A 144179-nucleotide genomic window follows, 5' to 3' on the forward strand; every position below is an offset into this window, starting at 1 on the left:
AATTCTTTCAGGCATTTTTGCGATTCCTCTCTGTAGGCTTCTACTTGTTCTCTAAGGTAGTTCATCATGTCTTTTTTGAAGTTCTCCAGCATCATGGTCATATATGATTTTGAATTTAGATTTGCTTTTCTGGTGTGTTTGGATATTCCATGTTTGTTTTGATGGGAGAATTGGGTTCATGGTGCCATGTAGTCTTGGTTTCTGTTCCTTGTTCCTGCGCTTGCCTCTCGCCATCAAATTATCTCTAGTGTTACTTTGTTCTGCTATTTCTGACAGTGGCTAAACTGTCCTATAGGCCTGTGTGTCAGGAGTGCTGTAGACCTGTTTTCCTCTCTTCAGTCAGTTATGGGGACAGAGTGTTCTGCTTTCGGGCCTGTAGTTTTCCTTTCTACAGGTTTTCAGCTGTTCTTGTGGACCTGTGCCTTGAGTTCACCAGGCAGGTCACTTGGGCAGATAAGTTAGTCTTACCTGTGGTCCCGAGGCTCAAGTTCAATCGGGGTTCTGCCCTGGGCTCTCCTCGTGGCAGCAACCAGGAAGATCTGCGCCTCTTCCGGGGGCCTCCGTGCACCAGGGTTCCAGATGGCCTCCGTGTTTTCCTCTGGAATCAGTAATGTGCAGAGAGCAGTCTCTTCTGGTTTTCCGCAGGCGTGTCTGCCTCTCTGAAGGTTTAGCCTCCTTCCCACGGGATTTGGGTGCAGAGAACTGTTTATCCGGTCTGTTTCCTTCAGGTTCCGGGCGGTGTCTCAGGCAGGCTCCTGTTGCTCCTGGGCCCTCCCCACAGGAACCCAGAGGCCTTGTACAGTTTCCTCTTGGGTCAGGGATGTGGGCAGGGGTGGGCAGTGTTGGTGGTCTCTTCCGCTCTGCAGCCTCAGGAGTGCCCACCTGACCAGGCGGTAAGGTATCTCTCCCACGGGTTCTGGGAGCAGAGAGCTGCTGCAGGCCGGGATCCGCGGGTGTGGGACTTCCGGTAAACACAGGACGTGCCTGGTCCTAAAGGGATTCTGCCTCTGTTGGCCCGATTCCACCAGGCAAGTCACTTGCAGCAGATAAGTTAGTCTTACCTGTGGTCCCAAGGCTCAAGTTTGCTCGCGGGGTTCTGCCCACGGGCTCTCCGTGGTGGCAGCAACCAGGAAGATCTGCGCCGCCTCTTCCCTATTGTGGCTTTATAAACTGGGCAGATTCCCAACAGGAATTTTGGAAAATATTCACTGTCATATGGAACCCTCACTTTAGAAACAGAAAAGAAGTGGGGTATCCTGAGAACAAACATGTGGTATAAAGTGATAAAGATGAACACTGTATGCAGGCAAATACAATTATAGCCTTAAGTTTTGAATGCTCTGTACTAATCCTAAAAATGTATTTTATAGTCGTGTCAAGAAAAATAAGTGTAGTATTTCAAAATATTGTATAATATAAAATATTATAAATATTAAAAGGTAAGCAATTTACTTCCTTATAAAAATAACTCCAGGCATGCCCTTTCTGAGTTGCAAAGAGGGAGCTCCCAGTTGGCTTTAACAACTCACTATAATCTGATCTATGCTTTCCTTAAACATTTAATTCTTTACCTTTCAAGTGTTATGATAGTCTTTGAGAGTTTCTTTGATGTGAAATCATTTATAGGTTCAATTTCTCTAGAATTATTATTATTGTAACTTTGGGAATGTTTGTAAACAGATTGGGAAAGATCTTTACCAATCCTATATCTGATAGAGGGCTAATATCCAATATATACAAAGAACTCAAGAAGTTGGACTCCAGAGAGTCAAATAACCCTACTAAAAATGGGGTACAGAGCTAAATAAAGAATTCTCAGCTGAGGAATATCGAATGGCTGAGAAGTACCTAAGGAAATAGTCAACATCCTTATTAATCAGGGAAATGCAAATCAATACAACCCTGATATTCTACCTCATGCCAGTCAGAATGGCTAATTTAAAAAATGCAGGTGACAGCAGATGCTGGTAACAAGGATACGTGCTCCACTATGTTCCTTATTTATAATAGTCAGAAGCTGGAAAGAACTCAGATGCCCTTCAACAGAGGAATGGATACAGAAAATGTGGTACATCTACACAATGGAATATTACTCAGCTGTCCAAAACAATGACTTTATGAAATTTATAGGCAAATGGATGTAACTAGAAAATATCACCCTGAGTGAGGTAACCCAATCTCTCTCTCTCTCTCTCTCTCTCTCTCTCTCACACACACACACACACACACACACACACACACACACACACCACACAGTATGCACTCACTGACAAGTGGATATTAGCCCAAAAGTTCGAATTACCCAAGGTACAATCCATAGACCACATGAAGCTAAAGAAGAAGGAAGACCAAAGTGTGGATGCTTCAGTCCTTCTTAAAAGGAGGAACAGAAATATTCATAGAAGGAGATAAGGAGACAAAGTTTAGAGATTGAAGGAATGGCCATTCAGAGCCTGACCCACCTGGGTATACAGCCCTAATATATACAGTTACCAAAACTAAATAATATTGATGAAGTCAAGAGGTGCATGTTGACAGGAGCTGGATATAGCTGTCTCCTGAGAGGCTCAGCCAGAGCATGTCAAATACAGAGGCAAATGCTAGCAGCAAACCATTGAACTGAGAATGGGGTCCCCGTTGGAGGAATTAGAGAAGGATTGAAGGAGCTGAAGGGGCTTGCAACCCCATAAGAACAACAATGCCAATCAACCAGAGCTCACAGGAACTAAACCACTACCCAAAGAGTACACATGGACCGACCCATGGCTCCAGCTGCATATGTATCATTGTTGGATACCAGTGGGAGGAGAAGCCCTTGTTCTTGCCAAGGCTGCACCCCCCAGTGTCCCCTGAATGTCAGGGGGTGGGAAGAGGGCTGTGGTTGGGGAGGGGGAACACCCTTATGCAAAAAGAGGAGGGAGATGGGATAGGGGGCTTATGGCTGGGCAACCAGGAAAGGGAAAAACATTTGAAATGTAAATAAAAAATATCCAATTAAAAATATGAAGACACAGTCTTTTAAAAAATATAAGATCATCTTGCCACTAATTTATTTTTCAATAAAGAAGACATCTTCCTAAAATAGAAAATAAACCTGGCACCCACTTGTTTCTGCCAAATATTTATTCAGTTAAATGAAGAGTAAAGTGTATACTTTGAACAAGAATAAAAGAAAGAAAACAAACAAAAAACAAGCATACATGGGCCAGCAAGACACCTCAGCACATGAAGCATTTGTCATGTAAGCTTGGCGGTTGCAGTTCATGCCCTTTAACTGTTGTGCCAGGAAATGTGCAGTCCCATTAGGGTTGCTTTATTCAAGCTTGAGCTTGGTTCCATAGAATACTTTTAACATTCAAAAGCATTGAAATCATCATTTGTTGCTGATAACAATGCAATTAAAACAAATCTCAGGAGAAATGATTATACCAAATGTGTCCATTATAATGCATGCCTTTTCCTAACTTCTAACTCAAAAGACACAACTAATGGGAATCCAGAGAATATTTTGCATCTGATGCAAAGATAAAGAAACAATAACCAATAATTTGTAGAAGTCATTTAAACTGGAGTTTAATCTTAGGCTTCAAGTATGCTAGACAAAAGCAAATGCTTGCCCAAAAGCCTGGCCCTGAAAGCAGTGGTATGAAAGGCAGAAAAACCTGTGGGAAAAATACTATAAAATCAAAGGCTACAGCTGATACATGTTACTAATGATAAAGAAAATATCTAATAATATCCTAAAGACTTCAAAGACAGCACATATTACACATGTTTCCTTTTATTTAATGTAGTTTTTTCTCTTGTGCTACTTGCAGTTTCCTTCCCTCACTCTACTCCTTCCGTTTCTCCCTACCTCCCCTCCCATCTCAGCCACTCCATCTTTGTCTCTTCTCAGAAAACAAACAGGCCTCTAAGGGATATTAATAAAATAAAAGACACAACATAAACTAAAACATCAGAATGGGACAAAGCAAACAAACCAAAGAAAAAGAACCCAAGAAAGAACACGAGAAACAAATACAGATTCAGGCTCCAAATTTTTGTACAGAAAGGAATCCCATAGAAACACTAAAATTGATGGAATAATATGTACACAAAAGACCTGTGGGGTAATATGAAATATGTATATTTCATTATATACACCAGGAGAACACAGCCCACAGAATAGATTTCTTACATACTAGATTTTTTTTTTTTTTACAGATTGAAAAAAGAAGCAAGTATCTTCCTGGAATATATATTCCCTCAGAGCTCTCAAGAGTATTAGAAAAATAAATAAATAAAAATCCTGTTATGACATGAAAAAGATAAGGACCCTCCAAAGACGTCTTTGACTTCATTTTCTGTTGGCTGCCGACTGCTGGGCACGCAATCTACCCTTATGAGTATATTTTAAAACCTAGAAAATTAAAGCAATTTGTGAAAAACAAAACAGTCATTCCAGGAATGTTATACACAATTTGAAAGGCTCTGTAAGTTTTAAAGATGCTTAATATGTAGTGAAATGCTTCTTCACAAAGGGAAACCATTAATGATAACTTATGCTGTCGATTCTCAAAACATTTTAGGGATCAATATGCAAGTAGTACATAAACTTTCCCAGTTTATATGAAAAAAGAAAACAATCATACTAGGATGTTTGCAACACTCTGAAAAAAAAATCTGGGTAGGCTTGGATTAGATCCCAGGTTTACCCCAGAGTGCTCAAAAGTAACAAACTATGTTTCTATAATTCTCAGGAATAAAGTTTATTTTAAGTGATATCATCATCATCATCATCATCATCATCATCATCATCATCATCATCATCATCATCATCATCATCCTAGGGAGTACTGCAGCGGAAGGGAAAGAAGGGTCAGAGAAAGCAAAGGAGTGAAAAATACCAGGAGAACACAGCCCACAGAACAGATTTCTTACAAACTAGATTTTTTTTTTTTTTACAGAATGAAAAGAAGCTACTATCTAACTGGAATAGTACACACCCATTAAGAAGGCATGTAAATGAGCATCAAAAATAAACATAAAACAGGATATCAGAAGAATGATATATGTCAATACCAACAGCAATGCCTGATAACATTATTTTAAAGATATGTACAAGATATTTTTATTATTTTTTTTATTTATTCACTTTGCATCACTCACTGACACACACTAACTCCCACAATCCTTCCCCATTCTTCCTCACCTTCTCCTCCAAGTTGGCACTGCTCCCCTCAGCAATCTCCCCCACCCTGGCACTTCAAGTCTGAGAGGCTAGGTGCTTCCTTTCCCACTGAGGCCACACAAGGCAGGCCAGCTAGTAAAACATCCCTCATACACGCAATAGCTTTTGGGATAACCCCATATTTTTTGGGATAAACCCCATTCTAGTTGTTTGGGACCCACACCTGCTGCACCAAGTTACACATCTCCTGCATATGTGCCTGAAGGCCTAGCTCCAACCTGTGTTTGTTCTTTGGTTGGTGGTTCAGACTCTGAGAACTCCAAGAGACCAGGTTAGACGATTCTCTTGTTCTTCTTGTGGAGTTCCTTTCCCGTTAGGGTCTCTCAATCCTACCTTCTAGTCTTCCATAAGAGTCCCCAAGCTCCATCCCACCATTTAGCTATAGGTATCTGCTTCTGTCTGAGTAAGCTGTTGGGTGGAGCCTCTCAGAGCACAATATGCTCCTGTCTGGAAACATATCGGCGTATCATTAATAGTGTTAGGGATTGGTGCTTGCCGTAGGATGGTTCTCAAGTTAGGTCTGTTATTGGTTACCATTCCTTCAGTCTCTGCTCCCTCCCTGGTGCCTACAATATTTGTAGACTGGATAAATTTTAGGTTGAAGATTTTGTGGCTAAGTTGGTGTCTCTATTGCTCCACTGGGGCTCCTGTCTGGCTACAGGAGGCTGACACCCATTCTTAATCACTAGGAAAATCAGGGGCTTAAGCTCATTTACGAGTCTATGATTTTGCTGAACTTTATCCTTGTTATCCAACAGGAAAAGGTAGGTACAGGGTTTAAATAATTGGCACAAAATTGTATATAGTAGATAAGTACTAAATTCAAGATTTGAAACCCAATAGCGTGACTCAAGGTTCAGATTTGTATCATAGGACTTTAATAGTAGACTCTACATGCAAATTAGTTAATTATGTAGTATGCGTGATAAAGATCTTTCTAATAATATGTTACATTAAAACTTGTATTTCCATTGTTGAAATGTCAAAAGAAAAAGAATCCTATTGAAAGAGAATAAATAAGGGGCTGGGAATTTGCCTCAGTGGTTAACAGCAGTTACTACTCTTGTGGAGGAACCAATTGGTGTTTCCAGCACCAATATGGTGGCCACAATAGTCTTTAACTGGCGCTCCAGGGGAAATCAAACATCTGCTTCTGACCAGTGTGTATCAGCATTTGCTTCTGACCTCTGTGTATCAGCCACACTCTCGAGAGACATACACACAGGAAAAATATCCACACAAACAAAATGAAACAAACTGTCAAAATTTAAAACATTATTTTGGGGGGTGGGGAGGAAAAAGGTTTTGGTTTACATTTCCATATCAATATTCATTATCAAAGGAAATCAGGACAGAACTCATTGGTCAGGACCCGGGTTCTATAAGGAAGCAGGCTGAGCAAGCTATGGAGAGCAAACCAGTAAGCAGCACTCTCTCATGGCTTCTGCCTCAGCTCCTGCTCCAGGTTCCTCCATTGTCTGAGTTTATGTCCTGATTAAGACACTAATTTAAAAAGTAGAAAGCAAAACTGCCCACTTCACTTCTGTGAAATCAAACTCTTTGATTGAATTTCTGGATAAATTGGTGTGCTAAAACCATTTGCTCTTCAACAATTAGGTAAAGAAGTGGCAGAAATTAACCAGCAAGTCAGTGTATGTTTCTGAAGAGATTGTGAATTTGGAAAAACAATATGAATGTTAATGAAGGGTGATTCGATTTTTAAATTTTTTCTTTTTATTTCACATGGATTTTTTCCTGTTTGTTCTTTGATATTTTGAGACAGCATTGCACTCTACGGGCAATGCTTGTGGCATGGAAATCATAAAAGTTGTTCTCAATCTCACAGTGCTAAGCTTAAGGAGAGAACCACGAAGTGCATGTTCTTACGTTGGTTTTGTTTTGTTTTTAATTTTTGTATACTTAATTTATAGTTTGCTGTTTGACAGTAAGCCAATGGCAGGCACAGTACATGTCAAACACCTTTATATATTTTGATAACTTTGAAGTCAACTTTTGTCTTTAGCTACTGCCTAAAAGAAATTTTAGTTAATATTTCACTCTTCTTATCACTTGACGAATAATAGTATTAGGCTAAGTAACTTTTTTTAACCTGTTGTTACAAAGTATGTTCTAGAAGTTAGATTCAATAACTAAGCAGCTTTATCTGCACACCAGATGGCTACTAGTATCTTTCTACATTTCAAAATGTAGATATAATAATGTCAGCACCAATTTTCAAGCAATTGTCTTTAATCTCTCTTTGGCTTGTAGATATATTCAAACTCAAGTATAGTGCCTTTGTTCTAAGTTTTAAGATAGAACACTTTGTCTGCCACGCTCTACCTCAGTAAACCAAAATAAAAGAACAAATATGCAAACAAAAATCTTTTTCATATAAAGAAGAACCAGCCATAGAAGACTGCTCTCCTGGGTTATGATCATGCCATGTGAAGTGCTAAGTATATTTGTGGTAAGCATTATAACAAATGGAGATTAACTCATTTGCATTTTCAAAAGGCTTTTGCATAGTAAAGGGATATTCTTAAGACGATTTGTATTCGTATCTAAATAATAAAAAGCTCATCATCATTCATAGTATTTAAAAGTATAATCTTGAGCAACTTTATTATAGTTACATTTTTTCCATTTTAGAAATCTTCCTCTTCCTTGAAGTACTATTCAAAACAGGCAGCTGTCATTTTGTCCTCTGTGAGGTCTTCTACAACTCTGGCAAATGACAAAAAGTGGCTGTTTTCTCTAATTCTTACCCCTATGCCCACTACTCTTAGACACATTTTGAAAATTCTTGCCCTAAAGAAAGCTGTAAGACGTCCGTACCGCTAGAGCCCCTTTAATGAAGCTCTAAATGTGCTTTTGACCATAGACTTTGACTGCAGAGATTTTTGTCTTTAAATCTCTACAGTTGAAAGAAGATTTTAAAATGAATCCTTTCTAAGGATGACAAAACATACCCCAAATTCATGACACATTCGAAGAAGAGGAATCAATATGGCAACCTTCCATGATTTGATAGAGAGAGCTGGACATTTTAAATGTAATTGGTGAAAATTTAAGCTGTTAAACTTTGTGTTATAAAAACTGAATTGGGAGAGAGAGTTGGGGAAAAACTACACAGAAAAAGAGGAAGGAGAATTAGTACTGAAGGATAGAGAGAGGGAAAGAGACATGAGACAGAAACATGGAGCAAGAGTCTTAAATGGGAGTCAAGCAAGTATTACTGGTGTTTTATTTCCATCTACATTGGCTCTTTTATATTTATATCAAGTATCTTATATTATAATTGTAAGAATTTTGGTTAATTTAAGGAATAAAAATTGACTGGGAGGATAGAAAACCTCATAGAATCTGTAAGAATAAAAAGAATGAGATAACTTTTAATTACATTTCATTGAAAGTTGAGGCCAAGACTCTTCCTATAACAATTGCGTCATCATTGTGCAAGTGTACCCGGCAGGACAGTCAGTCACTGCTGCAGATTCCAGCATTTGTAGCTAAGTGATATCGATGACTACGTTTCTCCTCTGGTAATATGCAAAAATATCCTTCTCACCATGAACAAAATTGGGAACTAGCTCACTTTCTGCACGTTTAATGATAAGTAAGTCTGTCTTCAAGAGCAAGACATTACCATCAGTTTTTAGATTCTAGCCAATAACATTGACAATTGCCTGTGGTATTTTCGCATAGTTTATGGGACACTTTAGGCCAACAACTCAATACATTGTAACTGATTCCTAGCATTGGAGGATTTTCTTGGTGGTCTGAGATGTCCAATAGAAGCATTGTCTTCCCTATCACATGGTGACCTTTTTATACCCTGCCCACCTATCTTTATCTTCATTTAGTTTGCTAATAATTTTTCCTTCATGTCATTGTAAAACCGTACTCTATTTTCCCTTCCTTGGAAAAATTGCTTCTTCTTCCTTGATCTTAACTACCACCAATGCTCAGTGATTATTCATATTGAAACATATGCATGCAAAACCTGAAACCTAACATCTACATTTAAAACAAAGCAAATAATATTTGTCTCTTGGGGTCTGGATTACCTCACTCAGGATGGTCATTTCTAGCTTTATTCATTTACATTCAGATTGCATTTTTCTTAAAAGCTGATTATTATTGTATTCTGTAGTTGTATTACTGTTTCATTATCGATTAGGTCAGTAGTATAGAACATTCTAACAAACAGGAAGCCCTGAAGTCTTTTCAAGAGCACACAAAGAATTAAATATTTAAGAGTACATTGTTTATAAAATACATGGTAATAATGATGAGTTATACACTAAGGATTTACACATATGAAGTATTTTATCAACTTTTTAATTTATAATGTATTAGGAATATATATGTCCTGATTTTTCATCCTATTTGAAAACGTGGACCAAGAAGTAGTATTTAAAAAGGCAAGAAATTTAAGCTAGCAAAAAATTAATGGTGACCCATTCCTCTGTTACATTTTTTCTACTACATTCCTCCATATTTATGAAAATCTATTTCTAGAAGAACATATATCTAATGATAATGCCATCACCAGGTTTAATCAATTATGATTCCTTAAAAGAAAATGAATTCACTTCTGAAACCTTTAAACTTTTACTCATCTATAATACACACACACACACACACACACACACACACACACACACACACACATACACACACACACACACACACTCTTTTGGCTATATACTCTTTACTACAAGTGAAGCAATAGTGATGGTGTGCCTCTTTGTTTGCATGAGGCAGTCCATGTTTCTGGTGCTGTGACATCATGTGAAAGCACCAGAAACCTGAAAGCTAGAAAATCAAGCTGACATCTTCAGTGTTGGGTCTTGTTTTACTGTCCAATAAGAATTCAGCAAACCTCCTGGGAAGAAGTCAGAGGTAATCAGAGTATAACTGGTAAGGCCATATCAGGAAGCTTCAGAGTAAGATCTGCTGTTTACATATTAGAAACTCAGCATGAGGGGACCTCTACATGAGCCTGGACCAGATCAGTTCTGTTTAGAGAAAACATTCAAATTTCTCTTTCAGCCGTCCCTCACTTCTCTGTCGGCTGAATGGCTGCTTCGTGTGTGTGTGGTGACTGAAGAAGTTCGCTCCCAGGAGGCTACACAATCAAGTATTCTTGTCTGATGCTGCGAGTCTGATAGAATACTTTGTTTATGAAACTCTAAATGGGCAGCAGCATAAAATATTTATTTTCTGCGTTCATGCCCACTAGAGGGCACTCACCTGCACCCCAGTGACAATCTCGGAACAAGAAAACACTTTAGTGTGTAACCTTTATTTCTCTTAACTTTCTGTAGAAGCAGCACAGAGAGATTGCTATCTTCTGTCCTGGATTCCCTGTCCCCCAGAGGGTTTCAGCGACTTCCATTAAACTCTGCAAACGGGAGCACTGTCATCCCACAGCTCAAACCTCACAAAGCCGATTTGGAACTTGCAATTACAGAAAAATAGCTCTTCTTATCACTCATTTTGATTTTGTGCTTAGAAAAAATAATCCCAGGATAGGTCCACAGTTTCCAAAGATGAGTCAAAATTTAGCACATACACACACACACACACACACACACACACACACACACACACACACACACACAAATGATGTGAGTTCTGAGATTCTAATGCTCTTGCTAATCTTTAAAACATACTTAGGTATTATCTGAGACTCTCATACATCTTTTGCTCACGTTTCCCTTTCACGTCTCGCTGGAACTAACCTCATCTTCCGTCCCTCTCATCTTTATGTACTTCATGTTCTTTAACTCTCTTCAAGTAAAGTGGACGGGTTGGGGAGCACCCTCATAGAGGCAGGGGGAGGGAGGAGTGGATAGGGGGCTTGTGGTGGGGAAACTGGGAAGGGGAATAACATTTGAAAAGTAATTAAATAAAATAACCAAAAAAAAAGAAATAAACGTCAAATTCTTGTTTGCAAAAGACTCTTATTTTGTTATGGAATGCTGTGTAAATAAAATGGAACCATCAATGAATTTGCAGTTGGAGATGCTCAAGACCTTCACAGACAAGGAATAAATCCCATGTCTACGAAGACAAACCAAACATCAACATGGAGGAATATTAAATTTTCTTCTATGTTGGAATGCAGAAATTGTGGGTTAAAATGTATCGATTGAATAAAATAAAGTACTATAAATGAAAATATAAATAAAGCAGAAGCAAAATAAAACAAAAATGATGGTCTGATATGTACAATTACTCCTGAATGTGGGGTGACTTGGAGTGCAGTTGTGATCCTTAGTGTCATGCCATAGAAGAGTAGCAATCTTCCATCTTTAGGCAGGTATCAATTGCAAATAACTTCTTGGCTAATGGTGGGACTTTGTGACCACTCATCGTTCCCTGACTTGAACCTTTGCAGGTCTCTTACATCCTGCTATAGTCTTTGTTGGTCCTTGTGTGCCTTGATGTGTCTGGGAGGGCTTTTCATTCCTAGGAGTCGTCTTCCCCTTCTGACTCACACAGTTTTCCTGCACACTCTTCCACAAAGACACCTGACTGTTGCAGAGGAAGCGCGATGAAGACACCCAACTTAGAGCTGACCTGCCTGCACCTCTAGACCTGCGAAGCGCAAACATCTGTCTTTAAGCCACTCACACTTTTATTTTGTTGTCACACTAAAAACAAATAGCAAAATTGTTGTTCTTCTAATGCTGTTGTGCCATATCTACACAAGCCGTGGCATAAAAAGGAAGAGTTTATTCTCCTATCCCTGTACAGATTCGATGTTCAAAGTGAATCTTCCTGAAATAAAATCAAGTTGCTGATAGGGTAGAAATTGCTTTCTGGATGCTTGGAAGAAAAATATAATGCGTCCTTACTGTTTCTTATTTTGGGTGCCACTCATAATTTTTAGCAGGAGGATTTCTTTCTTTATCATCAAAGTTGGCCATCTTGAATCTTTCCATCTATTTTCTCAGAGCTTACTTCCTTTGACTCTATTTCTTTGTTTTCAGTTTTTACTTAGAGTGGTGGTTCACTGGAATCACTCGGGTGACCTAGAACAATCCATGTCTTGTAATGTCAACTGAGCAGGGTCAGTGTAAATGCAATTAATTCCATATACAAATGTGACTCCCCTTTAACCTGCAATGAGCGTTTCTGTTTTGAGAATTAGGAGGTGGACATCTTCAAAATGAGGGAGTTATTCTGGCATTCTTTTTCCTGCTTTGCCAACTTTCTGGAATTTTCTTCAAATTATCCAACTCTTGAGATATCATAACCTGGGTATTTCTAGAACTAAAATGTTTTGAATCCCTACAACAGTGGGAGGTGTTAAGGACGATGCAAATATAAGAGATATTATTGTTAAAATTTACCCAACAGACCTAGATGGCTTTTGTTCTTTTGTTTATGGAGTCATATAATCTTTGAAACTCCATAAGCATTCTAAGACTATATTCATCTGATTCATTTTTGGTACTTTATGTGCAAGTTCATATGGAGATTAACTTTTCTTCCTTCCGGAAATCTGCCGTTTAACTTCCCTTTGACCCAGTGTGGTCAGCAGCCGGATGCCAGGAGGCCACTTGACTCTGACTAATGTGTCAGCCTTCTACGAAAAGCAGAAGGCTGGAGCAAGGTGGAAAGCAGATCTGAAGTAAAAAAGGATAAAAGTTCTATTTTCACTAAGTACATGATGCAACATCCTTCCTGAACAGAACTCTCAAGTGAAGTGACTTTCAAAAAGAACTTTAAAAAACTGTCTGATCTTCAATGTATATTTTATCAACTCATAACAACTGAAACTGTGAGAATGAACTATGACTCCTCTCCTTATCCTATAAGATATGAACATAATATTTTGTATAATGTGTATCCTTTCTTCAGTTGATTTTATCCCATTTATTAACATAACAATTAGGTATTTGCTGATGTTTGCTAGACTGTTTTACAAACACACAAAACATACAGACAAGAAATCCAAAATGTTGATCTCCTTATAGTGAATAGTGTAGAAAAAAAAAGACCAAAGAGAAAAACAGCAAGGCCTATTGTCAGCTGTGAGCTAGAAAGGAACTAGGTCTAAATGGCAGCCCTTAGCTTTCTAGGGAGAAACTCAAAAGAGGGCAAGGTTTTCCCAGGAGCAAGGCCTTAGTCAGCTGGGAGTCAGGCAAAGGTTTGATATTCTGACTGCAGAATCCTGGGTTTCAAGCAAGATTTTCTGTGACTCTTGTTATCGTTCACACATGGTGGGTGATAACCTTTATTGTCCAACTATAGGCAGAACAAAGCATAAAAGATGGACTGTACCTTTAGAGATGCTACAGACAATGATGAGCAATTGCTTCTGGGGAAATTAAGCTGGAGAGAGATGCATAGAATATACCCCTGTGTAGGGTTATGGGAGATCTAGGTTATCCCAGTGGGAAAAACTTCAAAGAATACCCATTCTGATAACACGCTCTGTCATTGGACAGATAACCCTAAAGACTAGGAATTTGTCACATTGTCTAATTTCATAAAAGACAAATAAAATGGAAGGCATGAAATGTTACAAAATACATGGTGTCTAGTTTGCTACAGGCCACTCACCCAAGGTATAAGATTGCCCACATCTCTCTCTTGCCCGACGCCCTCCCCTCCCCCTCCCCTTCCCCCTCCCCCTCTCCCTTCATCCCTCCCTCCCTCCTCTTTGTTTGCTGTGTGCCTGTGTCTAGGTCTGTGAATTCACCTGCATACACATGAATGATTGCACATCCCTACAGAGGCTAGAGGGCATTACCTTCTTTAATTATCCTTCACATTTTGTGGTGGTTGCCTTTTGTGGAGAACAGAACATTGCACCGATTTATCCCAACTTGGCTAGACTAGCTGGCCAGTGAGTTCTCAAAGGTCATCTGTCTCTGCCTTGTTAGCACTTACAAGCTCTCACTGCTCTTACTACCTTTTATGTGTGTACTGGGTACCAAATGCAAATCCTAGATCCTTTGCAAAGTGTGACATCTCCACAGACCCCGATCCTCTTTGTGAAATCTCTAGGTTGGTATCCTTTGATTTCAGACATTCTGGATAAATGTTTTCTTGGTGCTTTTTGCTTAAATTTTATTTAATTGACATCGCCACAACTCTTAAGCTCACTTAAACTAAATCTTACCTTCAATAGGATTCTGTAGCCTTGCTTGACTAAATTCAGTTCGATGTATATTCATGTTTCTAAAATAGCACAGTGAAACGGATCCGTGTTCACTTTCTTTCTTACATTCCTGGTTCTTCTCAGTGAGACACAACCCTAAGGAAATGATGAGACGTGGATGTTGGCTGCTGTAGACAGCTGACTCTGCATAGTAATTAGTCATTATCATTTTGTAATGTTCATTTTACTTCCCCAATTGTCCAAGAACTACATGACCCATGGTATAGAGGATATTCTTATAGGAGATTTTATATTACTTTAGCAAGGTATTGGATTTTGCTAAATATTTCTGTAGATACAGGCCTTGAAAACTATAACTTTCAGTTTCCCTACATACTTTCTTTAAAAAATAATTTCTTAAATATACACACAAGTAATTTATATTGACTTGATAGGCTATATATATATATATATATATATACATACATACAATAAAAATTAATGAAGAACAGGTTATGAATTTGAAGGAGGGGACAAGTGGTTAACTCCCTACCTCCATTATCAGATACTTTAGGTGGTATTTCATGCCTCTGCAGTCTGAAAAACTTTTTAATTTTTATTTATGTATTTTTAAATTTTTAAATTTTTTTGTAATCATTTTGTTTACATTTCAAATGTTATCCCCCTTTCCTGGTCTCCCCTTCATGAACCCCAACCCCCTGCCCCTCTCCTTTGCCTCTAAGAGGGTAACCTCACTGACCCACCTACTCCTGTCTCATCCCTATAGCATCCTGTTTCCCTGGGGCATCAAGCCTCCACAGGACCAAGCATCTCCCTCCTATGATGCAAGATTCCCAGTCCTCTGCTGTATATGTAGTGGGAGCCATGGACCAGCCTACATATACTTTTTGGTTGGTGGTTTAGTCACTGGAAGTTCTGAGGAGTCTGTTGAGTTGATCCTGTTGTTCTTCCTATGGGTTTGCAATCTCCTTCAGTTCCTCCAGCCCTTCCCCTACTCTTCCATTGGGATCCCCGGGTTCAGTCTAATGGTCGGTTGTGAATATCTGCGTCTGTTTCAGTCAGGGGCTGGCAGAGCCTCTCTGAAAGCCACACCAAGTTCCAGTCTTGAAGGGTATCTTGACATCAGCAATTGTATCAGGGTTTGGTGTCTGCAGTTGGAATGATTGGCATGGTGGGGCAGCCTCTGGATGGCCTTTTCTCTCCATTCCATTTTGTCTCTGCATTTAGACAGTGGCAATTCTGGATTAAAAGTTTTGAGATAGGTGGGTGGCCCCATCCCTTTACTGGGGTCTCAGTCTAAGTCTTCAGGTAAATACATGCCTGCATGTATGTCTGTGATCCATTTGCATTCCTCATCCAACAAAGGCCAATAGAGGGCATTAGCTCCACTGAAACTGGAATTTCAGAGAGTTGTAAGCTGCCAAATGGGTGCGGAGAATTGAACTTCACGCCTCTGTAAGATTAGCATATGCTCATAGCCACTGAACTGTGTGTTCTGAGAACAGTGTACCTGTGTGTATACTCATGAGTTTTGGGGGTTTTGTTTTGTTTTTTGTTTCTGTTTGTTTGTTTTTGCTTTCTTTTTAGGTAAAATCAGGAAAATTTAAAGGCTCTGATGAACAATAGGTCTTAGTAATCTCTCATTTTGCCTGTCTTAGCTTTCGGGTATTTGTCAAAATTAATATTGATACTTGTTACAGTACAAATGCTAGGTTCACCAGCCTCAACCAGCAAGGACTGAGCAGAGACCCAAAGTGAGCCACTCTGTTGTAGTACTGATGTTTCTTATGTATGGGACAAAATATCTAACCAAAAGCAAGAAAGGATTCATCTGGGTTGTGGTTTCAGAAGAATCAAATGAACCATGAGGAGTAAGGTGTGGCATTAGGAGTATGAAGAATCTGATCACATTAAGGCCTTAGTCAGTATCCAAGAAAGAGACCCCTGTTAGGGCCTAACAGGCATCTTCCTTCTGATTCATCCAGAATGCTAGCTCACTACAAAATGGATCCCCACAGTCAAGATAGCTTTTCCTTCCTCAGTTAAACCTCTCTGAAAACACTATCAGAGACATACTCTAAGGTACTTGTAGGCTTGCAGTGAAGATTAAACATAATACCATCCTTATAATCTGCCAACTAAGGACACAAATAATAGTTTAAATCAGAGAAGACCAGCACCCAATGAGGCCCAACAGGCAAAACCAAAAGTATCAGTGGTCCCAAGTTTGTTGGAAAACCACCATTAGCTTTAAATGAAAACATAAGAAAATTAAAATTAAGAGTTAAGGAGCATGTGTTAAGGAGTCCTGATAAATCTGTGGTCTAGACACTCATCATCTCAGCCCTTAACCAGCCAGTTGGCTCTTGAGTGTTGTAGCTCTCTGGTTTCCCTAAGAGATTATTCCTCTTCTAGTACAGAGCTTTGGCTTCGGCATTTGCCTCTGTAGATATTTGTCTGCATTTGATGAGTAGGTGTCTGTCCTGTGACACAATTCCTTGGGAATTGTTTTCTTCATTTGTCATGAATGTAGGTATGGGTTCATATCGATTCCTAGAATTCAATGTGAATTCAGGTTTAGTTTTCTTTTGTGATCTGAAACAGAACATTGTAAAGGTTGACAGTAAAATGTCTAAAGGAGACAGATACAAAATGTGGGATTTGGGGTTCAAGTGGAGAGTCCATGCTTTCAAAAAATAACAGTTTCTATGTATCTGTTATATTCCCACAACGTTGCTCTCTGGACTTGCTTGTATATTTATTGTTTTGATAACGCTACAGTTACAGTATTCCATTGGAAATGTATGCCCATGTCAACATTTTTTAACTCTGTATTAAGTCAGAACTCATTTGTTTGATTTCAGGACTCATAAATATTAACTAAAAACCATGTATTTAGGACATAACTTAAAACATTTTATTTTATTATTTTAATTCTGTATTTGTGTATAATGTATATGGGTTAGTACATATAGGTGCAATGTCTGTGGACAAAGGAAGAAATCATAAGATCCCAGGAGCTGGAATTTCATGTGATTCTGTGGCAAGTGATATAGATTCTGGGAATCAAGCTTCTATCATCTGGATGGGTGGTGTATACTCATAATTTCAAAGCTCTCTCTACAGACCTTTCACGTCATATCTTATCTCTTATGATTAATGACTAGTTGCAACTTTAGGAAAACATGTAACCCCTAGAGAATATAAAATATTAGGACTTCTGCTAAGTTCAGGATGCCTCACTACAGTGAACCCTGGGGCATTCAATTCAGTTTTCCCAACCAATTTCCCTAATTGATTATGAACTTTTACTGGATACTAGGCTAATCTTATGCAGCCTTCACTGTCAATACATGTTTAAAGTGAGAGGAAATGCAGTGACTAGACACATGCCTCATAGCACTGTTAATAGGTGAGCACCCAAATGGCCTAAAGTACACCCATGTTCCTGACTTATTTTCTATGTAATGCTTCTGATGAAGAATGTACACACTCCTCTGTGGGCTTAGATTTTTCAAAATATATTCTAAAAAGGGTTCTTAAGTGCTTCAACCTCCTTTCTAGCCCACTGATCAAAGGGAGGGGAGAAGAAAGGTTAATAGGAAAAGGGGGATGTGGGCCTGTTTAGACATAGTTCTTTGGGGTGATTCCAAAGCCAAATCAGTAAAGAAAGTCTAGTCCAATAGACAAATAGCGAAAACTAATCAGTAGCGGCAGCTCAATCCAGAAGAAACTACCAAGGCTGTGCCTAATCTGCAGGAGTCTACAGAAGTGGCAAGAAGCAGCAAGAATTGAACAAGACGTTCTTTGGCATATCTGGAACAAATGTGAGAGTGTTGTCCACTGTCTGTTGGGTTGTACTTAAACTCTTTCCAAACACCCCACATCCTCCCATGTGTCTGCTTGCAAAACATCAAACTGATACAACTGAATCTCCAAAAAAAAAACCCATAAGTTTCCATTTCACCCCTCTATGGTACATATGCTCACCCAAAATTGAGAAATAATATATTTTGGGACGTTCTGAAATCAACACAGACTACCTACTACCTCTGATGACTCATAACTCAAGGATCTTGACATTTTACTTAAATACATATTCAAGCCATACTTCCCTCTTTGTTTTTGCTTTTAAGTTTTGAAGGGATGGCTGGGATGTCATTCCACAGTACACATGTGGAACTCAGAGTACAGTTTGAAGAAATCAACTTTCTCCTTCAACCAATTGGATCCTGGGAAACAAACTTAGGTCATCAAGGGTGGTGGCAAACATCCATATGTTCTGAACCACCTCCTTGGCCCACCACACTTTGTTGATCAGGCCTATGGGAATAAACAGTATTGCATTTCTCATTCCTTCCAAACCTTTAATTGACGTTTAGTCTTTTCTCCCTGGTTTCCAGGTAAGGAGTTTTTATATACCATATTATAAAATATCTAATAGATAATATAATATACTATAACACATCATAAAATGTATAAACAAATATAATTATGTAGAAACAAAATGTGTGGATAGGGAATAGTTTCGGAGGTAGGGAATATTTTGTTTTTACATGAACAATTAGATTAACTAGAGGACAAAGAAATAAAGAAGAAGGGAAGTGGTTAGCATTGGGAAATACACCACATACACACACACACACACACACACACACACACACACACACACACACCCCAATGTTGCAGATAGACTAAAAAAATCATCTAGAAATAGACTAGAAATCCTAGTCTAGAAAATCCTTATAAAAATAGAAAATTGGACACTCATCATAATTTATGTGACTTCTTAAGTATGGCTTTAACAAACTCGTAGTATTAACAGGTTATCTACGTTTAACAATATAGAAAGTATTTTTTTCTTGAAACAAGATCACACTAGATGCCTTGTGGACCTCAGACTCCATATCTTGCTCTCTCGATGTCCTGACTGCTAGGTTCACAGGCCTGCATCACTGTGCCTGGGTTGGGTGTGGTTATTGTACTGCAGATACCATGCTGTACAGTCAGATTTATTCACAAATAAGAATAGAGGAAAGGGAGTGAGATCTCACATCAGTTTCCAGTCCCTCTTCCTCTATAATCTTGAGAAACTTAAGCCATGTGTCTGTGAAACAGTGCAACAGCCTTCAAGCTAGTTCAGTATGGATGGATTTATGATTCTCCTTTTTGTTTAAAATGTCATGGCTAGAAATTATATGCTCCATTTAAACACTTCTTTTACTATTTCTGTTTTAATTTAAAAAATGTAATACTAGAGATTGAACCAGGACCCCTAGCTGAAGCTACACAAATGCTGGGTTACACTCCTGCCCACTTTTAGCCTTTTATTAATTACCTCAGGGATGGGCTCACCATACAGTTATTATAAACAGTATTACTATTATATTAGTCCTTGTATTTCTCAAATGCTTTTTTGTTCTTGTGTTCTTTCACACATTGCCTTCTCACAGTTGATGGCTTTGACCTGGATTTGAGCCACGATTTATTAAGAAGCATGATTCTACAGAGGATTCCCATTCCTCTTCCTTGGGGTTCCCCAAGCTCTGAGGGAAGGCACCCAATGGAGATCCCTAATTTGGGTTCTCTCTTTGCCTAATGTTTGGCTGGGGGTCTCTTCACATCTTCTCCTATCTGCTACTGGAGAAAACCCCTCTGATTACCATTGCTGGGCACCAATCTATGAGTATAACAGAATATCATTATGGTCAAGGACACCAGGAAAATGTGACCTACAGAATCAACTAAGCAGGGCACATAGGAGATCACAGAGACTAAAGCAGCAACCACAGAGCTTGCATAAGCCTGTCCTGAGTCCTTTTTCACAAATATTATGATTTTGTACCCTGGTCTTTTGGGAGACTCCTAACAGTGGGAATGAAGGTGTCTCTGACTCTTTTGGCTACTCTCGGGGCCATTTTTCTTTCTATGGATTTGCCTTGCTCACCCTTGATATGATGGTTTGTGCCTAGTCTTATTTTAATTTGCTGTGTTTGGTTGATATCCCTTGGAGGCCTGCTCTTTTCTGAAGAGAAGTGAAGGAGGAGTGGATACATGGAGAGTTGAGGTGTGTGAAGGGGAGCTGGGAAAAGTGTAGGGAGGAGAAAATGAGGTAAAGATGTATTGTGTGAGATGATTATGATGATGCTGCTGCTGCTGATGATGATGAAGAGGAGGTGAAGGAGGGAGAGGAGGAAGAGGACCAATTCCTTCTGTTTGGAGCACCAATAATTGCCTGTGGAACATAAGTTACATATCTCCTTCAGGAATATTAGTTATAAAATCTTAATAATGCAATATTGAATTTTTAAGGGGGTTATACTTGAACTAGCAGTATAAGTGAGTGGTTAAGGAAAAATACACAAACCTCTGACCATGCGTCAGAAGGTAGAGGATTTTCCTTTCCTTTGAGCTGGCTCACCAGCTTCCTTAGTCCAATATGGTCCTCTAAACTGATGAAATTATTGTGCTAAGAGCATTGCAGAGAGAGCTGAAGTGAGCAAGGACATTGTTGCTTACCTTGGTTCAATGCCACGTCTTTTCCTTCTGTTTTGATTTCTAGGCTTTTGTTTTGTACTTTGCTACAAAGAGGGGGAAAGAGTGATAGAAAACAAAACATGGTATCTTTCTCAACACTGTATGACTCTAAAAAGACACAGTGTGAAATAATGAATGCTGTAGAAGTCACACATAACTTACTAGCCAGGGATGGCTGGTGGGATGTCAATTTTCTACCCTGCTACAAAATTCTTGATCTTTTTTGTAACTTCTCTTTTTTAAAAACTGTGCTTAAGGAAAGGGAATCTGACAAATTTAGATTTTGCTAACTTGTGCATTGATGAGAAGGCTATGAAACACAATTCAGAGAAAGATTTTCAACACACAACTGTGTCATTTCCTTTCCTTGTGGGCCAGATGCTGAAATACTATGTGATAAAGATTTTAGGTTTCAATTGTAAAGAGAGGGAAGTGGACAAATCAGTGCTGCCTTCATTACCAGCAATGACAAAAGAGGTATGCTTTAATTTATTTCTTCTTCAAATTACTTGTGTTGATGATGTGAGCCTACTCTTGTACAAGTCTTTCTCTCTGTGTGTGTGTGTGTGTGTGTGTGTGTGTGAGAGAGAGAGAGACAGAGAGACAGAGAGACAGAGAGACAGAGAGACAGAGAGACAGATTCAGCCAGAGAGAGACAGAGAGAGACAGAGACAGAAGACACAGAGAGAGACAGAGAGAGACAGAGAGAGAAGGACAGCGAGACAGAGAGAGAGATTCAGACAGAGAGAGACAGAGACAGAGAGAGACAGAAAGAGACAGAGAGAGACAGAGAGAGAGACAGAGAGAGAGAAGGACAGAGAGACAGGCAGAGACAGAGAGACAGAGACAGAGAGAGCACGACAGACAGACAAGAATATCTGATTCATAATTTCTAGAAGAACTATTATTCTACCACTAATAGTTTAGTTTTGTTATTTAACAGGTAAAATGAGAATAAAAGTCTTTGGCAATGTTTTCATTGATAGATTAGTAAGCAGCTTTGTCCCATAACTATGTGTGTTTTGTTAAAATGCTGGCTTTGTTTAATGTGTTTTTTGTTTTTGTTTTGGATATTTTCTTTATTTACATCCCAAACATTATCTGCTTTCCTTCTTTTTCCTCTGGAAAACTCCTATCCTATCCTTGTCACCCTGCTTCTATGAGAGTACTCCCCCTCCCACCTACCCATTCCCACCTTACTGTCCTGACATTTCCCTACACTAGGGAATTCAGCCTTACAGGACCAAGGGCTTCTCCTCCTATTGATACCAGACAATGCCATCCTTTGCTACATACACAGCTGTAACCATTGGTCCCTTCATGTGTACTCTTTGGTTGGTGGTTTAGTCCCTGGGAGCTCTGAGAGCTCTGGTCAGTTGATATTGCTTTTCTTCCTATGGGTTGTGTCCCTTCAACTCCTTCAATCCTTTCTCTAACTCCTCCACTGGGGACCCCATGCTTAGTTCAATAGTTGGCTGGGAGCATCCGCATCTGTGTTCGTCAGGCTCTGGCGGAGCCTAAAGTATGTTTAATAGGTTAGTGTGCTTCTTTGTCATTTCCTTCATGTGACATTTCTGGCTTTAAGTTGATTGCTGTATTAATATTTCCTTGCTCAGAGAGTGAACAGAGGCTGAGTGTCTCTGCTGCAACAGTCTGAATTACATAGGAGGAAGGGATACAAATAGTAAAAAAAAAAAAAAAAAAAAAGTACAGTTAATTTTGTCAGAAGTTCTCAATTTAAAGCATGTGCCCAAGCAGAACTAATATAATTTGGGCTCCTTCCATAGAATAAAATTGCTTTGTGTAACCACTATGTAGGAGGAGTTTATTGCTTTAAAGGCAGAAAAAAACTATAAAAGTATCTTCTTCGTGGAGATGTTACAATTTAGGGTGATTTGGATGGATGAGTAAGACTTGCACAGCATAAAATTGGGCTGGTGTTATCACTGGCCTCGTGGAACGGTGGCAGAAAAGTCACAGAGCTGAAATGATGAATGTTTGGGGCAGTAGCAGGGAGCTCACATTGGATGAGGACACTGTCTCTTTCAAACCCGACGATCCTTACTTCCAGCTATAATAACATTGACTAAGTACCTAAGCCATTTATGCCTTAGTTTCCTAAATGCAAGATAGAGGGTATCTGTCTATAGAGCTCACGGAACTGCCTTGAAGCTTAAATAGGCAAAACTCACAAAGTAATATAGAATTGTGAGAAATGCTGCTGCAGTTTATTGCCAGCTTTCTCTGTATCAGGCCAGCTTAGAAATTACTTTAGTCTTCATAGTATTCCTTTACATTGATAGTATATGAGCTTGTTACAAATATAAAAATTATCCAGTGCTCTTGAAATAATTCCTGCTTTCTTAAAGTCATTTACCTAAAAGAATGGTATATTCGTCTCTCCACTTAGGATCAGTTTGTTAATTTTTTTTATTATTTATTTTTTCTGTTTTTATTTTTGAGAATTTTATAGAATCTATTTTGATCATATTCTTTTTGTCACTTTTGGCTTTTGATTCAAACACGGAGGCTCTTTCTACTTTACCAGGAAGGACGAATGTCACTACCATAAGGCATAAGGCGGGTTCAGTCTTCAACAGGAATCTTTGTACATTCATTTTTAGCAGGGCACACACAAATATACTAACTTTAAAGGTGACATAAATTATCAGCTACCTATCTTAAAGTCAGGGAATTTATTTTAAAAGAATAAGGAAGGTTACATTGGAGTAATTTACTCCACTCTTAAGAAAAAAATGACTGTAAGACAATCATGGCAAATATAAGTACACATTTATCTTAGAAGAAGTAGAAATATGAAAGGACAAATGGCCAGACACATGGTCACAGGCCTCTTATCCAGATGCTTGGAATGCCCAGGCAATCAGACAAGTTCAAGATGTTCTTAGGCTACAGAGTGAGTTCAAGGTTGGTCTGAGCAATTTCAGTAAGATCTTGTCTCAAGATGAAAAGTAAGGAGTTCTGGGGTGTAGTGTATTTGCAGCGCCTTTGATGAGCAGAGATTTATTTCTAAATCCAATACTAGTAGCATGACAACAGTCAAAATAAAACTCTCAAATAGTTAATAGATGCTAGACACACAAACTCCTTACTTAGTTACACATGGGTATAAGAAAGTTTCCCTGGAATGTTCAAGCAATGGATATGAACAGGCGATAGCCAAGAGGTACAGTAAATAACAAGTAATTGCATGGAAATACCTCTTCCACATTAATTATAAACAGGGGAATAAAGGCGTCTTAAAATATTACAACTCATTAATAATTCTATGGTGGTGAATTTGGTTTAAAAATTTCACACATACACACACACACACTATTCAAATATGTGTGTGTGTGTGTGTGTGTGTGTGTATGTGTTTTATATCCTCTTTCTAAATAACAGTAGATACCAAGACATTTAAAATAGTTTTCATTTAGTCTGGTACTTCAACAATGGCACAAAATCAAACTGAAGAATATCAAAAGAATAAGGCCAACCAACCACTGTAGCTATGACAGAATTATTTATATAAGTAAAATCATGAGCTCCTTTACAGAGTGGTTGCAAAAGAAACAACGATTACAGAAATAGGTTACGCACGTTTGATTAAATATCATATAGTTCATTATTTTTTAATCTGAAAAGATATTCAAGAAAAATATAAATATGATCTTTAAGGAAAATGTGTCATACCAATCAATATGCACGTTGCAATACCCACTGTGTAAACCCAGACCCATGCACAAAGACTTAGGTGTCCTGTGATGAATGATGGATTTTATTGTATTAAAGTGGCCGGATGGTAGAAGTTGAATTTTATCTCAACTTTCATGTCACTCCATTGTTTTAATGATAACATGCCTGAAGATGAAGACTGAGGTTATGTTAACCTCTGAGTTCCTTCATATGCCTTTCCTGTTGCTGCCTCCATGAACTTTTGACCCTTCATAAAAGGCTGATATGGCAGAGATGTGTTTCAATTCTCGTGAGAACACACTGTTGATAGATTATCCAAGCTCAAAGGAGTTCACCATCCTTTATCAGGATAAAGGCGTGTGCTGGAAAAAGTCACTTCATGTGAAATCATTTGGCTCCTAACTTGGAAATTACATTTAAGGTCACAGAAAAATGCTCTAAAACTGTTCACACACTGCTAACAAGGACTCACCTCTGTATGAATTCTTACATTTCCCAAAAATTAGTAAAAGAGTCAGATAAAAATCTGAAATAATCTGATAAATTTAATAATCAATTTCTTTGAGGCAAAATGGGATGTACTAATGATATTTTTTTTGGTCAGGTAACTAAATTCATGCAAGTCTGAGAGAAGCATTTTCCAGTGTATGACAAGTTCTCTTTTTAATTCTATATTTGTGATACATGAACTTTCCTTGAGGTATACATACATCTGTGAAATACAGTCATCCTTAGAAATGTGTTGTCTTTTCCATGCATGTAAGTTTTCATTTTAATTTTTTGTTGTGTTTTTATTTTATGGCTCTGAGGATCAAACATAGAGCCCTGTACCTAACACATAACCACTGAGATCTTTAGGGGAGTAAGTGGGGAGAGACCACAGGACCAGAGCTGGGCCAGAGCTGGGCCCTGGCACACTCACAGTCTCAGCAAGACACATTAGTACACCTGTGATCATCTAGGGGTCTGTGGTAGGAAGACTGCGTGTCAAGGCCAGACTGGCTCACTTAGTGATACATTGTCTCCAAACAAAATCAAAATCAATCAGAAAATAACCAAAGGTTTATCTGTATCTTGAAGTGCTGGATCATTTTTCTTTCCTTAGGCACTAATCCAGCTTGTTCTCACGTCTATGTTTCTCAGGTTTGTTTCCCTGATAAAATGGTGTCTACATACCTGTTTCTCTCTCTAACACTCCTCCTTCTCTCTCTCTCTCTCTCTCTCTCTCTCTCTCTCTCTCTCTCTCTCTCTCCCCCTCCCCTTCCTCACCTCCTTCCTCCCCAACCCATTCTCTGACATATTCACACCTTTTTTTTATTTTTTTTAACTTGAATATTTCTTATTTACATTTCGAGTGTTGTTCCCTTTCCCGGTTTACCGGCCAACATCCCCCTAATCCCTCCCCCTCCCCTTCTTTATGGGTGTTCCCCTCTCCATCCTTAAAGGGCTAAAATTTCAAGCAGACAGTAAACTCAGAGAAATCTCCTGACATGTGACAAATCTTTGTTGCTTCTGTAGTTCACGAAGATTTTTTCTCATGAATTTGAATGTTTATTAAAGGCATCCCAGCAGTCACATTGCTGAAAGCAGATGTTGCCCATAGTGTTAAAATCTCTACATCTACATGCAGCAAACACATGCATAACGCACAGAGGATAGTGGTCGTCAACCAGGACACTGTGTTTGGAAAATCACCAGGATACAAGTTGGAATTGTTATAAGGTGTTGTGCACTTAGCCACACTCCCACCATCTCCATGAGGTCAACACTTACCAGAGTATCTGGCCACTCATTTGTATATACTGGTGTCCTAATTGCCTGTGGCTTCATGAATTCGGGGGGCGGGGCTGTTAAACATATAGTAGGAAAAGGAGAGTTCGTCTATGCAAACATGAGGGAGTCATCATCCATGCTGGCTGAAGACTTTTTTTCAGAAGGGCCTGCACTGAGGTCAGACATGTTTCTATCACTAACCCCTCAACCATGCTCCTTAAGTAAGTCCAGCACACTTACTGTTTCCCAGGGTGAGCTGTGCTGTACTGGAATTACACTTTGGTTTATAAGGGCAATCACGTTCACTGGGGGTTCAGTCTTGGCAGGTCCAAGGGCTTCCCCTTCCACTGGTGCTCTTACTAGGATATTCATTGCTACTTATGAGGTTGGAGTCCAGGGTCAGTCCATGTATAGTCTTTGGGTAGTGACTTAGTCCCTGGAAGCTCTAGGCATTTTTAACGGTTGAGGAAAACACTGCAAGGAAACCAGAGACACAGTGATGTATGAGCTGTTATGGAGTGTTTAGAGGGTGAACACTGGGTTAGATAATCATCCTCCAAACTAAATAACACCCCCTCCCCCACCAAATCATTCCCATCAAAATCTAGCAAAGTGACCCTGAAAGTGCTAGTAGCCAGTTGTGACTGACAAAATGAAAAAGAATGCAGAGGGAGGGGACCAGGTAGTCATCCATTTGTGTTCCTAAGCTCTAAAGAGCAAGCCTGGCTCTGGGTCCCAAAAGATGAAATAGAAAACGTCTAAAAGGAGAAAAATTAATTCACAGTTTTAGCCAAAGTCTTCCAATCAGGCTCGAACTTCCTTATATTAGCATCCTGACTTCTGGAAAGGCTGAGGCAAAGCTAAGAAGTAAGCGTCTTGATTGTGCTGGAGCTCAGGCTGTTGAAGCAAGAAGATAAGCCTGTCTGAGAGCGCCAAGGGAAGGCTTAGGGAACATACGCAGTTTTAAGTCATAGCAACACACACACACACACACACACACACACACACACACACACACACACGTATAACCAGTTGAAATACTAAGTTCTTGTGGGGCATGCTATGTTAATACATGGTCAAACAGGCCACAGAAAAACTGAAAATAAAGCCAGCCCCCCTTAGATTCTGAACCACAAACAAACAAACAAACAAACATTGTCAAGAATTTCTGTCTCCAAAAGAACTCACCTCTGAGGTCCACTGGTTTTCTAAATAGCCACCTGACTTGGCAAACAAACACTAACACATGAGATTAAAGTCTTAGAAAGTCAAATAAAAGCATCCAGTCAACAGTTATATCGTGTATTCAAAGTTCCAGGGTACCTGAAACTCTGATGGTATAATATTGAACAAAGCAGACATCTATCTGCCAGCCCATAGTTTACACTCTAGACTTTTCAGGTACAAGCACTTTTATCTTAATGCATAAACCTTCCTACACAGAAAAAAAAATGAGTAGGTAGCCTGCAATGTTTCCTTTCTTTTAAGTAAAATGAACCCACATTTACTCATTTTGGAGAAAGAACAAGAACATTTTGGTTAAAAACGAAAACAAAAACAACCCTTCATTAACGGTGTGAACAGGGTTTTCCCACCGCAATCTTTACCACCTGAGCTCGAAGTCTCGCGTTTTATCCACTTGGCCATAGTTGTTTCCAGTGTGCCTTTGAAGTGATTATAGAGCTGTTTTATTGTTAACTCCGTTCTGTTTCCTGGCTCATTCGTTTTGCTTGATGGGTAAAATCATTGTCCACATTTCATTACATCGTGGATTAAAAGACAGGAAACTGAAGGAAAGTCTGGATCCAGGGGTCCAAACTGCATCCTTCACAGTCAGTCTCCGGGCTATTTCTCATTCTTTTACTTAATTGTTTAAGGGCTTCTGTTTGCTTATCTTGTGAGAGTCTCACAGTGTGGCCCAGGCTGGCGTTAACTCTGCATTTCTCTTGCCACTGGCTCCCAAGTGTCAGCATTACACACAGACAGTGAGGTTGGAGGCACCACGCACCACCATGCCTCACGATTGGTTATTTTAATCTCTTTTTGAGAGAGCTCTTGGTCTGCTTTTACTTCTGCTACAGGATCTATTAGCACCCTGAGTCTTGCAACCTGTCTGCTGGTTTGGGCTTTTCCTTTCTTTTTCAATTTGGCCTTACTTGAAGAAAGAGAAGTTTCCGGTCCTCCATTTTCCTTCTCTTATCCTCGTGTCCCAGTGGCAAATCCTGTAACTATCACAATCCTCAGACTGAACAACTCAAGATTTGTGGAAACCGATTCTCAGAAATGATCAACGTGCAACGCTTGTCCGTGTGAGCGGCCAAATAAATAACTTCCTCGGCCGTAATTTTAGAAGTCTGTCGACAGGGGTTAGTCACATCCTTGCTGGTCTATGAATCTCCCAAAGCAGGAAGTGCTTTTCGATATGATTGATGGGCTTCCCTCCCCAGCCCAGGCCAGAGGGCTGCTTCCTGACCCTGCCATGAATTCAGTTAAAACTGCGGCAAACATCCCTCAGCAATGAAGGGAATAAAGAAGGGTTAGATGATGTCGGATTCTTGCTAAATTAGTCAACCTGCCTGAACCGAGACCCACAAAACGTTACTCCATTTATCCTCAAGGACAGTGTCTGTAAAAGGCGGAACATTCGGCCACAATCAGTACCATTTTTTGAAAATTTATTAGAATCTTAAACTACTTTATTAGTTTATTACATTCAATTACATGTATTTTCAAGTAGAATTTGAAACCCTACGATGTAGTATCATGATTAGGGCTCATAGCATGAATGTCTGACGGAGACCTTGACTTTAATGCCTAATACCACAAAGAAAAGAATAAAAGAAAAAAGGAAACTTCATATTTTAATTAAATCCACTCAATTCAATATAAAAGTTAATTAGATTAGATTTATATTTATTTATTTCATAATTAAAATTTAGCCTGGAACTTGGCACGTGCTTTGTAAATGTTTCCCCACTGACATATTCTTGGTCATAATTAAATTGGTGAAATCTAAAAGTGTAAGAATTAGTGAGCACTGTGTGATATTTTAGTGTATCACATGCATTGCGTCATATGAAAGCAATGTTTAACATTTCCTTTTGTTGAAAGTTTTCAAGATTCTCTTTGCTACCTTTTGAATTTATAGTGCTATGCTGTCACGTGTGGTCACCTGACTGTGCACTGCCAGACCAGACTCTTAGCTTCTCTCGTAGATGAGTTAGTACCTATCCATCTAGAATTGTAAACTATTGACCCTCTCAGATCAAGTATCAGGAAGTCTGACACTGTAGCCCATTGAGCTCTTTATGAAGACACTCAAGGCCTTTGATACCCATCAAGAGAAATAGAAGCATAGATTGCTCAGTAGAATGTTGATTGAACTTGGATAACAAAAAAGCAGATTTATGTTGTGGAATACAAGAGCCTAAAAACAACCAGAAAGAGTGGGAGGGAGAGAAGGAGAAAAGAGGAGAGGGGAGGAAAGGATTGAGAGATGGCGTGACGGAAGGGAAGGAAAGAACAGTAACTTTTGCCTGGTTTAGGGACCGTTTCCTCCTACAGGGTTGCTTGATCCAGCCTCCATATGCAGGTATGTGTCTAGTCTTACAGTAACTCATGATCCTGTGTTCAGTGGATATCCCTGAGAGATCTGCTTTTTGATGAAGGGAGAGAAAGAATTGATCCAGGCAAGAGGGGAGGTGTAGGTGGCAGGTAATGGGAGGAGAGAAGCTAAGTAGTATATGAAAGAAGAATAAATTAATTAATGAAGTAAAAGCAACAATAATCAAAAAACTTACTTTTTCCTGTGAATTTAAATTTAGTGACTTTATCTTTCTAAACTGATAAGCAGACGCCTTGGCAAGGAAGTCTGGCTCACTAAGCTATATTTAATAAATTCAGTCCAAAAAGTCACCGGAAATGTTTGTTCCAAACATGTGTAACTATTTGTTCCAAGGGAAAGGCATGCTTTCTCTCCAGTTGGTTATTTTTTGTCACTTGGTATTTTTTGTTTGTTTGTTTGTTTGTTTGTTTATTAGAAAGGTAAGACTCCACCTCACATGCAAAGGCCACACATCTGTAAACACAGATGCCTCTCTACAGAGAACAAGACAGCAATGAGTCCTCAAGAACATGACCTTTTAAATCTGTTTTCCACGGCTTTTCAGTGTATGTGTGAGTGTGTGTTTGTGTTCGTGTGAGTGTCTGGGGGAGGTGCAACTGAACTTAGGTGTAGTTGTATGTGGAGACCCGGAATCAATGCAGTATTTTTTCTTCTATTGCTTTGCTCCATATATTTTGAGACTTGATCTCTCGCAGTGCTCTAGACTCATAACAGTTGGCCAGAGCACTGCTGGACATGCTCCTGTCTCCATTTCCAAGCACCAGGGCTACACCACCTGTAACTTCTCCGGGAGTGCTTGGCATTCAAACTCAGGGATTCATGCTTCAGTAGCAGGCATCCCATTGACATCTATCTCCCTAGTTCCATAGATATGTTCTTTTAAAAATTTAAATAGGAAGTCATGAGAAAGACTAATATAGTGCTCTATATGATGTGCATATTTAATTAGCCACTTGGCTTGCTAAAATTGAATCTTAATGATAAACATCAACTTGTAACACCGTGAAAAACAACCTCAGCAACTTCAAGTGGCATTCATGTATTCTGCATGTGTTTCATAGATGATAGAGAAACAGAGGCTCTGTCCTCGTGAACCAGAGGACGCTGACTGCTACTCAGAGTCTGTGAAATTTGACGCACGTTCCATGACAGCATCCCTTCCTCACAGTAAGTAGACAATGACAGCGTGACACAGGTAGCAGTTTGGGTGGCTTAAATCAGCAGAGATTTGTCTGTCTGCTTTTTTTCGTCACAATTCTTTGTCCCAAAAGTCTTAGATAAAGGTGTCTGAATGGTCTCAGGTCATTTAAAGGCCATGTCCCTTCCCAGCTTCCGTTGGTTTCTGACAATTCTTGGTGGTCCTGGCATTTAAGTACATCACTGCCACCTCTGCTTCCTGCTTCAAAGGGACTGATTATTTTCCTTTGTAATCATATGCTCTTTCCTCTTTTCATAAAGATCTAACCATTATATCAGAACCAACTTCACACCACAAGACACTATTTATAATTGACCAATCTGCACTGACCCTGGTCCCAATTAAAATCATCACTATAGTTATCAAGGGCTAGCACTTCTTCGTATCTTTTTGAGAGCTAAAATACCACTTGCAACAGATGAATCAGATGGTGACAAGAACACAGAGGAACAGTGTTCAGCACCATCTGGTCCATTTTAAGGTGACAGGACAGCCTACTATCCCTTGATGCCCGTATCTGAGAAGCTGGGTGGAGAGGGAAGAGTTTCAGGTGGAAGAAACAGCAAACAAAACCTTCAAGGATCATGCATGAGTTTATGTACATGAGTTCAAATCCCAGCCCTTAGATAAAACTCAGATGTGATGGTTTATATGTGTAATTCCACTTTTGGAAAGGAAAAGACAGGAAGACGCCTGGGGAGTGTTGGGCAGTCGGTGTAACTGAGTCTGGGATTTCCAGGTCCAGTGAGAGAACTTGTGTGAAAAATGAAGTGCAGGGGACAGTGTTAAACAAACTTGGCTCTTTCAGAGGAACTGGGTTTGGTTCCTAGCATGCTCATGTCAACTCATAACCATCAGTGACTCCAGCTCCAGGTGATCTGACCCCTGACTTCCATGTGCTCCAGACACACATGTGGTACACAAACAGGCCTCACATTTACTCAGCCTGAAATAGAGACAATTCCAGCTTGTGTGTGTTATGGGTTGCACTTTTAATCCTCCATGAGAGACCCTGTCTCAAATGTAAGGAGTGGAGAGCAACAGAGGAAGGCATCGAAGCACAGAAACCCACATGCCCACACAATAAATACATAATATACTACTTTTTCTTTGTGTTAGCATAGTCCCACTGCAGTGAACATCCCATGATAGGAATATATATTCTATGTAAATGCATGCCAAAGAGATAAGTACAATTGTTATTCTCTGATCTATCCATACAATATATAAATCATTTTGTTCCACTAAAATAATTGTATGTTACATTCAAATCATGCGAGATATACAAATATAAAATCATATGTAATTGTGTTCTCTTACTTGTGTTCTCTTACTTGTGTGACAAGCACTTAACCCACCGAATCTTGTCTCCTGCACCAATTACAAAGATTTAAATCAAGGTTTTTAAGAATAGTCTTGGATTTGTTCTGTTTTCTTTTGCTTTGTTTTAGACACTAAAAATGGCTCCTCCGTTCAGGAGAAACTGAAGTCCTTCAAAGTTGCCCTCGTTGCTCTCTACCTCCTTGTGTTTGCAGTACTAATACCTGTTGTTGGAATAGTAACAGGTACCGTATCCCAGAATTTCGAAACTTCATTCATCTGCTTATTGTAAAACGAGAGTTATAGCAGCTGCTATTGGGTACATCCATAGAGAAACTTCATGTGCAAAACTTTCCTAAGAATCAACAAACATAATGGAAACAGACTGTATAATGTTAAGTAGAAACCTTTTAATTTTTCAAACAGAATGTAAGCGAGTAAAATAAAACTTCTGGCATAAAGAATGTGGGCTGGGTTTATGTCTGTCCCTCCTCTCTCTTTGTCCTTCCTCCAACTCCTCCCTTGTCCCTCCATTTTTCTCAAGGTCATTATATATTATTATTCAGACAGATAGCTAGAGATACACACATTTGTAAATGCTGCCCCTGGGTTTATTATGTGTTGCTCAAATGTATGAGCATTAGGTCTCCTCTGGAGATTGGATAACATCTTAGGGGACTCGTCCTTGCAGATGATTGATTCTTTACCAGACGCCATTAACTGCCTACAGGTAGCTCTTCATCCCAGGGTAGGGCCTTGTGAGATTTATCCATTTATACCAAAATGTCAATCGGTGTTATCGTTTCCAGGTCTTTTCTAGTTGATCATGTTGTTGACATTTCATTAGAGCAGGTCCCAGGCATACATAGAAGTCACAACCTCCAATCTCCCAGTAGATATCCTGGTCCTCTGACTCGTCTTTCTGTCCTTCTGTTCTGTGATGTTCACTGAACTTCAGAGGTACAGGTTGTGTTGTCAGTGTATCAATTCGGAACAGGTATACCAAGTCCTTTCATCTCTAGATTTTGGTAAGTTTTAGATTTCTCTAATAATCTCAGTCCATGGAGGTGGGGGGGGTCTTCTCTGATGAGATGTGAGAGTTACTCTCACTGTTGGCCACAGATAATAAGTGTTTAGGATGCAGTTAGAAATGTTATTGGTGTAGAGAAACGGCAGTAGTATGTTCTCTCATCTAGGTTTATAGTACTAGGTAGGCATCATGGGTAAGGAGGGAATATTATCCCCACAAGTGGCAATCTTTTTTTAAATTGTGTGTGACATGTGTGTGTGTGTGTGTGTGTGTGTGTGTATGCATATCTGTAATTTTAAGGAAACATAAAATAATGCATAGGACGCATTTTCCTTTATTTAGATGTTGTTAACTTCTTTCAAAGTTTTACATATACCTTCTACACGCACTGTTAGACATGACTGAGAATACGTTCTCTTCTTGCTTTTGCAAATGCTAATGAGTTTGAATTTTACGCTGCCGTTGTTTGTTGCTGCTCCATGTAAGCGTAATTGAATTTTTATATTAAACTTCCTCTAATCTCTTTTTGTTTTGTTTGAAAGAAAGTGCTGATAACGTTTCAGACTATTTCAAAATTATATTACACTCCACACTTTTGTAAACTTCTAGTGACAGGCAACAATGCTTCTGAAATTCCCTTTAGTTATATAATAAAAATTTCCCCTAAAAGAGAATAAAGTTAACCATGGCTCTTTAGCATGTCTCCAGCATCTTCTAAAGCATGTGGAGAAAATAATACTCTTTCCAAAGTACTTGCCAATATGAAAACAAGTATGGTAATTTACACTAACAATGTCTATCCCCAAACACAACATGCCATATTGCAGAAAGCTTTACATGCCGAGTGTGAAAAATACATCATCACTACACCTTGTGAATATGTTTCACATGCTGCCATTTAAAACACAGAGCAATAATAACGCAGCAATATCCATTAGGATTTTTACAATATGACATGCTACTTGGGTTCCATGTGATGTTCTCCAGGATAATATTTCTCTAAGAAGTCTGTTTGAACTAGAGATAAACAATTTCAGATGAATGTTATTTGGTTTATTTGGTTGGTTTGGTTTGATTGTTCCTTGGTGGTTTTGTTATCGTCCTTGTTGTGGATATGTTGTATCCCCTTCCCCAGGCTGGCCTCCGATTTGCTTGTACCTAAGAATGACTGACTATTTGGTCTTCCTGACCCTACCCCTGAGTGCTGAGGTTAGGGCATCAACACGTTTAGTTTACATGGTGCTAGAATTGAACTCAGGGTAACCTAAAAGCTAGCAAACCATTTTTATCAATGGAGCTACTTGCCCAAACAGACATATTGGATTTTAATTGATATTAAAAGTCCCTGGTCTTGCCATTCTTTTTTTTTTTCTCTGTACTACCCACCCCCAATACTTTTCCAATATGCTCATCAAGAGACCGGCTTAGGAAAAGTTCATTTGAATGTGCATGCTAATCTGCCTAAGAAAATGCTCTTAAATGTAAAACTGAAGTTCCTTTGTTAAGGGAAACTGGAGAGACTATCTCAAAACACATTAAAAATTCTACTCAGGAAGAAAAGCTAAGGAAATTAACAATTGTAAAACACAGCTATTGTTTTATCATTTTGCATCATTTGCTGTGCCCAAGCACTAGGCTATAAACTTTCTGTGCATCCTCTTAATACAGCCTTACAATTACCCTTTCAGCAGACGCCGTAATTATCTTCATTATCCACACCAGAAGACCGGAGCTCCTTAGTAATGGAGCATGTGTTTCCATCTATGACTTCTGTGTCTTAACCTCTCTTGTGCGCTGTCTCTCACTGCAATTTGGTCATGATAATAAAACATGATTGTCCAGGAAAAAACATCCATAAAAATAGAATTTTCATAATGTCAACTAAGAATATTTCTTTTTTAAAAAAAAAAAAGTTCCTGTTTTAGACATTAAAAACAGTGAAAACAAAAAGCCAAGCATAGCAACCAAAGCAAACAGTGAACAGACAACAGCTATTGAATAAAGAAAATAGAAGTTTCTAACAATATAGATTCCTCATTTCCTCATAAGCGAGGTTATGTACATGTCATCGATATACCTGTGCTTATCTGTGGTGTGAAACGAATACTTGAATGGCGTGCTTTTGTTTGGTGTCAACAAATATACACCAGTTAGAATTCAGGCAAATTTCATCTCTTTTATGCAAACCACAGCCTACAAAACCTACCTCAAGGACTGTAGGCTTTGATAGTCTGTGATCAAGGGAGATAGAAGCCTGAATAGTATCCTGGCTTGTAATCAAGTTCAAAATTCTTAGGCTCTTGGGAAATATTACCAAGTCAAATGATTGCTCTGGGATTGCCCAGTAACTGGTCTGTCTTTTTCTGCTTCCTAAAATTATCGTAGGTACCTATTAGGACAGATAGGAAATAGAATGTTCCGATCTTATAAGTTAATACTTGTTCCAAATTCCTCAGAATTTTAAGCAGAACTCATTGTGACTATCAAGTACTCAGAACAGGTGATTGTTAATGCATTTATAACTCTTAGTACCAGATCACAATGACTCTCAAAGAGAGCTAAAATACATGATAGCAAAAGATTATAGATGTAGACTGCTGAAAGTTATGGCACAACATATGAACTGGTAGCTGAGGTAAAATGAACATAAAGCTTTCAAATGTAAAGTAGCTAGTCCTTGGAAAGTTGTTTTATTACTCTGGTGGCATACAGTATATGGTACCTCTCTCAAGGAATGTGAAGTATTCCTGACAGAAAATAGCATCATAAGACTGGACCAGGATGAGAAGATACATTATAGAACGGATGTGTATAAATTATTACTGAAATACAAAAATCCTTTCTCAGAATAATATAAATGTTGGATGGGAAAAGATATTACTAACACGAAAGAGTAAACACGATGTGTGGAATCAAATATCACCAGCTCCCCAGGTATTTGCATAGAACATAAAAGTTTGCCTTCTTTCATTATAAAATAGAGATATCACAGAATGCTCTCTCTGGGAAAAGATGAAATGAAAAAAATGTGAACTTTAAAAAATAGACTCAGTTATCCTTTTTAAATTTACTTCTGAGACTATAATATAATTTTACACATTTTCCCTCTGTTTCCATCCTCCAAACCCTCTTAAATACCCCTCCCCCACACCCCTTCAAATTAACGGATTCTTTTTCACTACTATTATCACATGTGTATATATATTATATATATATATACACACACATATATGTACATACACACATATCACATATGTTACATATGTGCATGTAATCTATGTATATATATGCATATACTAACAATAGTGCCAGATCAATCTGAATAATGGTATTTGTGTGTATTTTCAGCATTGGCTGTTGACACTAGAAAAGAGTTGTTATGTTCTTCCCTGGGAATGATCACCTCTCCTGCTCCCAGCTTTTTCAGTTGCCTATAGTTGCTTGTGTAAGTTTTAGGTCTTGGGGACTTTTTCCTAATCCTTTCCAAACAGGTATACTAACAGTGGAAACAAAAGTTTAAGTATATGAATGTTTGGAGGCTTCTCATTAAAAGACATAGTTAAGCTCTTGCTTTTTCTTGCTCTTGTTCTTACCCTCTTCTTCTTTGTCCTTTCTCTCCCCCACCCCCCACCCCCGTTCTCTCCCTGTGCTCATGGCTGGCCTCTACTTCTCTACTTCTCTCTCTCTTCCTCTGCCCTACTATCCTCTTAAATCCCCTCCTCATGCCCTGAATAGACTCTATTTTATAAAAGAAAACAAAAAAAAACCCCATGGTTAATTGGTCATTGCTGTAGTTTGGATTACAAGGTTCATGACGCATGCCCAGCAAACCCTATAAAGCAAAGTCTCTAGCACTTGAGGTAGCCATTGGTACAGAAAGTAAAGCGGAAGTTAGTTTCATTTATGATAAAGGAGACAGGAAGTTGTGTTTTAAAAATGAATAAAATATCTTTACTGTCAAATCATGTATACCTTGTCAAATGAATATCATAGTTCATATAACTTTTTACAAAATCAGGTCTCTTCTATCTATGCTGAAAAACATACTTATTTTACTATATGAAATAAAGGTTGTTTCCTTTTTTTAGTATAGAAGAGATTCAGGGCATGGGGAGGAGAGTTAAGAGGGTAGTAGTGCAGAGAAAGGAAGAGAGAGAGAGAGAGAGAATGAATGAGAGGGAGAGGGAGAAGGAGAGGGAGAAGGAGAGGGAGAGAGAGAGAGAGAGAGAGAGAGAGAGAGAGAGAGAGAATGAGAGGGAGAGAATGAGAGGGAGAGAGAGTAGAGAAGTAGAGAAATAGAAGAGTAGAACCTGGCCATGAGCACATGGAGAGAAGGGGCGAGGGGAATGGGGAGAGAAGGGACAAGGGGGAAGAGGGTAAGAGCAAGAGAGCAAGAGTGATTGTTTTCAAAGTAAAATTCTGTGGTGAAGCAAATAGAGCATAGGTCTAAAGAAAATAAAGTACAAACTACTGTGTTTACGAACATAACTCCTTTGAGAAGGAATGTTTGTATATTACACAATATACTAATCTATATCTTATTAATTGTAATTAATACATTTATACTATATAGTTATATAATTGTAATATAATTAATCAATATCAAATTGGAGACAATAAGATGACACATCAATCCTGAAACATCAAATGCTTCTTAATCTTGGGAAATAGTCTATATAATTTTTTATATATCTACTTGATGCTAATAATAGTACCAACATTCTATTTACACAGATGGTAAAATAGAAACATGAACATTAATAACTCATCCAACACTACTGCTTTTAAAAGGCAGAGCTATAAATGTTAATCCAGGCTAAATGAAGCAATGTTTGTCATGATTTTGAAGCAGTTTTAAAAGTACTATTCATTTAAGTTGCTTATTGGTAAAGACAATAATTCCCTTCCCAGTGAGTTTTGTTTATTTTTGAAGTTGTAATTCAATTACAGCATTTCTCCTTTCCCTTTCCTGCTTCCAAACCTTCTCATATATATATTCATCGTGGCTCTCCTTCTAACTTGTGGTCTCTTTTCCCATCAATTGTTCTTGAATATATATATATATATATATATATATATGTATATGTATATATATATACACACACACATATATATATATTGGTGTATATACATATATACAAGAATACACATATAAGAAAATATATATGTATACATATATATCAACCCTATTCAAAAAACCATAGTCAATGAGTAATGCTGGGATCAAGAGAGGCGCCCCTTCCTAGGAAAGAACACCACAATTGACTGTGCACTGTCAAATGGGCAGCCCTGAAAACATACATGCAATTAACTTTACATGGACTCAACAGGCAATATGACTGCAGAAAAACTTGCTTCTCATTCTGAATTTAGAAAACGTGGTGATCTATGGCAATAAATATACTTGTATGTTCAATGTATTGATGGGCTGAGAAATACAGAATGGCTGACACACAATAATTGTGGTCCTATGATAAATCACACCAAAATTTGTCATTGATTCATTACTAAATTCAATAAGCTAAAATCATAAAAGAATAAGCACAGAGATATATTTTAAGTGTAAACATATAATAACATTCCTTGTTAATATAAACAATAATTAACTAGCAGATATTGCTTTCCCTGAGGATGGCGGCTGCAAGGATTCTATAACATATTCTTTCATTTATGTAATCATTAGAATTTTATTCCCGCTGCCTGCAATGAGGTCTAAATATTTATTCGACCCAGTCTCAAGTACTGTTGTAACCGGTAGCATTTTTACATGGTTCAAGGAGACTGAACAAGGGCAGGTTAGATAATGGCCAAGAGCAATCAAACTGACAAGCAAAGCATGGAGGAGGCTTTCAAAGTCAACAGTTTGCTCCCGTGGGAACACAAATTTAAGTAGGAATTTCTGTTGTCTTATTATTTCCTCAAACCACGGTAACACGAGTTACAACTAAGAAATGTAGGAGATTCATATGTAGCCACGTGTTTAAATATTTCAGCTGTGTGAAGATGTACTTTTCCTCCTCTACATTGTCATATGTAGAAGATATTATGCCTCGAACTAATAAGAACGTAAAAGGAGCATGCGGACAAAAGTATATACGTAGTTCCAATCCGTTAAGTTTCATCGAATATATTACATTATTATAGAATAGTGGTAAGATATTTTAGTATTTACTTCATCTCATACGATTACAACATATGTAATTTTATCTTTAAGTCCAATGTTTTTGTTTTCCTTCATTTTAATTTCATTGTATACCATTCTGAAAGACTAATTAGCTCATTTAGAGAATATATAACCATTTGCAAACGTGTTCCTACCGCTCATTACAGTCCCTAAATTTCACTGAACAGAACAGTTAGCTATTCTTGAAGATGGCGTTCCATCACAAGGCTGCTTTTCAAAACATTGAATGTGTTACTGACTAACTAAGTTACTAAGTTGGTAAGTAGAAACCAACTTAATTTGCAGTATTTCTAAGCAAATCTGGCAGATCCATTGTGGGAGAAAACTGACTGAGCAAATGTTTTTGAAAAAAATTATTAAATTAAAAATAAAAAAGTGGCTATAATATGACACTAAAATAAAAGATATTCTAGATTCTGTGATTCTGAGACTGGGAAGGCTACAACAGAAGGATCATGAGTTTGAGGTTAGAGTGGGCTGTATTACATCAAGGCCAAGCTAAGCTATACATTGAAGCCCTACCTCAAAAACAGATTATTATAATAATAATATTAATTAAAACAAATATGATTTAATAAATGTACAATCAAACATTAGACTTTAGTTAAGACTGATAATATAGATGTTCAATTATTTTTTCATATTTTCTGCTATGATTAAATATTTTACAACAGGAGAAAATGAGAACAATGCATTTTTGAAGGAAACAAATTTATCTTTCCAATTTCATTTTAGGAAAATTAACTTGCTTAACTAAGGTGTCCATTTTTCTGGTATCTTCAATGATGATTTAACAGGTTACTAATCCCTGTCATCAGTCTTTTGATTATTCTGTGTATTGATTTTGTAATTGTCATTCTAATATAAATAAGTCCAACAGGATAATTTCAGAAGAGGTGCTTAACATGAACTCATTTCTATTAACAGTAAGTAGTCCGTGGAGTAGGGCACAGTACGTTTCAGTCTGTCGAATTTTCTCTAATTGGCAAACAATGGCCAAGAAGACTAATAAGCAGCAATCAGAAAGACGATCTATACTGGATTAAATTCTAACATAAAAATCATAGAGGTGACTAAGTGGTTTATAATAACATGCTGAGTCTAATCAATGAAGGCGAAATGCTTGATCTAAGCTGGTATACAGCATCCTACAGTAGGATAGAGTGCAAAGACAGGAATGATGAACTCAAATGATATAGGCTAAAAGTGATTTATTTTTATTTAAACATTCAGCTCAGCTTGTGAATTGGGAAATGAAGAACTGCTTAGTGGGTTCAGCTAACACAAGTGATACATTGCAAACTCTGACTGGAAAAGAAAACACCAGTAAAGCAGAAATGAGGTTTACAATTGCCATGGAACGCATGAAGGACTTGGAGGAGAGAATCCAAAGCATTTCAGACTCAAAGGCTGGCCTTCTAGACACAGACCGCTTCCAGAACTTCAGCATGGCAACCGACCAAAGACTTAATGATTTTCTTCTGCAGTTAAATTCCTTGATTTCATCAGTCCAGGAACATGGGGAGTCCCTGGATGCAATTTCCAAGTCCTTGCAGAGTCTGAATACGACACTGCTTGATGTCCAGGTCCATACAGAAACACTGAATGTCAAAGTCCGCGAATCTGCAGCAAAGCAACAGGAGGTAAGCCTTTGGAATACAATGGCATGGCTGCATTCTGGAACTAAATTCCATGGATATCTGTATACATTTGTGTTCATAAAAACAACCTTGTTGTTTTGGTCTTTATAATACTTCCTATTTATGTTTGCAGACTAACCATTTAGCACTGGACAACCAATTGATGTGTTTTTCCCTCAAGAAGACCACCTTTTCTGATCCCAGCTTTCCTCAGTTACCTATAGTCCTTTCTATAGGATTGAAGCCTTGTGTGCCTTTCTCTGTCCAGTTTGACCCATTCACTGTTGTCATCCACGTTCAGACCACATTTGAGCAGTCATGTTTGTTAGACTCTATGGACATAGCTTTTGATATTTCTCAGAGACATAATCTCACAGCAACTCCTTGATAATCACTCTTACTATCTTTCTTCCCTTTCTCCTTCAACATTCCCTAATCATTAAACACAGGAGTGTATCTCCTTCAGAACTATACTCCACAACCTTGCATTTTGATTTGTTGTAGGTTTTCTATAGTGCTCTCCATCTGTTGCAGATGGAGAAATTTATATATATATATATATACATATATATATATATACACACCATATACACAATTTCTAAAAACATCTTCTTAAATGCATGCCAATTATAGAACAAAAATATACCCTTAATTATATTCTACCTAATGAAAATTTATTAAGTTTTTGACTAAGTGTAGACTAACAAAAAAGAATGTTTCACCTATTTTCAATTTGTAAGTTTAGATGTTCCCAAGGTTTGAAATTTACATGTTACTCCATTAATGCTACCACAAGACAATGACATCATCATGGGCAACCTGAACTTAAGGAGTTCAGATATTCTACTTCACAAACATTCTGAATTTCCATGGTTCCCACATTGTCCATAAGTATCTAAGCATATAACATATGATTGGGTTATTTAGGTGAACGATTTAGGTGGTTAAAAAGTGGTACTTAAAGAAGCACCTCTGGGAGTGAAGAATATAAACAAAATAAAAATAGAATAGAGAGGAATAGAAATACAGGGATGAAATATCTGCTGTGAGTATAGACTTTTATTAAGTTGGAGGGAATGGATGAGAAAGCTGACTCTTATTTTGTGTGGAAGCGGAGCGAGAGGTCCATGCAGGTAGAGCGTGGCATGAAGAATAAGACGGAGGGCAAACCTCACTTGATTTGGTAATGTGCTTGTTCCAGCAGAAATGATAGATTACCACACAGGTAAAGTATTGTAGCCAGAAGACCTAAGACTATGTTGAAGACCTAAAGAGTGATTTTAGTTTGTACAGACTACACTTTTAATTTGGAGGAATTACAGAAGAAGGCACATGTTTAGAGCAAAAGTTCCAAAGCTGTGTTGCACGTGTTTTAAAGATAACTGGTCACCAAGACTGAGAAATGAAATCAATGCAGGTATGTGAGTGAATATGCACAGGATTGCCCAGAACATAAAATGAGGCTTTAATTCACATTGCTGGAGTTATTTTATTTGCCTTTACATTTCCCCATCATAGTGATGGGAGGATCATAATCAAGGCCTCTCCACAGGATAGTCAAGCATTCTATTTCTACTGCTCTTCTTCTTGGAATCTTTATCCCACTGAGAAAATAAGCAAATGTAATGCAAGGCTGAATGGGTCAATGCTCTCTAAGAAACAAGGGGACATCTCATGGGGCTTCATCATATTACCTGCCAAGGATTGGTCAGACGTGGATTTGAGATAGTCTTCTCTCTCGTTCACATGGTCTCAATTTGTTTCTTTCATTTTTATTGGTTATTTTATTGGTTTACAATTCAAATGTTAATCCCCCTTCCCAGTTTTTCCTCCACAAACCTCCTATCCCCTCTCTCCTCCCCCTGCCTTTATGAGGGCGCGCCTCAACCTGCCCATCCTGCCTCAGTGCCCTAGCATTCCCCTACCCTGGGTCATTGAGCCTCCACAGCACAGGACCAAGGGCCTCCCCTCCCACTGACGACAGATAAGGGACTCCTCTGCTACATATCCAGCTGGACTAACGACGGTACTACATATCAGAAATCCCAGCACTGAGAAAGTAGGGGAAGAACCAGGAGTGGAAGATTACACTTAGCTAAATAACAGATTTAAGGCAAAGAGATACATGATATTCTATCTATCTCAAAGAAATGTGAAAAAAAAAAAGCTGCACGCACTCTCTGTATGTATGTGTATGTATGCATGTGTCTGTATCTGGTATATTTATAATTGATAAAAAGTAAAATAAAAAAGCTTCAAAGGCAGAGGCAATAAAATTTGAGAGTAAAATATTATGAAAATGGAAGTTGGACATTCTACTGAATCAACTCTTGTGCCATCATTATCACTAAGAACTTCCATTAATAGTAAATAATTTTACAAACTAAGAATATTTTACCACAATCACACAGTAAAAGATTATCATTTTAGATAAACTAAAACTCCTGTGACAAGAAGTTATTTTTAGTTTTTGGTATTTGACATCTGTGTATTTGGGAGAAGGGGCATTCTTCGATGTGTAGTCAACTGATTTTATTTCTGATTAGGAATTTTAATAAACATTTTGCAGCTAAAGAACTAGAATTCTGAGCACCCATTTGTTGCAAGATATTTGACCACACTGTGAACCCCGAGATTGTGTTATTTATAGAAAAAAAACCAACTGTTTCTATTGTGTTGCAGCTCAGCCCTTAGCACACACCTTTAATCCCAAACAAGGAAGGTAAAGCTGTTCATAGAAGGAAGCAGACATGATTGAAAGTGATGTCTAATTGAGTGGTAGACAAGTGATGAATCAGAGAAAGATTTGGCAGAATAGGATATGCCAAACTCTGACAAGACAGAATGCTACCTAAGAGAGCAGTGCAGGCCCATGGTTCTGGGTGGGGAGGAGGGAAGCAGGAGTGGTTGGGGAGGGGGAACATCTGTATAGAAAAAGGGGTAGTGCGGTGGGATTGGGGGGCTTATGGACAGGAACCAGGGAAAGGGAATAACATTTAAAATGTAAATGAAAAATATCCAATAAAAAATAAATTAAAAACAAGAGAGCAGTGAGGAGAGAAGAGAGAGAGAGAGAGAGAGAGAGAGAGAGAGAAGAGAGAGACAGAGAGACAGAGAGACAGAGACAGAGAGAGAGACAGAGAGAGAGAGAGAGAGAGAGAGAGAGAGAGAGAGAGAGAGAGAGAGAGAGAGAGAGAGAGAGAGAGAGAGCCAGTTTTACCAGGATAGCGGTACAGAGACAGGCTTCACAGAGAACAAGCTAGACACGATTGACGACAGAGTGAGTCAGAGAATGAGAAAGAACCCGAAGACTAGAACATATTTCCATAGTTAGCACAGGGCTAAGCAGAGCATTCAGGAGAGGTTAAGACAGAAGACAGACTGAATCAGTCAGCTTGGAGAGGTGTTTGAGGGAGAACAGCTGAGTTTAATCAACCATTCCAGAATCAGAAAGAACTAGAAAGAGACGACCTTTTTTAGTAGCAAGTCTGAGAGGCTGAAAACAATCTAGGCCCAGATGAGATCGTATGGAGAGTAGAAGCTTCCAGGACTAGGCCTAGGTTAGCAGACAGAGGCAGTAAACCTCAGGGATGACAATTATATCAGGTGAGTAAAGGTTAACATTTACACTCACTTTCTTATTCTTATTCTATAACACTCCCCCGATGCTATATGCTTTTCAAAATCACATTTTCAAAGCCCTATGCATGTACATGTTTCCTAACTGTGTGTTAACAAAGGTTGTGGCGCTGACTGTGTTTTATAGGACATCAGTAAGTTGGAGGAACGTGTGCACAAAGTATCAGCAGAAATCCAGTCTGTGAAAGAAGAACAAGAGCATGTGGAACAGGAAGTAAAACAGGAAGTGAAAGTATTGAACAACATCACCAACGACCTCAGACTGAAGGACTGGGAACACTCCCAGACGCTGAAAAATATCACCTTAATTCAAGGTAAAATACCTTGTCCTGGAAATGAAACATTAAAAGTCTGTCATGTGTAGGCATTTGGTAATTGACATTCTGTCACTTAAAGTAAATGGTTTCTGAGATGCTGTTACTACAAGTTCACAGAAGAAAGATTAATATGTGATCAGGCAGGATAAAGTCACCGCACCCTAGAATTTCTAGAATTTCTTAATGAGTAAAGCAAAGCCAGGCACAGTGACTCAGCACTGGAAAGCTGAGGCAGGAGGTCACCACAAGTTTGAGGCTAGACAAGGCTTCATAGTGAGAACCTGCCTCAAAAATAAAATAAAATAAAACAAATTAAAATAAAATAGAAATTACTATATATGCATGAAAAAATCTCTTCTTATCTGACTATACTTTTAATTAGCAACACATCTTAAACTTTTTTTTTTTTGTCTTTTTTTTCCTTCAGAGCTGAGGACCCAACCCAGGGCCCTGTGCTTGCTAGGCAAGCGCTCTACCACTGAGCTAAATCCCCAACCCCTTAAACTAAATTAAAATAGTAATCATAGATACATTACTTTCTTCTCCAACTCCAATGAATCTTACTGATTTTTTATAAGTCATTTATACCTATGTATTAGAATATAGTTATTTTCACTTTGTGGATATTTTTCTACAGTTTTAACTTTCTGCATTTTTAAAGTTTATGTCTTGTAAACGTGCTTACCTTTAAGAATAGGATCTGACAGCTCCTTTCCCTATAACTATTTCTACTACTTAATTTTGTGTTCTCATTTTTTTTTCTTTTACAGCTTGATTTGTGTCTCTTTCTTGCTCTATCTTTTCTATAGTTGATCTGGATTGATTTTTATTGGATTTATCTGTTCAAAATTACTAATATCGGATAGGAAATTTTACCTACTGGCATTCTCCTCCTGCCCTCCTTGCTGTTGAAATGCGCTGTAATGTATGTTAACGCTGGTCAGCATCTTCCAAGATAACTGAGGGTAAAGGGAACTGAAAGTGTTTTGCCTCACGACACACTCCCTGGCCTCCTATCTTTGAGGGTGCAGTCTATCTCTATGTTATGAAGTTTTCAAACCAAGAGTTTAGTTTGTATTATTTATCTTACTTTTTATTAAAGGAATTTACTTGGACTTTTCATGAGAAAGCTAATTTTACTCCTTTAAAATCTATGTCATTATTCTCTGGATCACGTCCCTTCTGTATAAAATTTGTTGAAAGTTCATCTAGACCAAGTCAATGGCACGATCTTGAGTAATTTTATTTGTTCTTGATTTTTCTGGCTGTCTTACTCCATACATTTTTTATGTCATAGTTATTTTGGTTATTTATGAAGATAATAATTGATGGGGGATTTGGCTTCTGAATACCAAACATCTGTGTATGCCCATCTGTCTTATTAAGTTGCCCAGTATTAGTCTCCATTGTGTGTACTTTGAATGACTGAAGAATTAGTTACTATAACTAGCAAAAAGGAAATGCTGTTGATGTATAGTGGTTTTTAGGGAATGAAGACAAGAAAATAACAGGCATGTCCACACAGTTGTCATTTTTCCACTTCAGTGCTGACCTTGTACAGGAATATATATATATATATATATATATATATATATATATATATATATGTGTGTGTGTGTGTGTGTGTGTGTGTGTGTAGAATTAACAATAAGAGGTCTCAGAGTATTTTGGAGAAAATATTCCTGTGTATTTTGGTTTCCCTTATCCTCATTCTTCTGTCTGTCTATAATATCTGTGAGTTCATTAATCTGAACTTCAGGTGGGGAACTTTTGAATTTTTGAATTAGGCATTTGTTGTACTTACAGGAAATTTGATTTAAGACTGCGATTAGCTTCTAAACATTTTCCATTTTTATACACTTCTCTCTCTCTCTCTCTCTCTCTCTCTCTCTCTCTCTCTCTCTCTCTCTCTCTCTGGTTCTCTGTTTCCCTACTTCCCTCCCTCCCTCCATCCATCCTTTTCTCCGTTCTGAAGATTCAACCCAAATACTTACTAAGCTTCAATCTAGTTTCTAGTTTAATTACCTTTAATATGAATTCTTCATAATTCTCTCTCCTTCCACTGTAATTGTAATGAAAGTAAACTGGATTGACCCATTTTGTCTCTCAGGTAATAAGCTCTATTTCATGATTTTAACATTTTCCTCATTAGTAATTATATTAGAAATTAAATATTAGAAAAAACAGATGAAGCTTTATTTAACATATACTAATTTAAAACAAGTAAGAAGTAGGGTTGTCCAAATCTTAACATCTATAATATCTTAAAATCAACACCTATGGATTACATAGTATAATTTGACTTATTCACTGCTAATTCATTTATTCTATTACTCATGTATTTGTTGGTACTGGAACTGAATCTGAGGCTATGCATTTTATATGCAATGTTCTACCCAAATTTATATTTGTGGTTCCCAATTTGTTTATAGTCACATTTGTCAAATAAAAATTTATGTATTATAGACATCTTAATATATAAAAAAATGGATATTTTTAAGTTGAAAGGAAATAAGAAATGTCAAGTTCAAGTTAATGTTTATCTCTGGAAATGAAGGAGCTGCATGAATGAGAGACCGTGTGGCTGGTGTCTGTGCCTGGTGTCTGGTTCTTCCTGGGATATTTCCCTTATTACTATCTTTGTAGCTCATATACAGCACACGTCATAACTATTCTTCCTTTTATTATCACATGAAAATGCATGGCAAAGAAAACTCTGGATTAATCAGTCTTCAGATAGTTGACTAGTTCCTTTGTGCATTTTAATCTGTAATCTACTCTTTTAAAATCCAAAATCAAAACCTTGAGTCTTAACTAACAAGTCCATCTACATTCTCATGTCCGTTGTTTTTCTAGTCTTTTTGTAAATGGCATTGTTCTTATTTTCCTGCTCCAAGCTATTTTCCACTTGTCCCTTGTCTCTTACTATGGAAAGACCTTCTGCATACCCTCTTAATTCTTCTTATAATAATATTAATAGCATATATAAATATCTCTCTTAAAACTCCTAATTTAAGGCACCATTTTCCAATGTTGTATGTTGCATTAACTTTGCAATTGGTCTACTTGACTACATGATCTGCAATTTACTCATTCTACCTAGAAAAGAAACACAATTTATTCAACACATAGTTTAAGATTTTAAGATTTTTATTTAAAATTTGATTACATTATATATAACTCTCTAGATTTCCATACAACTATTGTGATTAAAAAAATTTACCTATGCTTTATAATTCTAATCAGTACTTGTAATTTTTAAAGGGCCTCCTGGACCCCCAGGTGAAAAGGGAGACAGGGGACTTACTGGAGAAAGTGGTCCACCTGGTGTTCCAGGTGCAAGAGGTAAGAATAGTAATCTCTTAACTATATATCGTGAAGTTGAATGATGTGTATTGATGTTTGCATTTAGGGGAGAATAGCTATTTCATTTATTCAATGGTCTGTGTGCGCGTGTGCACGTGCGTGAGTGTGTACGTGCATGCATGTGTGTGTGTGCATGTGTGAGCGTGTGTGTGTTTATAAATCCTCTCAAATTTGGGGAAATATAGTGCATAATAGCATCCTAATCAGATGGAAAAATAAATATAAATCATTAATTCATTTTTCAAAAATTTTATTATTTTGTGTTTGGAATTTATGGCTGCACATGTGTCTGTGCATCATGTGCATGCCTGGTATCCTCAGAGACCTGATGAGATTATCTGATACCAAAGAACTGGAGTTACAGACAGTTGTAAGTTGAATATGGATCTCAGAAATCAAACATGGGTCCTCTGGAAAACATTCAGTTCTCTTAACTACTCATTCATCTGTGTAGCTTAAGCAGTAATTATTGATTTTTGTAGAATGTTTAATGTTTTGGCCAGAGTTACTACATGAGGTTGTTTATGAGCCTGAGCGGTTTTGGAGAGACTATATTCCATGTATAGTAGGCATAAGGTTGTATGTGAAGAAGAAGAAAATTATATTCCTGTTAGATTAGTTTGCAAGATAAGCCTTTCAATATATACAGTTACATTAATGAGTCATAAAAGTTAGAGGATATTGTTCTCACATATTCCATGACTGCACTATACCTCCTTAAACTCACAAAATCAGAAAGTAAAGAAAGCTGAGAAAATGGGCAGTTTTTACCTGGGCTTTCAGCCACTCTCTGTATTGAATTTTACTTAGAGAAAAATTGTTCCAAATTATTTTCCTCTGAGTATGTTGTTATCTTGAAACCAATGTTTTGAAAGAAGATAATGGAAGACAGAGAAAAGGAGAGAGAGCATGAACTATCTTTACTGAAAAAAATGAAACCAACAATAACAGCAATGTGACTGTCATGCTATTCAAACGCCATGCTTTGCAAACAAATTCTTTGCACACTGTTTAAAAAGGATAGAGACTGAATGATCTAAGCATAATTAGAAAGGCTCACTGGTCAAAAATTTCCTAAATACTTTGCACCACATCTCGGTTTTCCCCCTTTAGATGAAGTAAAATGTTCTTTTGATATTTTGACTAACCAAAGTTACATAAGGAAAAGTAGCTAAGGATGGAAAATATAAATAACATGTATGTGATAAGTACATCATTGTGTATCTTATATTTAAAAGATCAAAACTACTTTATAATCTCTGTTTATCATTTATCATATGCATAAATATATATATACATATATATATATATATATATAGAGAGAGAGAGAGAGAGAGAGAGAGCATGTATGTGTTCATCTTTCTATAAGGCAGTGAGTGTGTGATTTTAACATTAGATTTGTACTTTTTACCTAGCAAGGTCCATCTGCTTGTTGAAGGCTCTGTAGAGTTAAAGAAAAATATATTTATATCTTAAGTAGGAGAAGCAGCAAACATTATTTATCTCCCAAAGCTGCTATCATTAAGATCTGTAAGAACCTACCGTCAATTATGAAGCATAATTGGTAAAGTTATATAGTGCACACACAGAAATCAGTGAAGCTCGTGGTTTGCTGTACAAAGCATCCCCTTAAAATCATTATTCCAATTTTTTCTGCACTGTGGTTGTGTGAGATAGGATCTGAGACATTAAGCGTTTTCTATTAGTATAAACAGATACCGTGTTTCATCTTGTCTCCTACCAAATTAATTGGGTTTACCCAGGGAAAAAGACTGATGCATGAATATTATAAAAATTATTGGACTGGCTTACAAAATAGGGGCTGATAATCTAACATTGTCTTCCTGCTTAAAGGGCAGAGAACTTGTTGGTTACTCCGTCCCTAATGCCAACTTCTTCTGCTGACCTAATCCAGGGCTAAAAGCTTGAGCTATTCTTGCAGAGTAACTGTCCTTCCGTTCATGTTGGAGACTCCCGAAGCTGGAGTCTGCTGTCCAGAAAAAAATGCTGGCCACAGCATCAGCAACAACAACCAGAGCAGTAGTCATAGCATCAGGATAAACACTCACCAGCCCCAAACAAAGTTGCAAAGCATCCGCTTTTCATTCCTCATTGCTATTTTGAAACCACTGTGTTGCTGGTAGGGGCCACGATTCTAGGCGAGGGTTTTCCCTCAGTTGATTCATCTTAGAGCCGCCTTCACAGGACCCTCTGCCCCCAACACTCACAGGGGATTTTTTTAATCAAATTCCAGATCCAATCAAGTTGGCAGTCAAGATAAATGGCAAGAACAAGGAACTAGTGGCTTTCGAGAACACTACTCATTGATACAAATAGATACTATGCAGGTCTATTAACAGGTCACAAAACTGTTAATTATACTTCCTAGTAGATAATCCTCTCAGGTAAAGGGTTGTGGTTTGACTTGACCCATGACAACAGAAACTATGTAATCTTCAAAAAACATAGGCTTTATCATCATTTAATATCTGTATTCTGTTTAATGCGCTGTAGGATTGCTTCAAATGTGATACCAAAACCAGGAACTGAAGGATAGATGGTAACCAATCCTAATGACCCCTCCTTCATAAACCCTATGTGGACTATCATTTAACTCATTAAAGTCACCTTAACAAACACCTACTCCCACAGCAGGAAAGAAATGTCTTAGATACTTTTGTGGTTACCCTAGAGGCCCTAAATAGTCAAAGTGTTATAATCATTACACATCCTCTAGCATGCACAAGAGATTAAAATGTGCTTTTCCTTAAGACATTATAGTAATAATTCATTTTATAGTATCAGTCCCTTTGAGAGAATGCTCTATTGTTCATATATATGTGCATTCATAGCATGCAATAATGTGTGGATGTGTGGAATAATGAAGCAGTTATAGAGTCTGCTCTCATGGTGATTTCAGAATGTAAGTTAACGCCTACTAGTCTTCATCTGTGATAGTACTGGTTGATTAATGCATTGATGAGGTCGGTGCCCCTTGTGATCCCTTTACCTCTCAATAACACCATCAAACTTTTATTATCAGAGCCTTTTAAGGGGACACTTTAGATGTAAACCACAATTCTCAATAGCTACAAGTTCAGATATCTCACTGCATAACGAAAGAAGGTATGGCTAACGGTTTGCTCAGGTAGAGTAAATTAAGCCATTTTAGGTTACATGTTTTAAAAAGTCTAGTGAGTATATACTACAAACTATGTCACATTTGATATACATAATACACTACATATTTATTGCATAAATAATGATTCCTCTTTACTATATAACACTATTTGTTTAGGTTAATTTCTTAATCTCTGCTGGAATCAAAGTTTTATAATGAGTTAAATAATATTTTTGAAATATTTGTCAAATATTTCTTAAACTTAACATATTTTGGACGACAATATGTCTGGTTTTAGATATACTTATAAATGCATAGAAAATATTTCTCAGAGGATTAGATACATGTAAATTTTGCTTGCTGGATCTTGTAAGGGTGTTCGTCCTCCCCAATCATCCCTGCCTCCCCGCCTTCCTTCCCGCCTTCCCGCCCTGATATTCCCCCTACACTGGGGGGGGGTCCAGCCTTAGCAGAACCAAGGGCTTCTCCTCCCATTAAGTTGGCTTATGTTAAATTGCTTAGCTCTACAATAATTTCATTCATAGAAATAGCCTTTCCTACATGTGGAGTTTTTATAGTTACTTTAGAGATATGAGGTAAAATAATGTTAATTTTCAGGTTTCATTTTAAAAATCTACAGATATATATGTGCATTTCATACCCATAAATAATTCAAGAGCATAGCGTTTAAGTAAATACTCATGGATCCTTCTTATTGTGTTGTATTTTTACTAATACGAGCAATAAAAGTTCAAGCTTCAAATATTTATCATACTGGCTACAGAAATATCTTCCACTTGAAATTTTCTGGTTGCTTATAGTAGCTTTCTGGATAAAGCTAAAAATGTTGTCTTTTCTGACCGTGAGTGTTTAATTGACAATCTATAACATGCTCAATGTAGTATGTTCATGTCATTATTTAATATTATCTTCCAATTGAATACATGAATGATAGGAAAAATGTCATACTCTCCCCAGAGATTCATTTCATTTATTGGGCATTCAAATATGTTCAAAAATAATTGTTAAACATATTTTTCTTTATTAACCCTGCAGGTCCTCCAGGTCCTAAAGGTGATCAGGGACCAGTTGGCTTCCCTGGTGGGCGAGGATACCCAGGAGCACCAGGAAAGGCAGGGAGGTCAGGTAGGTATTGTGATGCTATACCTGTTGTCATAGAGTTTGCAAACAAATACTGTATCATTAATAGTGTTTCTAAAATACTTACACAATACAAGTTTTTCTTCATAGTATCAACAGTGTCACTCTCTTAGTTAACTTCATAGTCTAAAATAATTTGAATTGATTTTTGCCCACCAGAAAAAAAGTTCCTATGCATGAAAGGAAAATAGTTCTGTGCACACATCACAGTCAACACACACACACAGTATCTATACACTTCGCATAGTCATAGCTTGCTATGAAGGATGCTATCTACCATGCACTAAGTAGAATAGAAAGAGGACCAGGAAAAAGTAGCAGTGTCAAGCCCCTTTTAGACATAAATGACCAAATTTTGTTGTGACCCAGGTAAAAAAAAAAGTATTCCTAACACAATAAATGGGTTTCTCTTATTAGCTCATAATAATCAACACTGAAATCCTTTCAACTTTTTCATAGATAATGATTGTTATTACCACTGATTACATGCACAGATATTGGATTATGCTCTTCACGTAGCAGCATTAGTAGAGAATAAGCTTATGTATTCCCTTTTCAAAGGAAAGTAACACCAAGAGAATACAGTCCATATTGCTATGGTAGTTTTAATAGTTATTACTCTTAGATACTTCTAGGTTTATAGGAACATGTCAAAGAAAGCATACGGTTCCCATACACCTCTCATCAAATGCACAACTTATAACACCTTGTCTTCAGGGATCATTTAACACAAGTATTAAGCCAATCGTAGCCTCATTATCGATAAAAGTCTATTGAGTACATTAGGCTTCTTTGTGTTTCATATCTATCTCTATCAGTATAAGACAGAATAGTGTCTTAGCCCCAAAGAGACCCTGTGATGTACCTAAACACCATAAACACTTCATCCAACCTCTACCAACTTATTGCATGTGAATGGATAGATAAACTGTGAAGAAGGCAGAAAATTGATTCATAGTGACAGAGAGAAACATAGAATCAGGCCACAAAATGACACAGAGAAATCTTAAATGTACATTACCAATGGAAAGAAGCTGGTCTGAAAGTACTAAAAACTGAAAGATTCAAACGGCATGCACTTCTGAAAAAGGCAGACCATGGAGACAGGAAATACACCCATGGTTGGCAGGAGTTTGGAGGAGAGGCCATGATGGTTAGAAGATCACGGGGTATCCTCTTCTTTGTAATACACTGGAGGAGACATCATTGCATAGAAACGCAGCCAGCAGTTGTGCGTTCTTTCTTCTCTACTGAGCATGAAGTTCAAGCTGAATTTTTAAAATTGAGTATTATATTGTGTTTCCTTCTTTGTGAAGAATCAAATTGATGACACACACATAGGTTTAACCCTTCCGTCCCCTTTATACTTTTAGATTTTTAATCCTTTCTTTTTGAAAAATATGAAAATTCATTTATAGTCTTCATTAAAGAGTACTCTTCAAAAATTAAAACATTGGGTTCTTTGGTGTGACTTAATTATTTTGCCAATTTAATGATACTTGAAATAATTTACTCAAAATGAAAAGCACATTTAATGATATATATTAAAAAATTGCAATGAAACTTGAGAGTTAGCATAGGGATCTGATACATAATATTTATCATTTAACTAATGATAAATTAATTTAAAATAAAATCGCAAATTATTTCAATTGTGTAATTTATGCAGCTTAAGTGCTTCAAGTTTCAACCTATTTTATACAGATTACATTTTTTAAAAAAGTTTGGTGAATTAGGGACCAAAAATCTTTAAGAGGTACATACAAATATTCTAATCAGAGATAAAGACAAAACACAAAATTACAAAATGAATAAAAGAATTTGTATTAGAACCCTAAAATTAACCTTATAATAATTGTGCTCTTAAAGAGGTTTTCTGTACAAACTCAAGACAGCAAAAATCTAATTATGTATTAGGGTAGATGGGTTCAAAGGCTCATTATCAGTAGCTAAGTCACTGTTGACAATGGCTACCTTTGGGATAGGAGGGTAGTGGATTATTTTTAAGCGTGTGACCCTTGGTGTATCATAAAGAGTCCACTTTAGGCCCCATATACAAGAATAGTTGGGCAATATAAGTGGGGCTTGATGTGTTTTTAAAAATGGACATGAAGCTGTGTGGGTAAGGAGGCAATGGTGGATCCGAGAGGAATTGGGGAAGGAGATAAATATGATCAAAATACATTGCATGGAATTCTTATAAAATAGTCTTATACAAGAAAACGAGGTGTAAAAACACCTTTCTCTCATTTATTGAGTATAAAATCCTAGAACTCAGACTCTAGCTATGGTGTCAGAGACAATAAAACTGAGGGAATAGTAGGAGAAGCTGCAGTAATACCAGCTCTTAAGAAAACTATATTATTAATATTTTTTTAACTTTCAAAGCAACTGTGTAATAGAGGGGATTATTATTTACTTCGTGGAATAAGCCTCAGCTTTAAACGTTTCAAGGCCATAATCTGTCCAAAAAGTCTGCATGTAGTAGAGAAGAATATCTGAAGATAATGCTTTAAAAATCATCGAAAACTTTCCATAATCTGTGATTCTTAAGCCACATCTCCTGATGTAGTTTGGATGGATAGTTAAAGGGAAATCCAAAACATTAATAATGATTTCAACTTTGAATCGAAAGGACCGAAGTCAGTCCTGTATTGATGCTAAAATGGTAGTACCTGCAAGATAGGCATCTGATACCTCTTGGAAGAAGAGTTAATAGTCAGACAGAACCACTCTCGCGAGATTAAATTGTCACAGTGGAAAACTCGTGTTGGTTCCAGATAATTATCTCCTGAATCACTTAAAGTGGAACTTAGGACAAAGTAGCAAACCATTCACAAAACCAAACCGTCAACATTTCCACATTTACTTACAAGTTTGAGTCACTGACCTTCATATAATACTTGAAGTTTGGGCCCCTGTAAATGGATCAGGGTTCTCATAGGCAGATATTATTAGACTAGAGGTTTGAGGAACCAGTGAACATTTAGGAACACAGTTATCAGAATTCCACAAGCCCCTGAACTTTATAGTTCAATCTTTAGGATATTCTGTTACCAAGAAATAAATAATGATACCAAAAATAAAGCTATACTGGGGAAAATAGAAGATTTTGGATAGATTGGAAGAGGCTGGGATCGTGTACGTGGGTAAATACAGAGAAAGAGAAAAACGAGAATGCTTATGCAAAACTCATACTACAATCCCTGTTTTCTATACTCATACTACAATCCCTGTGAAATGTTTGAGAACATTTCACACCCTTGTAAGTAAATTTAGATGGTTTAATACCAAACTCACGTGTGCCTTCCAAAAATGATCATCTTTATTAGCATCATGGAATGATTATTGTATTTCACTAACTCTAAGTTGCTATAAATTTTTACCTTGTTTTGTGGTGTCCTATCACCATTTAAAGCAAATTTTGTGGAGTGAAACCATAGCTCAGCGATACAGCGTGTGCTTAGTATACACAGGCCTTGGGTACAGTCTCCAGTATCCCTAAAATGAAAAAGAATAAAGATAGAAAGAAAGTAAGAAAAACATTATTTTGAATTAAACTGATTTTTTTTCCTGTTTTTTATTTTATCCTAAGGATTTCCTGGAACTAAAGGACAAAAGGGAGAAAAGGGGCGTGCAGGAATATCAAGTAAGTTTATGACTCCTTGTTTCCTGTTTCAGTTTTTGTAATAAAGTAAGACTGTGATATTAGGGGCAGAGGCTTGAAACAGGTGATGAGAATTTTAACACTGATCCAAAGAGCTTCTGTAGAAGCCATGGTTTTCTCCAAATAAAACATGCTAATTGAAATAAAACAAACAGATTAGACTATACAACTCTTTTAAACTCATTGCCCACTTGTATTTTTTTAATGAACACTATTTTCTAAAGGAAAAAAAATCACATAGAAAATTATTCAATTTTCAAGTCAATTTCTATCCACTGAAGGGAAATCAAACCCATGAATAGAAAAGAGTCACAGGCTCCTTCCACACTAAATATGCTTAAGAATAACACATATATAGACATTTGGACAACCTGAAGGCCTTGACCAAGTTGTTCTCTGGTAGCTGGGGCTTTTGTTTCGTTTCTTTTTTGTAAAACCTTGAAAATGTCATATTCCGTACCCAAGACTTTCCTACCTTCAGAGGAATAGCCTTCACATCAGTGAGCTTCATTAATGGAATGCAGGTTTCTTACTGGATTGCACAAAACCTGGGCATCAGACATTAAATATGAAATATCAGCCTACATGGCTACTGTTTGCTAGGCCATCAGTATATATCATATATATCATATATATCTCATATATCTATATATATGATGAATATACTCTAACATATTCATTGTGAATAATGAAGCCACACACATACTCTTAGATTCTTAATATCAAAGAGCACCTCTTTTGTTTTCCTAAGAAAGTCTACATGTGAGATACATATTATAAGCACATCTGGTGTGAACAACAGCCATACTCTGCTCATGAATTTAGACAGATCATGGTAAAAATCTTTATTAAAAAATACTTTGCTGTGTGATCACTTTTTAAAATATATAATCAGTTGGTTATCCAAAATGATTACTTACAGATGGCACACTTAGACTGTATAAGTTTATCATTGTGATGAGCCACCGGAGTCTAGCTCAACTTTTGTGACATTTAGAGCTGAACAACATACAGGAGTGGTGGATTTCTCAGAACCTTAGCACTTTCCCCACTGCTCTTAACATATCAAGGCAACACAGACGCATCCCTTTGCCCATATATTTTTTTCAAGTGACGAGTTTTCTGTTGGATGCTTGTTAACCACCTCTATCTCCTGTCTCTTTCATCCCGTTTAAATTCAGTTGATCTCTTAGCCTCTAGTCCTTAATTTTCTGTGCATCTTTGTTTCTCTTTTTATTTTCACATACTTTTATATAAATCATTTTGACCTTATTTTGTTTTCCTGGGGCTTTCTTTGAGCTTTGAAACATGATTGTAGTTGAGTTTGGCATGTAAGGAGCATATCCACTTTTAGTCTATACAGTGAAAAACCACGCTGCTTTCTCTTTCCCACAGTTACCAAATGCTTGTAATAATTTTTCAGCTATGTCTAAAAATTTAAATTACAAATGTGTATGCCTATTTTGGACTGAGTACTGAAAAAGCAGTAAAAACTATTTCGTGTATGACCACATACAGCCTCTGGATTCTTCTATATGTGTCCCCAAGGAGAATGGAAAGACAATTCCAAAGTACTCCAAAAAAATAATAATAATATGCCTATACATCTAGCAGAATAGGTCCTGGTTTTCTATGTTTAATATGTAATCACATGTGCTTTGACCTTTTCCTTTCAGTGAGTAGATATCCTAAATTACAGAGATACCACAATTGCCTCAAATTAGTTGTTTATTTCCCTATTCTTGAACAGTCAATAATTTTCGCTTGTTTTTATTTGACTTTATTAGGCAATGCTACACACAACATTTCCATATGCCATTTTGTGAGACTGTTATTAAATAGAGGATTTACTAGAATTCTTTAAAGGTTATATGTATTTTACAATGAAGTCTGGCAAGTGCCTCAAAACAAGTGCTACAGATTATTCTGTATAGAATTGTCCGATTCTTCACATTTCAATTATAATCCTTAAACTTTGTATTGAATGAACTCAGTGTACATTTTTTTTTAATTTGGGTATGATTTAAATATAACAAAATAATAATGATTTCCTCTTTTATGTGCATGTCGGGATCAGTATAACTCCCTGGTCATATTGGGGCAAGACCCTTTAAGATCAGCTGGGCTGGGCAGAGCACTCTACTATCATCTGCTTAAAGACCTTTCACCTCTGGACAAGTCATCCGCACAAGTGTCTTCTGGGATCCTTTTGCAACTCCTCCAAATGACATTGGTTCCTGTGTCATGTCATGCCTGACTTCTCCATGACTTCCTCTTCTGACCCTGGGTGCTGTTTGGGCCTCCAATGCCATAAGTACATCATTGTGCACTCTGCTACCTTGCCCCCATCCCCTGTCACCCTTTACCTAGATGCTCCACATGTTGACTAGAGGAATGTTCCTGCCTCCTTCAGACCTTCTGCTGTTCCCCTCACCTAATTGTGCAGAATCCCATTGGATTCTAGGGAAATCTTAACTGAATAATTGATTGATTGAATATTGGTTCTTGAAATGTAGGATGTTTTCCTCAAATACAAATAGGGATGGGAATAGAGGTCTGTCCATCCATTCATTCACTAATTCATTTAGCATCAGTTCATTGGGTACCAATTGGAGCCCAACTTAACAGCTATAAATATGTTTTTCCTAACTTTATAAAACTAATTACCCTTAGAAGATACAAATATACCAGTTATAAACAAACCAGGGAGAACTATCCCAGGAAAAATAAAGCTATATAGATATTGAGAGGAGATAAATAAGTTTAGTACTCTAGTATATTAAAAAATAGCTTTATTTGTATTGCTTGTTTCACTTTTCCAGCTTTTTATTCCCCAAATTGTGTGTGTGTATGTGTGTATGTGAACCAAACTTTACTTCAATAATTGCTTATCGATTTCAAACAAAAACATTTTGATCATAAAAAAAGCAATGCTTGTTTACTTTCTAGAAAGCTCTTTGTATTTGCTTACCTTTTATATTTTAAGTATATATACTGGAAAATAAATATTGCAATAAATGGAGATATTTTGTGTAAGTTATAATAAAGAAGAAAATTCAAAACAAGAGAATGAAAATAAAATGCAGTAAAAATAAAGATACAATATCCCATGTTGTTACCTCTCTGGGAATAAACAGAGCATATTTTACAGGACTTAGTGCTTTGTGCTTTAACACAAACCCTAAGGTCCACAGCACTAAGTAGCAGATTACTAATTGTATGCTTGGGTATATCTCACTTTTCCTATTTTATGCTCTGCTAATGATCATGTCAATTCCTACCTCACAGGGTTGTTGTGAGGACCAAAAGATGTGTGAAGATGTCTGTAAAGTCATGAAGACCTTTAAAGTCTTAAGAACAGTTCACAGCAGTCTTTTTGAACAGAACAGCTGTTCCTTGTTTGTATTATGCAGTCATGTTACATCCCTAATCATATTAGGACCGAATGAAAAACAGAAATGGCAGGAGCCAAATGTATGTCTTGAATAAAATGAGAAGTGTTGTTGAATAAGACAAGATGTCTATGTTATATGAAGCAATTGCATGTGTGCCCAGGACACAAGGCAGTGAGTTTGTCTTAGCAAAGCAGAAGAGTGTTAGTTATAAGAAAGAGAGGCAGCTAAACCAGAGGCCAGATATGTTGACAGAGGTCAGAACGAAATGTCAAACTAATAAAAACAAGTCTAGGCTGTGCAGGACGGAACGTGAGCCCGAGACATTTCTGTTGAGCACGTTCTGAAAAGGACAGCTACAAATAGGTACTGATACAAGGTTGTGTCTCTGCCTTCATGCCTCCAAAATATGATGAAATATGGCCCTGAGGAACAAGAAAGATGGAATTAGTCAGTGATTCTGGGAGTCTGCAATATTAGCAGACTGGTTATTCTGTGCAAACATCTAGAGAAACCTGGATTTAAGCCTGTGGCTTAATTGGCCTGTGGTATGGAGGGTGGGTGACTCTTTTCTTAGGCCAGAGGCATTACTGTGGACAATTCTGGCATCATACAGACTGACCCTGATCCCAGATGTGCTGGCAGACAAACTGTAGAAATTTCAGTCCTTAAGTCATTTTACATCCAAAACTACACTTCTAGGGTTAAGTGTGGAATATTAACCTGAACTTTTTAAATTAGTGAAGAAGGCTCTGTGTTTTTCTTTAGATAAAAATAGATGCTGAATGCTCTGTTCATGAGTATCAATTATCCAATCTTTGATAATGTATAATGAAAAGTGAAAAATGGCATGTCCCATTGCCTTGCTAGCTAGAAAGGGTGGTTCAATCAAGCAAGGGAACCATGTAAGTAAACACAGTGTGAGGCACCATTCAAAAGAGTCCTGTTGCTTATCTGTGCTGTGTCAGCATGCTCTGCTTGAGAACAAGAGAGATAGGAAGCAAATTTTGGGTATTTACTTTTGAACCTCATAAAATGATATGAAAAATAATAGAATTGCTTTTATTTATATTGAAAATTCAATTGATCTTAAGTAGACTTCTGATTTCTGAAAATACTCAGTTGATTAAAGTTAAACCCTTCTCCCATCATTTACTAATTATATTAATGGATATTCAGAGGTCACTTGTTGTATATCAGGTGCTTTTGGTGCATTTTAAACCTAGTGCTCAGAAAGCCAGTGGGGTAAATGCTGTTACTATCAACATTTAAGGAGCTGGAGTCTAAGGTGAACTTCTAATAAAGGAAAGCAGCACAATTCAAAGCCATGCCTCTCAGTTTCCAAATTCTTGTGGCTCTGTAATGCTTCCGCACTAGTCAGCTATTTTATGCATAGAAACCCTGCAAATATTGAATATGGAGGTGGAGAGAGTAGATTTGTAATTAGTAGTTTTATTTTCCAGAAAGAGCCTTATAAGTTCAAAGATCTCGAGGAGCTAAAACTGTATAGATTAGGTCAAATTCCAAAAGTATACTACTGCGTCATCTGTGTTTATGTTTCCGCCATCATAACTACTGTGTGTATTGCTTGCCTGTCCCACACCAAGTCAATTACTCAGACACACCGTCTTCCTGGAAGCGCTCTCAAGACTTCCATTATCACTAATGAGAACTACTTATGTGCACCTTGGGAAGAGCTACCTGCTCATAGTCTACCTTTATTTCAGTAACTGACTCGGTCTTCGCACTTTCCTGTTGCGCTAGCTGCTTTGATGCCTCTTTCACTTACTGTGTCTTCTTTTTCTCAGTTTCAAAGTGTGCTTTTCATGGTAGCACTAGTTATGATCTAGTAAAATAGTGTCCAGGAACAGGAGCAGCTCTCAGTAAATTTGACAAATGCTACCAATTTATGACAGTTGTGTTTCTTATATCACTTGTTAATAAAAGCATACATCATTCTCCTAACATAATAAATAGAGCCTTAACAGTATTATTGATATGTCTTGTAAATTGACATTTAAATCAGCAATGGATTCATAGCTTGTCCTGTTCATCCCTCTTCCCACTGACTGTCAGAACCTGAACTCCACCAGTTCCAATCAGAAAGGGGGGAGGGTATCAACATAATTCTTTCCAGGATTTATACTAGCAAATTTGAAATTTATCCAGTATGTCCAGGGGTTTGGACAGAGAGAAGATACCCACTTCATATCCTTTCATAACCTCTGAGCAACAGAATATCTCCCAGCACCCCATCTCTAGTTTTAAACCACTGCCTTCTGAGCTACAATGAGAAATTCTACTTTATAAGAACACAGTATTACATATTTTGTTCACATTAAAGTACCTTGTAAGTATAGGCTGGCAACTTATTATTTGGCTTCCTCAATCTGTTTTTCTAGAAGCATGCAATGGTTAGGAATGGAGTCTTGAGACCAGTTCCCTAGAAAAACACTTAACTTGACTGCACAGGACATGCCCGAGGCATCTATACACACTTGCATTGATGCTTAAGCTAGTCACTCTTGATCATTGCCTAAGGTACTAAAGTTACTCTTATTTTATTCCTCCCATAAACCCTCGTACCCTAAATAATACCCAGAGTAAAATATGTGAATTCCAGAAATAATGTAAAGCCATTTAAATGTCTGTAATGTGAATGTGTAGCAAAAAGGCTATATTTCTAATGATATTTTGTGGGAGTCTGGAGTTTCACTTTCACTAGAATGGCGTCAATTGTGACTGTGTATTCAGTTTCCTATGCACAATATTTTCATAAAACTCGATGTGGTTTATAGCATGACTCTTAGTCTCTAGTAAAATTGCCCTATTATAAATGATCATTTAAGCAAAACTCTCTTCTGTGATATTCATTTATTTTTAATATTAATTTTTAAATTATTTTATTAGTTCTTTGAGATTTTTCATATGATGTATTTGGATCCTATTTATTCTCCTCCCAACTCTTCCCAGATCTACTCTTGCTCCCATGCCCACCTCAACTTTGTGTCTCTCTAAATAAGTAAAGATCAGTTTGTGTTAGCCACATATTTGTGGATATGACCACTGGAGCCTGGTCAACTTACCAGGAGTTATTGACTCTCTCTCTGCAGCTGTCAATTGTCTGCAACTTCTTGGCTTGGGATGGAGCCTCTTGCCAAATTCTCCCTCTTCATGGCATGATTTAGCCTGGCTTGGGCATGAACCAGTATTGTGCATACTGTCACAGCTACTGTGACTGACATGCAGAAATGGCGGTCTCAGGGATCATTGTGGAAGAAGGGGTCACCTACCACCGTGAATTCTTTACACCTCTTCTTCCACAGTGACCCCTGATCCCTCCGTTTCTGATAAGCACACTGTAACCTACAGGAATACAACCCATGCATCCAAAGAACATAAGTGTTCTGATCATGAAATGTAACAAGTTGAATAATGTTTATTTATATGTACTAAGACACATAACAGATCCTTAATTAATATTTTGAAATTTTTAAATCTGACATTTATTCCAGATGGCAGCAGACCCAAGGCCTTGTATAGTTAGGTAAATGCTGTGACACTGAGTTGCACCAACTATTAGCTTCCTTATGGTTCTGACAAACGGACCTTATAGAAGGGCTTGCTTGGACCCACAGTTTGAAGGTGTCTTACATCATAGCAGGGAAGTTATGGACTTTTGAGTCTGAGACAGCTGGCCATGCTCCCTCCCTGGGTAGGAAGCACAGGGAGAAACATGGATGCTGAGCACTTTTTCTCCATTGTATCGAGTCCTGGAAACCCAGAACTTGTGTAGGTGCCTCCCACAATTATGGTTGGTCTACTTACCTTATTTAATGTACTCTAGAGCCTCCCATACAGATAATCCCAAAGGTTTGTCTCCCAAGTAATTCTAGTTTCTGTCAAATTGGCAATATTAACTATCATCTCAAACCCTTAAATAAGAAACTGTTTTTTAAATTTGCTCATGAGATTAGTCTCACTACATGGTTCAGTCTGATCTCAACATCATGATCCTCCTACCTTGGCCTCCTGAGCGCTGAGATTACAGGCATGCTCTGCTATGGAAAGTTACAAGATGATTTTTTTTTAACATTTTCGATGTGTTCAAATCACAATATTGCAGGTCTGATTAACCAAACCTCATCTGCCATTTAAAAATTAAAAAAAAAAACAACAACTTGTTTTTCAAGTCTCTGACCACTGGATTATTTCTTTTTTACATCTTTATTAAATTGGGTATTTTTTATTTACATTTCAAATGTTAGTCCCTTTCCTAGTTTCCATGCCGACATCATGCTAACCCCTCCCCCCTTCTATATGGGTGTTCCCCTCCCCAACCTCCCCCCATTACTGCCCTCTTCCCAACAATCCTGTTCACTGGGGGTCCAGCCTTGGCAGGACCAAGGGATTCCCCTTCCACTGGTGCTCTTACTAGGCTATTCATTGCTACCTATGAGGTTGGAGCCCAGGGTCAGTCCATGTATAGTCTTTGGATAGTGGCTTAGTCCCTGGAAGCTCTGGTTGGTTGGCATTGTTGTTCATATGGGGTCTCAAGCCCCTTCAAGCACTTTCAGTCCTTTCTCTGATTCCTTCAACTGGGGTCCCATTCTCAGTTCAGTGGTTTGCTGCTGGAATTCACCTATGTATTTGTCTTATACTGGCTATGTCTCTCAGGAGAGATCTACATCCGGTTCCTGTCAGCCTGCACTTCTTTGCTTCATCCAACTTATCTAGTTTGGTGGCTGTATATGTATGGGCCACATGTGGGGCAGGCTCTGAATGGGTGTTCCTTCAGCCTCTGTTCTAAACTTTGCCTCCCTATTCCCTGCCAAGGGTATTCCTGTTCCCCTTTAAAGAAGGAGTGAAGCATTGGCATTTTGGTCATCCTTCTTGAGTTTCATGTGTTTTGTGCATCCAGGGTAATTCGAGCATTTGGGCTAATATCCATGTATCAATGAGTGCATACCATGTGTGTTTTTCTGTGATTGGGTTACCTCACTCAGAATGATATTTTCCAGTTCCATCCGTTTGTCTATGAATTTCATAAAGTCATTCTTCCTATTTGTGCTCTTATTTAAGGATACTCAAACACAAAACATAAGTGAAAGGGGAAAAGAAAAACAAGCAGGTCTTCTTGCACTGTTGGAATAAGCTGATTTGTCTTATTCATGGTTCTGGACATGAGAGTACAAACCTGAAGTGTTGAACAAAGTCATTTCCTCTACAACCTCTCTTTTTTTAAATTTTATTTATTTTTTATTTATTTTTATTTATTTTATTTTATGTGTGCTCTGCTCTGGCAGGCCAGAAGAAGGCATCAGACTCCCTTATAGATAGATGGTTGTGAGCCACTGTGTGGTTGCTAGGATTTGAACTCAGGATGTCTGGAAGAACAACCAGTGCTCTCAAACATTGAGCCATTTCTCCAGCCCCCCCCCCACACCTGGGAAGCCAGAAGAGACTATTCTCTGCCCACATTTCTGACTTTAGAGGAAAACTCCTAGTGCCATCTGGGCCCCCTGTCCATAGGGACCCGACAGAAGGCAAGGCAGGCCGTTCTGGTTGCTGCCATCATGGAGAGCTGAAAGCCAGTCCCGAGGAGTGACTTCAGGCCTGAGACCAGAGGTAAGACCAACTTTTCTGCTCCAAGTGACCTGTCTGGTGGACTCAGGACACATGCCCACAGGAACTTCTGGAGACCAGTAGACAGGAAAGACAATACACCCGAAAGCAGAACACTCTGTGCCCATAACTGGCTAAAAGAGAACAGGAAAACAGGTCTACAGCACTCCTGACACACAGGCCTATAGGATAGTCTAGCCACTATCAGAAATAACAGAACAAGGTAACACCAGAGACAACCTAATGGCGAGAGGCAAGCACAGGAACCCAAGCAACAGAAACCAAGACTATATGGCATCATCGGAGCCCAATTCTCCCACCAAAGCAAACACTGAATATCCAAACACACCAGAAAAGCAAGATCTAGATTTAAAATCACATTTGATCATGATGATGGAGGACATCAAGAAAGACATAAAGAACTCCCTTAGAGAAATGCAGGGAAAAACAAATAAACAAGTAGAAGCCTATAGAGAGGAAACACAAAAATCCCTGAAAGAATTACAGGAAAACACAATCAAACAGGTGAAGGAATTAAAAATGGAAGTAGAAGCAATAAAGAAAGAACAAAGGGAGACAACCCTGGGTATAGAAAACCAAAGGAAGAGACAAGGAGCCGTAGATACAAGCATCACCAACAGAATACAAGAGATGGAAGAGAGAATCTCAGGAGCAGAAGATTCCATAGAAATCATCGATACAACTGTCAAAGATAATGTAAAACGGAAAGAGCTACTGGACCAAAACACACAGGAAATCCAGAACAAGATGAGAAGATCAAACTTAAGGATAATATGTATAGAAGAGAGTGCAGACTCCCAGCTCAAAGGACCAGTAAATATCTTCAATAAAATCATAGGTCCCTAACCTAAAGAAAGAGATGCTCATAAACATACAAGAAGCCTACAGAACTCCAAATAGATTGGACCAGAAAAAAATGCTCCTGTCACATAATAGTCAAAACACCAAATGCACAAAACAAAGAAAAAATATTAAAAGCAGTAAGGGAAAAAGGTTAAGTAACATATAAAGTCAGACCTATCAGAATTACACCAGACTACTCACCAGAGACTAAGAAAGCTGTCAGTGCAGAATTCTATCAGACCTTCATAGAAGACCTCATACCAATATTATCCAAACTATTCCACAAAATTGAAACAGATGGAGAACTACCAAATTCCTTCTATGAATCCACAATTACTCTTATGCCTAAACCACACAAAGATCCAACAAAGAAAGAGAACTTCTGACCATTTTCCCTTATGAATATCGATGCAAAAATACTCAATAAAATTCTTGCAAACTGCATTCAAGAGCACATCAAAACAATCATCCACCATGATCAAGTAGCCTTGATCCCAGGTATGCAGGGATGGTTTAATATCCAGAAAATCATCAACATAATCCACTATATAAACAAACTGAAAGATAAAAACCACATGATCATTTCATTAGATGCTGAGAAAGCATTTGACAAAATTGAACACCCCTTCATGATATAAGCCTGGAAAGAACATGAATTCAAGGCCTGTACCTAAACATAGTAAAAGCCATATACAGCAAACTAGTAGCTAATATTAAACTAAATTGAGAGAGACTTGAAGCAATCCCACTGAAATCAGGGACTAGACAAGTTTGCCCACTCTCTCCATATTTATTCAATATGGTTCTCCATGTCCTAGCCAGAGCAATCAGTCAACAAAAGGAGATCAAAGAGATACAGATCGGAAAGGAAGAAGTCAAAATATCACTATTTGCAGATGATATGATAGTATATTTAAGTGATCCCAAAAGCTCCACCAGAGAACTATTAAACCTGATGAACACCTTCAGCAAAGTGGCTGGATATAAAATTAACTCAAATAAATCAGTAGCCTTCCTCTACACAAAAGAGAAACAAGCCTAGGAAGAAATTAGGGAAATGACACCCTTCATAATAGTCCCAAATAATATAATATACCTAGGTGTGACTTTAACCAAGCAAGTGAAAGATCTGTATGACAAGAACTTCAAGCCTCTGAAGAAAGAAATTGAAGATCTCAGAAGAAGGAAAGATGGATTGGCAGGATTAATATATTAAAAATTTTACCAAAAGCAATCTACACATTCAATGCAATCCCCATCAAAATTCCAATTCAATCCTTCATAGAGCTAGACAGAACAATTTGCAAATTCATCTAGAATAAAAAAAAAAAAACAGGATAGCTGAAACTATTCTCAACAATAAAAAAACTTCCAGGGGAATCACAATCCCTGAACTCAGGCAGTATTACAGAGCAACAGTGATAAAAACTGTATGGTATTGGTACAGAAACAGGCAGATAGACTAGTGGAATAGAACTGAAGACCCAGAAATGAACCCACATACCTATGGTCACTTGATTTTTTACAAAGTAGCTAAAACCATCCAATGAAAAAAAGATACCACTTTCAGTAAATGGTGCTGGTTCAATTGGAGGTCAGCATGTAGAAGAATGCAGATGGATCCATTCTTATCACCCTGTACAAATCTTAAGTCCAAGTGGATCAAGGACTTCCACATCAAACCAGATACACTCAAACTAATAGAAGAAAAGTGGGGAAGAATCTCGAACACATGGGCACTGGAGAAAACTTCCTGAACTAAACACCAATGACTTATGCTGTAAGATCAAGAATCAACAAATGGGATCTCATAAAACTACAAAGCTTCTGTAAGGCAAAGGACACTGTTGCTAGGACAAAATGGCAACCAACAGATTGGGAAAAATCTTTACCAATCCTACAACAGAGGGCTTATATCCAAAATATACAAAGAACTCACAGAAGTTAGACTGCAGGTAGACAAATAACCCTATTAAAAAACGGGGTTCAGAGGTAAACAAAGAATTCACAGCTGAGGAATACTGAATGTCTTAGAAGTACCTAAAGAAATGTTTAATATCTTTAGTCCTAAGGGAAATGCAAATCAAAACAACCCTGAGATTCCACCTCACAGCAGTCAGAATGGCTAACATCTAAAACTCTGGTGACAGCAGATGCTGGCGAGGATGTGGAAAAAGAGGAATACTCCTCCACTGTTGCTGGGATTGCAGACTGGTACAACCATTCTGGAAATCAGCCTGAAGGTTTCTCAGAAAATTTGACATTGCACTACCTGAGGACCCAGCTATACCTCTCTTGGGCATATACCCAAAAGATGCCCCAACATATAACAAAGACACATGCTCCACTATGTTCATAGCAGCCATATTTATAATAGCCAGAACCTGGAAAGAACCCAGATGCCTTTCAACAGAGGAATGGATACAGAAAATGTGGTACATCTACACAATGGAATACTACTCCGCTATGAAAAACAATGACTTTATGAAATTCATAGGCAAATGGATGGAACTGGAAAATATTATCCTCAGTGAGGTAACCGAGTCACAGAAAAACACACATGGTATGCACTCATTGATAAGTGGATATTAGCCCAAATGCTTGAATTACCCTAAATGTACAGAACACATGAAACTCAAGAAGGATGACCAAAATGCCAATGCTTCAGTCCTTCTTTAAAAGGGGAACAAGAATACCCTTGGGACGGAATAGGGAGGCAAAGTTTAGAACAGAGGCTAAAGGCACACCCATTCAGAGCCTGCCCCACATGAGGCCCATATATATACAGACACCAAACTAGATAAGATGGATGAAGCAAAGAAGTGCAGGCTGACAGGAACCGGATGTCGATCTCTCCTGAGAGACACAGCCAGAATATGGCAAATACATAGGCGAATGCCAGCAGCAAACCACTGAACTGAGAACGGGACCCCCGTTGAAGGAATCAGAGAAAGGACTGAAAGAGCTTGAAGGGGCTTCAGACCCCATATGAACAACAATGCTAACAAACCAGAACTTCCAGGGACTAAGCCACTGTCCAAAGACTATACATGGACTGACCCTGGGCTCCAACTGCATAGGTAGCAATGAATAGCCTAGTAAGGGCACCAGTGTAAGGGGAAGCCTTTGGTCCTGTCAAGACTGAACCCCCAGTGAATGGGATTGTTGGGGTGGAGGGTGGTAATGGGGAAGGATGGGGAGGGGAACACTGATATAGAAGGGGAGGGTGAGGGTTTAGGTGGATGTTTGCCTGGAAACCAGGAAAGGGAATAACAATTGAAATGTAAATAAGAAATACCCAATTTAATAAAGATGGAGAAAAAAATTAATGTCAAACAGAATGACCTTCACTATCACTTGTATTCTTCCTCAAGTAATTACCACCAATGTATTTGTGAGAGCAGTTAAGTAGGGCAGAGAACAGTGTTACAATGAAATTTAAGCCTTTCAGAGGCTGGAGCAGGAGGACTGTAAATTTGAGGTCAGTTTAGGTTATGTAGTTAGGATCTTTGGTTTAAAAAAAAGCAATAAACCCCATAAACAAATAAAAACTAAACTGAAAAGTAACAAAAACTTGTTCATGTATTGTCTCATGCAAGAATTCTACAAGATGAGTTTTACTTTATGAATGGTATGACACAGGATATATTAGGGCTCTGTAAAGAAACAAAACTAATGATATATTTTTTCCTATATACAGAGAAAAGGCATTAAAATAATAATAGCACCAAGAATCATATTGCAAGCTGAGAACCTAGTAGTTCGAATTCCTTAGCATCTACAACAGCCTCACAATGGCTGCCCCTCACTGGGGAAGAGGCAGACAGTAGTTGCTCATTTTACAAGACTGTGTGCCTCGGTATTCCCTATCTGACACTGGAAGCCTGAAGTTTGAATGACCCCTAGTCCAGAACAAAAACTTGGAAAGAACGGTTCTGCTGGCAGTGAAGGACACAGCAACTGAGCAGATTAACTGCAGCATGATGGAGGATGAACTTTCTTCTGCCACATCCTTTTTGTCCACGCTGGTACCAGAAGGTACTGTTGACATCCAGGGCAGGTCTTTTGACAGCAATCAAGGCAATCAAGTGAGGCTTCTACTCCGGCAGTTCTAATTTGGGGCAGGTTGACATCAAAACCAAATATAATACAAGAGTTGAACTAAGTCTTCTGGATTCTCTACGCATGTCTCTAAGATTTCATATCTGTCACCTTTGCTGACAATAGCTTCGCGCTGAGCCATATTATCTTTACATTGCCACTTTCCCCCCTTCAATCATCCTCTGATTCATGTGTGCTTGGGGGCTAAGCTCACTCTTGGCTAATGTGTGCAGTGATGGGTGTACTCGTTCCCTAACAATGCTCTAAATGCTTAGTAATTAGGAAGACATGATTTCCTTTTCACAATCTCCAGGGTACAAGGACACAGCAGGACACTGAACAACCATACTGTGTGTGTCAATAACATTTAGGAACAATCTTGCTGATTGCTCATTGGACGGCTATTTTAGCCATTCAATTCTTTCACAGTGGGAATGAGTTATAATCAAGAAACCACATTGCATCCTAGTAGCCACTGGTTTAGAAGTTACTCACGGCCTGTGGGATGTAGAGGAAGAACCTCTGGGGGTTCTGTTTTGTGCCTGTAGCAGACTTGACATCGAGATTCTCTTTCATGATGTTTGTGCCATGAGCTAGGATGGATGCTTCCTAAGAGCTGTTTGGGGAATTAGGGAGGGAAAAGTGGTCAAAGGCTTTTTATTATATAATACATTGCTGCTGCCATCATTTTCTTCTAAGTGCTAAGCCAGGTGTCAGAATTTTTAAGAAGCAATGGAATGAATAATCTCCCACTGTACCTGGCACTTTGGAATGCATTTTTTTAGTTGAAAATAGATTTCTCGCTAGTACAATACACTCCATCCAATTTCTTCTCCCTCCACTCCTCACAACTCCCTCAAATCCTTTCTCCCCCAGATACACTCCCCTCCTCATTTCACTTCAGAAAAATAAAGAATAAAGAACAAGCTTCCAAGAGACTACAGCCAAACACAATTCAAGGCCAAAGCCCTCCTATTAAGGCTGGACAAGACAACCAAATAGGAGGAAGAGTCAAAAAAGAACAGGCAAAAGGGTCAGAAATACACCTGCTCCTATTGTTAAGGATCCCACGAAACAGGAAGCTAACAGTTGTAACGTATACACGGAAGACCTGGTACAGGCCCTTACAGACCCCATGGCTGCCACTTTAGTCTCAGTTGATTCAGTGGGCTATGCTCTCCTGGTGTCCACTATGATTGTTTCAACTCCTATAGTCTTTCCTTCCCCTGTTCCACAGGGTTCCACGGGGCTATGAAGAGAGAGACTAGAAATGCTCTCACTCGATTCTCATAAAGAATCTGTCCCTGCACTTTCCTCATAAGTGATCAGAACCTTTAAAAACCTGTGTAAAACCTGCTGCCGGCGTAGTTGGTCTGTGCACTTGGAAACTTGGCTTACTTAATATTCCACTCAAAGACAATATTAGAGTCAACTTTGATCCAACTTTTCCCCTCAGACTTCGTTGGCACACACTGTGTTTTAAGTTAGGTCTCATCACAGTTCCACTCTGAGATGGTTGTCATAATAAATGAAAAAAAATTAAAATGAAAATGGTAGACCTGCATGATCTTAGTTGGAAGTCCAGTTTGCAACACAGTTGGGACTAGAAACTACTCTGTAAAGCTTCCTAGATGGATTCATAGCCCCTTTCAAAACACTAGCTCATCTATCCCTGAACAGACACTTGGGATTTTCTTAAAGTAGAGTGTTTGGTGATTCCATCTTAGAGCCCGATTATTGAGATCCATCATTCAGTAGATGTTTTTTCTGCTCTTATTACTATCTGAACAAAACAAGGCGACCTATATTCTTTCATATCTCCAGTGAGTTTCTACTTTGACTACATAACAATGGTTAAATAAATGGAAGCAACTATATTCTGGATAAGGAGACGATGTTCTCTGTTGACTGTATCAGGCTTTAAATACTCTCTCTAAATACTTCTAGGTGCAGCAGTGGTCCATAAATTATAGCCACTCTTATTAGGAATCATTGTAATAAAGAACACACACACACACACACACACACACACACACACACACACACACACACACACACCAAATTGTCTTTTACCAGTTCTATTAAGTCAGTCTGATCATAGCTTGCATAAACAAAAACATTTGTAAACATAACCAAAATATATCACAGAATACCACTAGGGCTGTATATTGTCTCTCAATTGCCTCAAAATCTAATTCAAGATATAAACACTTGGTAAATTGTGAGAATTTTATTTTCATGTAAGTCAGGAAACTGTATTAACTTGTCAGAGCTGACAGCAACTAAGAAGACTAAACTCTAGTGGGCCAATTTGGAACATGTTTTCTCCCTAAACCTCACCTTTTAAGTCCCCTTATAATCCATTACTTTGCAGGATACTTTTTAACATAATAATGACTAATTTCATTCTATTGTACTTTCATACTATTCGTCTATAGTACTTCAAACTATATTTAAGCCAAAATTACTACATATGGGGTTAAGGTTCACTCTAATTTGATGACCCCATCTGTGAAAATGGAAGCACACACATAAAAGATCATAAACACTGGAGTTACAGCCAAAACCACCAGGAATTGGTAGAGACATGAGAAACTGGGAAGAAGAAGCATAGATTCTACCCAGCATTGAAAAAGAGATAGTCCTGGCAGCTCCTTGATTTCAGTCTTATGGCTTCCTAACCTGTGAATTTCTATTTTAAGCTACAAAGCCACAGTCATTCATTATGGCAGTCCTTGGAAAGACATCTCCCAAACTTCATTCCAATAATCAGTTATCTATCTAACTATCTATCTATCTATCTATCTATCTATCTATCTATCTATCTATCTATCTATCATCTATTATCTATCTTCTATCTGTCTATTTCTATCATTCATCCATCCATCTCCACCATCTATCTATCATCCATCTATCTATCATCCACCCATCTATCTATCTATCATCTATCCATCTATCATCTATCATCATCATCATCCATCCATCCATCATCTATCATCTACACCCATCATCTATCATCTACCCATCTATCTATCATCTACCATCCATCTATCTATCATCTATCTATCTATCTATCTATCTACCTATCTATCTATCTATCCTCTATCTATCTATCTATCATCTATCTATCTATCTATCTATCTATCTATCTATCTATCTATCTATCCCCTATCTATCTATCTATCTATCTATCATCTATCTATCTATCTATCTATCTATCTATCTATCTATCATCTATCTATCGATCTATCTATCATCTGTCTATCATCTATCTGAGGATGTACAGCAACCATGCTTAGGCATGTAAGAGAATTAATGTGATATCTGTACATAACGAGGAAGTATATGCACAGACATCATACAACTTACTTCCCTCTGAACTCAAGGCTGGCTAACTGTTATCTCCTATTTCTGCTCTTCTACATTTCTAGAGGAGATGAGCTTGCATGCCACTACCACAGAAGAGAAACCAAACCCAAAGGTCAAACATCCAAGTTCATTTTCTACTGAGTCTGTATCACTTTGGTAGAATGGTAAAGTTAAAGGTCTTTAAGACAAAGCACTGTAGGTTGAGAGCTGTCTGAAACTGGGAGTATTAATTCTTCATTGGTCATTTATAGCTTTAAGGAAGGATTTATACATGAAGCACTTTCTTCATTTATGGATCTGATGAGGCTTTATCGCCATGGGAGTGAATGTGCTATTTTCTTCTGTAAGTGAAATATTATTTCAAACAAAGAAAACAAGGAAGGCAATTTACAGAAAACAAGTGCTAGGTAGCCACAGATGCTCCAACACCCGGATTTGTAAAATCTCAACGTTTACCATATTGACTGCCTAACCTAGTTGAGTACAGTGACACACACAAGAGCATATGTGGGGTATTTTCAAAGGCAATGGTATAACTTCTCTTTTTAATTAATTAATAAATTAATTAAACAAATAATCCCCTAGTTTTGAGTTGGCTTCACCTGCAGTTTTCCCATAAGGGAGTGGGGTCCTTGTCTCGCATATTCAAATCTCCTTGTGTTTGAGGTGGCTAAGTTGACGTTTAGTCAGAAGATAATGTCTCTCATGAGTCAGCAGCTAAGCAAGAGATCCTTGATCTGAGCTGGAGAAAATCACGTATTAGAATATGTACAGTTGCTGACCAGAGGCTCTACCTGGCCTCCATACCCTGCCAAACTTCCAGTAACAGGTACTCCCATAGCAGACCTCAAAACTATGTGAATTAAATCAATATTTTTGTAATGGTGTACCTTACTTTTCCTACACATAAAAACTACCTCCCATAGAGTTGAAAAATAATACAGTCCACTCTTCTATTGTTTCTTAGCCTAAAATTTTAACAATTTGATTTTCCCATCTTCTGAAGCCCTTCATTCAAGAGGATCTAATTATTTATCCACATATAATGATCTGTCTTATAACTGCTTGTGATAGGAGCCCTAGGTTACTTCATGCATTCTTCAGTGTGCTGGGAAGTTAACAAGGGTTGAAATCAAGCAGGGAAACTTATTGAGTTGATAGTGCTTCCATGTGGGCCAGAAAAATAACAGAACCTAGAAGAGAGAAAAAAATCTGTGCACATCTGGAATTGAGGGTGAAGAATTGAGAGGAAGGTGGAGAAGGAAGCAAGGAACATGTCAGATAAGGTCCCAGAAACAATGGGTATGGAGGCTTATGTGGAACCTTGAAGAGTTACATGATTGGAAAAAAAGGAGAAGGAGAAAGGAGGAGGGAAAGGAGGGGATGAGGAGGAAAAAGAGGAAGAGGGAGAGGAGGGGGAGGATGAGGAGAGAAAGAAGAGAACAAGAAAAAGAGAAGGAGAAGAAGGAAGAGAAGGAGAGGAAGAGGAAGAAGAATAGGAAGAGGAAGAAGAAGAAGAGGAAGAGGAAGAAGAAGAAGAAGAGGAAGAAGAGGAGGAAGAAGAAGAAGACAACAGAATAATTTCTCTAAGGTGGTCAGGGTTAAAAGGAAAACCTTAGTTACTCTAGGAGTCATTGGAGATATATATCCTTGCTAGAACCCTCTATTGTCTTACAGGATTGTATTTGTGACTACTAACAATAATCAAACTGCTGCCGTGACCAGGAAACACATTTTCGTTTGCCCATTCTGTGGTGTCTCTAACTTTCGAGACTGAAGGTAGCTGAGGACAATCTATAAACTAACAGTTGTGGATACATTACGATAAAACTTTATCTAACATCAGACAGCAGATGGGAAATACGCACAGGCCATAGACCTTTACCAGTTTAGAAGAGCACCAGCAACATAGTAGAAAAAAATTACTGGAGGAAACAGTGAAGGTTAGGTGAATGCTTATGTGAAACTATCCATCAGGTCTTGTCTGCCTGCAAAAAGTCTTCAGAATAGACTAATAATTCCTGTTTGACAAGAACAAACGTAATATATGAAAGTGTTGAAATATATATGTATATCCATGCACATAGGTAGAAGGGTGTTTATTATATTGTGTTGATTTCACCTCAAACTGTATTTGCAATAATTTTAAAGAATGTATTGTTTTTTTAAACATCATAAAAGTCTTACTAACTTTGAGGGCATGACATGTTTTAGTAACATTTTTCACAGATCCCAGAAAAGAGAATTGTGTTCAGTTAGCTGCTCTTCAGTAATATTGGGAAATATTTTCTTCTCTCTAACAGTTGAAACATTAGGCTCCACAGATTTCCAAAACATTTGACAGTGCATCATCCAGATTGTCCAAATCAGATCCAAAACATATCTCTGTCTCTCTGTCTCTCTCTGTCTCTCTCTGTCTGTCTCTCTCTCTCTCTCTCTCTCTCTCTCTCTCTCTCTCTCTCTCTCTGTGTGTGTGTGTGTGTGTGTGTGTGTGTGTGTGTGTTCACCAGCACCAGTATAGTACAGGTAGTCACAGATTCTGAATTGAAATTTGCCTTGGTCATATCATGTCCAGATGACAGCAATTCTTCCCATCCTGCACCTCTTACATCCTGCCACCTGATACTTTAGGATGTTCCCTGGGCCTTGAAGTGGGTGATATAAATGTCCTAAGAGCTGTTTCCCACATAGCAGGCCTCCTTTCTTACAGTATTATTTTCTAGTTCATGTTTCTCAAAATGTGGTTGTTGGGCCAGCAACACAAGCAACTATTCAGGCCCTACCAAATGCAAGGCCAGCAATTTGAAATGTTGCTGCTTACAAAAAATTGAGAGGCACCTCTCCAGGATAAGCAAGGCTCGTCAATGACATCTGTGGCAGAGCAAATAATACTTGCTCATACAATTTGGGGAAAGCCTAGCTTGCATCGTCAAATATTTGAATATATCAATTTGTCCATAGAATGAATGATAAATATATTATGGTTGCATATGATGGACTTTGCAAAAATAAACCCTGGGGCATAACACTACTGAGTGCAATGTAAATGTAGTAGAGAAAGCTTGACATAATTATCCTTAGAATCTTTTCTGATTTTCTTAGGCATTTGCTATAAATGATTGGGTCACTCATGGATCTTTCTCAGTAGCTGAGAGTTTGGATTCTGTCATAGTGCATTACTTATATTTCAAAAATATTTAGATTTTAGAATTTGCCTGAGTGAGGAATAGATTTGTACTTTGGCATGGCTCCATTAATTCTGTAGAACCAACAGCATAATTATAACAAGGTCTATCTACATGCCTTACCACCTGTTATACTTTTGTGTGGCTCAGTAAATTAGTCATGGTTTAGGAAAGTTTCAACTTTCTGGCTATGTCGGTAAATTACTATTTCCACAAAATTTACTTGAATTAGAAGAAAATGTCGCTGAATATTTATTTCCTACATTTAATAAACTCTAAAAGTCCAAAGCTATAAAAGTCTATTCAGATTCTAGAGAACTGTTGTTTGCATTTTATGTATTTGTGCCTGCATGTATGTCTGAGCAATGTGTGTGTGCCTTGTTCCCACATAAGCCAGAAGGAGCCATCAGATCCCCTGGAATTGAAGTGATAGGTGGTTGTAAGTCACTACGTGGATATTAATTAATTAATTAATTAATTAATTAGATTTAAATTGAGTTACTCATTGGCTATTCTGATTATGAGAGGGAACGATGTCATTGCTTATTATAAATATATTTAGCTGTGTTATTCTTTGACAGTTATTCATATGATGAGTTGTGGTCATGTTTCACACCCCCACTACCCACTCATGCCGTCCGCTTTCTCAGTCTTACCCTATTTTACTTTTCTACTCTCTGTATGTGCAGCTCACGGAGTTTCTTTAGCATTGCTTCCATAGACATATGTGGAAGGTTACTTACTGGTATATGGACAACATATCAGAGGCTAACTACTGAAGACATTGATACCTGTTACCCAGGGGAACGAGAAGTTGTAAACGTTTGGGGGAAAATATCTATAACTCATATAGCAAGAAATGCGCTTACTAATTCGAAGTATAACTACTTGTGTTTCTTTGCATAAGATACATCGTTTGGCAATCTACAATCTCGCTTGTGGTCTACGGTATCTCTGTGCTCTTGATCCTCTAAACTGTCATTGGATTGCAGAAAAATAATGAGACTCTGTGACACATTTTACATATAACATGAAAAAAATCTATAAAATTGCAGTAAATTGGTATGTCTCCAACGTCAAAGTCGTTGGAACAGTTTTTAAGGGGTTCTAATATATTTAAATATAGCTTCAATTTCAGCTTTGCAGTGGAAAAAATGCTTGCAGTTAAACACTTTGCCAATAGGTGGCGAAAAAAGTTTAATATTTATTTCCATTGTTTAACTTATTGAAAAAATAACGGTATCAAAAACCTTTTCGAGATGGGGTGGAGAAAAATACCCGGGTTCAACTACGACCCTTGCAAAAAACAAAAGGAAAGAAAGAGAGAAAGAAAGAAAGAAAGAAAGAAAGAAAGAAAGAAAGAAAGAAAGAAAGAAAAGAAAAGAAAAGAAAAGAAAAGAAAAGAAAATTAACCTGAATATAATCAGTCTTTGTTTCCCTTTTTATAGCCTCTCTTAAAACAGTTCGACTGGTTGATGGTAGGGGACCCCATGAGGGTCGAGTGGAGATCTTCCACGAAGGCCGGTGGGGCACAATCTGTGATGATCGCTGGGATATACGAGCTGGACAAGTTGTCTGCCGGAGTCTAGGATACAAAGATGTTCTAACTGTGCACAAGAGAGCTCTCTTTGGACAAGGTAATCTGAAACCTTGTTTCTCTTTTTTATAGCTTTTTTTATTGGATATTTTATGTATTTACATTTTGTTTACACTCCAGATTTTATTCCCTTCCCTCTGACTGCTCCACATTCCATACTTCCTCCCTGCTCCCCACCCCCTCTTCACGAGGATGTCCCCACCCCATGCATCCCACCAGACTTCTAAACTACCTGGGTCTCCAGTCTCTTGAGGGTTAGATGCATCTTCTCTGACTGAACCCAGACCCTGGAGTCCTCTGCTAGGTACGTGCTGGGGTCCTCATATCAGCCGGTGTATGCTACCTGGTTGGTGATCCATGAGAGATCTCAGGGGTCCAGTTAAACTGAGACTGCTGGTCCTCCTATAGGGTTGCCCTCCTCCTCAGCTTCTTCCAGCTTTCCCCTAATTCAACCACAGGTGTCAGCAGCTTTTGTTCATTGGATGGGTGCACATATCTGCATCTGACTCGTTCAGCTGCTTGTTGGGTCTTTGGGAGGGCAGTCATCATAGGTCCCTTTTTGTGAGTGCTCCATTACCTCAGTAATAGTGTCAGGCATAGGGGTCTCCCCTGGAGCTGGATCCCACTTTGGGTCTGTTGCTGGACCTTCTTTTCCTCAGGCTCTTCTCCATTTCCATCTCTGCAGTTCTTTCAGACAGGAAGAAGTACGGGTTAGAGTTGACTGTGGGATAGCAACCCCATCTTTACTTGATGCCCTCTCTTTCTGCTGGAGATGGGCTCTACACGTTCCCTCTCCCCACTGTAGGGCATTTCATCTAGCCCCACCCTCACCCCCTGCTTTGAGTGCCGGAAGTCTCTCACCTCGCAGGTCTCTTTGAAATTAAGTGGGCAGTTTTTAGACAACTTTTTTAGAACTCCACACAGGAGCACTTGATGTGCATCACTCTCTCCTGCCCACATCGCCCACATTCTCCAAAGTAGGCAGTTTTCAACCATTTGGAAATCAAGTAGGTACCGAAGCATGTACGGGGAAAAATAGAATTCATCCTATTCAGCGTAAAAGTTTTGACTCATTCTGTCCTAGAAAGTAAACATAAAAAGAAAATACTACATGGCTTGCTTCCTGAGAACACAATGTTTAAGTTTCACTTAAGCTCGCTCATTTGGTTTGTTGACAAACCGACCAGTGCCGTTGACCAGGAAGATAACGAGAAATAAGGATGAGAGAGTTGTTGATAAAACATGGTTCATTCCCAGAGGATGAACTCGCACAACTCTTTCTGGAGACATCTGTTCAACATCTGTGTTGAGGGACAATCTGCCCTTGGAGAGCTAAGAGAAGGGCCCCAGCCCTGTGAATTCCTTTTCCCATCATTTAGATTGGGAAACAATGGATACTTCTTTGGCTACATGTACTTTAGTATATCCCATCTGCATGGCAGCAACCAGTTGTATGACTGCATTAAATGATTAGGGAAAGAATTTGCGTTGGAAAATATATTTAAGTGTATGCCATGAAATGTTCAGTCAGATGTTTTTTAATTGTTGTTATTGTTGTTGCTATTGTTGTTGTTTTTGTTTTTTTCCCCTAAATTAGTGCCTTATGCTAGGTCTTATGTGTAAGTAAACATCTACAAAGGCTTTGATTCTGGATGACAAGAGATTAGAACATGTGCACACTTGTATTTTCTTGTTTCTGCTTATTCCAGTCTTCGAATATGATGATCAGTTTCTCTGCAGTTGAACTTGACAAAAAATAAGTTCTAGCCTTCATGATTTTATAATTTTATTGTTCTAGATACACATGGTCAATCAGAAAAAATATAGAAGAAGCTGTATTGAAATTATAATGATAAAATAGCATTTTATCTCATCTACAATTTTAGTATGGTACATATGCCAAATTATCATATCTAAGTACTGGAATAAAATTAGATGTTTATATCCCTCTAAGATAATGACTGATATGACACCACAATTTATTGATATCTGTGAGCCTGATTTTATGCGAAACACACATTAATAATACTGACAACTACAATTACATCCTTTCCTGAAATGAACTTCCATGAAAGGAAAGAAAAGGTGGATCGGAGCAGAGATGATGGATTCTAAGTCTTCAAATGCATGTTCTAATGCAGTGAAGAAACCCATACATAATTAACATAGGTGTCTTGATGTGCAGAGTTTATGTATACAAACTCAACCCCTGATGATCTATTTATCTTATGCTGTGAACACAAGAATTGAAGAAAAGAGGGAAATTGAAAAAAATCTACATTTAACATTACATTTAAATATATATATATTCTTATATATATATAATATATATATATATTATATATATATATTGGATTGACATGGATGCAAACTTCCCATCCCTACCACACTGTCATGACTTTTATTCTCCCTCAATATTTGTGAGTTTATCTAGTATAGAGTTTTGAGCCTATACTCAGAGCACTAGAGATGCTGAGACAGGAAGATAATGAAGTCAAGGCCAGCCTTGGCTCCCTACCAAGACCTGTCAAACAAACAAAAGAAACAAATAGGAACAAGGATACATGCAGATGCTCTTCATCCTCTTGCCTTTAAATTTACTTTTCAAAGTGAAATCTTTAATTTTATCAATAGGTTATTTTTTATGTCAGAGGAGAATTAAAACAACAGACCTCTGAGTCCAGGGATTGGCAGTTTTCTCTACAACATATGGAAACTCGCAGTGCCAGTCCAGAGGGCTGTGTTCGAAAGCAGTACACACTCGATAATTAGGAATGCATTTTCCTTGAAGGTAGAGTCAGAATGATGTTACATCACACAGTGACACCAGTGGTCCTCCATGAGTCACAAAGGGAAATATGAATATTTGTTGTAAGAATGTGTGAAAATGGATCTCAGATGACATTGTTCACAGTCAGCCCAAGTCCTCCCTCAGTTCCCTAGACTATACTACCACCCCACTAAAGAATAATTAGGAAAAATGTAAATAATCAAGCAAGACGAGCTAGGATGGAGAGACACACAAAACCAAGATGATAAGTTCTGAAAAGAACACATTTTAAACTACAATGGTCTACATATCAAGGAATATTAGATGAGGCAGGCTTGCCCTGTTGGCTGCTTTTGGATTAGACAGTGAACAATTGTTCTTGTAAGATATCTGGACTCTTTGTTCTAATGCACAGTTAGAACACCTGTCCACACTTAATTTAGAGTTCCACCCCAGGGATGGGGAAAAGGCCACTCAAAAAGCTGAATAGAGACAGAAAAGGAAACCTAGAGATAGGAGTGAATGGTAGGGAGCAAGAAACAAATACACCCTTGAGCTTTAATTATTTATTATCTGCTTGGGAAAATAAGAATCCACTTCATTTTATATTGTCCACCACTACCAAAATTTAAATAACAATACAAAGTTGAAATTTCTCTACTTTGTATAATTCTAATTTTAGACAGAATGTAGCGTTCTCGCCATGATTCTTCCACTCAACGTACTGTTTTCTTCTCTCTCTCTCTCTCTCTCTCTCTCTCTCTCTCTCTCTCTCTCTTTCTCTCTCTCTCTCTCTCTTTTTTTTTACTTTTTTTTCCTTCCTGGTTTCAAAATAGCAAACCTGGCTTACCAGAGATAATCCTTGTTAGCTTTAAGAACAATTAGTTTTGCAGCTGCAAGCAAAATGATTTATTGGAATAAAGCTTAAAGCACGCTCCTTTAAATAGGTTCTTTCATTTGCACGTGCAGTTTGCAAAAAGTGGAATGGTCTTTCTCTTCCTGAGAAGACAAATCCGGTGAGTCTCAGGCAGCACAGGGAGTCGTCTGCTGTATGTCATTGTAAGAGGGAGAACCTGTTCCTTATTCAAGCTTCCCACTGTATTTTCAGCGTCCTCTCTGCAGCCAATGAGGGTGGACTTTATCAGACTATGGTGTTATCGCCTGGAATCTGCTCAGACAGGAAGCACTGAAACCAAAGTAGCTGTTTACCTTTTCCTGAGTAAAGGGTGCTGAGCTCCAATCTGTAGAACAGAAACAAGAAAGTTCTCCTCACAGTACTTACTGCCTCGTGCTCATTCTTAGCTGCCTACTCTGTGCTGTGATATTAAATGCTATCGCTTTCCATATTTAATTTACAAGTGAAATTTTCGAAAGAAAAATGCAAAGGGAGCACGATGACAATCCAAAATTTAACTCTGCATCATTGGCCTGTCTTTTAATGAATGGTTATCAAAAACATCCTAAAGATAAATGAAATGTAACTCAATTCTTAAACTCCAGTCCCTCTACATGACAGGTTTGCAAATGTGGGGGCTGAAGCTATGGTCCTGTTGGTACAGCACTTGCCCAGTAACCATCCTATTTGTTTTCTCTAAAAGCTATCAATTACAAGCGTAACAAGCGAACATACGGATGGATAAATAGTTATGGTAAAAAGATTATATGTAGTCCAATAGGTAGGTAGGCAACATATCTACATAAACAATTGGTAAATAAGTGGAGCTAAGTTAGATGGGTAATCATTTGGTCAGAGCCTATACCTACGAAATCCCACACAATTGATATATGTTCCCAATGAGTAAAAAAATACACCAGAGACAAACATCCAGCAGTGACCACAACAGCAGCAGAATTCCTGAAGTAACTTTAGTACCTACAGAAACAAAACCAAATTTACTTTCTAATCTCTTAGATTGGCATGAAGATAAAATTTGTGAATTTTACCCTACCTTCACATTCATTTTTAAAGCCAAAAAAAAAAAATTGGAAAAAGCTGGAAGATATGTATTAGATAAAATTTAGGCTCAATAGTTCTGAATATATTAATGTTAAAATAAAACAAACATTTATAAATGATTTTCCCACTTCTACTTAGCTTCTGTGGAGTGAGTAAATATGACTGAGTTTTGGTGTCTTTTTGTTCTCACTTGGCTTTTGTCTGCTGTTTGGAAGTAGCAATTTATCCTCTGAATCTCAGTTTGTTTTTAACTCTGGAATGGAGGTATTGCCTTTATTTTAAAGGTTAGAGCAGCATGTCTCAACCTTTTTAATACTGAGACCTTTTAATACAGCTCCTCATGTTGTGGTGAATCCCAACCATAAAATTAGTTTTGTTGCTACTTCATAACTGCAATTTTGCTACTGATGTGAATCATAGTGTAAATACCTGTGTCTTCAGATGGTCTTAGGCGATCCCTGTGCAGGGGTCATTGACAGCTCCCAAGGGAGTTGAGAAACACACGTTGAGAACTAGTGGCTTAGAAAGTACACAGAATTATATGGGGGAATAACTAGGCTATCATCTTCAAGCACTCGAAACGTTCCCATGGTTACTGAATCCTTTCCAACTAGTAAAGGAGATAGTCGTTGAACGTATCTTATGTTTTATCACCTAGAATAATAATCAGAAGTTGCGGATGCAAATATAAACAGCAGATTTATAATAGCAGAGTTTTCTGCTATTACATTGGTGACATCAAGAGTTTTACCTACCTAGAACAGAAGACTGCGGGTAGAAGCCATTCTGAAAAAGTATGGATTTGGTTTCTTTACACTCAAAGCAGATTCACGGTATGATTAAATGTAAGAATGCAGAGGAATGCGGTGAACATTGATTGGCCCTAGGCACACATAACATAAGGATTCCATGTGGCTTTGGGTGAAGTTCTTGCTTCTGCATGATTTTCTGTTCGGTCAGTAGAAGAGTAGAACAAAAATGAAATTTAATCTTTTGAATATTAGTGAGAGACTCAGTGAGGCACCTAATCAAACAAACCACAAGTATGACCTGTGTCACATGAACAATCCTTAAAGAGTAAGCCTGCATTTTCATTATCACCCTAAGCCTCAGTATACTAGCACCCACGAATTGCTTGGTCACGGTTTCTAAAAAAATGTGTTCTCGAGCCTGCCCCACATGTGACCCATACATATACAGCCACCCAATTAGATAAGATGGATGAAGCAAAGAGGTGCAGGCCGACAGGAGCCGGATGTAGATCTCTCCTGAGAGACACAGCCAGAATACAGCAAATACAGAGGCTTATGCCAGCAGCAAACCACTGAACTGAGAACAGGACCCCCGTTGAAGGAATCAGAGAAAGAACTGGAAGAGCTTGAAGGGGCTCGAGACCCCATATGAACAACAATGCCAACCAACCAGAGCTTCCAGGGACTAAGCCACTACCCGAAGACTATACATGGACTGACCCTGGACTCTGACCTCGTAGGTTGCAATGAATATCCTAGTAAGAGCACCAGTGGAAGGGGAAGCCCTTGGTCCTGCCAAGACTGAACCCCCAGTGAACGTGATTGTTGTGGGGCGGGCAGTAATGGGGGGAAGATGGGGAGAGGAAGCCCATATAGAAGGGGAGGGGAGGGGGTAGGGGGATGTTGGCCCAGAAACCGGAAAAGGGAATGACAATCGAAATGTAAATAAGAAATACTCAAGTTAATAAAGATAAAAAAGGGACGTCGACGGTGGCGGTGGCGGCGGCGGCGGTGGTGGCGGTGGCGGGCGGCGAGGGCAGCGGGGCTGGGGACTGGAACAGCCGCCACGCGGACCGGACCATCCTCGTAGGCTCCTGCCCGCAGGCCGCGAGCGCGAAGACCAGGCGGCGGTGTGGACGCCAGACCAGGCGAGGGCGAGACTTACATGTGTGGGGAACCAGACCAGAAACACTTCTGAGTCAAGAGCTTGGATTCTGAAGTGTGGAAAGCACTGAGACGTGAAGATGAGTGAACTTGACCAGCTGCGGCAGGAGGCCGAGCAACTGAAGAACCAAATTAGAGATGCCCGTAAAGCATGTGCAGATGCGACGCTTTCTCAGATCACAAACAACATTGATCCAGTGGGAAGAATCCAAATGCGAACCAGGAGAACACTGAGGGGGCATCTGGCAAAGATTTATGCCATGCACTGGGACACAGACTCAAGGCTCCTTGTCAGCGCCTCTCAGGATGGGAAACTCATCATCTGGGACAGCTATACCACAAACAAGGTTCATGCCATCCCTCTGCGCTCCTCTTGGGTCATGACCTGTGCATACGCTCCTTCTGGGAATTATGTGGCTTGTGGTGGCCTGGATAACATCTGCTCCATTTACAATCTGAAAACTCGTGAAGGAAATGTGCGTGTGAGTCGTGAGCTGTCAGGACACACAGGTTATCTATCCCGTTGCCGGTTTCTGGATGACAATCAGATAGTTACCAGCTCTGGAGACACCACATGTGCCCGGTGGGACATCAAGACCGGCCAGCAGACAACCACGTTTACTGGACACACTGGAGATGTCATGAGCCTGTCTCTTGCTCCTGACACCAGACTGTTTGTCTCTGGTGCTTGCGATGCTTCGGCCAAGCTCTGGGATGTCCGAGAAGGGATGTGCCGGCAGACCTTTACAGGACACGAGTCTGACATCAATGCCATATGTTTCTTTCCCAAAGGCAATGCCTTTGCCACTGGCTCAGACGATGCTACATGCAGGCTGTTTGACCTTCGTGCAGACCAGGAGCTCATGACCTACTCCCAGGACAACATTATCTGTGGTATCACATCTGTTTCCTTCTCTAAGAGTGGCCGCCTCCTCCTCGCTGGCTATGACGACTTCAACTGTAATGTCTGGGATGCACTCAAAGCTGACAGAGCAGGTGTCCTAGCTGGACATGACAACCGAGTCAGCTGCTTGGGGGTGACTGATGATGGCATGGTTATGGCCACAGGATCCTGGGACAGCTTCCTCAAGATCTGGAACTAAGGCAGTAGCAGGGGGATGGATGCCATGGCGACTGGAAGACCATTCCAACCTTGAAGCGTTACTGCGATAGCATATCCTATCCAACCATACTAACGTGGACACCCACACCTCCCCTCAGAACTTCAAAAGGGCAAGATCTTTTTTTCCTTCACTTATTGCTGAAACCAAGAGCACAACTCCCATTAAGAGAAGGATCTCTGTGCTGTAAACTAAAACAAATTGTGCATTTTTCTGGGGCCATTGTCTTTGGTTTATTTTGTTTTGTTTTGTTTTGTCGTGGTCAAATTTTTAAAGGAAATACTACAATAAAAATGTTAACCAGAAGGTAACCCTGAGTATGATTGTGAGACAGTCACACCTTTTTATTAGTTCATTTGCATTTAAATCAGTGATCCTGATCTGTGGCATTCATGAAAAACAAGTTGAAGACTTTGTTTATCTGGAATTGTTTCTGAATATAAAGTCATTTGTAGCAAGACTTTGGAAGCATTCATGTTTCTTCCTTTAAATATATTCCTTTATGTTCAGTAGTTAAGAGAACCAGAGCCCATGTGGGTGTCTGACTGTCACTGATGCATTTTTGTCCCTGGCTTGCTTTTTTTTTTGTCTCATGTCACAGATGACTGTTTCATACAAACACAGCATAGTGGAAGAAAAAATTCAGAAGCAAAGTAGCCAAGCACATGTTATGATGGCCACGAATGCTTGGTCAGAATCCTTCCCTTTGCTCAGCAGTGAACTTATTCCCAGCACCCTTCCCTCCTCACTGTCCAGTTTCTGTTCTTTCCTTGGGTTTCCTGTGAAGTTGGAGGGAAGTTTGTAGTCATGTGACACTAGCCGTCCTGCCCCTGCTGTCAGATTTTTTTCTCCAGAGAGGTGCCTGTCCTGTGCTTGGATAGTCAGTTTGTGTATGAAACAATGTACAAATCAATGTTTTGAAAATAATGATCTCAGACTTTGTAAGTTAAATTTTAAACAATTTGATTGTTTGCCAGATTGGGTGGGTTTACTCTTAGAATCGCATGCTGTAGAAATGCTCTAAAGTGCATAGAGGACTCAGGCCTTAGATGTTCTTTTTATTTTAAGAAATAACCTCTTCAAGTTGTAACCCTGGCGGCTTTGTCCATTACTGTTGCTCTTCTGCACACATATCGGGAGCAGCAAGCGCTTTACACACTCGAGTAGTGGGATAAGTCACTGTTTTCTTTACTTTACGAGATGATAGTCCTGCTGGCTGCAGGGAGGGAGGGAGGCTGCTCCGCTGCCTCTCTGCCACTTCCTGGAAGCAGCCTCCACGGAACAGCCCTTGCCTCTGAGGCAACCATTTTTACACCGTGCAGATCTTCGTGGTTATCATCTCAAAGCCGTGTTCAGCGGCAGCGTTTGGACAGCGGTGTTCTGTGGGCCCTCCCATCCCCCTATATCCTGCACCCCTCATAGCAGTAGTGGCTTCACCATTCTGTTTTCTGCAGCGTCCTGTACAAAACTGTGCTGTGACTGTGCGGTAGGCCTGGACATGGCAAAGAGAATACAGCGAAGCCCCTTCTCTTCCTACCAAACGACTCTGTAGAGCTCTCTGCACCCTGTACCCTTTTCACCTTTTGTATTTAATTTTAAAGTCAGTGTACTGCAAGGAGGCTGGATGCAAGATAGATACTATATTAAACTGTACTGTTATTTAAAATGTAATAAAGCAGTTTGACATGAAAAAAAAATGTGTGCTCACCTCACCACACATTAAATATATAATTTTTTTATTTTCATGGCATAGCTACAGCCATTGAGAGTCTTCACACTCTCAATTTCCTTTTTCTGAATAACAAAATTGTACTGCTAAGATTTGGACTATATGAATATAGGTATAAAATAATTCAGAGCAAACCTATTATGGTAGCCTGGGGACAAGAGCCATGAGCTTCTCCATTCTCCTGTCTCCAGAAGGATAACAAAATCATGGTTTCTCTACAGTTTCAAAACTATTTATATTTACATGTAATTAATATGACTGGTAAATTTCCCTCTGCTTTGTCTTCATTCCATGACAGCATGGGGATGACCATACATTCTTATTATTTGCCTGCATTTTTTTTGAGTATCCCTTGAGGGCTTTCTAGAACTTCCTGTAAGATGTTATGTATAATATTGAAAATGCACATGCAAACAAATGCCATAGCTGATAATCAATTTGAGAATTAACAACATATTCGCCAACTTTTCCGCTTCTGATATTGTATTTCCTTATGTTATTTCTTTACGTCTTAATATTTAAGTTTGAAAAATAGAATGCTATGTTGAAAGCCCCCCTAAAGCTTTGAATTATCCAGCTAATTAGAATCTGAGAATCCTCAAAATTGTTTGCTCCTTTTTAATAGAGGCAGTGTAACCTGAGTGTGTACCTCAGAAGCAGGTCACTTGCCTTTAGCATGCCCAAGGCTCTGGATTCAATCCCTCTGACCACCAAATTTTAAAAAAAAGTAAGAAAACAAATAAATCAAAGTGTAAAGAAGATCTTTTAATTACGGTTACATAAAATATACAATAATTACCTCATCACTTTAATCTTAAATGAACACAGCAATTTATGTTCTTTATAGAGAGGGGCATTCTAGGGACAAAGGAAAAATGAGTCCTCAAGGAAGATTTCCATAATAAATCTTACAGAAAAAAGAAAAAGAATCTTATGAAATCTCTTTCTCCCTTGTAGATTTTTTTTTCTATTTAACATCCATCCTGACACATAACCCTAAAATATAGATCTGATGATGCATTTATTTTGGTGTCTTATAATGTATAATTAAAGAGTTGTCAAAAATGGAGGCCAACTTTCAGTGTAACCTGGCAAGTACATCTCCTTCAGTCATTAACATTGATTGTATTTGAGATGCTCTGAGATGATTCTAAAATATCAAGGATTTCCATACTACCTCTGTCACACAGGATAAGTGTTTTTGTTTATAGCAGAGAAGCTTTATCCATGTTTAAGAACTCATATTATCCACACCATTCATTATACCATTACCAGTAGCTGCTTGTTTATGAATGCACACATTCCCATGCAATCATGTTAGTGATTCACCACCTATATATTGTTCTTGAAAACTCATTTGGGGATTACAATTTGATACAGCCAACCAAAACTGATGTAAGCATGTGTTTATGTTTCCTAAAGTTTCTGTTTTGAAATATTTTGGTAAAAGAAAGGAGAATTTTCATAATGGTACATTGAAGAAAATTCTTCAGAGAATATAGGAAAAGATATTCTGAGCAATTATTTTTAAATTTATATTTTTATAATCCATCTTCCTTTTCAAAAACAATTGTTTTCTTCTTAATAAAATATAGTCCATAGTTTATATTTTTATCTGTTTATTTGATAGTTAGTCTATCTGTAAGGAATTCTTACTCATTATAAGGACTGTGAATGACCTCAGAGGAAGTAAATGTGTTTTAGACTCACCATTATCCTACTTATTTGTGCTTAAAACCAACACTATTTGCAACCCAGGGTTTCCTTATAGGACAGTTTTATAAGTGCTTTGCTAAATCAATAATGATAGTTTCATTTAGAAGGATAGTATATTTGGTGAACTAGGCAATGCTCAGTGAAATACACTAATAACTAAAAGCTAAGGAAGAAATGAAGTTACTGCCTTACAGCTCTCTTCCTGCCAGTATTTTCAGCTCCAAGTGTGCATCAAAATTCCAACATACAGAAACCCTTCAATCATCACGTCCTCACATAAATCCACTGTTAACAAGGCCTCCTAATTTTCAGATTGCCAAGGAAATCCAGTGCTTCCTCAGGGAAACAATCAATTCTCCTATAATCTGGGCTTTCTCAGAACTGTGCAGGGGCATTTATAACTTTTTTTTCCATTTTTAAAAATTGGATTTTTTTTATTTATATTTTAGATGTTATCCCCTTTCCAAGTTTCCCATTCATAACCCCCACCCCCACTATCCCATTTCCCATCCCCTTTCTTGTATGAGGGTATTCTCTCAAACAACCACCCATCCCTTCCCACCTCCCTGCCCTGACATTCCTCTATACTGGGGGGTCCAGTCTTGGCAGAACCAAGGGCTTCTCCTCCCATTGCTGCCCAATAAGGCCATCCTTATTGGATGGCCACATATGCTGCTAGAGTCATGGGTCTGTCCATGTGTATTCTCTGAGTGGTTGGTTCTTATGGTGTTGCAAGCCCCTTCAGCTCCTTCAATCCTTTCTCTAACTCCTCCAACAAGGACCCTGTTCTCAGTTCAATGGTTGGCTGCAAGCATTCTCCTCTGTATTTGTCACACTCTGGCTGAGCCTCTCCAGAGACAGCTATATCAGGCTCCTGTCAGCATGAACTTTTTGGCTTCATCAATGTTGTCTAGTTTTGGTGGCTGTATATAAATGGGCTGGATCCCCAGATGGGGCAGGCTCTGAATGGCCATTCCTTTAGTCTCTGCCCCAAACTTTGTCTAAATGTCTCCTCCTATGAATACTTTTGTTCCCCCTATTAAGAAGGATTGAAGCATCTGCACTTTGGTCATCCTTTTTATTGAGATTTATGTGGTTTGTAGATTGTTTCTTGGGTAATTCAAGCTTTTGGGCTAATATCCACTTATCAGTGAGTGCAGACCACGGGTGATTTCTATGAATGGGTTACCTCACTCAAGATATTTTCTAGTTCAATCCATTTGCCTATGAATTTCATGAAGTCATTATTTTTGATAGCTGAGTAGTACTCCATTGTGTAGATGTACCACATTTTCTGTATCCATCCTCTGTTGAAGGGTATCTGGGTACCTTCCAGCTTCTGACTCTTATAAATAAGGCTACTCTGATGTACTAAGAAGAAGAAGATATATTCTTTTTATTTCAGGATGAAACGTTCTGTAGATATATGTTAAATCTATTTGGTTCATAACTTCTGTTAATTTCTCTATGTCTCTGTTTAGTTTCTGTTCCCATGATCTGTCCATTGATGACAGATGGGGTTCTTGAAATCTTCCACTATTATTGCATGAGGTGCAATGTGTGCTTTGAGCTTTAGTAAGGTTTATTTTATGAATGTAGGTGCCCTTGCGTTTGGAGCATAGATATTCAAGATTGAGAGTTCATCTTAGTGGATTTTTCCTTTGATGAATATGAAGTGTCTTTCCTTATGTTTTTGATTACTTTTGTTTAAAATTCCATTTTATTCAATATTAGAATGGCTACTCCTGCTTGTTTCTTTGGTCCATTTGCTTGGAAAATTGTTTACCCAGCCTTTTACTCTGAGGTAACATCTGTTTTTGTCACTGAGGTGCGTTTTGGGTATGCAACAAAATGCTGGATCCTGTTTATGTACCCAGCCTGTTAGTCTATGTCTTTTTATCATGGAAATGAGTCCATTGATGTTGAGATTTTAAGGAATAGTGATTGTTGTTTGCTGTTATTTTTGTTTTTAGTGGTGGATATATGTTTGTGTCGCTATCTTCTTTTGCCTTTGTTGCAAGGAGATTACTTTCTTTATTTTCTAGGGTGTAGTTTCCCTCCTTGTGTTCGAGTTTTCCATCTATTATCCTTTTTAGGGTTAGATTTGTGATATTGTGTAAATTGAGTTTTGTCATGGAATATCTTGGTTGTTCCATCTATGGTAATTGAGAGTTTTGCTGGATATAGTAGCCTAGGCAGTCATTTGTGTTCTCTTAGGGTCTGCATGACATCTGCCCAGGACCTTCTGACTTTCATAGTCTCTGGTGGGAAGTCTGGTGTAATTATGATAGGTCTGCCTTTATATATTACTTGACCTTTTTCCCTTACTGCTTTTAATATTCTTTCTTTGTTTTGTGCATTTGGTGTTTTAACTATTATGTAACAGGAGGAATTTCTTTTCTGGTCCAATCTATTTGTGGTTCTGGAGGCTTCTTATATGTTTATGAGCATCTCTTTCTCTAGGTTACGAACATTTTCTTCCATGATTTTGTTGAAGATATTTACTGGCCCTTTAAGTTGGGAATCTTCGCTCTCTTCTATACCTACTATCCTTAGTTTAATCTTCTCATTGTGTCCTGGATTTCCTGGATGTTTTAGGTTAAGACTTTTTTGCGTTTTACATTTTCTTTGACTGTTGTGTCCATGTTTTCTATGGTATCTTATGCCCCTGATATTCTCTTTTCTATCTCTTGTATTACGTTGGTGATGCTTGCTTCTATGACTCCTGATCTCTTTTCTAGGTTTTGTATCTCCAGGGTTGTCTCCCTTTGTGATTTCTTTACTGTTTCATTTTCATTTTTAGATCCTGGATGATTGTGTTCAATTCCTTCACTTGTTTGGTTGTGTTTTCCTGTAATTCTTTAATGGACTTTTGTGTTTCCTCTTTAAGGGCTTCTACTTGTTAACCAGTGTTGTCCTGTATTTCTTTAAGTGAGTTATTTATGTCCTTCTTAAAGTCCTCTATCATCATCATAAGATGTGATTTTAATTCCAAATCTTGCTTTTCTGGTCTGTTGGGATAGCCAGTATTTGCTTTGGTGGGAGAACTGGGCTCTGATGATGCCAAGAAGTATTTGTTTCTGTTGCTTAGTTTCCTGCACTTGCCTCTTGGCATCTGGTTGTCTCTAGTTGTCTTGCTGTCTCTGACAGTGGCTTTACCCTCCTACAAGCCTGTGTGTCATCTTCCTGGAAACTGACTTTCTCCCAGCAGGATCTGGGTACAGAGAACTGAGGGACTGGGTCAGCTCTGCATGCAGGCAGAAACCTGAAGATTGCTCCTGGGTTCATGTTTCCTGAGGGCTCCAATTGGGTCCCTCAGAGCAGAAGTGTTGGTCTTTACCTCTGCTTTCAGGTATGTCAGCACTCCTGGCAACTGGCTTTCAGCTCTGGGTACAGGCAGAGATGGGAACAATCCTCTCTCTGACTTCTCTTAGATTTCTATTTCCAGAGGGCTCTGGGTGCGTTCTTTTTGGTCCCAGAATATGAGCAGAAGTATTATGTCCCCCCCCCACTCCCCGAGCTGTCAGGATTGTCTGCACTTCTAAGAGTCCAACTCTCTCCCTCACATGATTTGAGTACAGATAGCTGTGGATAGCTGTGGGACACATCAGCTCTGGGCGCAGGCAGAAACTAGAAGGGTCCTGCCCTAGACTGCTCCTGGATTCGTGTGTACTGAGGGTTCCAGTTGGGCCCCTCAGAGAAAAGTGGTCTTACCTCTGCTCTCAGGTGTGTTAGCGCTCCTGGCAACTGGCTTTCAGCTCTGGGCACTGGCAGAGACTGGAAAGATCTTCTTTCTGACTGTTCTTAAGTTCCTGTATCCAGAGAGCTCTGGGCAGGTTCCCTCTTAAGCCGGGAATGTGAGCAAAAGTGGGGGGGTTCTCCCCTGAGCTCTCAGGATTGCCAGCACTTTTGAGAGTCTGCAGATCTCTCCCCCAAAGTATGGGTACGAAGAGCTTTGGGATTTGGTCAGTTCCAGGCTCAGTCCTATAATTTTTATATTATTTTGCAGTATAGCATTTTACAAGCTTCCAGGGTATGACATTTTCGGAGGCATGATAGTCCATTTTATATTCTCAGTACTCTTATTTTGGGAGTAACCACTATTTGGTATTAAATTAATTAATGTCTTAACTGCTGTGTCTCATTCAATTATAAGCACTTAACTACACTTACTAATGCAGATGTATCTGATTGTTGCAGGTACTGGTCCAATATGGCTGAATGAAGTGATGTGCTTTGGGAGAGAATCGTCTATTGAAAACTGTAAAATCAGCCAATGGGGAGTATTAGACTGTTCACATGCAGAAGATGCTGGGGTCACTTGTACTTCATAATGTATCATATTTTCAGTTACATTTATGAAATTGCTTTCGTAAAACTATTTTTGTTGCCCTGCTCTACTAAAATCATTTTAATAATAGTAAATGGACTCACAATATTGGTAATAGAAAGGGAATATTTGAAATGAGTGAGAATAGGGTCTTAAACACGGCAAACTTTATGTTTATGGATAAAGGATTCAAACTTCTCACAATGGTTAATGTTGATTGTCAAATTGCCCAGAATTTACAAATGCCAAGAAACACAAAAATATGGTTATTCATATTAGGGCATTTCCAGAGAGATTTAACTGAAATAGAATCGTTGGTAGTGCCGTTCATGGGCATGAGATGCTGACTGAAATAAAAGCAGTGGGGCACCATCATTCATCTCTTTCAGCTTCCTGCCTGTGAACACAATATCACTATCTAGAACATGCTTCTTTTACCAAGATGGACCATTTGATGCCATGAATCAAAATAAGCTCTTCTTTCCCAAGTATCATTTGTGGCAATAAGGGAAAAGCTAACCGAAGTCTTTTTACCAGAAGTGGGGTTGTCATAAACCTCATGGCAGTTTGTCAAATTGTTGAATTAATTTTCTGAAAGAATAAAGACAAGAAATCTGAGCCATAGGCTATAGATGACCTAGAATGGTATAAGCAGGACTTTGGGATATTCTGATAGAAATTTGGATTTTAGACTGGTAAACAAATACATAAATGCGTAAGTAAGGAAAACAAGAACAATAAAGGCCCATTTCCAAAGGCTTCAGAATGAAATAAGAATTATATAATGAACTGAAAAGAGGCATTCATGTCACATGCTGACAACTACTCTGACTTCATTCTATTTGTATTCTGAGACTTGGAATAAGACCAAGAGACTTATTTCTTTAATGTTAAAACTTCAAGATATAATAGAATTGGGGTGTGGCATTGTTACAAGTCTCTGTTCTTACCCATATCTGCAGTGACAAAAGGCAACAAGCAGAGAAGGTAGATATGTCAACTCTGCAGTTTTAGGGAGAAATAAGCATAAGCTGGTTTAAAGTTGTTGACAAAGATGTTAAAGAGAACGAAATTGTAATTTTTAAAGAGATTGGAAAAATTAATGAGAAGCTTCATCCTTTGCAGAAGAAAAAAATAAGGGGCCCTGGTGGCAAAACCATTGAAAGGCTCTAATGTATAAAAAATGCAAATTTATTTGAAAGGATAAAAGTTAAACTGAAAATTTTACTCAAGGGATTCTCTGTTAGAAAACAATTGCCTAGAGAATTACTTGTCCTAGAATCAGCCACAAATGTACAGAGACACCTTTATAGCTCTGCTAGATAAAGGCCAGGCTATATTTTGAGACAGCAGCTGAACTTAGAAACCTAATTCACGTGATAAAAAATAAAAAAAAGTGATGATTCACGAAGATTTATAATAACATGCCAGGAAGACACTTCGATCCAGAAATGTGTTTCAGAGTTGGTTTCCATATAACGATTTCCCTAGAGGAGCCTGTGTGAAGCGTAAGGGGGAACCCAATTTGAGGTAGGGCTGCAGGAACTGAGAGATGGCCCTGAGACAAGTATCATGTATAGAGTGGAATTTGTCCAAGAGGAAGTTGAAGTGTTCTAAGATAGCAGAAATAGAGTTTCTAGGTAACCCAGTTCTGTAGGAACTCTAAAGATTCCTTCAGGAACCCATGTGCCCAACACTGGATTATGTGATTTCAGTATTTCTTTAATTGTTCTTTCCTTGGCATGCTTCGGTTTGTCCTTTTTGCACTGGGAATGTTCATTCTGTAGGACTATATACCATAAGTATGTAACTTGTAGTTTTTGAAAATAGACATTCACAGTTAAGCGATTGTCCGATTCTCAGAAGGGACTCTGAACTTCTATTTTGAAAAATTTGAAACTCTTATGACTTTGGGGAATCTTTGAAGAATCACTAGATTTATCATCATCATCATTTTTATTATTATTATTTGCATTATGAGATTTACATGAGACTTTAGGGACCAGGAGTGGAATATTAGAACTTAAAAATGTTGTGTTTGGATGTTAACTTGACAGACTGGATATGTAATGGTCAGCATTACTTGTAAAGTTATTGGGTTATAGAATAATCTAGGATATACACTTGTAGCCTTCTCCTTGAGAACATTTCCAAAGAACTTTAACTGAGAAGGCAACACCTTAATTTGGTGACTCCATCTTACTGCTTGGAGTTCCAGCACCAAATGAGAATGTAAATGAAGGTAGAGAGCAGAAGCTATTTCTTTCTGTTTCCTGATGTTAACCAATTGGCTCATACTCCTGCCATCTTGCCTTCTCTGAAGTAATGTATCCCAAATCATGTGGCAGAGAAACCCAACAATCCTTAAATTGATCTTATCCATTGTCTTGGCCAACAATGAGAACAGTGAAGAATACACCCTCTGAGCTTTGAAGTGGAACATTTAAAAATAATGATGTATTGAGGTGAATACTCTTAAAACTGAAGAATCTGCAAATGAGAAGAGAGTAGAGAAGATAGATGTCCTGGCATACTAGCAACACAGGGAGAGTTTTCTAGATTTTGAAACTTAAATACAAAAGATAGAAGAGAGACTTGCAGAACTGTGTGTATGTGCTGGGCTGGGTTCTTCAGCTTACCTTTTAAAGAAGGATGACATTTAAGACTTTACTGCTAAACTTTGTTTTATGGGGGCATTACTATGCTGAGATGGAATAATATATTCTCAGATATCAAATGAGTATTATAAAGCATAAAACTATTATATTGCTATGTAGTTTCTTTCTCTACAAAAAGGTCAGATACCAAAAATACAAGGAGCATCATTGTACTCATTTTTAAAACTACAAGTGAATGTGACTCTAAAAGTTCAATGAGGTTCCCTGAATAAAAAAAAATATATGAGAAATACATACTGGAATAATTTTAGGGAATAAAGCAAGAGACTGAAATACAGTGTTAACCATCTATCAGGAATCTCTCCAGGGCTATACAACTTTAATAGAATTTCCTGGAAAATATTTCTTTTGTTAACCACAAAAAAATATCTTTGATGCTTCGTTTTCCTAAAAGGGGGGCTAAAATTTATGATGTTGTTTGGTTTGTTTCCTTAAATAGCAAAATAACCATCCCACTGTGAGAATGTAATGCTGGAACAAATACTATTTCTATGGATAAATACTGATTAGGAATTTCAAACATGTCTCAGACACCTGGCATACCATACATCCCTGATTGGCTGCTAGAGTGATTAGTTAGGAGAAGTGGTAATCCAGGAAAGTTAAGAAGGAAAGAAAAATGGAGGAAAGAAGAAGGGAAAGTAAATGGGAGTATATGGAGGGAATTTCAAGAAATAGTGTATTTGCTAATCATCTCCATTATGTGTTAAACATTTTGAGTAAGTCAGTTTGTGAAAACTTGAAGTGGTTTATGATAGTCATGGGGATGAGGCAGTAAATCAACTGAAGGGGAAGTCCTTCTGGACCATAGTGATATTAGGCAATTATTTCTACCTTACTACTTAAATTCTATTTTGTGTGTATGTGTATTTGTATGTATAATGTGCGTGTGCATGTGTGTATTGTGTATATGTGAATGTGTGTGTATGCACACATGTGCATATATGTGCTTGTGTGTATTTGTATATATGTGTGTATGTGTATGCACATGTGTGTATGTGTATGCACATGTGTGTGTACATGTCCATGTGTGTATGTCCATGTGTGTATGTGAGCATCTTTGTGTTTGTGCATGTGTGTCTGTGTGGGGAAGCCACAGGCTGATAGTGTTATTTTCAATCACTATCTGCCTTAGTTTTTGAGACTGGATCTCTTAATGAACCTGGACATTACTGATTCAGGTAGACTATCTGGTTGACAAGCCCTAGGGATTGCCCCCACAGTGGAGTGTGGAGCATGTGCATGCTTGTGTAAGTGAATATGCATGTGCATGGAGGCCAGAAGTCAACAGTTGGGTGTCTTCCTCATTCCTTTTTCATATAAAATTCATTTATGTGCCATGTATGCATGATACTTAGAAATAATTTTATGCCATATGTGATTCTGGTTTTTTTTTTCTGAAAATGTTCAGATGAGGGTGTTTGACATATATTAGGGCTGGCTGCAAGTTCTATATGGAAGACAGTGAACCTATAATGTTTATATCATGGAAAATAGAACTATTCTATGTGACCTGGTTAATTCAGAATGAGATTCTAAGTGGCCAAGGTGGACATGAATCACGGACAGAGCAAAAGCTACTTATGTTCAAACACTTACTTGTTTCTATCCCTTCCTTATTTGATGTCCATAAAGTGATAATAAAGAATTTTCTTTCATATTGCTTTTGTTTTCCAAACTATTCTTTTTATTTTAATCTGTTTTTATTGCAAATAGATTATTTGCATGCAATATATTCTGACACAATTTTTCCTCTCCCAACTCCCCTTGGGTCCTCCTCACGCCCCCTCCCATTTGCATCCCAACCCTCATATATTTTAACATAACATCAGACTATCGTGTGCTATTTTTTCATTAAGGGTAAAAATAAGATAGTGATCTGTAAATTAAAAATAGGAAATGGGTTGTGTGGCTGGAACTTTTAAGTTAACCAGATCTTAAAAAAAAGAACTACAAGAAGGAGATTTCCAAGCCTTCCCGCAGATCTTTGGCAAGGACAGTGGAGCGAGCCTGCTGTAGGTCGTAACAGAAGTGGAGAAACTAACAGAGAGAAAGGGCAATTTTCTCAAAGATCTTCAGTAGAACTGTCATGAGCCCTCATACCTCAGAATGCTGGGATGAGAGTGGAGGTAGGAGAGGAAGAGGGTGGTGTGTGTGGTAGAAAGAGCTCCCCAATACCTCCCTTCTTGGGTTTTCTAGAACACCCATGCCTTCGGTTCTTTCTCTACATTTGCTTTCTTTTCTCTCTTCGTTGATTCTTTACTTTCTCTGCAGACGAAATCCAGTTTTTTCATGTAAATGCTACCTCGGGACTCTTGGCTCGACCCACAGAATACTTACTTGGCTTTTCTCAAAGGACACTCCCAGAAACCCATGGCACAGCAAGGTCCCAGCCAAACTGTGGGAAGCTGCAGAGAAGTAGGCGGCAGAAAGAAACTAGAAAACAAGTTGGAGTTGTCTTTGAAGTTCTTGGGATCCAAAGGAGGCGAATGTGGTTGGCGCCAAGATTTTTATAAGCACGCACAAGATAAAGCACTAAAAGCATATGACATAACCTTTAGTACAGGGGTAGAAACTGCAGTTCAGAAGTAGTTGAATGTCCAAAGAAAGCTGGAAATCACAGCAAGTGTGTAGGAAGAGAAGTGTTAAGTGATGGCGCTCTGACTACAAGAAAAGCTGCGAATCTGCTGGCTTCAGGAAGTGTGTGGCACATCCCCACGTGACGCAGAACTAGTTTTAACCAAAATGATGCTCCCCAGCCACTAGAACTGTGGAATGGAAGCTCAGCCAGACCCATGACGAGCAGAGGAGCCATTTACGCTTCCTTTTAGTGCTTAACCGTTTTTCATCTCACAGATAAGATATCTATATCTTGATTCTCCCTCATACATATTTGTGGTAAAATTTCTAACAACAGCGAATGAGAAAAGGAGAGATCGTGAATTTGAAAAAGAATGAAAGGGATATATAGGAAGGTTTGGAAAAGAAAGAATAAAGGAAAAATATGCCATTGTATTACAACCTCAAAAATATCATTGGAGGAAAAACAGATTATGTTGTGAAAATGTATACAAGCCCTACAGTCTCATGATATTTAAATTACTTTCATTATTTTTATTATTGCTGTCTAGAATGATAAAGGGAAGGGCAGAGAGAAATTGTTTTACTTTTCCAACTTGGCCCAATTCTTTACTCAGAATTATAGGTGTGCATGGAGAACTTTTAATATTTGATAACAATATGAGTTTCTATGCAATTCTGATTAGTCATTTGGGTGTAATTATCTTCCTTTGTTTTGTAATTCATGTATGGCATCGCTGGTTATGCTCACAATGTTAGTAACAGAAACTACTTTAATTTCTGTGTTTCCTTAAAGAGCATATGCAAGGGCCCAATTGTCACATAAAAATCACAGGGCTATATGAAAAATATTAGGGGCATTATTTTGTCAAAGGCATGGCCGCTGGAATAATCCATCCCTCATGAATGTCACCTGCTCTTTCAGTCTCATAGCCAGATTTGAGGTGTATGATAGTTCCACTAGACCATAGTTTCAACTCAATCACCATCCATCCGCAAGCATCACTTTCTCATGCATTCATGGGGGCCATAAAAATTTACATGTTTGTTAAAAATCAATAAAATAGGATTTGTGAGATGGCTCATTGGGTAAAAGCTCTTTCTAGACATGCCTGATCACCTGCATTTGACCCAGGGACCCACAAGGAGAGAGGAGAACTGAGTCCTGAGAGTTCTCTGAATTCTACCCAGCATAGATGCCTGACCTTCAAATCCTTCAGTTGGTGAATTCGAGGATTCTTCCCCGTAAATATAGTTTTAATTTTTGTTTGTTCTTATAAAACAGGGTTTTACATTATAATACATGCTGATCTTGGACTCAATTGTGTCACTTGCACACACACATGCACACACACACACACGCATGCACGCATGCACGCACGCACACTTTTTAAAAATCAGTAAGACTAATTCAAGGATTAGGAAGATGGCTCAATGAGTCTGATTTTCCAAGGATCCAGGTTTAGTATCTAGCATCCCATATCATCTCACATTCATCTCTAACTGTAGTGCTAGGGGACATAACACTCTTGTCTGGTGTCTGTGGGAAACAAGTATGTATTTGGTACACAGACATATATATGTGCAGGGATAAAATAAAATGGAAACAAAAAGCAAGAGTAATTGGGTTGATGGCACCTTCTGGTATCATGAAAAAGGGTTTTTTTTAGGTCAGTACCAGCTCAGGGGCCTCTGGAAATATGTCTGAAGTGCAGGTAATCTTCAGCAACTTTGACCTTTCACCTCTTGAGACAAATCAATGACAATGCCAATACCTTATAATATTTGAAAGTCTCTTGGACAGCACTGACAGAAAAGAAGGCTATACGAACTGGAGTTGGGGTTTTACTCATTGGTCTATGAATCTTGGAATCAGAATTTTTAGGCCAGATAGGAGAATATTTAAACTATGCATGTATGTTTATTTATATGCTGACTTATGTGTATTATAGGCATTGTGGGTAGAAAATTAATATTATTCCTTAGGACTTTTTCAGATGCTCCAGCTGTTATGTTTAGGATATGAAAGTAAGCAATAGATTGCTAATGTGGGAAATTCATAACTTTAAAGGGTTGTGAATGTATTTTTATAGAAATTAGAAGATTTTAAAATCTCAATGTTTTTATTGAATAATTTGCTTGGTAAGCTGCAAATGATCAGGGCAATTAGCAGTAACTAATTTCCACCTTCCCCAAAATCTAAATGAGTATTTGAGAAAGTCAGTTCTATATTGAAACGTAAGGTTGGGAAATAAAACATATAGGTGATTTCTCTCTTGTGATCTAAAACTGAGAAGTCATGAATTCCTAATGCCCTTCAAGTTGACAGATTTATTTCCTTCCCCATCAATAAAGGAAGACCTAGACCCTTTATAATGTTTACCAGCCTTTGCCAACCTATGGCACAAAGACGCATGCATCCAAGAATAGTTATAGAGACCGAGTATTTGTATTCATACATTTAGGGGTTAATGCATATGTATGGTCCAACACAAAATCATAAACTCATTATTAACAAAGGAACAAGACTGGCAGTATCATTTTTTGTATCTATAGACAAAGATATTTAGGAGACAATTGGACGCTATGTCAATGTAGCTAAGCAACGGTAGTAAGGTCTACATTATGACCTCTTCAGCATTTGTTTCTGATCAGGTTTACAGAAGCAAACATGGAGTAAACAACTTACACACACACACACACACACACACACACACACACACACACACACTCACATGCATACTTACACACAAAATGAATGTGGGAAGAGCTTTGTGAAAATGAAGAGTTAGAGGAAGGGCTATAGGAGCTGATAGGGATTGAACCCCATAAGGAGCACAGCATTATCAATTAACCAGAACCTTCAGAGCTCCAGGGACTGAGTCACCAACCAGGAAACATGTATGGGCTGGTCTGTGGGCCTCACTACATATGTAGCAGAGGACTGCCATGTCTGGCCTCAATGGGAGGGGATGCACTTGGTCCTGTGGAAACTTGATGACCCAAAGAAGGGGGATGCTAGAGGGGTGGGGTGGGAGTGTGTGGATTGGGAGCACCCTCTTAGAGGGGAAGGTGGAGAGATGGGGTAGGAGGCTCTTGGAGGGAGGACTGGGAAGGAGGCAATATTTGAAATGTAAATAAATAAAATAATAAAAGAAAAAAGAAAAGATAAAAGAAAAAAAGGAAACAAATTTTTGAGTGCTGGTCTTCCCTAAGGTGAAGTCCCCTATTTATCCATAAAACCATAAACATAAGAACATCTTAATAGGCTCAGCAGTTTATTCTTACATATATGTATGTATGTATGTATGTATGTATGTATGTATGTATGTATGTGTGCATGTACATGTAATAACAACTGAATTAAAACAGTACATGAATTTGAGAAGAAACAAAATGGGGAAGCAGGAGTAGTTAGAGGAGAATGATGTGGAGAGATACAATGATCATATATCAATTCTCAAAACTACTTTTAAAAATAAACAAAATTATTCCCCTTAGAATTTACCCAGCAATCCAAAACTGAGAAATCAAAGACCAGATCTCATTTTATTTCACTTCTTTCTTAGTTTCCAACTAAAAATCTTACAATTTTCTTCTAACTTACAATTCATCTGCTACAGCTACCCAATTCATGTGCTTCACTGAACATTTTGTGTAGAGAATCTGATTCAAGCTACTCAAACAGTATTTTCCTCCATCCCACACTTATTTTTAACCGATAAAAAAAGCAGAGACATTTATTTAACAAGGAAAATCAAGCAAGTGTTTAGACATGTACAATGTGAGATACTGGTACCTAATCTGAAGAAAGTACATTTGCAAAAATGAGGTTAAACCAAAAGTTTTATTAGATACACTGAGTTTAATATCCAGAGTTTGTAGGAAAAAGCAAAATAATAAGCACCTGTATTTGTCAGCCTTCTCTAGAGGAAAAATATTAATAGAATTTGTTTGTGTGTGCGTGTGTGTGTGTGTGTGTGTGTGTGTCTGCATCTGTACAATGTGTATGTGCATTATTTATATGTGTGTGTCTGTGCGATGTGTGTGTATTATATATCAATATGGGGGTGTGCATGCTATAATGTGCCTATGTATTATATATGTATGTATTTTATATATTTGTGTGTCTATGTGATGTGTTATATATGTGCGTGTGAGAGAGAATATGTGAGTATGTGTGTGTGTCGTATTGTCTATGATGATGTTCATGTGATCTGTGTGCATGATAAATGCATAGATTATGTGATGAAATTCCTTAAATTGGCTTACATGATATAGTCTCCAGTTGTCCAACAACAACTCTCCTCACACTGAAACAGCAAGTACCTGGTAGGATCTCAGAGTCAGATCCAGAATGCCTGAGGAGTCTCAATCCGATGCTGAAGATCTAGTGGAAATTTACTGCTCTTCAGTCTGTGTTGGGGCCTTTACAATGCAAACCACTGAACTGAGAATAGGACCCCCCCCCCATTGAAGGAATCAGAGAAAGAACTGGAAGAGCTTGAAGGGGCTCGAGACCCCTTATGAACAACAATGCCAAGCAACCAGAGCTTCCAGGGACTAAGCCACTACCTAAAGACTATACATGGATGACCCTGGACTCTGACCTCATAGGTAGCAATGAATATCCTAGTAAGAGCACCAGTGGAAGGGGAAGCCCTGGGTCCTGCTAAGACTGAACCCCCAGTGAACTAGATTGTTGGGGAAGGGCGGCAATGGGGGGGGGTTGGGAGGAACACCCATAAAGAAGGGGAGGGGGAGATTAGGGAGATGTTTGCCTGGAAACCTGGAAAGGGAACAACATTCGAAATGTAAATAAGAAATACTCAAGTTAATAAAAAAAAATGCTGCTTTTAATATCAGCAAAGGAAGTGTAGCAGCCGTGACACCTGCAACAGGGTAGGTGAATTCACACTAAGAGTAGATGATGTTGTTAGTAAGATATGAAAGTAATAAAGCAAACTTTTATCTGAGGCACCACCAGAAGATGCCCCCTGCATTTACTTGGATCCTACTTCCAATTGTCTGGGCAAGAAAATCCCCACAGATGTACCCAGAAGTTTATCTGTTATTGATTCCCATCAAGCTGACAGTCAACATTACTCTTCACGGTGCTGTTAATTACTAACTCATTCTGTCAGTTTTTGAAAGAAGTCTACCTCCACCAAAGAATGTGAGCACATCCTAAGTGCAGCTGTAACTCTAGTGTCTGTTCCATTCTAAGTGGGCAAGCATCTCCGTGGCACAAAACCTGCTTTCGCAGTACTATTCCTGCATTAGCTGGCCAGACTGCTGAGTTACTACTTCAGTACCCAGCTAGGGTGGCACTGCTGTTTTCCTTAACTCTCAAGACCCTGCCCATACTAGTGTGACCTTCAGGTCCTACTTAGAACTTCCCAGTGCAGTTTTCTTCTGAGCCCAACTGAATACTCATGATCTGATAAACCCTAATTGTACTTCCACTCCTATGGAAATATAACATGAAAACCACTTCCCTCTTTATCCCAATTGTCTTGTTGTCACTCATCCTTTGGGCCTAACATGAATAAAAGTCATTTGTCTGTTTCCCAGTCCACACTTAGAAGAACTGAAATTCCCTTACCCAATCCCTGTACATCCTATTTCTGAATTCACTGAGCCTGCGATATGTCTCTCATGCCATTTGAAAACACTTCAATTCTTTTTATAACTTGATTTTAATGGTAACAGCATATATAACTTTATAGTCTATTGTTTTAAAATAATGCCCCATTTAGAAGATAATATGAATAACTACATACTCAAGCCCAGAATCGCTAATAGACCATAAAACATATTTGTAAATATAATCACCCTCTGCTTTCTCACTATACCCTTTATCTGAGTTAATGTTAATGCCCCTGTGCTGTAATACACTTATTTTTGAACTTCAGAATAAGCCCTAAATGACTTACACATCTGCTCAGTCGAAGAGGCATAACCTTTCCTAAGTGTTGATGCCGGGCATATTAACTGCTCTCCCTGAACATCTTCAGACCACTCATAGCCTATTTTAATAAATTACAGCTAATGTAAAGCATTTATAATTTTGATAGCAGACAGGTTGGAAATATAATAAATCAGTTCTAATTTTTTTTCCACAACTGAATGTTCTCTCAATGGAAAAGCAGTAGAGTATAAGAATCGGTTTTCATTTTTATGCAATCAAAGTAGAAGAGATTAGAAGTAAGTAGGAAGATAGTAGAATTGAAAGAAAGTTGACTTTTCAGCATTTATGTTGTGTCAGGATTCAGTGATAAAACAGAGTGTTGGGGAATGATAGTACCTCACTTCCAAGCAGCGCAGAATGAAGCGCAGGGAAGGAGGTTGGTTGGGAGGGATTTGTCTGATTTTGTCAGTTCTCCTCAGTAAAGTATATGGCATATAAGAGGTCGTCAAAAAACCTAGGTTGAACACAGAAATGTGAGTTAAGTGTAATGCAGAGCAAGGAGAAGAACATAAAATCTGAGGTTAGGAGCCCTGGGTTCAAGTGTTGACTGTTTCTCAGGTTCGCTAGTTACATAACGGCACTTGTTTGTTTTCTCTTGTTGTGATAAACACTACATAGTTTTGTGTCAACTTGACACAAGCTGAAATCATTTGAGGGGCAGGAAATATAGTTGAGAAAATGCCTCAGCAGATAGGAGTGTAGGCGAGCCTGTAAGGACTTTTCTTAATTAGTGATTGCTGGGCAAAGGTCTGGCCCATTATGGGTGGTACCACGTGAGTAGGTGGTCCTGCATTCTAGTAGAAATCAGGCTAAGCAAGTCAAGAGGACCCAGTACGCTGCAGTCTCCATGGCCTCTGCACCAGATCCTGCCTCCAGGTTAGTGCCCTGCTTTAAGTTCCTTCCTTGGTTTCCCCCAGTGGACAGTAATTCACTAAATGTAAGCCAAATAAAACTCTTCCTTCCCTAGTTGCTTTCGGTCATGGTATGTCATCACAATAAGAGAAAAGTAACAATGTCACACATTGACAAAAGGCAACTCAGGAAAGAATTTGTTTGACTTGTACTTGCAGACCAAAGTCCATCATTCAGGCAATCAGCATAAAAACAGGGCAGAAACCTAGAGGCAGGAACTGAAGCATAGACTGTGAGGAAAGATGTTTAGTGATTTGCTCTCTGACTCATATAAGCAAGACCCACAGTGCACAGGGCCCTCCTATATTAATCATCAATTAGGGCAACCCTTAACAAGAATTACAACAGGCCAATCTGATTGGGAAAATGTGTCTGTTGAGATTCTCTCCTCTCAGGTGATTCTAGATTGGTTCAAGTTGACAAAAAATACTGACCAGATGATAGCGTTGGTCATCTATCTAACTCTTCTAAGTTGACTAAGATAGTCATAAGACTTAAGGATAACAGACCAGGGACCTAGCAATATGCTAGATACTGTTTATAAGTAACAGACTGATTCTGTTTCACTCTGGAAGCTTTCTCTCTTTTTTTTGAGTTATTGGGTGGTAAAACTTCCCAGACAAATGTTCCTTGGCGATATAAAGAAATTAATTAATCATGAGCCTAAGTAATCCAGAGAAACAAATATCATTCCTCCATCCTCCCTGTCTCCAAGTTTCTGTCCTGAGTCTTCACTTTGAATTCTCTCAGGGATGGATTCTGACCTGAAAGAGTAAGCAAAAGAAATCATTTCTCTGTAAGTTGCTTTTGGTCAATTATTTTATCATAGCAACAGGAAATCAAATTATGGTTTGGGAGAGCATTATTTCCCAAAGTGGTATAACTTTATGTAAATTATTTATATATGTACATATGTGCATATATATATATATATATATATAGTGAACATGGAACAATGTTTCCCTATGTCTTTTTCAAAATTCTTTTGTGTTTTTTATTCAGCCTCCATCTTTCTTCTTTATGTTTCCTTCCCTTCCTTTCAGATAAAGCACTCCCCAAGTTTTCCCATTTATCCTTTCGTAGCACCTGTCTCCTAGTATCTTTCTCTATAGAGCTCTTTCCACCATGAAAGTATACATTGCATTTGTTTTTATGAGTTTGAACTCTTTTGTTTAGCATAATAGCTAGTTAACATAATGCACTGTCTTGAAGATATTATGATTTGCTTTTTCTATATGGCTGCATAAAATCACTGTATATAAGTTCTATATTTCCATATTTACTTATGTGTTAGTGGACATCTAAGCTGGTTCAGTATCCCAGCTTTTGGGAGCAGTACATCAATAAACATAGGTGTAGAATTATGTCGGTGTATGTTGACATAGATTCATTCAAGTATATACCAAAGAGGACTATGGTTCATTAGTACAGTATCTCTATTTTCAAATGTTTGAGTGGTAGGAGATGGAATCTCCAAGAACTTTTAATTTTCAGTTTCCTAAAAACTAAAGCTATATAATGCCCTTTGAATCATTTGTCAGCAGTGTTTCATTTTTAAAATTTATCTCATTACCCAATTTATTTTTGGATAATTTAATTATTCTTTAAGAATTTCATATATTACTACTGTAATTACACCATTTTCCAGGCTCTCTTTCCTTCTTCCAACTCCTCTTATGTACCCAATTCCTTCTCAAAATTATATTTTATTCTTTTTTTTTTTTTTATTTTTATTTTTTATTAACTTGAGTATTTCTTATATACATTTCGAATGTTATTCCCTTTCCCGGTTTCCGGGCAAACATCCCCCTAATCCCTCCCCGTCCCCTTCTTTATGGGTGTTCTCCTCCCCATCCTCCCCCCATTACCGCCCTCCCCCCAACAATCACGTTCACTGGGGGTTCAGTCTTAGCAGGACCCAGGGCTTCCCCTTCCACTGGTGCTCTTACTAGGATATTCATGGCTACCTCTGAGGTCAGAGTCCAGGGTCAGTCCATCTATAGTCTTTAGGTAGTGGCTTAGTCCTGGAAGCTCTGGTTGCTTGGCATTGTTGTTCAAAGGGGTCTGAGCCCCTTCAAGCTCTTCAGTTCTTTCTCTGATTCCTTCAGCGGGGTCCTATTCTCAGTTCAGTGGTTTGCTGCTGGCAACTCCAAATAGATTGGACCAGAAAAGAAACTCCTTCTGTCACATAATAGTCAAAACACCAAATGCACAAAACAAAGAAAGAATATTAAAAGCAGTAAGGGAAAAAGGTCAAGTAACATATAAAGGCAGACCTATCAGAATCACACCAGACATTTCGCCAGAGACTATGAAAGCCAGAAGATCCTGGACAGATGTCATACAGACCATAAGAGAACACAAATGCCAGCCCAGATTACTGTATCCTGCAAAACTCTCAATTAACATAGATGGAGAAACCAAGATATTCCATGACAAAACCAAATTTACACAATATCTTTCTACAAATCCGGCACTACAAAGGATAATAAATGGTAAAGCCCAACATAAGGAGGCAAGCTACACCCTAGAAAAAGCAAGAAACTAATCGTCTTGGCAACAAAACAAAGAGAAGAAAAGCACACAAACATAACCTCACATCCAATATAAATATGAATATAACAGGAAGCAATAATCACTATTCCTTAATATCTCTCAACATCAATGGTCTCAACTCCCAATAAAAAGACATAGATTATTCTTTATTTTTATTACATACATATATGCATATACATTTTCAAATAGAACCTGCTCATTTCATTTAGTGTTGGCTTCATGGCTATGAGCTTAGGATTTATTATTATTAAGATTATTAGTTCAGTGTGTATGCCTATGAGATTGGATAACCTATCTGGGGTCTCTCCATTAAGAAGATTTATTCTACTCTTTGCAGCCATTAATTACCTGCTCTTTATTTAGGAGTGGGATAATGTGATATTTCCCCCATCATGTTGACTTGCTAATTCATGTTTCATGTTTCAGATTTTAAAATTATATTTAAAAGTAGATTTTATTCATTTAAAATCTGTATTTATTAGCATGTATATATATGATGTGTTCTGGTATATGCAGGCCATAACTGGCATGTGGAAGGCAAAGAACAACATTTGAAATTCTCTTGTCAATTTCAACCTAGGGCGTCCAGGTATCTAACTCACCATTGTACTTATGGGGGAAGAATTTTGGCCGACAGAGGCATCTTGTTCCCACCCTGTAAATTGTAAATATTAATCTCCTGTCTAATGTATGCAGTTGTCAAATGTTTACTCTTTCCATTCTGTAGATCTATGATAGCTGAAAGTGATAGTTTGCAGAAAGAAAAGATGACAGTAATGTCCAATACTACAGAGGCCTCAAACTTGTAAAGTTGTTAGAATTTTTTATGGAAGAGTCTGGTATACAGTTTTGAACTGCATTTTATTTTTGAAAATTCCACTGGTCTAATCTATAGCCTTGTTCATACCAGAAAAAAAATGTTCTTCCACTAGACTATACCCCAAGTTCTCTTCTCATTATATTCCTCACAATAATTTGTGTTGAGTGGGGGCATAGAGATTAGGAAGAGGTGGAGATTTTGAGGAACAGGTATGACTACAAAGGTTCATTTTTTTTTTTTTTCATTTTTTCGGAGCTGGGGACTGAACCCAGGGCCTTGCGCTTGCTAGGCAAGCGCTCTACCACTGAGCTAAATCCCCAACCCCGGTTCATTAATTCCAAAAAACCACACATGTCTTCTGATTGGATTTCGTTTCATTGTTCCCTTGTTTGATTTTGCTTTCTATAACAGGGTCTCGGGTGTTTGAAAGTTGGTTGTTAGCTCATTATGTAGCTAAAGGTGAGCTTGTATTCCTGATCCCCATGCCTATATTTCCCAAGTGCTTGGGTTACACTGAGGAGCCACTGCCCTGTCTAAAACTCAATGTTAATATGGCTGGGACACTAGTCCCATAGATTTACCATACATGCTTTGCTCTGTGCACACAACTGTCATACTCCGCACACACTGGAACCCTTGTATCTCTAGAAGCAACCACACTAGGGCAAACCTTACTTACACATTTTGCAATTTTATCACAGCATTGATTGATCAGGCTACAAGTCACCTCAGATAAATGACAAAAAGCAAATGAAGGCATCAGGGACCTAAGAGTCAAGAATGGAGGAGTTTGTAATTGCTGACTAACCTAAAGAGGCTAGAAGGAAAAAGGAGTGGAAAGCAAGTAATCCAAATGTCAGTAGGAAACAACAGAAGTGTTAAGTGAGAACAAGAGAGAAAGAGTGAGTGAGAGAGAGAGGGAGAGAGAGGGGGGTGGGGAGAGAGATACATAGAACATTTTTACAGTACACACATGTTCCAGGAGAGGAAAGTGGTGTGAGAAAAGAAGATTTGGAAGTTCTTCCTCAATTTGCAGTTATTCATCCATGAGAACACATTTAATACTACTGCTGCCTTCAATAAATACAATCACAATTAAAAACACATTATCTGTGCACAACACATTGTCAAACTATGTGTTCTCTTCTGTAAGCAGCCAAGCTTAAGTATTTAACTAAATGCTTATGAAAAAATGTTAATCCTTTGGCAACAATGTCTGGGAAATTCTATTCTCTCAATGGAGGCAGAAATAAATTACCACAAAAGAAAGTTCAATCCCACCACCGTACAAACATGGAAAGATGAGAAACACATACTACTAGTAATTAAAATGAGATCTAGTAGGTGATCTGCTCTTAATAGACATTCCAGGAGTAGAAAATAATAATATGAGATGACTATTTTATATTTAAAATAAGCAGCACATAGTTGGGGGATCATTTATTATTGAATAGAGAAAAACAAGAAAAAAGGGTACTATTTGCTAAAGTAAAGCTCAGAAATCTCATTTGGTCACAGAATGAAATAAAACAAAAAACATGTAAAACAAAACAGCAAACAAATCATATCCTATTTGCTAGAGCACCTTGTATCAACAAAAAAACAGAAAGAAAACTCACAGTTGCAGTCAAAAAAGGGCAAGTGTGAATTTGTTTTAAAGTCCCAGGTATAGTCGCATTACTGTGTTCATGTTGGAAGAAAGAACTAAGAAATGTGGTAGAACTAATCGATCCCAGGGTGTTACTGTTTGTTTTTGTAGATTTTTATAACAGTTTGACTCATAGCACTTCAACATTTAAAACAAATCCTGTGCAGTTTACATTCTAGAGCTCAAAGTTAAGTTTCACTGTCAGAGCTATCAAAAGCCATTCATAAGAAAAAGGTTCTATTCTGACCTATATGTAAGTGGTCTCTGCCCCATTTCTGTAGCTTAGAATCAGTTGTATATAGCTATATATGACAATTGTATGTATCTCACTCAATGTCTTGACCACTGAGGGGTGTGTGTGTGTGTGTGTGTGTGTGTGTGTGTGTGTGTGTGTGTGAGAGAGAGAGAGAGAGAGAGAGAGAGAGAGAGAGAGAGAGAGACAGATAGACAGACAGACAGGAGAGAAAGAGAGAAAGAAAGAGAGAGAGGCAATCAGGCAGACAGGCAGGCAGAGATAGAAAGTGACAGAGAGACAGAAGCAGAAACAGCAGAGCAGCATACAGAGTGAAATGACAGAGAGATGCACATAGAGAGGCACATACAGAAAGGCAGAGATGGTGGAGAGAATGATTGACAAAGACAGAAAGAAGAGACAAAGATAGAGAGAGACAGATACAAAGAAACACTGGGAATAAGTGACAACATAATATAAACACACGGGTGGGGAGAGAGAGAGAGAGAGAGAGAGAGAGAGAGAGAGAGAGAGAGAGAGAGAGAGAGAGACTGAGAGTAACAAAGAGGGACAGAGACAAAGATGTCCAGAGACACACAGATAGAGACATCAAGAAACACACAGGGAACAGAACTGGGGGACAGAGAGAGAAGAGAGACACAGCAAAAGCGGAGAGGACAGAGAGGGGGGTGTGCACCAGGAATTATTTAGGGCATAGTTACATTAAGATTTATTTTATTGCTTTATGAGAATGAGAACTTCATTTTAGCTGAATGTCCTAATTTGATCTGGCAACACTAGTCCTTAGGCTGCTTACTGACTTGACTTTTAATCAGAGTTAAACATTCATATTCCTTCTGGTTCTCACTTAATTTCATTTTCACTTGTCTGTCATGCTGCTCTCCCATTTCCTGCTTTACATGTCTTTTAGAGTAGTAAGAAACTAAATATGGGGTCTTTTCTCGGAGATACTATGTTTTACCCCAATTACTTTTGCCAATGTATAAAAGAACAAAACAAGTATCCCACCAAATGAAGTAAGAGTTTATTAGGAATTAAATGAGTGACAATTTATGCTTCAGAAAAATGGGTCCAGATTAACTCTTAACAGTCTGCTCATCTATTGTCTTTTATCATCACAGAACATAACAGACTCAAATCAAATCAAAATCAGAATATTTACCAAATTCATAAAGAGAGTGCCAAGAAATAAAGCTACAATAGTATATCTAAGAATGTTGCATTTATATTATATTAAAGACTCTACAAACATGTTTGACCTTGGTTCACTATACCATTGTGACTTTACGTTGGAAAAATGCTAGGCTGGAAGTTGAGAAACACATTATCTTAAGCTATCTTCAGTGTCTTTATTAGCTATTTGCTTTCAAGCTCTCTGTCCAGCCTCAACATTATTTAGTGAATTGGGTGAATTTTTGAACTGTATCACTCAACACAGAAGACCTATAGCTTCCGTCAACCCTAAAGCTAAGAATGTTATCATTCATCACCTCAACAACTGCAACCACAAACAATAAGCTTAGCCAGGAGGGATCTTGCCCTGCGATCACCACTAGCTTTGGCTGTTTATCTCCTTGAATTCAGGATTCAGTTCTATTTTACTTTCTGATGCTCCTTTATTACTTGAAACCAAACATTTTATATCTTTCCTTTCAAAGTTTGCTATGCTTGATCAAAATGATCTTTATGAGAGTGAAATAGAAGATAAAGTCTATGCTGGGATTTTTGGAGACTTCCTTTGTCAATGCAATTAATCTGATTCCCTTTATCTTAGGCATAGCCTCAGGCAGATTCTTTAGGCAAGTCGCATCATTCACCAATATACCACAAAGGAGTCTCTTGGTCACATATGAACATCCTTTTCCTCTGAAACCACAGGAACCAAGTCCCCTACAGTTCAACCTACCCTCAGCACCAATGTTTTCCATATTTCTACTAGGATAGCCCATCTAGCCCCACTTAAACATCCCACTGCTTTCCAAATCCAAAGTCCGCAAATCCACATTCTTTTGAACAAAAGCATGGTCAGGCCCATCATAGCAATACCCCAGTCCCTGGTACCAACTTCTGTCTTAGTTATTGCTGAGAAGCAATACCATGACTAAGGCAACCCTTACGAAGGACATTTAATTGGGACTGGCTTACAGTTTCAGAGGTTCAGTCCTTTCTCATCATGACAAGAAGCATGGCAGTATCCAGGCAGACAGGGCACTGGAGAAGGAGTCAAAATCTCTACATCTTGATCTAAATACAATCAGGGAGAAGACTATCTTCCAGGCAGGTAAGGGGAAGGTCTCAAAGCCCACCCTCAAAGTGACACACTTCCTCCAACAAGACTACACCTACTCCATAATACTTAAGTAACATAAAACAATACTGTATTCATTCCCAAATGGGGTGGTTAAACATACTCCAGCTGATTAAACCATAAGAGACAGCATCCTATACACTATCTCTAGAATTGCATAGGTTTGGAAAAACATTAATATGATCTACTAGCACTGCTTTTGCCTTATACAAATCACTTAAGGGCTAAGATTCAATATTTACTTCTGTCAAGTCATCTGTGAGAACTACTTCTTTAGATTATTGTGAAAGTTCTGATGATAACACAAGGGACTTACAGCAGTATGGCTTCCTCTAAGTTCTCTCACAATTTTCAGGGAGAGGTCTGAAATCTGGTGCCTCTTCTCAACTTTGAAAGTGCTGGCTTTTATTCTTTTCACATTCAGAATCATCCGGGACTCCTTAGCACTTTCTTATAGAATAGAGAACATGAAGCCAAGGTTGGACAGAGTATATGCAGAGTTAGTCCTCCTTTCCCACTCCGCCTTTGTCTTCCTCTGCCCCACATATTCAATATCTTCATGTTGTGCCTCATATCATATATATAAAGATTGGTATTTTTCCTGAGTAACATATTTCCCCAGATATAAAAATGTGTATTTATAAATTCCTGAATGTCTTCTTTCAAATATTATCTCTACTAAAATATATATGACAGAAAACTTAAGAAATTGCTTTTTGAGCGGGTACTCATATTCTCTGAGCCAAAATGAAAACCCACTCAAGCACCAAACTATCTTCAAAAGACACAAGGAAATTGAGTGAAAGGCCAGGCTGTGCCTACATTTTACATAGCAAAATGTTAAAAGAATAAAACTAGAAAGTGTTACATATCAATCTTCGCTAGACTCTAAGACACCCAGCACCAAGAGATAAGATTAACTCAAGGCCTTAGACTTGAAGCCTAGTATGAGAACAACCAGAGTGAACTGGAGTGCTGAGTCAAATACTTTTGGTTTTAGCGGAGCAAGAGACATTCATAAATAAGCCATGTGGTCAAGGAATGATCTAGTTCATCAATGTCGCAACCTAAGGGGTTCTAAGACGTCCTATTGCTTAGAGCAAGACCTAGAATCCTCTAAGATAAATATTTCTGCCCCAGCAAAAGAAAAAATTTTATTTGGCAGAGTGATCAATTCTATAAGACACACAGTTGAATGGCAGTAGTTTTGATCTTGTTGATAATCAGTCTTGTTGTCGCTCAAATCTAAGCTCAAAACCTCATGGTATTTACCTTCCTGGGTTTCAAGTTCCTTGAAAATTTATCTCCTTTTCTCCTTGATTTTTCCATTTAGAATGGAGTGTTTATTATGTATCTGTTTTACCACTGTATTGTAGAAACATGTACATGGTCACCCTATATTTGGTACCTAACATTTAGATAGTATATGCAGTATATGATAGACCGCTATGCAGGATAAGGGTAATAAGTTATATCCTAAAGTTTATATCCTATAATTTAAATACCTAAAACTAATAGGTAAGACAATGTGAATAGATATAAATATAAGTGACCATCAATGTGAAGAATATTAAACTTATATATGATCACTACACCTGACTTGAATTTTGCACAAAATTGGAAAACAAAGAGAAAAAAATAATTGCTATAATTACTATAATTAGTAAATTGAAATAAATGGAAATTGTGAGCATACCAAAAAGCTTCCTGTCAGATTTTAGTACTTAGGAATCTTAGAAAGGTACAACTTTCAAATAGAGAAGAAATACTCCGAATTTGCTGATATCCAGTGTTTTATACTCAGGAACAAAGGCATTGGGTTATGTTATAAGATATCCATAGAATCTAGGCGTTTGGAAAGGCTTACTGGAGGAAAGTTCATGTCTTGGAACACATAAATAAGACTGTAGTGATAGCTTGATGGTAGAGAAATTGTTTGCTTAGTACATGAAGGCCCTTGGTTAAATGACCAGCAAAAACCAAACACCAAACAAAACTAAATTTAACTAAAAATAAAATTTTGAAGAATTTTGTAAAGGATAAGAAATGTAAAAACCATCAACTATGTTCAAGTTCTCATTCCTAAATTCTATGACTACAAGACAAAGAGGAATTAAGATTTCAAAATGGAATTACATTTGCTAATAGGCTGACTTTAATAGAGGAGGATTATCCCAGATTATCTTTGTATCCCAAAGCATTTGCTGGGCCCCTTACAGTACACAATACCAGCAAAAGAAGACATTAGGGTGATGGAAGGCTGGAACCTGCCGTTCCTCTATCAGACAGCCAGGGGGAGAGGCCAGGAAACAGGGTAGCTCCATCAATTGAAAAAGCAGGCAAGGATTGTCTTCTAAAGTCTCCAGAAAAGAAAGAAAGAAACCATGCACGCATTCTGTTTTGCCTAGGGAGAAGCTCCAGGCTCTCCTGTCCTTGTGCACATGTGTGCTAAGTGGTTATACCTCAGGCTTTAGGCATTTGTGATCTTTCTTTGTATGGTGTCTGCGTTAGCTCTTTCACAGACTGTGAGGAAACATGGTTCCTCCATTCCTCCTGCCACATCTCTCACTCTTCTCTTAGCCAATCTCACCATTAGATTGAGAGACCAAGCAGGAAAATCCTGAAAGACTTTTCTCCCAAAACTATCAGAAACAAGAGAAAGGAGAGGAAGACACAAAGAAATATGAAGTATGAAAGTGTGGGATGGAGGCAATGGGATGGGGGTTGGGCTTTCTGATTTCTAAATTGCATATTACTTGGAGGCAAGAGATCAATTTTAGATAATAGTAGGGTAGTAAATATGAATACAAATAAATAATATCTTTTAGTAGAAAGACTAACCCTTTGTTATCACGTTAGGAATTTGAGAAAGACATTAGGTGAAAAAATGTAAAACATTTCAATGTTGTGAGAAGACAGATCACTAAATAGAAAAAGACTTCTGTTATTAATTTCAAGAATTTGTATTACCTCAAGGATGTCTTTTTCATATTTGAATGAAATGATAATTTCTTATATTAAATTTTTACTTTGCATGAATACTACCAAAATAATAAACAGAAGGTCATGTACATGGTAAAAAAACAATGTGACATTGAGTGATATCCCCCACGTAATCTGAGACTTAATCAGATAATTCAGTTAGAATCCATACCATGTCCATTTTTTATTTTTATACATTTTCATTACTTTAGTTATTCTCTTTACATCCCGAACACTACCCCTTCCAAAGCCTCCCCTCACACAGTCTCTCCCCCCTCTTCCTCCCCTTTCCCTTCTCCTCTGATAGGATGGAGCCCCCTGGGTAACTCCCTTACCCTGTCATATCAAGTCTGCAGGACTAAACACATCCTTTCCAACTAAAGTCAGAGAGTGCAGCCCAGCTAGGGGAACTGGATCCACAGACAGGAACCAACTTTAGGAACAGCTCCACTTATTCAGGACCCACGTGAAAACCACGGGCTGGAGAGATGGCTCAGCTGTTAAAAGCTAGGTTCACAACCAAACATATTTTTCTATATTTTAATTAAAGTATAATCATATCACTTGCCGGTTTTAACTTCCTCCTTCTGATTCCACCCTTGCCCCTCTATAGAAACTTTCCCATGCTCCTGTCTCATTAAGAGCCTCTTTTTATTTGATTATTATTGTTATATATAATATGTCCACTTAGCCATAGACACAAGAAGTGTGATATAAATACATCTTTTATGCCTGGGCTCGGCATGATCAGTTGATTTCTTGATTGTGTCCATTTGCAGTTTTCTGTGGTGGCCTCTATCAGTTGTGAAGAAAAGTTTCAACATTGGTTGACAAAATGAGACGTCTCTGTGATTACAACGTGAATATGCAGATCAGTAAAGGGCCAAGTTCCGAAAATCAGACTTCTATTGAGCCAGGGACTGGTCATGGGAGACACAGTAGTCTTATGATTCCCTTGAGACTTTTGCCTTAACAACTTGTTTTAATTATCTGGATCTTTGTCTTGATTCAATTCTTACACAGCTAATTTTGATCCCTTGTCTTGGGTATCATGAAACAAATTTCTCATGAGAGCAATGCCCCATTACTTCTAGGTTATAATGAAGATATTGTGTGTTTTTATTATGACTTCTATCTCTGAAGTGTCTCTCTCTAATTTGTTCTAAACTGGGAATGATAATCATTCCCTATAGAAATTTATCCCCACATAAACTTCTCAGCCTTTATTTTCTACATGTAGCATTCATATGTCTAATCATAAAGTTTTGTAAGACTTTTATCTGTATAATTCTGTAAATATAGCATATAGTATTAAAATTCATTTTTGAATAAATTCCAACACATACCTGTCATGTATCTGGTATAAATAACTTCTATAAAATACCTAAGACGATGATGGGGATGAAGAAGTGATTAAACTACAGTGGATACAGATAATATCAAGGCTAAAAGAATAATAAAGGAAAATTGCATTTAATTCTATATTAGGACTATTTATCATGAATGAGGAAGGACTCAGATGATGAGCAGAAAGACTTCTCCAAGAGCTTTGGAGACCGTCATGGTCTGAGAGCTGGGATGAATAGGCTGGGTGTCTGGCAATTGTCTCATTTGTCACAGTTACCTTTAAATGAATGGCTAGAACTTTCATCAGCCCACCCAAAATAAAGCATCCTATCAGACTACCTCCTCCTCAATATTTCCTGAGGAGACCTCCTTCTTTCATCAGCCAACAAGTCAGAAAAATGCTTGGCCCCAGCCTTCCACTCACAGAGCGGTATCATTTTTCAACTGAAAGCAATCAACATCCACTTCCTCTGCCCATTAACCATTTCCTTTGTCTTCAAGTCAAAGTTGATAGTTGATAGGAAGAAAAAGGAAAAAAGAGGAAAGGTACCTCAGTAATACGCTGTTCTTTTGTCCATTTCATTTCTGAAAATAGTCAAATAGTATAAATATTCAGTAAAGAATATAATATTTTGAATGCATAGGTATCTTTTGTAAAAAGAACAATACAGAGTCTAGTTATGGACACGTAAAATGTGTGCAAATGTGAAGCTTGTTACTGGAGGCTTTCTCTGTAGTTGATCATAGTACTCTGTAACTTGTTGCATGGTGCACAGATATCCCAAGCCTTAGGAGGGAAGCTATGGCACCTGCAGGAAAGCATATGTGAGCATTTTAATCTTTGCTGATGACACATGATGGAGTGACAAAGTAATAGTTTTTAAATATCCAAGAGGTCCATGCTCTACTATGAGAGAAGCAACTACTCCTGATTAGCAGAGGCTAGAGATACTTCTCTAAGGCTTTGTGCTTGCAACCATCTTCTAAGATACAAGTTCTTGGTGAGAATTTTAATGCATTGCTCTCAATAGACTCTGCTCTATAAATCATATTTTAGTTGAGTAATTATCCTCCCTGCAGGTGTCAAACCACTTTCATGGAAATATATTTTCAGCCCTATTTTTTCCATATTAAAATGTATAAGTAATTCAGCTAAAAGAGTATCTCTTCTATATGTATTTTGCAAATTAAAAATAACTTATTATCTAGAATATTTTTAAATAATTTAAAATGTTAAATATTGCAGAGTATTTTTACTTTTTTCTAGTTAAGATCTAATCGTAAATGTATTTAATCATAAAAAGCAGCATTAAGGAAAAGTTTTTTCCCCAAGCTGAACTATTACAATGAGGGCAGATTTGCAGAAACTGCAACTTTTACCTGAGTTGACATCAACTCATTTGCACATTTTCAACTTTACTCTTCATGGAAAAACTCACTGTTTCCCTTCATGTGCTCCTTTCCAAATTTTTTGAAGTTTTTGTTGTTCTTATCTATTTTTGTAATAGTATGCACAATGTCCTGAATATATATAATGCCCTTTGACAAGGACTATATGGTTTATTGACATGAATGGATAAAAAACAAAACTTAAAATTTAAACAAAACCTCTTTATCCAAAAATTATAATGAAATGAGTTTTGTTTCTGAGGTGTTGATCTAAAACTTTTCCAGATAATTGAGAGGAGGTAACTATTTATTTTTCCACATATTTTCCAGATTAGATTAAAATAATTTATTCCAGATTACTGGCCAACCCATTAATAAAGTCACTTCTACATTCCATGTGAGTCACTCTTTAAACTGTATGTTGGTTGGGGGAAGATTACTTTTGATAGTTCTCGCTGTCAGGAGATATCAGATTTATATTTCAAGGTTTGACCAAAAAGAGATAAAAATGCAATATGGAATTTAGTGGGAAATATGTAAATAACTCCCACAGAGACAGTGGATAAAGGATTATTTTGTTTTTATCAAGTTGTGCAAATTGACCATTTAAAGGAACATTAGCTTGGAATCATAACATTATAAACAAAGATAGTAGAAAATTAACAAGACACAAAGTGGGAAATAATATAAAAGCATTGAGTATACATACATTTGGTCTAGAAGTACTCCAAGTTTAGAAGAAATCTAAAAACGTAGGAATTTGTGACATTGATATATCTCACCAATATGATTCATCTCACAGGATAATACACGGTCATCTTTGACCAGGTTTTATTGCATCAAGGGTTTGTGTCTGTGCCTGACCAGAGAGGCTAAGGATCCAACCAACTAACCTAGTTAAATATGTATACCTCATCCCCACTTCTGACAGTCCACTGTTAGTAAATTTTATGTGACATTCTCTAAAAAATATATACTTCGTGCTTCCTAGTTTGTAGAATGTAAACACTATAGAGTATAGGCAACATTTTCAATGAAATTCATTGTCTAATTTTTGTCATGACAAATTCAATTAGATAAAAATATTGCCTATGGCTGAAATGCAAAGTTTGAGCCTCAGCTGCATGAAGAACTTATTAAACTTCTTGTTTGCTTAGCACATTGTTTTGTAAATAAGAAAAACATAATAAGTATTGGAAAATTAAATAGAATCAATGAGTATAACACATACGGAATGTATATGTAACAATTTATCTGAATATATTGTTAGTATAAGAAGTGGATAGTGGTTTCTTAAATTTTAGAAGCATAGCCCTTCATCAATCTCTAATTGAATCTTGAAAAACTTCATTTCCTTTTCATTTACCTGTGCTAGGCTTTGAAGTAAGAATAAGGTAGAGAGGCCATGTTCTGGGTAGCTTATGAAGTCTGAGAACCCTACCATTTTCTCCAAAGTGACTATTGGGTGAACTGATGATTTTCTAGCAGACTTCAATGACTCATTGAAGAATGCTTCCTTTACTCTTATAATGGAAAACATTGGCATGATTTAGAAGGATATGTTCTCTAAAGAAAATGCTTAGTAGTCAAGAGGACTTGCCCAACTCAAGTTGAACAGCTCACATTGACCTGGAACTGGAGGTCCAGGGTGTGGAATGCCCTCAATTGACTACCATAGGCACCACTGGCAGTCAGCATACAGTCACATGTACACATATACATATGAAGAAAGTAAAAGTAAATATTAGAAATACATATTTCTCTTGGGAGTTACAACATTGGCATAGTTTTATATTTCAAAAATACTTTTTCTTTTCCCACAGAATATGTTTTGTCTCACTTATTTCTCTAGAATCTTTGATTGACTTAAGATATCAAGGACTGGTTTTTGAAAAATAAGTCCTTTTCCAGTTTCATTTAAACTGTTAGGTTATAGATTATTGGTTCTCAGGTTAAAGAGATAGTGCTGTTTTCTTACAGTGGTGAATATTATAATAGGAACAAAATACTGTTGTTTTCTCTCCTCTCTATGTCCACAGTTCTGCAATGTGCTCCTAAATAACTCATTATTTGAAAAGAAAAATCAACCAAAATTGATGTAGAAGAAACAAATGCGGTAAACATCTCAATTCCAAATTCAAGGAAAAATATGCTTTATGACTGAAATCACTGTTTTCATCCCATTGAATTATTTTATAAGTTCCTCTCTGTTAAGCAACAAATTTGTGCAATTGAGTGTTGTGGTTTGCCCTGGAGTTGTCTGTATTTTGATGCTAGTTCTGCTGCCCCAAGACTGGCTGCCTAGTACTCAGGACTCAGGTGACTTCATCAGAACCTTCTCCCCATTTTAACTTGTGAAATAAAGGTGAAAGCCCTGGTGATTGGGCAGGGGAAGGGAAGGTGGATCAGAAGAGGTGGAGAGAGAGGAGGTCAAGGAGAGAGAAGGAGTGCAGGAGAGAAGAGGAAGGAAGATGGAGCTGAAGCATATGGCATGGAGAAACCCCAAGTTATGAGGGATTTCACAGCTGGGGAATAGAGTAGTATGGTGGTAGATCTGCCCAATGTAAGCGCGAGCTTGTATTCATATTAATCAAGTTGTGTTTTGTTTGCATGGGTTTATTTGGTTCGAGAGGTTACTGCAACAAATGAATACATTGATTGATTGTTTTTGTTTGTCAGGAGGAGTATGTCATGTATGTCATGGCCTTGCTGGGGGAAGTGTGTCCCTATTAGGGCAGGCTTTGAGGTCTCAGATGCTCAAGCTAGGTGTGCTGTCACTCTTCCTTCTGCTGCCTGTGGATCAAGATGTAGAACTCTCAGCTCCTTCTCTAGTGCAATGTCTATGTGTTTCAGTGTATTCCCACAATGATGATAATAGACTAAGTGTCTGAAATTGTGAGCCACTCCTGATGATTTCCTCTACAAGAGTTGCTATGGTCACGGTATCTCTTCACAGCAGTAAAACCCTAAGATGCTTAACCTGTTTTCTTATAAGACCCATTACCACCAGCCCAGACATGGCACCACTCACAGTGGGCTGTGCCCTCCTGCATTGATCTCTAATTGAGAAAATGCCTTACAGCTGGATTTCATGGGGGCATTTCCTAAACTGAGGCTTCTTCATCCCCAATGACTTTAGCTTGTGTCAAGTTGTCAGAAAACCAGCCTACATGCATTTATGTTTACCACATGCATGCTTGGTCCCTGCAGATGCTAGAAAAGCGTGTCAGGTCCCCTTGAACTGGAATTATAAAATGATTGTAAACTGCTGTATGGTGCATGGAGTCAAACCCAGGTCCTCTGAAAAAAGTAGCAAGTGCTCTCAATTGCTCTGATATTCTTCTAATTCCTCATTAAATTTTTATATTTTATATTTTATTTATATTTTAATTTTGAGTGGGTTTCTGATACTTAATATTTTCAATTACTTTATTTAAATTTCATGAATGTATGCAGTGTGCCCATCCAACTCCCTCCAGAACCCTGTCACGTCCCTCTTCCGACTTCATTTCTTCCTTTTAAAAGTATTTTACTGTACACATTCAAATTTATAAAATAAAGTCTGAGACATGCTGCCCATGTGTACACCAGTGTGAGTCGTTCACTGGGGCCTGGGTATAAGCTATCATTGGTCACCCTTGTAAAAATATGTGACTCTCCTTAGGCACAGGAGTCCTCAACTTCCAATAGCTCATCATCAAAGGGTAGGACCTTCAAGTCTCCTCCCCTTAGTGCTAGAACTTATAATTGATTTATCCTGTGTAGGCAACTACACCTTTTGCAAGTTCCTGTTTGCAACATCCATGTTCTGTTGAAAAGACACATTTCTCCACAATATCCCACACTATATGGTTCTTACCATCTTTCTACCTCCTCTTCCATATGTTTTCTAAGCCTTGCAGGTTAGGGATTGGTATAGATGTCCTATCTATGACTGAACACTCACCGACTCTTTTTCTCAGTTTCAAACAACTACAAACCTCTGCATTTCCACACCACAGCAAGAAGTTTCTCTGACCAAGGTTGAGAACAGCACAAATCCATGGATATAATTTTGACAGCTAAGAGCTTAATGAGTCTTAGAAACCAAATGTCCACGGTTAGTTAAAATGTTGACAGAAGTTTTTGAAATATTTTCAATTTAATTGGAAACCAAATACTTACAAAATAAGTGCACAGAATGGCCGTCTTGAATATCATTTATCACCATTTGGAGCTCCAGACTTGAGTATGTAAATAGCCAGGTGCCAGGAAAGAGAGCTGAGAAAATACTGTTTCAAGAAAGCCAGATGCAGGGCTCTCAGGCAGTCTTGACATAAGCAAGAAAATTGAAAGAGAAATCTAAGCTAATAGTAAAAATCATAGATTACATTAAGTAAATGATAAAACAGCCATCATTGAGAGTGAGGTTGCCACTAACACTAAATCATTTTAACTATAATTTTTAAACAATTTTCTGCAATTTTCTACTCTTTCTGGCAAAGCTATCAAAGATGATCACAGCAATTTCGTATGAGATGTTCAACAATTTTTCTGCAGCCTTGATTAAAACTCAGTGGCAAATATTGGGAGCTGCCCCCACACTCACTTGAAAATAAATCATCATTACGACAAATAACTAAAATCTTTGGGCAGAAGCAATGTAATACCATCGGGCCCTTGAAGTGAGACAGAGACCACACTGAGTGGATGATAGGACGTTGAGGTATCACCTGCTGTCATTTTAGGTGGCAGTATGGATATGCTTACATGTCTCAGAGGGAATAGACATACACTTTGGGAAGCACTAGAGAATGAAGAACAACAATGAGTGAATCCACATAGATTGTCTTAGTGCTAGGCATTTACCAGCTCTGTCTGGGGTATGTGTCCTCTCCACTAATTGGATAGTGGCAATCTATTAGCTGACAAAATTGAAAAGGGGGCCATGAATTGAGTGGATTTTATGTTTGCTTATAAATTTTCATTTAATGTATGTGATCAACTTATGTTAGAAGTGATTTCTAAAAAGAAAGGACATCAAGCTCTGTACTGCCTTGAAAAGCCCTGTAGGACAGCATTCCCTGAAAAGGAATTTTAATGTACTTTAATGGAGTACAATTTAATATACTCCATGATGTAGAAAGGCCTTCAAATATTTCCCTTCGCTTAATTATCAACTGCCTTAATCTGTGCCATTTTCTATCTTGCATGATGTTGGCTTATGGACTTGAAAAGGCTTCTACATTTTCATATCTAATAGATATTGACCTGGTTTTCTCTCTTCTTACTATGATTTCCCAACTTCTCCAATGTTCTCTATAAAATTAACAATCAAAACTTCTGTGGTTCTTGCATTTGACAGGGGAATACTGTCCAAACAACCACTTTGTTCTGTGTGCCCCCCAGTATGTCTATTCAATGCAATGCTTTCCTTCAAGCTTACTTTTCTATCCCTATTTGGTATTAGCCCCTCAACAGATACACTGGGCTTATATTACCAAAACCAAGCAGAATGACCAGCACATTAATTAAATATTAATAGAGAGAAAGAGTGAGGAAGAAAGGAGGAAGAAAGAATGGGAAAGGAAGATGAGATAGAAAAATAAGGATGCAAAAAGGGAAAGGTAGTAAAAGAGCTAATATGGATGATGGAGATAGGAAATATCATGGGAAAAGAAGTGCAGACCGACAGGAGCCGGATGTAGATCATTCTATTTTAAAAATTATCAACAGAAAAACTGATAAACTTGACTCCCACCTTTAAAAAAATTCCCTATTTCACCAGATGGAACATCTATAATTCAATCAAGGGACAGAAGAAATTTTGTCAAGCTTCAAACTAGGGAATTAGATCTGGAATAAATGAATATTGGGGACTCTGCGGAGGTAGTGATAAGCCATGGAGTCAAGGCCCATGCTTCTTGCTTTTGCTATGTGTTCCTTCTTGTTGATAGTATAGCTGTTGCTATGGAGATGAGAATTCCTTCTGGGAATCACATTAAGTAGAAAGATGTCCTTGTGATACGGGTAGATAGCATGAAGAAAGGTTTTTATTTACATCCTCATATTCCTAGTGCCTGACACATTGTGCACTCAAATAGGTGATAAATTATTAAACTGATATCCAGATAGTGAGCAGGAATAAGTGTGATATTTCATTGTTGTGCAATCTCTTAGGAATTACAGGGATGTGCACCTACCTTTCCACACACCTCAGTCTAGTCTCTCATCTATGAAGTCAGCATCTATGACGCAAGAGATCTGGTTGTTCTTGCACTTTGATTCTGAGCTACCTGTGAGATAACAGATGTGACAGCTCTTTAGAACCTACCCACATGGCAATGAGAGAGTTATATAGTAGTCTTTCCCTCAGGACTCTGCTTATTTTTTTTGCATTCTTCTGGTCACACTTGTTATCTTAAACCAGAGACCACAGATAGCCAAACTGCACAAACTGCACCCATCTGGTCCCCGGGGGACCTCTATTAATCATTTTCCAGTATTATTGACAAAACTACTTCTTATGGATGGAAGGACTTATTTTGGCTCACTGTTTCTTAGGTCTCAATTTTTGCTGTTTGGTTCTATGTACTTGGAGTGAGCATCATAGTTACTACAAAGTATGGCATAGGAGTTTCTTGAACACATAAAAGGCTGTAAGCAGAGAAAGAAAGACAAAGGAACTAGGTAGAAGCTTCAAAGACAAGAATGTCTTCCAGTGGCCTGTTGCCTACAGCTAGGCATGGCATCCTAATGTTTTATCTTTTTCCAAAGCACACCACCAGTTATGGAACCAAATATTCAATGCATATGCCCATAGGAACATTTCATTCAAACCATAACAAAATGTATTGAAACTCGCACAGCAGAGCTTTAATCTATCTTCATGTTCTGGTAGTTCAAATATAGATCTATTAGAAATTGCCCAGAAAACCAATGCCTCTGAATGTTGACATGACTATCTTATTTCCCTTGATCTAATCTCACAACATTCACTAGTCTGGAAGCCTTGGCAATTCATTGCCAACTAGCTTTGGAGTGCTACCATAGAGTTGGCCTGGCTCTGTCTCTTGCCTCCTGCCTTGTTCTGAAGTCTCCAAGTCTTGGTCTCTGCACATTGCTATAGTTTCAGATTGATCTCCAAGTCAGTGCCAGTACTCACAACAGGCCCAGCAAAAACAGAGTCTTAGGACCTTTCTATTCTGATCTAGCTCCTGTGTAGAACATCTGTGAAAAAATTACTTTCTAACCACGCTTAAGAAATACAAAGACTGCAAGCATCTGCCTCTGTATTTGTCATGCTCTGGCAGAGCCTCTCAGGAGACAGCTATATCAGGTTCCTGTCAGCTTGCACTTTTTGGTGTCAGCAATATTGTCTGGGTTTGGTGGCTGTATAGGCTGGATCCCCAGGTGAGGAAGTCTTTGGATGGCCTGGGGCAGTCTTTGGATGGCCTTTCCTTCAGTCTCTGCTCCAAACTTTGACTCCGTATTTCCTCCTGTGAATATTTTTGTTCCCCCTTCTAAGAAGGACTGAAGCATCCACACTTTGGTCTTCTTGAACTTTATGTGGTTTGTGAATGCTCGCAGCCAACCTTTGAACTGAGAACTGTGTCTCCAATGGAGGAATTAGAGAAAGGATTAAAGGAGCTGAAGGGGTTTTCAACCCCATAAGAACAATACCAACTAACCAGAGTTCCCAGGGACTACATCCAAAGAGTATACATGGAGAGACCCATGGCTCGAGCTGCATATGTCGCAGAGGATGGCCTTTTTGGTGTAGGGGAATGTCAGGATGGGGAGGTGGGAATGGGTGGGTAGGTGGTTGGGGGAACACTCTCATAGAAGCAGGGGGAGGGGTGAGATAGGGGGGGTTTATAGACAGGAAATGGGATAACATTTGAAATGTAAATAAAGAAAATGTCCAATTTAAAAAAAGGAAATACAAAGACATTTCAATGATATTTCTGGATCTTTATTAACAATCAGAATGCTAGTTTATCAAGAAGACAATGCCTACCACAGCTGACTGGATAGTTTCCTTTTTCTATTAAGATTATGGTTCTGCTTCCTTTGTCCTCTAACAGCTAGATAAAATCAGCTTCTTGATTTCCTATACATCACTTATTTTCTCATCATAAGACCTTTTGCTTTGCTTCTTTTCAACTAGGAAATGTTTTTCTCATGTTACGCCCTATGTGAAATCAGCACATGGTTACTTTTCTGGTCTCTTCTCACAGAAACAATTCTTTTTTCATCTTGTTTCTTTGTTATTTTTGTGACTTTTCATGTTTTTCCTTTTTTTTAGATTATTTCAAATTACAACATTTCTCCCTTTCTTCCCTCTCTCAAAAACACCTATGCCTCTTACTCATTGCTCTTTTTCAACTTCATGCCTTCTCTTTTCATTTATTTTTGTTACATAAATAAATGTAATAATTATACATTTTTAAATTGTAGCCTGCTCAGTCTACATAATGTTAGTTGTAGATATGTTTTCAAGCCTGACCATTTGCCATTGGATGACTGACTCATGGGTTCTTCCTTAAGGAAGACTATTTTTCCCACCCTCAGCATTTTTTCATTGCCTGTAGTTCTTTAAGTGGGATTGAAGGCTCTGGGTCTCCTCCACCCCTTGCCCCTTGTCTACTTTGGAATGGTTTAATGAGACTTTATGGGTGTGGCTTCTACTGTTATTAGGAGACAGTCTCACAGCGGACTCCCTGTTCCTCTGGGTCTTCCAATCTTTTTGCCTCCTCTTCTACATTGTTCCCAGAGACTTTGGCATAGGAGTGTTTTGTAGATCTATCTATAGAGACTAGGTTCCACAACTCTCTTGATTGGTTGTAGTTTTATAATGGCTTCTATCTGTTGCAAAGAGAAGTTACCTTGATTGATGTGTGCAGTACTCTTAGTCTATGGGTATAGGACCAAACATTTAAAGAGTACTTAGCAATTGTGTTCATGTAGTTCAGTGGTTGCTGTAGGTTCACTTCCAAGATTCATGGTATCACTAGGCCTTAGTAGTTGGCTAGGTTCCCAATTCCAGGTTTCCCTCTTATTGAGCAGCTCTTAAGCCCAATTAGAGATATGTTGGTTGTTGCCACAATATGCAGCCTTAGGGTTATCATGTCATGCTGGTTATTGTTGTGGTTCATAGTATGGGTAGGACTTTTGGTTGCTTTTCTCCGTTCGAAGCTTTCATATCTTCTGATATCATGAGAGCTAGTACCCAAGGAGGAGGAATTCAGGTCAGTTCCAGTTCAGGGGTCTCTGTGATTTGCGTCTAAAGGTACATGTTTTCTTCAGTGAAAGGGATTTATTTTTAACTTCTAGGGGGCAGCAAAAAGTAATAATAATAATAATCTGTATGTTTTGGGAGTATTTGGAGATTCTCATAGCTGGTGGTAGGTTTCTGAAAGAGGTTTTGGGCTCTTGCAAGGAATGTTGAAAACCCAGATGAGAAATTCCCTCTCTTCTTTCCAGTTTCTGATAACCTGGAAAATGGTACCATTTTGCTTTGCTGGTGTCTTAGGTAGAGTTTCAGTTCTATGAAGAGACACCATGACCATGGCAACTCTTAGAAAACATTTAATTGGTGCTTAATTAAAAATCAAAATGTAGCTGAGTTATCCAGGCCAGTATTGCCATAGCAGGAAGCACAGCAGCACGGAAGCAGACCTGGTGCTATAGATCTAAGAGTTCTACATCTAGATCAACAGACAGCAGAAAGTGAACTGGTTTGAGTCTCAAAGACCTCAAAGCCCATTCTGTAGTGACGCACTTCCTCCAACAAGCCACACCTACTCCAACAATGCCACACCTCCTAAAAGTTCCACTCCTTATGGCTCTATGAGGGGCATTTTCATTCAAACCACCAGAGCTGCTTTTTGTTCCATCCATTTACCTGTAAAGTTTATAATTTTTGCTTATTACAGCTGAACTACGTTCCATATGGTATAACATTTTCATTATCCACCTAGACATTGAAGGGTGTTCATTTCCTAGATAATGCGAATAGAGCAGCAGCAATGAACAAGTCTGAGAAAGTATTCGTGCAGTAAAGTCAACTCTTCTGAGCATATGTTAAAAAAGTGGCATAATTGAGTCATACGGTTGATTTTTTCCCCTTTTGACAATTCTCCACATCGACTTTCAGTGTTTCAAAGAGATTACAGCAATTTGCTGTCTCACTGGATGAGGGTCTATCTTCCCACACGCTGCCCTGTAGCACTTTTTTGATGGTTGACTTGGTGATCATTGCCATTCTGGCTGGGGTAAGACTAAAATTGCTTTCGTTTACAATTTCATGATTGTTCTGGCTGATGATTCATCCACTTTTTGAGTTACTACTTAGCCATTATTATTATTATTCTTTTCTTTCTTTATTATTATTGTTTTTTTAAGAACTCCCTGTTTGGGTTGATTTTTTGAATGGACTATTTGGGTATTTTTTGTTTGTTTGTTGTTTGTCTAGTTGACTGTTTTCATTCTTTGCCTTTATATTCTTTGTATAATATTGATATTAATCCTTTGACACACAGATATCAATGATTCTTTCCCATTCTGTGGGTTTTGTCATCTCTTGGTTGATTGTTTCTTTAGCTTTTTTAGTTCTATGGAGGATCACTTGACAGTTGCTTGTTTTCTTTCCTATGTAAATGAAGACCCATTCAGAAAGTCCTTTCGTATACCTGAATCATGTAGGGTACTGTCCATGTTTTCAATTTCAGGTTTAGATCACTGATCCATTTGGCGCTACTTTTCATGTTAGGTGACAGACACATGTTTGATTTTGCTCTTCTCCATTCCAGTTTTCCCAGCACCATTTTTCAAGATGCTTTCCTCTCTCTAGCTTATGTTGTTGGCATCTAGGTCAAATATCAGATGACCAAATAAGTTGTATTCAGGTTTTGGTCTTTTATTTATTTGGTTTGTCTGCTAGATGACTGTTTTGTGACAGTACCATATTGTTTTTATTATTATGGATCTGAAATATCACTTAAAATGAGGAGCTATAACCCACATTTATACAATGTGGTTTTTTCCAATACATGAGCACGGAATGTATTTCCTTTTTCTTTGTGTTTATCTTTTTCTGCAGAGATTCAAAGTTTCCATTGTAGACTACTGGTTCATTACTTCCTTGGTTAGGTTTATTCTTTGATATTTTCTTTTCTCTGAGGCATTGTGAATAGGAGGATATCCATAATTACTTCTCTGTAAGTCTGTTGTTGATATATAGAAAAGCTATCAATTTGTGAAAGTTTATTCTGTATCCTGCCACATTTATGAGGGTTTTTTATTCTTTCTAGAAGTTTTTTGGCAAAGTTTTAGGAATCACTAATTTATAATATCATGTTATCTGCAAATAAAGATATGTTGACTTCTTTCTGTATTTATATCCCCTTCAATTTTCTCTTTCTTTATTGTTTCAGTTAGCACACACAGTTTCTTCCCTTTCTACTGAGTCAGAAATTCTTTAAAGACCTTTTATTTTATTATTTCCTCAGGATTTTCTTATGTATATAAAGTGTAAGGAATTCTATCTTAGGACCCAAGAGAGTAAGGTATATTGAAATGAAAATAAATTGTTAGCTAGTGTTGGAGAGTGAACAGAGTAATGTAATTTCATCTGGTGATAAGAAACAGCTTGTAAGAACTTCTCAGCTTTTATAATCTTTCAAGTGGTTCATTCATTTGATCCCCTGATAATGAATACTAATCCATAAGGAAACTGACCAGAAGGGCAGAGAACATATAAAGATGCTTGGGGAATACACAGACACTGAGAAGACCTCCATTTTAGATAATGAAGAGAGCTCTGTGGTAATCTGCCCTCCCCTACCAGTTTTGTAAAATTAATACAAATCTTTTAATCACTTTTCTAAACAGTGTGCATAAACTCTGCAAACCATAAATTTAGAAGTCACTGATGAATAATCTAGAAAAGCATAACTTACTTTGAAGCAATAAGTTCTTAAAATGGCAGAACAAATTTAATAAATATAGTTAACTTTAAGGAGATCAAGAGAATCCAGGCTTCAGAGATGAAGCAAAATTTCAATATTTAAGGACCTGCCTACTTATCTCTCTGGAGGCTAAGCTGCCATTCGAGCTGGTGTAAGATCTGCTGGTTTCCAGATTGCCAGGGAAGAGATTAACAAGTGCTCCTGCAGTATTTCACCTCCACTTGGAATATTATGTGGTTTCACCTCCCCTTAAACATCCTGTACTAAGAAGTTTCCCTCCAATGTGGAAGGTTTTAATCTTCGAGGAAACTACTATACAACAACTCCAGACAAATTAAGATTCCTAGGGATAGCACCTATATTTACCATCTGGAATAAAAAGTTTTTTAAAAGCTTTTCTTTGAAGTTATAGAGTCTGCTCACTACTAGATACGCAAGACCAGGTGGAAATGACATTGGCAATTAGAGAATGAAAGTCAAAATTCAATATCATTCACAGTCTTAAATGTCATGTTTTCTAGGGTATACAACTTAATGGTTGAAAATTTGAACTCTGCTAATATATAAATATCTATAACTTGAAAAAAACCTTTAGTTCCATTGTCTGTACCTCAGGTATACCTCTGTGGCTTAGAATAGTGCTGGAATACACACACACACACACACACACGTGTGTGTGTGTGTGTGTGTGTGTGTGTGTGTGTGTGTGTGTGTGTGTGTGTGTGTATTGTCCAATAAGCATGTTGTGAATACATGAATGTGGCAGCAGCCTTATAGTGAAGGGGCATATTTAATGCTTATATATTTTTTTATCTAACAATAATATGCCTTTAATCAATCCCACAGGTTTCCTTGTTTTTAGTTACCTAAACAATTTTGTCTCCATGTTACATCCTTTCATTGCTGCACATCTGAAACTTCCTTTTCTATTTTTATTGAATCATTTATGTATTTACATTTCAAATGTTATCGCTGTTCCTGGTTCCCCCTTCTCCTATGAGGATGCTCCCTCCCACCCCCCCACTCCCACCTCAACACCCTGACATTCCCCTACCCCAAGGAAACAAGGCTTCACAGAACCAGGAGTTTCTCCTCCTATTGATGCCAGACAATGCCATCCTCTGCCACATATGTAGCTGGAACCATGGGTCCCCTATGTGTACTCTTTCATTGGTAGTTTAGTCCCTGGGAGCTCTGGGGAGTCTGGTTTACTGATAATATTGTTCTTCCTATGGGGTTGCAAACCCCTTCACTTCCTTCAGTCCTTTATCTAACTCCTCCATTGGGGTTCCCATCTAAGGCTGATGGTCAGCTGCAAGCATCTTAATCTGTATCGGTAAGGGAATGGCAGAGCCTCTCAGGAGACATCCCTGTCAGGCTCCTTTCAGCAAGTACTTTATGACATCAGCAATAGTGATTGTGTTTGGGAGCTGCATATGGGATGGATAACCCAGGTGGAACAGTCTCTGGTAGCCTTTCCTTCACTCTTTGCTCCACTTATTGTCCCTCTATTTCCTCCCATGAGGATTTTGTTCCCCCTTCTAAGAAATACTGATGAATCTACATTTTGGTCTTCCTTCTTTTGAGCTTCATATGGTCTGTGAGTTGTTTCTGGGGTATTCTCAGCTTTTGGGCTAATATCCACTTATCAGTGATTATATACCAGGTGTGTTCTTTGGAACTGGGTTGCCTCACTCAAAATAATATTTTCTAGATCCATCCATTCGCCTATGAATTTCGTAAAGTCATTGTTTTTAATAGCTGAGTAATACTCCCTTGTGTCAATGTTCCACATTTTCTGTATCCATTCATCTGTTGAGGGACATATGAGTTCTTTCCAAATTCTGGCTAATATAAATAAGGCTGCTATGAAGATAGTGGAGTATCTATTCTTGTTATGTGTTGGAGCATCTTTTGGGTATATGCTGGGTCCTCAGATTACTACTATGTCCAATTTTCTGAAGAACCACTAGACTGATTTCCAGAGTGGTTGTCCCAGCTTGCAATCCCACCAACAATGGAAGAGTGTTCCTCTTTCTCCACATCCTCACCAGCATCTGCTGTCCCCTGAGTTTTTGAGTTTAGCCATTCTGACTGGTATGAGGTGGAATCCCAGGGTTGTATTGATTTGCGTTTCACTGATGAATAAGGATGTTGAACATTTCTTCAAGTGCTTCAATGACCATTCAATATTCCTCAGTTGAAAATTCTTTGTTTAGCTTTCTACGCCATTTTTAATAGGATTATTTCATTCTCTGGACTCTAACTTCTTAAGTTCTTTGTATATATTAGATATTATCTCTCTATCAGATGTAAGACTGGTGAAGATCTTTTTCCAATCTGTTGGTTGCCATTTTGCCCTATTATCAGTGTCCTTTGCCTTACAAATCTTTGCAATTATATGAGGTCCCATTTGTCTATTGTGGCTCTTAGAGCATAAACTATAGGTGTTCTGTTCAGGAAATTCTCCCCTGTGCCTATGTGTTCCAGGATTTTCTCCTCTTTCTCTTCTATTAGTTTCAGTGTATCTTTATTTATTTAGAGGCCTTTGATCCACTTGGACTTGAGCATTGTACAAAGAGTTAAGAATGGATCAATTTGCATTCCTCTTCATATTGATCCCCAGTTGAACCATTTGCTGAAAATGTTGTCTTTTTTCCATTGGATGGTTTTATATCCTTTGTCAAAGATAAGTAAGTGACCATAGATGTGTGGGTTCATTTCTGGGTCTCCAGTTTTATTCCATTGATCTACCTGCCTGTCTCTGAATGAATACCATCCTTTTATTTTGTAATCAAGATTACTCTGTAATATAGCTTGAGGTTAGGGATGGTGATTTCCCCCAGAATATCTCTTATTTTAGAGAATATATTCCCTTTCCTGGGTTTTGGTTATTCCAAAATAATTTGGAAATTGCTCCTTCTAACTCTATGAAAATTTAAGTTGGAATTTTAATGGAGATTGCAATGAATCTGTTGATTGCTTTTGGCAAGATGGCCATTTTTACTATATTACTCCTGCTAATCTATGAGCATGGGAGATCATTTCTTCTGAGATCTTTAATTTCTTTCTTCAGAGACTTGAAGTTCTTGTCACATAGATCTTTCACTTGCTTGGTTAAAGTAACACTAAGACTTTTTTGTATTATTTGTGACTATTGTGAAGGGTGTCATTTCCCTAGTTCCTTTCTCAGCCTATTTATCCTTTGAGTAGAGGAAGGCTACTGATTTGTTTGAGTTAATTTTATATCCAGCCACTTTGCCAAAGTTGTGTATCAGGTATAAGAGTTCTCTGGTGCAATTTTTGAGGTCACTTAAGTATACTATCCTATCATCTGCAAATAGTGATATTTTGACTTCTTCCATTCCAATTTGTATCCTTTTGATATTTTTTGTTGTTGTCATTGTCTAATTGCTCTGGCAAGGACTTAACTATTGTATGGAATAGGTAGAGAGAGAGTGGGCATCCTTATATAGCTCTTGATTTTAGTGTGATTGTTTCAAATTTCTCTCCATTTAGTTTGATGTTGGCTACTGGTTTGCTGTATATTGCTTTTACTATGTTTAGGTATGGGCCTTAAATTCCTGATCTTTCCAAGACTTTTAACAGGTAGAGTGTTGAATTTTGTCAAATACTTTCTCAGAATCTAATAAAATGATCATGTGTTTCTTTTTCCTTGAGTTTGTTTATATAGTGTATTACATTGATGCATTTCCTCATATTGAATATCTCTGCATCCTTGAGATAAAGCTTACTTGATAGATGATCATTTTGATGTGTTCTTGCATTCAGTTAGCAAGAATTTCATTGAGTAATTTTGCATCAATATATGTGAGGGAAATTGGTATGATATTCTCTTTCTTTGTAGGGTCTTTGTGTGGTTAAATATGAGTAATTGTGGCTTCAAAGAACAAATAGGGTAGTGTTCCTTCTGTTTCTATTCTGTGGAATAGTTTGAAGAGTATAAGTATTAGGTCTTCTTTGAATGTCTGATAGAATTCTGCACTAAACCCATTTAGTCCTGGGCTTTTTTTGGTTGGGAGACCTTTAATGACTGCTTCTATTTCTTTAGGGGATACGGGACTGTTTAGATGGTTTATCTGGTTCTGATTTAACTTTGGTACCTGGTATCTGTCCTTTTCCTCCAGATATTCCAATTTTGTTGAGTATAACATTTTGCAATAGGATCTGATGACTTTTACATTTCCTCTGTTTCTGTTATTTCTCCCTTTTCATTTCTGATTTTGTTAATTTGGATACACTTTCTATGACCTCTGGTTAGTCTGGCTAAGGGTTTATCTATCTTGTTAATTTTCTCAAAGAGCCAGCTACTGGTTTTGTCAATTCTTTGTATAGTTCTTTTTGTTTCTTGGTTATTTTCAGCTCTGAGTTTGATTATTTCCTACCATCTACTCCTTTTGGGTGTATTTGCTTCTTTTTGTTCTAGAGCGTTCAGGTGTGCTGTCAAGTTTTCAGTGTATGCTTTCTTCAGTTTATTTTTCAGAGACACTCAGTGCTATGAATTTTCCATAGTTTCATTGAGTTCTATAAGTTTGGGTATGTTCTGTCTTCATTTTCATTAAATTCTAAAAAGCTTTCGATTTCATTTTTTATTTCTTCCTTGACCAAGTTATCACTGAGTAAAGCATTGTTCTGCTTCAATGTGTATGTGGGCTTTCTGTTGTTTTTGTTGTTATTGAAGGCCAGCCTTAGTCCATGGTGATCAGATAGGATGCATGGGATTATTTCAATCTTATATCTGTTGAGCCTGCTTTGTGACCAATTATATGGTCAGTTTTGGAGAAGGTACCATGATGTCCTGTTGTTTTAGGATGAAATGTTTTATAGATTTGGTTAATAATTTCTGTTAGTTTCACTGTGTCTCTGTCTTAGGGTCTTATTGCTATGAACAGACACCATGACCAATATAAGTTTTATAAGTGACAGTATTTTCAATTAGTGCTGGTTTATAGGTTCAGAGGTTCAGTCCATTATCATCAAGGCAGGAACATGGCAGTGTTGCAGCATCTAGGCAGGCATGGTGAAGGAGGAGCTGACTTCTACAATGCCACCTGAAGGAAGCCAGGAATAGACTGAGCATCCTCAGGCAGCAAGAAGGATGATCTCCAAGCCCACCCCCACAGTGACACACGTCCTCCAACAATGCCATACCTAATAGTGCCACTCCCTGGGCCAAGCATACGCAAACCATCACAGTTTACTTTCTGTGTCCATAATCTGTCCATTGAGTGAGGTTGTTGAAGTCTCCAATTATTCCTGTGTGAGTAACAATGTATGCTTTTAGTAAAGTTTGTTTTATAAATGTGGGTTACCTTGCATTTGGAGCATAGATGTTTAGAATTGAGAGTTCATCTTGATAGAGTTTTCCTTTGACATGTATATAGAGTCCTTATCTTTTTTTTTTTTTTTTGATAGCTTTTGGTTGAAAATCAATTTTATTCAATATTAGAATGGCTACTCCAGCTTGTTTCTTGGGATCATTGCTTGGAAATATTTTTTCCATATTTTACTGAGGTAGTGTCTGTCTTTGTCACTGAGGTGCCTTTCTGGTATGCAGCAAAATGCTGGGTCCTGTTTACGTATCCAGTCTGTTAGTCTATGTCTTTTTTATTGGGGAATTGAGTCCATCGATGTTAAGAGATATTAAGGAATAGTGATTGTTGCTTCCTGTTATTCTCATATTTAGATGTGGAATTATGTTTGTTAGTCTCTTTTCTTTTGGTTTCATTGTAAGATTACTTTCTTGCTTTTTTCTAGGATGTAGTTTCCCTCCTTGTGTTGTAGTTTTCCATCTATTGTCCTTTGTAGGGCTGAATTTGCAGAAAGATACTGTATAAATTTGTTTTTGTCATGGAATAGCTTGGTTTCTCCATCTATATTGAGAATTTTGCTGGATGTAGTAATGTGGGCTGGCATTTGTTTTCCTTTAGGGTCTGTATGACATCTTACCAATATCCTCTAGCTTTCAAAGTTTCTGTTGAGAAGTCTGGTGTAATTCTGATAGGTCTACCTTTGTATTTTACTTTCCCTTTTTCTTTTACTGCTTTTAATATTCTTTCTTTTGTTTTGTGTATTTGGTATTTTGACTATTATATGACGGGAGGAATTTCTTTTCTGGTCCAATCTATTTGGAATTCTGTGAGCTTCTTGTATGTTTATGGGAATCTCTCTTTTGGTTAGGGAAGGTTTTTTTTCTATGATGTTATTGAAAATATTTACTGGCCCTTTATATTGGGAATTTTCACTCTCTTCTATACCTATTATTCTTAGGTTTGATTTTCTCATTGTATCCTGTATTTTCTGGAAGTTTTGGGTTAGGAACTTTTTCATTTTACATTTTCTTTGATTGTTGGTTCAATGTTTTGTTTGATATCTTCTGCCCCTGAGATTCTCTTCTCTATCTCTTATATTCCATTGGTGATGCTTGCATCTATGACTCCTGATCTCTTTCCTAGGTTTTCTATCTCCAGGGTTGTTTCTCTTGGTGATTTCTTTATTGTTTTTATTTTTAGATCCTGGATGGTTTTTTCAATTCCTCCAGCTGTTTGGTTGTGTTTTCTTTTAATTCTTCAGTGGATTTTTGTTTTTCCCCTTTAAGGACTTCTACTTGTTTAGCTGTGTTCTCCTATTTTTCTTTCATGGAGTTATTTATGTCCTTTTTAAAGTCCTCTCTCATCATCATGAAATGTTATTTTAAATACAAATCTTGATTTTCTGGTATGTTGGCAAATTCATAACTTGCTATGATAGGAGAACTGGGTTTTAATGATGCCAGGTAGTCTTGGTTTTTGTTGTTTAGGTTTTGTGCTTGCCTCTGCCCTTTTATTTATCTCTGATATTAATTGGTCTTGCTGTCTCTTACTGGAGCTTGTCCCTTCTGTGGGCTTGTGAGCCTGTGATCTCAGGATTGAGAGCACTCCTGTGAAACCAGCTCTCTCCAGGCAGGTTTTAGTCCTGAGGTCTGTGGGATAGCTTTAGCTTTAGGCGCAAATGAAGACCAGAAGGTTCCTGTCCCAGGCTTCTAGGAGGTTCCTATGCTCTGTGCGTTCCTTGCAGAACCTTCTTTGGACTTTAGGAAGAATGAATGTGGGGTCTCGCCTGTGAGTTTAGGAGTGAGAGCACTCCTGGGAGACTAGCTCTCTAGGCAGGTTTTGGGTCTGGATGGCTGTGGGACAGTCTTGGCTCAGGACACAGATGGAGACCAGGCTTTGATATTTTTATTTAGTTTTTATTTTACTGTAATTTTTTCCAGTGTAAATTATACCCTTGTTACTTAGGTTATATCTGCAACTAAAAGGAATATGGGGTTTTCCCAGTTTATTGTATGTGGATTCTTTCACATCTACAATTTTGAAAATATTTATTTTTAATTTTATGTACGAATGTGTGTGTTTTGTATGTATGTATGTGTGTGTGTTGTGTGTGTGTGTGTGTGGTGTGTTTGGGTGCATATGTGTGTTTGTGTGTAGGGGTATGTACATTTGAGTATAGTAGCTTGTAGAGTCAAGAATGTGGCATCAAATTGATGGAGCTACCATTATAGCTAATTGTAGTTATTTGACATCAGAGCTGGGACAAATGTGGGTCCTCTATAAGAGCAGTATGCACTCTTACACCAGTAAACCATATCTTCAGACCCTCAAATCCCCATATTTGATTATGGCAAAAGTTAAAATAATACCTCTATATAAAGATAAGCAATTTTTCAACATCTCTGTTTTAAATAATATTTTTACTTTTTCAGAAACTCATACAGTGTAACTTAAAGTATGTATTTTCATTGGTCCTCTCAAGCACCATCTTAGTTTTGACCCACAAACATTTTGTATTTATCTTTTACTAATTTTAATGCAAGACTTATTCCCACTGACAAGCGTGAGCATGCGCGCGCGTGTACACACACACACACACACACACACACACACACACACACACACGATACTGACAAAGATGAGTAAGATTTTTGCAAACTTAATAACTTCAGAAGAACCATGGGGGTTAAAGCTGGGACCATGTGACACCGCTTCCTTCTCGTGGTGCTCCTCCTCCTCCTCTGAATCTTCCTGCCTCTGAAGTTTGACGCCAGGTCACACCCATGCTGCTTCAAGACTCATTGTCACAAACAATCTCGACAGGCAGTTTCCAAACACAGGCAGCTTGCTCCCTAAGTCTCTTTCCCCTATCAGCCTCAAGAACTCAATTTTCTCCCTCATTACATTCCCCCATGAGCAAAACAGTAATAGCTTCTTGCAAATTCATTTTGTTAATTCTCCGTTTGAACCTTAGGTGAATGAGACGAGCGTCACGTTCCACAAGGCCCCTTACTTCATCCAGATTCTGACTTCACTTTCTAATCCAGGGATGACCAGGGCTCTCCCTTGAGATCCCAAAGGGTCTGTTTACAGAAGTTTCCTGCATTTTATTGTCTTCTTTGAGAGACTTGCTGCCCATAAGGGACTTCCTCTGCATTCATGATCAACAAACAGACCCTTCCCACCAAAATACTCTATGAACAGAGAGATATCGAAGGAAACCTGAGGGCAAGTACTGACATATTCAATTTAGTCAAAAGGTTTGAATCTTTATTGAAAAATAAACCCCCAAGATATTGCTTCCACTGCTCTGCCTCCTCAGCTACCTTCACTAATGTTGACCATGTGTCAATTTGCCGCAAACCTTTAGTTGAACAATATGTGGAGTCCCTCCCCACTTTGTAAAAAGTATAAACAGGATGGGTTAGAATATAGACAAACCTGCTGTGACATTGCTGTTATCAATCCCAGTCACCTTTTCTGAGCAGAGTCAGATGCAACCTTTACTAAATATGCTCTTTGACAATTTGGTTTAATGCATATATTTATGTAAAACATGTTGATTACTCAGATCCTTTATTCTCTCTATTTCCTTCCAACCCTTGTAAACTCCCTCCATCCTGCGAGTGCTTTTCCCATGCTCATGTCTTCTTGCTCCTTTTACTACCCATTGAGTTTAACCAGGGCCTTCTTTGTGAGTGCAGGTTTGGAGCCTAATGGGTTCACCAATGAGTAAACCATCTAAGTTAATGAATGTTCCTCTCCTAGAACATGCCAGTATCTAAATGTTCAGAAGAATGTGATAGGGCCATGTTACTTACTCCCTATCTATGAGTGACTGTGCTACTATATGTTACTGACCATATGTTATTCTTAAAGAGTCCTTTATTTTTTTTTTCCTTTTCTTTTTTTAGGAGCTGGGGTCCGAACCCAGGGCCTTGCGCTTGCTAGGCAAGCACTCTACCACTGAGCTAAATCTCCAACCCTTAAATAGTCCTTTAAAATGTTATATCTATGCAATTATATATGTGTATGTGTGTGTATGTATTTGAGTGATAGTAATCTTGTTACATTTTAGTAGTACTTAATCCCACTGATATCTATAGGTGATTGGTTTCAGTTTCTTTACATTCCACTGTGTAAGTATCCCATGAATATTCAAGTTCCCTTAAACACACAATCGCTACTTGTGAATGTTTACTGTTTCTCTTAGACAAACGCTCTGAAAATGTTTAACAAAACTATGAGAGCCATCCATCTGCCAAGGGATTAATTAGCTCTCAGAGCAGTACAACATTACTTTGGAGTCCTGTATATCAGACACAGACCATCTTTATCAATAGAAAACTCATTTTTAAAGAAACAATTATTCATGCCACTATACACTATCTATTTCCCTACTCCTTCTTGGGCAAACTTCATGGATTTTGTCACTCATATGAGTCTGAATAATAATGTCTTATATGTAAGAAGCTACCTCCAAAGCTATTGGCACATCATCTGATTTAATCAGTATTCCCCAAACCATAACAAATTCATATACTCAAAGCTTTTCTAGGCATATTGATACTATTCATCCACTAATATAGTATCCGGGCATACCTTGATGCAGAAGAAGGTATATACTTTTAGCTCAAACTCCAGAGACAACAGACTGAATGAGATAGAGTACAGGAGAGGCAGCAGCAAAGTAAAATATACTTAGTTCAGAGAGCCTGTGCTGAGTCCAACATGGACTTGGTAGGGACAGAATGACATGGTTCCTGCCTCCTGGGACACAGCAGGTGTGGACCTCTACAAGCATTGATGGCTATTGTGTGCTTAAGGCTTACTTGTGTAACAGTGTACTTATTTTACATTTCTCCCTCAAGGAATATCCTCCCTGTTAATGACTTCATGATAATCAGAGACAGCACACGTCTAAGAGGCGAAGACTCAGCAACATGATAAATGCTGGGACCTTCAGGGAAGCCTCTGATGCTATGGCAAGGAACCCTAAATTCATGGCTTTAAAAATATATAGTTTCTAAAAAAACAAGGATAAGACATGGACTATATGAGAAGCTTCACAAATATAAGGGAACAAAACCAGCTGTGTTATGAACCAACTTGTCAAAAAGATACTAAGGAAGGAGAAAAAGAAATTTAAGAGGTGATGGTTACAGGAGATCCCCATTCAGCTACGATTTTGTTTGGTTTGGTTTGGTTTATGTTTACAAAGACAGACAGAATTCTGAGTTCAGGGTCAGCACGGTTAGGACAGAGCACGGTTAGGCCCAGGTGTGATACAAATGGTATTTTCAGGATGGGGTCCCACCCAGATAGTTTATCATCTGTGCTTAGCAGAATCAGGCAGGTCTCTGAGTTCTTTTGCAATGTTAAAAGAAGACGTGTGCTTGCTGTCTCCCAAGAATTAAGGGGCTGTATTCATGGGATGCTGATATATAGGATAATCAAAAGGAAATTTGGAGTGAATGATTGGATTGGTATATAAAATGAAAGACTGGATTTATGATCTTCAAGAGATGAGCTATCCAGAGAAATTTTTAGAAGAGCAGGAGAGAACTATTTAGAGAACTGTCTCAAGCAGAAGACAGACAGACACACACACACAGTCACACACATACACAGAGAGAGAAAGGGGGGAGGGGAGGAAGGGAGAGTCCAGAGATAGCATAACTCCTCTGGAAAGCTGTCTTGAGCAGAATATAGGACATTAGCTTGGATGCATGATTTGATTTTGAGTTGTGTTTCCCTTCTCCCAGACACCCCTCCCTCAGACCTCTCACCAAGCCAAGGTTGGTCCTTGGCAGGCATGGAAGAAATCTGTTCCAGCTAGATGCTTAGCTGGTAGGATGACATACCCAAGTTCAATATGGGTCCTTCTCTCTGTTGCTGAACCACATGCCAAATTTCTCTACAAACTTCAGCAAAATCACACCCAGAAATAATCACTTTCTAAACATCTGCGCAGGCAAACTGACACAGATCACCAATGTAGATCATTGGTGGCTGAAGCCTCCTCAGCTCGAGGTCATAGAAGGGTGGCTTCCCTGACTTACTATGCAGGATCCGGACCCTCTGAGATTCTTCTCATTTCCTCTACTCTATGTGTCTCTTCCGTTCTGGGCTTCTAAACTCCCTCCATGGCTTCGGCTTCATCTGTGACTTTTCTTAGTCTTCCCTTTCATCGATGCAAGACCTTAATCTTTTCACCGCTTCCAGCAGGAGTACGTTCTCCAAGGAATTTTCTAATGTGGGAACTCGATTTCAGTCACAAAATAGTTTCCACTGCGCCTGATGCCGTCTTCGTATCAGACTCCTGTCATCGCCTCCTCTCGCCCCAGCTGTACTTTTTTCCACCCCCCTCTTCACTGTTAAAGCTAATGGCTCGTGGTTTCTCAAGAGTAGATTTTTCTCTCTTCCATGACATCAGTAGTTAGCAAGCAACAGAAACACAGCATTTGCCAAAGCCAATTTATTCTTTAGATTATGAGTTTTTAAAAAATAACTTCTTTGCCTAGGTTCTAGAGAAAGCCCTACACACAGGAGTACATGGGGAACAATAACTGGACGCAGCCCCTCAGTCCAGGCAGGGCACATAAAATTTAGAGGGGGATATGTTGTAGGGTAGGGAGGGGGAAGGGTTCTAGTGGGCAAGGAGATGGAGGAGGAAATGAGGGGGATGAATTTGATAAATATTTTATACATTTATGAGATTCTCAAAACATAAGTATAAATATTTATTTTATTTTATTTTTCTTTATTGTCACTTCTCCATATATTCTCACATATCAATAAACATAATATGTCATTATATGAATATTTCTTTAACTTCTCAAAACAATATATATGTAAAGTATGTTTTTCTAAATTATTTTTCTATTATCAATACCATGAGAAATATTTATCCCTTAATTACAATGGATCACATAAAAATAGGTTGATGGCATCCTTTTAGGTCTTAAGAGAAAACAATGCAACTGGCTCTTTATCACAGAAAACACAATGAAAAGTTAAGTCAGAAACTGAGTGACTTCATTTTTGCGTCCACATAATGCTTTCATATGTATGAAGAACTGTTTCTTTGAAAATGATTTTCCCAGAGTTTTGTGTTTGTTACA

General features: G+C 38.1%; 2 protein-coding genes across 3 annotated transcripts; both read left to right on the forward strand.

The window, feature by feature from the left end:
* The first annotated feature begins 21332 nt into the window (after positions 1–21332).
* Msr1 (macrophage scavenger receptor 1) lies at positions 21333–94331 on the forward strand. Of its 2 annotated transcripts, XM_032919059.1 has the most exons (10): positions 21381–21392; positions 31074–31179; positions 32662–32775; positions 40978–41387; positions 45151–45337; positions 48605–48685; positions 52884–52973; positions 56584–56637; positions 78640–78828; positions 94198–94331. In XM_032919059.1, exons 1-10 carry the CDS (start codon positions 21381–21383, stop codon positions 94329–94331), a joined length of 1377 nt encoding a protein of 458 aa, XP_032774950.1. The 2 variants fall into 2 exon arrangements, with proteins under 2 accessions (XP_032774952.1, XP_032774950.1); XM_032919061.1 differs by lacking the exons at positions 78640–78828; positions 94198–94331 and adding an exon at positions 58733–59339 and having other exon boundaries at positions 21333–21392.
* On the forward strand, positions 85343–86863 carry LOC116914660 (guanine nucleotide-binding protein G(I)/G(S)/G(T) subunit beta-1-like). Its single transcript, XM_032919062.1, has one exon. The coding sequence runs from the start codon at positions 85512–85514 to the stop codon at positions 86532–86534; it is 1023 nt and encodes a 340-aa protein (XP_032774953.1). The 5' UTR covers positions 85343–85511; the 3' UTR covers positions 86535–86863.
* Positions 94332–144179: the final 49848 nt, after the last annotated feature.

The sequence above is a fragment of the Rattus rattus genome, chromosome 13 (genome assembly GCF_011064425.1).
Source record: "Rattus rattus isolate New Zealand chromosome 13, Rrattus_CSIRO_v1, whole genome shotgun sequence".
NCBI lineage: Eukaryota > Metazoa > Chordata > Mammalia > Rodentia > Muridae > Rattus > Rattus rattus.

Bases quoted from the DNA above. Each gene is read 5' to 3' on its own strand.
- Msr1 (XM_032919059.1), top strand. The intron at 32,776-40,977 runs GTACCGTATCCC...TTAAACATTCAG, and splicing joins TGTTGTTGGAATAGTAACAG to CTCAGCTTGTGAATTGGGAA. The intron at 52,974-56,583 runs GTAGGTATTGTG...TTTTATCCTAAG, and splicing joins AGGAAAGGCAGGGAGGTCAG to GATTTCCTGGAACTAAAGGA.
- LOC116914660 (XM_032919062.1), top strand. From the start codon at position 85,512: ATGAGTGAACTTGACCAGCTGCGGCAGGAGGCCGAGCAACTGAAGAAC.